Below are 144,179 nucleotides of genomic sequence, written 5' to 3' on the forward strand. Positions count from 1 at the left end.
ACACTGATATAGAATGTATTTAAAACTGATGAAATATATACAATCATTTTAATTACATTTTTTTGTGGTAATTCTGACTATAGTGACAACTTAATGATTGTGGAAAGGTTTGGCGAGATCAAAAGTTTGTGATTCGGAATAATTCAAATATAATTCGAGAATAATTCAAAATTATATATTAGTCCGAACCGGAATTATACTAGGAAATTTTTTGATCCAAGGAATAATTAAGGTATAATTCGGATATAATTTGTAAAATTCACGAATAATTTAGGTATACTGAATAATACGCAGATTGGTTCGCCAACGGCTCAAATTTGAATAATTCGTGAATTATTCGCAAATATTGTTACAATGATTCTAACCGACAATTATGCAAATTAGTGATTATTTTGAATTTAGTTTATATATTCTAACAAAACTTATGTAAATTTGATTAGTAAAAGGGTTAAATTATTGTCGTACACGCAACTTGCATTAGTTGTCATTTAGCAGAGCAATTGCAGCCAAAATTAGCAAGGGTTGTTTTTTAATGTGAGATTTATGTTTATGTGTTAAGTGTTGGGATTTCGTGCAGGTTAAAGTACAACAATTCAATTCAGTTCATTAGTTTGTTCACTATCAGAATACCAGAATCCATGTATAAAACTAATTCAAAGATTAATATAGAGTTTACCACTAGACGCGCAGCAGAAACTTCAAACCCTAGCAGTAACCTTCTTCACTTCGTAATTACAACTCGTGTTGGATCTACGCAACAGCAACCGCAGTCACGTCTCTATCGGTATCCACACGTACAAGTTGACAAACAACTGCAAGTCGAAGTGCTAGCGCCAACTTATAGTCCCCTTCTTGTCTTTCTGCTTCTCTCTCTTGGTTTTTGATTTAGTGTGAATTCAAACATATCAGATTTTCGGTATCATCTAATAAAACCAAAAATGTTGTTCTTCTATTTTGTGCCTCTATTTCTCTTTTTGGTTTCTTAATCGAAAATATATCTTGTTTTCGGTTTTCTATCTTTTTCACTTCTGTCCGAAAAATGAACAGTTTAGAGAGGGATCTCTTAAAAAATAGCATATGTATGTGTATTCATAATACAACACACCTGTTGATCACATCTATTGATCAAGCCTATTCAGAAGACCTTATCCAGATGATCAGATTAAATCAAATTAAGATATTAAGCCCAATAAGACTTGATCCATATCATAATTTTATTAATTAATAATTAATCATGGCTCAAAATATTACAGCTTGTTGAACATATTTCTAACATTAAGATATTAAGATTAGTTACAATATTTTATGATATAATATATAGTTCAAATTATCATATTAAAATAAATTCAGCCGGATCAATTACTCTACCTCATATTCGAGCTACATTATACTGGAACAATTCACATTTAAATTAAAGTTTGACTTAGAATGAGTTTCACAATGGAACGTACAAAAAAAAAAGTGAGACGAAGAGAACACAATAAAAGATCACTTCTCAATATTTTGATTTGGAGGTAAGAATTAGTGAGAAAAATAGTTAAAATCGTTGAAGAGCAAGCTTAGGCAATTTTGAAAAATTATCGGAGCAATGCAATAGATTTGCAAGATCTCCTCAAAGAGAGCAGATCATCTACCCCGGGGGTGCAGGAAAATTCTGCCCCTCTATCCTTGCAACTGGGACCGGTCACTTTTAAAGGAGGCCGGTCACTGTTCATTTTTTAATTTGGGGTCCACTAATAATGACTCTGGAGGCAGAAATTTCCTACCCCCAAGGGGACAGAGAATTCGATCTCCTCATTAAAGACTGTAATGGAAGTAAAGAGATGGGATGTTCCGAGTGTTGAATAATAATAATAATAAAATTGAGTAATTAAAAATCACAGTGGTAGTAATAATTTTGATACTAATACGTCAATTTCCAACTTTAAAATTTTAGATATTTTCAGGATAATCTTTTTTATTTTTTAAGAAAATATCTTGTTATTACAATAATGGAGATCGTTTTCTACCTCCAGAGAAGCGAACTCACCTACTCCAATGTCGTACTTTTAAGAAAAAAAATATAAGAACAAGATAAGTCAAATTCGTATTTTTAAGTAAATCTAGTACAATTTATCTAATCCGATCGATCCCGTACAACGCGACTTATTGAATCAAGAAAAATGGCAATTTTTAAACTTTATTTGATTAAATAGGCATTGAATTTAATTTAGAGAAAAGGTAATGTCCCCCGGGTTACAGTCCCCCAAAAATCCCCGTGTATAAAAGCCTTCCCTTTTTAGCTTAGTTCTGGCGCGTTTTTAACTGCCACAACTGCCATAATTTCAGCTGCTATAATTTTAAGTACACTATGTATGTTCACAGAATTATATGTGCATGTTTATAGGATAATATGTGTATGTCTACATGATAATATGTGTATGTTTACAGGATATTTCAACTGCTATAATTTTAAGTACACTATCTATGTTTACAGAATTATATGTATATGTTTATAGGATAATATGTGTATGTTTACAGGATAATATGTGTATGTTTACATGATATTATGTGTATGTTCACAGAAGGTGGTCCCCAACAGCTGTCACGCGTTTTCGACAGCTGTCACGCGTTTTTAACCGCTTTCACGCGTTTTTAACAGCTTTCACGCGTTTTTATGTTTACAGAATTTGTTGAATTAGTTTACAGGATTTAGTATTGATGTTTACAGAATTAGTTGAAAATCTCCGGGATTTTTGGGGGACTGTTAGCTGCTTCCTTTAATTTAACCTAGAACTGTACAAAATCGCTTAAATTCGTAACTCGCTCACTAATTGTTCGCTTTAACTCGCTCATTTACAACTCGAGTCAGTTCCAGCTCGAGTTAACTGGCTCGTTTAATAAATGAGTTGAGTTTGAGCATGCCCCAACTTGTTCATAAACAACTCGAGTTACACAAAATTTGTTACAATAAATCTTATGCCCCTCTAAATGACTCCTAAGTTGTTTGAATTTATTGTTTTGTTAGTTGCCTTACTAATTATGTTTGAATTGTTTGTGTTTAGATAAACTTTTACTAAATCATTTAAAATTATTTTTTTAGATAAACTCTTACTAATATATAACTAACTAAGAAAATTGACCATGCTACATAATATAATAAAATTAATGTCTCCCATAATTTTTTTGGAAGAGCTCTAAATTATACATTGGATCAACATAATTTCAAAAATAAATTATGCTTATGCATTGTCGAAATAATTTGTATATCTATTTTTCATAAAAAAAATTATTTATATATATTATAGTAACTGTGTTGGTTATTGGTTGATATTTTTTTATGTTAGTTATGTTGTATTGGATTATATATAATTATATTGCATGCATATTCTTATTATTAGATTTTTTTTTTTTTTTTTGAGATAGAAAGATGAAGTAGATGAAGTTGGCAGGTTTTCAACTTTTATTTAATTTAATGTTCACAAAGAATCAATTATTTGAGTTATGAACTCGTGACCTTCTATGCAAAAAGATTGTCTTCTATCACTAGATCAAAGACCGATTTTTATTTTTAAATTTGTGCTCATAATTCTATTTATAATATAATTTTTCAGGAGGGCTATATTGCAAGTATTCCAAGGAAAAACAAATTGTAGCTTTTCATTGTGCGGCCTTTGAAACCTCGCAAGGCCGATTATCTAATTTGCTCGCGAGGTAAGCAATAAAGATTTGACAGAGGCAATACTCTGAAAAGGAGGCATGAAAATTGAGATAAGATTAGGGCTGCTAATGATTAAGATTCGGCTCAAACTCGACTCGGCTCGTCAATTATAGCCCAATGATTCGGCTCTTAACTCGGCTCATTTTTGAAAGAAAAAGCTCGGCTCGACTCGGCTCATGAAAGAAAAAGCTCGACTCGACTCGGCTCATAAAAGAAAAAGCTCGACTCGGCTCACGAACTCACGAGCCGAGTCATATTTTTAATACATGTATATCTTTATTGAGTAAAGCTAGCGTGTGACATGCTCACCAAGAAAGTTTGGTGAGCATAACTCCAAAAGTATATCGGATCGACGTCAAATGTCAAATCCAAACCGTTGAAATCCATGTACTTCATGAGTGATGCATATACATGCAAAATTTTGAAAGTTTCGAGTTTATTTGCTACACGGTCAAGTGGTCAAAGAAATAATAAAAATTGAATATATAAAATAACTTATAATAAAATGTTCATTTCTTTGACCACTTGACCGTGTAGCAAATAAACTCGAAACTTTCAAAATTTTACATATATATGCATCACTCATGAAGTACTTGGATTTCAACGGTTTGGATTTGACATTTGACGTCGATCCGATATACTTTTGGAGTTATGCTCACCAAACTTTCTTGGTAAGCATGTCACACGGCTAGCTTTACTCATCTTTATTTGCTATGAGGCCTACTTTCATGCTCATGTTTAATTAATTTACATGTAGAGACGAATATTTTCAATTTTGTAATACACGTATATCTTCATTTGCCATGAGGCCTACCTTCAATTTGTTTTTAGATTTCAAATTTTTTTCATATTTCAAATTTTCATATTTCAAAAATTTTCAGATTTCAAATTTTTTTCAGATTTCAATTTTTTTTTAAATTTCAAATTTTTTCAGATTTCAAATTTTTCAGATTTCAAATTTTTCAGATTTCAATATTTTTCAGATTTCTAATTTTTTTCAGATTTCAAATTTTTTCAGATTTCAAATTTTTTTTCAGATTTCAAAATTTTTCAGATTTCAAATTTTTTTCAGATTTCAAATTTTTTCAGATTTCAAATATTTTCAGATTTCAAATTATTTCAGATTTCAAATTTTTCAGATTTCAAATTTATTCGGATTTCGAATTTTTCAGATTTCAAATTTTTTCAGATTTCAAATTTTTTTCTTTTTCAAATTTCAAAGTTTTCAACATGTAATATGAGCCGGCATTTTGAAATTATTTTAAAATAATTATATTTTTTTCAAATTTCTTTAGATCATTTATTTAGAAAGTAATCAAAGTTTTTCAACATGTAATTTAAAGTCACAAGAATATCTCTATCTCACTTCAATCATTTCTTTAAAATAATTAAATGATCATTTTCTTAACATGTAATATGAGCCGGCTCACGAGCCGACTCGCGAGTCGAGCCGAGTCGAGCCAAGTGTTTACATGAGTCGAGCCGAGTCGAGCTTTTTTCTTTCAAAAGTGAGCCGAGTTGAGTTAGGGCATTTTTTAGTTTCGAGTCCGATTCATTATGAAATATTGAGCCGCTCAACTCATTGATTCGCGAGCCGGCTCGACTCATTAGCAGCCCTAGATAAGATCGGTTGTCTACATAAATTTCACATCGTAATCTGGACCTATAAATTAATACGATATTCTCATGGGTCATGTTTGGTTGTGGAGTAAAGTTAAACTGGATTAAATTTTTTACTCCAAGTTAAACCGGAATAAGTTAATCATGTTTGGTGGAGTAAGCTAAACCACCTCTCTAGGTGGTGTAAGTTACTCCGATTTAGCTCAAATCTTACTCCATCTTAAACCGCCTATGTTACTCCTCGTTTGGCTCCTTAAGTGTGGAGTAAGGGGTTTACTCCACCTCTTACTCCACAACCAAACATGGTCATGGTTGTTAGTCTCATGTACGGAAAAACCAAGGTTGAAATCAGCAACAAAAAAAATAAATAAATAAAGTTATCCTCTTTGTCGGCGTGTCAGCCAGTTATTGGAGAGGTAAAATAAAAGATGGACGGACCGGATTAATTCTCAAATTCAATATTCAATTCGGTGTCTATGAAAATTACATGGATCTGTTTTGAGATGATGATGATGTTAGGTTAAAAGAATGGTTCGGATTTATTTGGGACACCAATTCCTCTTTGTCTGGATTTCCAAAGTAACTCAAATTTTAAATTTAAATCCGGGCGGTTCCATCAGAATTAAAAAAAAAAAATCATGTTCATATGGATTTTTATTAGACGATTAAATTTGAATTATTTTAGAAGATTCAAATTCCTGTATCTTAACGTGAGAGATATCTACGTGTAATTAACATTATTCAAATAATATATTTTATTAAATAACACATTTGCTTTTCTTTATTTTTTTTATATATTTTCATATAAAAATCTCATACTAAAATGACATATTATATTAATTAATATGACAAATAATAATGCTTTTAAAAAAAATGAAAAGAAATGAAGTCATGACCAATCAATCTAAAAATTTCTTAAATGACATCTAAAAAATGAAAAGAAATTAAGACCAATTAGAAAGATGATACAATTTGTATTTGGCGAGTACATGTCTAAATTTATTTAGACTTCTACACATAAAAAAAAAATCAAAATGATGCATAGAATAAAAAAAGAGTAGGCTATTTGATCGAAGGTTAGTATTCAATCTGAAATTTCATCTTTTAATCATAGCTGTTGGCGGATCAGAATATCTATGTGCTTAATATAAGAATTTATATTGGAGATGTGTCAAAATATACTAAATTAAGCTCTCAAACTCTATAAAATTGCAATTAAAAAAATTTGATAGTGTATTACAACAATTATTGCAACGTAAATTCATACAAGGTGATTATTAAACTCTTTTTATAGAGTCCGGCTAGTATAATATTGGTGTTATATGACACTAACTCCAAAATTGATTGAATAGACTTCAAACTACTATTCTAAATCGTTCAAACCGATTTACTTTATGTGTGATGTGTTACATGTAATTTTTTTTATATATATTTTTGAGTTATTTTAGTATCAAATCAAGCGGTAAAATATGTTGAAAAATGAATGTATTAGAATCAACTTTAAAACTCACACATTTGACCGCTTGACTTGATACTGAAATTTGAAAAATTATAAATTTTGCATGTAAACGGACAACTAATAAAGTAGATCGGATTGAATTCACCATTTAAAGTCGATTGAATAGATTTTGAAGTTGATATTATATAAGCTGAAATTATACTAGCCGAACTCCTATCTCCATTACAAAAGCAATGGTTTGACCCGTTGACCCATTGGTTATTATACGTCTGCCACAGACTTTACACGAGACTGGTATTTTGGTCAAGAGAATGTATACAATTAATTATTTATCCTAATCTGACGAAGAGAAACCTTAATTTGGATCCTAAAACACCAGAATAAATAAACACCAAAATTTACTCGGGCTCGGCACGTTGATCGAGTTTAATTATTTTATGTTATCGTTATATCTTGGTCTATTCGATTTTGACAAAGTCAGGGTGGATATTCGAGCATATGTTCTTCGTTCATAAACAAAGTTATGCTTGCCACGTGTCAGTTGCCTACGGGCTTCACAAAAATAATATGGATCGGTCCAAGATTTTTTTTATTTTTTAAATATTAGAAGAGAGGACCTCCCGATTTTTTTTAAAATACCCACTAAAAAAAATATTTTATTAAAAATAACAAGGTTTCAGCAAAATTTTTAAAAATACTCAAACCGCGGATTTTTTCCGCGCCCCGAAAAAAAAAAAATTAATTTTTTTTTCTGAGCGCGGATATTTTCCACGGCCCGAATTTTTTTTTTTTTTTTTTTTTTAGAGTTTGGAGTTAGAAAAATAATGTTTTTTTGGGAATTTTTTGTCCAACTTTGCACCCCTGATTAACATATCAAAACACCTTCAAAAAGCATGAAAATTTACCGACATGCATTCTTGACTTCATAGAATAAGACTGTGAAGTTTCATACAAAATCTCAAAATAGATCGTGAGATATCGGCTCTCAAAAATTGCCCGAACTGCTGAAGGAATGCTTCTGAGCCCAACTTTGCACCTCTGGTTAACATATCAAAGCACCTTCAAAATATATGAAAATTTATCGACTTGCATTTTTGACTTCATAGAACAAGACTGTGAAGTTTCATAAAAAATATCAAAACAGATCGTGAGATATCGGCTCTCAAAAATTGCCCGAACTGCTGAAGGAGTGCTTCTCAGCCCAACTTTGCACCTCTGGTTAACATATCAAAGCACCTTCAAAAATCATGAAAATTTACCGACATGTATTCTTGATTTCATAGAACAAGACTGTGAAGTTTCATACAAAATCTCAAAATAGACCATGAGATAATGAAACATAACAAAACTGAAAACTGAAACATAATAAAACATATACTAAGAAAATAATAAAACTGAACATAACAAATCAAAACTCAAACATAACAAAACTGAACTCTCTCTGAAGGAGTGCTTCTGAACCCAAATTTGCATCTCTGATTAACATATCAAAACACCTTCAATCATGAAGCACTCCTTCAGCAATTCGGGCAATTTTTGAGAGCCGATATTTCACGGTCTGTTTTGAGATTTTGTATGAAACTTCACAATATTGTTCTATGAAATCAAGAATACATGTCGGTAAATTTTCATGATTTTTGAAGGTGCTTTGATATGTTAACCAGAGGTGCAAAGTTGGGCTAAGAAACACTCCTTCAGCAGTTCGGACAATTTTTGAGAGCCGATATCTCACGATCTCTTTCGATATTTTATATGAAACTTCACAGTCTTGTTCTATGAAGTCAAAAATGAAAGTCGGTAAATTTTCATATATTTTGAAGGTGCTTTGATATATTAACCAGAGGTGCAAAGTTGGGCTCAGAAGCACTCCTTCAGCAGTTCGAGCAATTTTTGAGAGCCGATATCGCACGATCTGTTTTGAGATTTTGTATGAAACTTCACAGTCTTATTCTATGAAGTCAAGAATGCATGTTGGTAAATTTTCATGCTTTTTGAAGGTGTTTTTATATGTTAATCAGGGGTGCAAAGTTGGACAAAAAATTCTCAAAAAAACATTATTTTCCTAACTCCAAACTCTATAAAAAAAATAAAAATAAAAATCCGGGCCGCGGAAAATATCCGCGCTCGGAAAAAAAAATTAATTAATTTTTTTTTTTCGGGGCGCGAATTTTTTCCGCGGCCCGGAATAAAAATTCCGGAGCGCGGAAAAAATCTGCGGTTTGGGTATTTTTAAAAATTTTGCTGAAACCTAGTTATTTTTAATAATTTTTTTTTAGTGAGTATTTTAAAAAAAATCGGGAGGACTTCTATTGAATTTAAAAAAAAAAATTTGAATTTGACTTATTAATTAAGATCTACTTAGTATCAGATTAAATGTGGCATACAAATTTTTTCTTTTTCATCATTTAAAAAAAAAAAAAAAAAAAAAATATATATATATATATATATATATATATATATATTTATGAATCTGAACCATTAAAACTGATTCATATTGTTGGATTGAACTCATTGAGTCAAATCTTCTAAATTTATTAAAAATCAAGTACTATTTCTGTTTTCGTACTTGTAACTTTAATAATTTCAATACATAAAAAATTTCCTCGGAGGGTTCTCATCTGTTGTGGAACGGAACCGAATCGTCTGCCCCACTGGGGGCATGAAATTCCTGCCCCCAGAGTCACTGCAGAGTGGGTCCCCATATAACTCTAAACCCTTTAACAGTAACCGGGCCACCCCGCAGTGACTCTGAGGGCAGGAATTTCCTGCACCTCAGGGGGCAGGAGATTTGGTTCCTTGCGGAACAGCTCTATTTTCTATGACCCCGCTCTTAATTAATTATACTTGTGCAAATCGAGCATTGATGATAGTAACATGTTCGATTTAAAGCATTTAATTTATATAAAACTTCTCAACAAGACAACAAATGCTTTCAACCGATTGATTTATATCAAATCAATGATATTGACTGAGCGACTAAACTAAATTATTTTTTTGGTCAGAAATATTAACACCAAAACTTACGTAACAAACAGTAATAAAATGATAAGCAATAAATATAAAAAATGTTATATTATTTTACTGTAATAAAAATGACGGAAAAATTGGCGTACAAATCTCTTGGACACCGTGCATTAACTCGGTTGAAGATAAAGATTCAATTTGCGATCATTTGTACTGATAACATATCAATCAGTAGGGTGGCAAAAAAAGCTCATAGCCCGTGGCTTGGTCGTGATTCGCATTTGACTCACTTGTTAACAGCTCATTTATTACTGAACTGAGTTGTTAACGAGTCAGCTTCTTACTAGTTCGGTTCAAAATTAACGAGTTCATGTTGAGGCCTAGCTGGTTCGCCAGCTCGCGATCTAGCTCGGCTAAATATCAATTTGTGTACATTTTATACTGTCTAGCTCGGTTCAGCTCGATCTAAAAAGTTTGTAGAATTTATTTTATTCTGAAAATAAGATCCAACCAGACTTAGCGAGCTAGCTCGGGTTGACTTGTTACGAGTTCAAGCTGAGGTTTTAGTTCGGATGCTTTAGATCCAACTCACTCAGTTGTAACTCGGTTCATAATTAACAAGCTGAGCTAGTAACTAGCTCGGACCGAGCCAGCTCGTTGACACCCCTATCAATCAGTATTAATTAGTAGATATAGCAAACATATTATTGGAAAATATTATAATGACTAACTAGCCTATATGAACCTTTGTAGCAATAAATGATCAACCAATCAATGAAATTATTTCTCTTTCAATTCTAACTCAAATTCTAACAAACTCAAACCATCATGAAACAATTAGGGTTCTCTCTAATTTTTCGAGTTTTGTTGTATTCCTTCTAGTAATCAAGATCATTAATTTTGAATCAAATGATTATAAATTATTGTATGGTGCAAATATGGTATAATTTAAATTGTTAATCTCACAGTTGAATTTATTCAGCATTTTTTGTAAAGTGATCCTGAAAAATTTATTAATCGCCAAAGTCACAATATAATACAATCTTAAAATGTTAGATACATATATGCTTGATTTCAAATCTTAATATTTTTCTGACTCTGTGAGCAAAATGAGCTCCATGTTAAATATATTTGAAAATCTTGTTAATAATCTCTTAATACTTTTCAAGTTGAATAAAAACGTCAAAAAAAATATAAAGATTTCTATCAACTCATTTTTTTCCAACATATATTTTTATTTATTTCCGGACTAAAGCCAGGAAGACAATCTTAGTTACAAAGAATGCTGAGTTCACGAAATCCTCAGATAAAAAAGAAAATTCAATGACCATGTAAAATTTAAAGTTCATTTTACAAAAGATATATTTTTTAAAAATTAAAGGGTCTCATTTTCCAGTCAAATTAAATTTACGGGTAGGGTTGAAATTAAATATCTCGTATCTCATTTGTGCCTCACATTTTTAACTATGTTTTCAAAGTTATTACTGTTGATCCGAACCACTCAACATAATTTTCGTATTTTTTTTTTTTTTTTGAAGAAGAAACGTGGGAGTCACACACACAGACATCAGTGGTGTTAGGTAAATTACAAGTAAAGAATTTAAAAAATGGAAATGATATAATATAAACATAGTATAAGAAAAGGAAATTTAATTTATTATGTGAAGTTAATACTACGGATTATGCTTCTGCTCAGATGTTGTGCTATGCCATTTCACTTATTTCTCTCTCCAAAAACTAGTTTTTGTGAATTCATCCTTAATTGTTTGTGCAAGTATTGTGTGGATTTTATCCACCTCTTTGAAAATTTGCATGCATCTTTTTCTCCAGATCACAAAGCACATAAGCAAATCTGCTTCTTTTCTTGAGAAAAGGAGGACTCTTCTATTCTCCAATCTGAACTGTTCAAAATTGATCAAACGGCTTCAATTACTTTTTTCTTTTATATTAGTATAATATATTAAAACAAATCAAATGTAATTGAAGTCATTTGATTGATTTTTGAACGGTTCGGATTGAAGAATATGAGGGTCCTCATGTTTTCATTCCACAAAGCACAATGTGACTTGTATCTGCGTTAGCTTTTGGCTAGGTGCTTCAATTATGGCATGCACATAGTCTCCCCTATAGAAGCTGCAATCACATTGTATTTCAGGCATTAACTGAATAGTTCTTTGTTCAACTCTTTCTCTATGTTTGGTTGTGGCCTAAAGCTAAGGAGATCTAAATTGGTTATTCCAATTTAGACCGGTCTAAATTATTCATGTTTGGTTGAGGCCTAAAGTTAAATCATAACTTAAACTATTCCTTATTTGGTTAGAGTTGGTGGAGGACTAAAGTTTTAAAAACCAAAATTATGCTTAACTGTACTGGCAATCTCCAAAAATATGCTTTAACTGTATCTATTTGTTGCAGACACAAACAACACTAATTAATCATGCTCCAGCATCTTCTCATCAAATTGTCAATGGTATCTTCTCATACAACATTAACCAAGTAAATACTGTTATCCTGTTAAGGACTTTGAATTCCCAAAATTTTCTGTGTAACATAACTTGTGAGGTTGACTCCATGGCATAGTAGAATGATTTTACAAACATGATCTCCGTGTTAAAATGTGCTAGACAATAAAAATTCATATTTTTTTATTTTTCTTTTATATTTTTTTAAATAAATACGAACTAAATGTTTTTGAATGATCCAAAATCATTTGAAGACAATTATTTTATATCTATCTAAAATAACACGAATAGATTACGAAAAATACGATTCGAGGCATTTCGAATTCGTATCCTCTGCATTAACTCAAAAAATAATCTTTTGAGTTAATGCATCTAGAGCACCCGATCTATTTTAAAATTTGTACGGACTAGATCCACATTAATATTAAAAGACTCATGTGTTAAAATCGGAAATAAATATGCTGTGATTCTAAAGGGATTGCAGAACCCTGTTATTCCAAATCTATTCATTTATTTGTCTAGAGATTCGTGCATAAAAAATAAGTTTTATTAAAATTTGTGCATTCCAAAAAGTAAAAGGCTAGATTTGGAATCACAGGTCCTGCGATCCACTTAGAATCACAGCAGATTTATTTCCGTTAAAATCAAACGGCCGAATTAGGTTCATTTAAAATCAAACAATTTAAATAAATTAATTTAAAAGATTCCCTTTTGTGTAAATGCAGAGGATACGTGTTCAGGCATTTGAACCTGTCCGTTTACAAGGTAGAAGTTCATCCGTATCATATAATTGCTCAGTACCCGTCCAAGTACTCGTCCAAGTACATTCCAAAATTGTTTATCATGCTAAATAATGTTGTTTCGAGCAAAATATTAACAATGATCGCCTATCAGTGAGAGCACGACATGTGCATGAAGCATGTAATAAATTTTGTACCTGTCACACACACGAGTGTGCGAGGTTTCGACGATTTTGCCCCAAGCAATAATTTTGTTTGTTTTCTATATAAAATAGGGTTGCAAGCCTGCAAACAAATCAAACTGAATCGAACTTAATTTAGTTTGAGTTTGAGTTCGAACAAATTTTAAACCGAAATGGTTCGAAATTAAAGTAGGGTTTCGAAATGAAAAGAAGACTTCGAGTTTGATTCGATGCGATTCGAATTAGTTTCAAAACCGAGCTGTGGTTTGAAATTGAAGCAGAGTTTAGAACTAAAAAGAAGAGTTTTGAACCAAGTCAAACTCAATTCGAATTCGATTTGAATCAATTTCGAACATAATTAGGTTTGATTCATTTCAGAACCGAGCTAGTTTAATTTGTTTCGAACTGAATTTTGTTTCAAATTGAATTCAATTGAATCACGAGCTACGAATTTTTTATTCACTCCTATATATAATACAAGAAATATAGATTTGTCCCTTTTTAGGAAAGAATTTTCCATTTAGAATGAATGACACAAGTAGAATTAATAGACTATTTTATTTTCGTCAAGAGGTAAGAAAATAACGAATCAGGTTTAAATAACTAATTGAGTTCAAACTCATTAGCTAATAAGGTAATATATAATTTCTAATGCTCGATTTCTAATTTTCAATTTCCAACCATTCAAGAAATTTAATTTAATTTTAACCCTAATTAGAAATCAGAATTTCAGAGGAGGAGAAATAAAATTTCAAAGAGAGCAAAGTTGATCCAGACTTATAAATCTCCATAAAAATTCAAAATTCAAGAAAAGAAGAGGTAGTTGCCCTGACCCTTTGCTGATCTGCCCCTGCTTGTTGTCATCCTTTACTAGATTTATGAATAATTAATTAATTATTTATTTCAAGCACCTTTTCTAAGAAATAAATGAATTAAATAGTTTCTAAATTATTCACATATTATTCACATATTATTCACAAAATTTACAAAATTTATGAATAATTTGATAACTGTTCTGATTTATTCACATAATTTTATTTTCTCTCAACAATTCAACAATTCAATATATATTTATATAAAGAGATGGACTACGGTGAGCCATGGAGTAAAATGAGCAAGTGCTTCATGGCACTATATTTCTATTTTGAAAATTCAAACGACCGATCCGAACTGCTCAACATGATCTCCATATTGAAATGTGCTTTGAGACCAAATTTTACATTTTTTAAATTTTTTTTACTATTTATTAAGCAATTTTGAAAATCGCTGATCTGATTGTCCAAAAATTTTTACTGTTTTTTACCGTTCATAGCAAAACATCAATTTTCAAAATTACTTAATAAATAGTAAAAAAATTCCAAAAAATGTAAAATTTGGTCTCCGAGCACATTTCAATATGGAGATCACATCTAACGGTTCGGATCGGTCGTTTGAACTTTCAAAATAAAAATACGTCGTTGAGTACAAACGCGTTTTACTCCATGGCTTAATGTAGCTCATCTCTTATATAAATATAAAAATAGAGGAGGGTTGAAATGCCTCCATGTTTTTGTGCCTCCATCATGCTTCCATCTCTCTCTATCATTTTCAAAGTTCAAACAGTCGATCCGAACCGCTCAACCTAACCTCCATACTAAAATATGTTTGGAGACCAAATTTTATATTTTTAGAAATTGTTTTACTATTTTTTTAGATAGGTACAAAATCAGTAAATCTGAACCATCTAAAAACAGTATTTTTGTATCTATCTAAAAAAATAGTAAAAAAATTCCTAAAAATATAAAATTTGGTCTCCAAACATATTTTAGTATGGAGGTTAGGTTGAGCGGTTCGGATCGACTGGTTGAACTTTGAAAATGATGGAGAGAGATGGAGGCATTTGAACCCTCCTCATAAAAATATTATCGAACATTTTAACCTCATTAAATTATTTTTGAATTTCTAACTCTGTCATTTAACTTCCATTCCATCGTAATGACCCGACGCACCAAAAGTTAATAAGACAAGGCCACACAACACATCTGATGTTCCGTACACCACACAGAACCTTAAATAATAATCATAGCATGTTATCAACAATTGTTCAAAGCAAACCTTGTATTTCTATTATTTTAGTTTACATGCAGTAAGTTCTCGAAACCCGAATAAAAGAATGCCTTTTTGTGTAGCATCTTCCGGTCTCCCCGTCCCATCCTATGAGTGCGTGTCCCCTCAGGTATTAGAGGGGTGAAATAAATAAGCGGACGGATCAGATTAATCTCATCCGGATCACATTCAATCCGGTGTCTGTCAGAACTCAGAAATTAGAGGTGTCTGTTTTGAGATTTGTGTCAAGTTAAAATAACGGTCCAGATTTACTTAATGTATCTCGGGTACTTGGGGGATCCGAATCCATTCTCTCCTCTCCTATTGAGGAAGTTATTTAAATGAGCGATTTCTACGCACTTTTATTTATTGATGACACGTCTCTCACAGATTGGTTCCTGCATATCAACAGCATCAATTAAGAATATTCCATCTTCCCTTGATTATATAAATTGCGAGTTTAAATGGGCGGTAAAGTAGAACATACTTTACTTATAAAAATGAATTTATCAGATAATCAAAGAAACACAATATGAGCTTTAAAACTAACTTATAAAAATGTACAAATGTAGTATTATCATTTAAGAAAAATTTGAAAATCATTTGATCATTTTGCTTGCATATAAAAAAAGAACATTTAATTCAATACATAAGTATACATTATAATTTTTATCTAAAAAAATATATACAATATAATTATGATGGTATTTTAAAATTTAAGGTGCATGCGTTGAATCCAATCTATTGATTTTTTTTTTTTACAAAGGCACCAATATAAAATTTCACAGATTTTTAAGTTCATTTTCTAGTAGATCAAGCACCAACAAATGGACTCACTAAAATTTGTTGACAATTATGAATTATTGATTGTTCGAAACAAAATAAATTATAAAATTTACATAAACATCTATCACAAATAGAGAACAAAAATCACTGTTCAAACTTTAATAATGAAAATATAAAAGAGTTGTGATATTTGATCACACTAAAATTTTGGTTGATTGAATCTTATTCATAACTGTATTGAATTTAGTGGGCAAAAATGTATTAAGATTCAGGCATTTTAAAAATAAATATATGTCTCAACTCACTCAACTCTCAAGCTTGCTTAAAATAATTAGTAATTATTTTGAGGCAGTAAAAAAAAAAACATAAACCAAATTTTGTAAAAAACAGTAAATATTGGCGGTAGGAAAAGGAATTCTCTCCTCACGTGGATATATATGCTGTAGCTGATCGATCGACAATTGACAATTCGACAGAGAAAGAGAGAGAAAGCGAAGAGATCATCTCCCTCTCTCTCCCTCACCCACCTTAACTTCTCTGTCTAAAGAGAATATGGTACGGACATGTCGGAGCACGAGAGAGGTTTACAACGAAGTGTTAGAACGGCTCACGAGTGCGCCGTGCACTGAGCCCATCTCTCCCACGTTCTCTAACAAACTCTGGTCCCACTTCGATCGTCTTCCTTCCAGGTCCCTTCTCTTTCCCAACCCCACCTCCCCCTCTCATCTCTTCTTCTTGTTGCTTTCTCCTTTTTTTTTCACAGTGCACCAACTACAGTATTCTGAACTCTGGATTTTTTTATTTTTAATCTCTTTAGTATTTTTTTTTTCAAATGGGTAATATATCGCTTTGTAAAGTTAAAAGAGATGAATGTGGTTAAATGCGCCAGAAAGCAGTCGGACTGTACTGCTTTGTACTTCTACAACTGTCGTGCATTACAAATACTAATATTTGAAGGTTTTCTATGCAAATATCTGGTGTTGTTCTTAAATCTTAATTAATGTTCCATTGCTGCTGCCTGCTGCTATTCCAGCACCATTTATGGAAATCTGAAGATTACTATTTTAGTAGATAGGGAAGAGACTATTAAAATGTTCCTTGATTAATTTATAAACGCCAAGTGGGGGTGTGAGGATTCTGACAGCTTTTTGTGCCTTTTGTTTGCAAATACTAATTTATAAAGGGGATGGGCTCAAGTTCAAAAATGAAAACAAACAAAAATGGCGGTAAAAACTGGAGGAAAAGAAGGCAAGAGTTCACACCGGACCCGTAAATTCGCCATAGTTCCTCTGATCCTCTCTCTCTCTCGCTGATTTTTCTTCTTCTTTTTCTTTGTCAAATCCGGGTCACTTCATGGCAGGATTCGTGCTTGCTCCATTTCTATCTAAAGAAAAGAAAAAAATGGAATATTCCTCGTGACTTGGGATTTTCTGTGAACCTCTCACATTAGACTTAGCTTGCGTACGCCTACTGGCTTTAACTCTAAACATGCGTATCTTTGTTCATGTCCATCAGTTCCAAGTTCCAACCTTTTTATTTTCTTTAATAACATTTGAAACGTTTGCATGAAGGTGGGCGTTAAGTGCATTTGTTCTGACATAGATATATGGACTCATCTCTTTTGCCCCAATCTATCCCATATTTTATGTAGAACTTTCAGTTATCCAAATTGGAAGGCTTATCCGTGACAAAAGCTAAGTTTATGTACAATTTAATAAAATTTCCTGGTTTATGCTTTGATCCATAATTAGTTGGGAATAATAAATTTCATTAAATGGATCTATTGAGAATTTGAGATGAACCCTCAACCACAGTGCGAAAGAGATGCCGCTTGCCACTAAATATATAGAAGAGTGGTTTTCTATATAGATGTACTGATGTACATGCGATGTACTATGATGGAATCAATATATACCAACCTATTGTCATTGTAATTTTCTTTGTGTAGATATGCATTTGATATACACTCAAATACAGCAGAAGATGTTTTTATCCACATGAGGTTGCTTCAACAAGTGCGTAACCCTGCATTTCGACCTGCCTTTGAGATTCGTGCTGCTCAGGTACTGCATAGTTCTCATCTAAATGACGATGGAATGCTAAATGGCTTTCAAATTGATGCAAATTTAATATACTTGATATTTAAGGAATAAAGAATTTAGTTTTCTAATTTTAACAATACTCATATCAAATGGTTATACATAGAAGTTGGATGTATGCGAGAACCAAACACTATCCTTTGGTGATTAATTTTTACTTCTTATAACTAATTTTCTCCACTTAAGTGTTAACCAAATACCATCCACTTCTGAGGGGCACTACATATGTCCATATCTTATAAAAAAACCACTCATTTATTTAAGAAACGCACCAAGGTAAACTTTATTGAATTGGCTTCAAACTACGAGTCCAAACTGATTGAACCAATATATTTGATGAGTGATGTATTTGCATACCAAATTCGAACCTTCATTTTTACCACCCTGACTTTATACTAAATGAAATAAAAATTCACAAATTTGATATGTAAATGCTTCACTCATTAATAAGTTCAAAATTAATTCGTCATTTGAAGTCAATATGATAGATTTTGAGTTAAGCTCATAAATTACCTTGATGAGTTTAAAGTCCTGGTAGCTTTACTCTTCTTAAAAGTACATCTTTCACAATAAGTACAGTAGTTAGTTCACTAAGACACATAATTTGACATCACTCTTATTATCTTGCCGCCGTCTATGTATTAATGAAACCATTTTCAGATAATGAATGATCATTGCACTTCAGAGGTAGGTCCTAAGATTGAAGTTGATCTTCAAAGGTACTTTTGAGTGACTATATATATTCATTTTGTGTGATTTCGCTTTAATTAACTTATTCTGAACCGTTGATGCTTTGGCAGGCCTATGCATGAGATCATTTTTTCATCAGAAGACAGGCCAAAGCTACTCAGTCAGGTAATTTCCTTTTATTATTCCCTTTGAATTTGGAAAAAGAACTAGCAAGCCAATGAAATCAAATCATCCTTTTTAGTATTATGCATTTCCAATGCTGGTACGTCAATTGCAAAAGAAATCATGCTTTGGTCCTGATTTACTTCAAATGAATCCCAGTTCCCAAGTAATAATTTAGATAAAAATTCGGCCACTGACATGTAGGGTGTTCATCGGTTTGGTTCGGTTGAAACCGAATCGAACTAGGCAAACCATAGTTATAATTCGGTTTAAAAAATAGAGCCGTACCAAACCGAATTAGCATTGCAACCGAACTGAGCCGAACCGAACCGAACCAAAGTTTTATTTCGGTTTGTTCGGTTCAAACCGAAATATATTAATTTGTTTATTTAAAAAAATGATTTATAATAAACCGAAGTATATTAAGAAATAAACCGGGGTATTAAGAAATAAATTAAGATATTAAGAAATAAACCGAAGTATTTAAAGTAATTTATTAAGAAATAAACCGAGGCGGTCTGGATCAGATTCATAATATATAAAAGTTCGGTCGGTTCGGTTATTTCGGTTTTGAAATTTTCCAAACCGAACCGAACCGAAGTTATAATTCGGTTTTAAAAATAAAACTGAACCGAACCATTAAACCGAAAAAAACGAACCGTTTGATCCGAACTAATTCGGTTCGGTTCAAAACCGAATAAACTGGAACCAATGAACACCCCTACTGACATGTAGTCTCCCTTGACCTTCCAATTTCATGTAGTCCATTCAGTTATATGTAATGTTGTTTCCCTTTACAAGCAGAGATGAGGTAAAATGCAGAATGTACAATTGTATATTTGAGGGCCAAAATTGGAACTTCTAAGCTTTATTGTCAGGATGATTTCTGTAATTTACTTTAGAACACTGTCTTATTTGAAGTTCGATCCAATTTAAATTGTTGAACTTATTTCCTGAATTTTTATGTCTCTTTTTCTTCTGTGTTTCTCAAGCTAACTACATTGCTTTCCAAACTGAACCTCAATATACAAGAAGCGCATTCATATTCAACTAAAGACGGCTATTCCTTGACTATTTTTATTGTTGATGGTTGGCATTATCAGGTAAGTCACTAGTTGGCAAATTCTTTTTATGTAAAATATTTTAGAGGATTAATTTTTCATTAAATAGTTGTAGGACTACTCACTTATTTTAAATCTGGTTAGAATTGCTGGAGTTTCCAAATGAAGTGCTTGTAGAAAGCAAAGTTTTTCTTTCATTTTTAATTTTGCTAGGCAGGAGTAAAACCTAGACCTCCTGCATGAGCAAGGTTAATATTAGGTTCCTCGATCAAAGTTTTTTTGCTGTTGTTACTTCATTCGAGTCCAATTTGTTCTGTAATCCTGCATGTAACAAATCATGAGCACCCCTGCAACATTATTTATGCATAAGTTGGCCCTAGGAAGCTATTAACAGTCACTGAAACTTGTAATGTCATTTGGCCTTAAAACTCTGTTAGTTTAATTCATACCAACAGTTCTTAACATTGATTGAAAAATTGTTTTAAAAAATTAGAACAAGATTGTTGCACTTGGGATCATTTAGTAAAATTTGTACAGTGCTTTGCATATTCTTATTTCATAAAAGTTTTTTTTTTTGTTTTGCAATATTCGTGAATATTCTCAAAAGATATGTTGGATATAAAGTGGGGCAATTCCAGTAATAAGTACCTTCAACAATTTGATTAGTGTAATATGCCAATGAGGGTAGATGGGATAATTCAGTTTGTTTTTCGGAGTTCCCATAATATTTCACATTTTGAGGAGGTATATGGTACTTTGAACTTTTGCAGGAGCATGCAGGATCTACGCACCTCTTATAATTATTCAATATCATATGTTGAGTTGCTAATGCACTTTTATGTTTTTGAAAAATTAGGAAAATGACCTCCTTAGGGTCACTTTGCAGAAGCAAATAGACAAGGCTAAGGTAACACCCCAATGCATGAATTTACAGAGATTGCAATACTAGAACATAAAGTGCACTATGTTTTTTTCTTTTAAATAAAATCCATGAAGATTTTTAGTATAAACACGGAAACTAGAGGGAATTAATCTCGCAATATCCCGTTCCATGACAAGAGGGCATTTTTACTTTTCTTTCCATTGCTTACATAGGAACATTTATAGTCTTCTTGTAAAATTAGATTACACTCTCATGTTCTTTTTCGTTTGGCAGAGTACAGCATGGACTGTGGCTCAGCCAATATTACCTAAACTTGAAACACTTGAAGTAGAAGAATTTCCAAGCAGTTCTATTTCTATACCTATGGATGGAACTGACGATTGGGAAATAGATCCAAAGCTCCTTACATTTGATAGCAAACTTGCATCAGGATCTTACGGTGATCTGTAAGTTCAGAAATATGATAGCTTTCAGTTAATTTTTTTTTTGGTAGTTAATCTTATAATTTTTTTTGTTATTTGTTGATAGTTTTCGAGGAACATATTGCAGCCAGGATGTGGCAATTAAACTACTGAAGGCTGAGATTGTGTCCCCTGATATGTTGCGCGAGTTTGCCCAAGAGATATATATCATGAGGTTCAGCTGTTTATTTAGAAAATATTTATATATGGGACCCTACAAATTACGTGTACACCACAGAAGCGTTCCTAACAGACTATGATATTTCATATAATGTATTATATACGTAGTCCTCTACACATTTAATTGTGTCAAATTTCAGTAGTAACAAAATTATGAAATTGATATTAAGTATACTGAATTAATAACAATCTTCCATCTCTGCAGAAAGGTTAGACACAAAAATGTGGTGCAGTTTATTGGTGCTTGCACAAAACCTCCCATTTTATGTATAGTTACAGGTGCACAGACCAATGCCTTGTGTCATTCTTTCCTCTCTATTATTTGATAAATGGATTGTTAATTATCTCAATCTGGTATGATGTTGTTTTTCACTTGGCTTTAAAAATGTTTATTTTCTTTGATTTCAGCAATTTATTTTATTATGGACAGAATTTATGAATGGTGGGAGTGTGTTTGATCTTATTCACAATTATGGAGGCATTTTCGAACTGCCAGCTGTGGTACGCATATCAATAGATGTGTCAAAGGGAATGGACTACTTGCACCAATGTGACATTATACATAGAGATTTGAAATCTGCAAATCTTCTAATGGATGAAAAGGAGGTACTTAGTATATATCAAGAAGTTGTTTCAAGTCAATTTTCATGGTCGACATAGATTTGGTCAGACACCCATTCTTCATTTGATAAATTTCTTCAATGGCCACTAAAGTTTGCCTTTGGTAACAAATTGGTCACTGTACCTTAGTTTGTCCTTTCCAAACCACGGTACTTTTGAATTCAAGGCAATCTGTTACATTCTTCATCCAAAAATTAATAGCGCGCTGCCTGACATCAATTGTCCATTTCAGCAATAAGTGCGTTCACATTAGCAAAATAGTTGCTCATTTCATGAATAAATCTGACTGTTAGAGAGTGATCTAATTGGAACAAATTTAAAGTTTAGTGACCAATTTGTTACAAAGGGCAAGAACCTACTGACTTCCAAAGAAATTTACCATTCTTCATTTTATTATTTGACTCTTCCTGTATGATTCGTTGTCAACAGTGCAAATTTTGACTTTTCCATTGCATGGGATGGGTTTTTTCAAATTTATCAAATGATAAAATTTCAATTTATTACTTGTGAAGCAAGAGCTACAGATAACAGGCACATATAATCCTTTTATTACATTGTATTCTTTGTTCTCCCAATTATTTTGTTAATTATAACACGAAGCATAGACATTAGTTGACTTTACTATGTACAATGTGATTTCAATTTCCTGAGGTATATTTACTAAAATATATTAAGCTCAATGTAAATCTTTTACGTCATTATTGTAATATTTTTGACATTAAAGGATCAGAGCATGTTAAATCAAGATTTTAGGGGCTAAACTGGCATTTCCCAAAGCCAAAGGCCTACTCTCTACCTTGAGCTTGAGGTTTATGTTATCTAATTTACATGAACTTTTCTTGTAGATGTAAGATAATAGTTTGTTTATATGTCAGGTTGTAAAGGTGGCAGATTTTGGAGTTTCCCGTGTCAGAGACCATTCTGGTGTAATGACTGCTGAAACCGGGACCTACCGTTGGATGGCTCCTGAGGTAACCAACCCTCCCCCCCCCCCTCTTTTTGAAAAGCTTGGCAGATGCTGCCAAGGCTATCTCTCTCTCTCTCCCTCAGTTTTATTCTTAATTAATTATTTGTAGATAATAGAGCACAAGCCATATGATCACAAGGCTGATGTCTTCAGCTTTGGCATTGTACTGTGGGAGTTGCTAGTTGGAAAGGTACAATCAAATGAAAATATTAATTTGCATTCATTTACAATATATTCCAAGTAGTTATACATGTTTGTCTCTAAAATAGCATCCAGTTTCTGGTTTGGTCCATAATATTTTAGTCCTCATCCAGTTCTTAAAAACTTACCTGTACGATTATCTTTTTGTTTTGGGGATCAGCAATAATAATTGTCATCATCTTTCAGCTTAAAAAATGGACAGGAATCCTATCACGTTACATTAAAATGATTTTTTTTAAGTGGAGTATATTCACTACATAGCTCATTATGCATTAAAAATTTAAAACTGACTATATCTTGTGTCCTTTTTGTACTTGGGTGTGTCAAAATGAGGACTTTAAGGCTTTGCAGATCCAAATGACAAGTGTAATGATTTGAGATAATGCAATTCTGTCCCATAAATTTGGAAACTTTTCACTTTGTATTGAATTTCATTTTTGTGATTTTCAGTTACCTTATGAAGATCTAACACCACTTCAAGCAGCTGTGGCTGTAGTTCAGAAGGTAAAAAAACATACATTTACATTAGTACGGTGTCATGCTTTCTTCATAATGTAGGGGAACACATCACCTCCCCCCCCCCCCCCCCCCAAAAAAAAAAAAAAAAAAAAGAATTTTGAGAATTTGCACGCACAAATTTTTTATGTGTTGAAATCAGACTAAATTTTGTATAGGGTTCCAAACTTATCTTGACCCCAAGAAACCAGTAAAATTTCCAGAGTGCTTTCTAATACTGTGCACATGAATTTTATACATCAGAAAAGGGTTAAGGTTAACCCTGTATAAACTTTTAATGAACCCAAAAGGATGGAAGCTGTGCAAATTTTTGCTCATCAAATTCGTGCGCTTGAATTCTCAGTTTCCTTATAGTAGCCCGGCATAGGTGGATTTAAAGGTAGTGAATGCGGGTCAATGCCCCCATTATTTTTTCATATCATATAGACTTGTATTGAAATTTTTTGTGTTATATAACTAATTTTCTTATGAAAGTTTATACTTAAGTCCCAGAAAAATGTCAAAATTGTTCTATTGTTGACCCCCATAATTACATTACTCAACACTTGACCCCATTCAAAAATTTTCTGGCTATGCCCTTGTCGCTCGGGTGAACCTTAGACGATCTCTTCAGCAATTTTTTTCCTAATAAATACAAGGGAGGAAGAATGGAAAAGACATACATACCAAACTTATAATGATTTAACAAAAGATATGGGTGTTGACAAATTTAATATTTTAGGGTTTGAGACCCACAATTCCTGATGGGATCCATCCTAAGCTAATTGAGTTGCTTGATAAGTGCTGGCAATCTGATCCATCTTTAAGACCCAACTTCTCCGAGATATTAGATATTCTCTACAGCATTGCAAAGGAGGTACTTTTCTGAGGTCTTTTTTTAATTTTTGTTAGTAGTAAAAATACATTCCGAGTTTAATTAATTTTTCGTTGAAGTCGTGCATAGCCTTCACAAACTTAGAGATTGTTACAAGTCTTTTATAACTGCGTGTCACCAGGTGTATTTGTCTTTGATAGGCAATGGTTTTTATGCACTAAGAAATTTGGCTGCTTTTTTTTAAACTTGTTTTGTTTCAACAATTTTTGAATGTTCGCCAAATGTTATACACAGGTATCTCCTATAGGAAATCATAAGAAATCAGCGAACGGTGGCTTTTTCTCTGCTATTTTGCATAGGAAGTGAAGCACGTTTTTATTTTATTTTTGTATCAATATAAGTTCTATTTATTTACTTTTTAGCTGTTTTCTGTTAAAAGGTTGATGTTGAGTGTACATAATTGTAAACAGAAAAGGCTGTAGTATGGTGTTTATTCCAGAATTGAGCAAATTATAGTTTGTGACTTATTTATTCTACAAATATTATGTTGAAGGATATCTTTTAATTAGCTATTACCTTCGTGCGTGGTGCACTCGCACTTCCCTTCCTATGTATAATGTATTGATGCAAGTTACTAATGTGGACATGTAGGTATGTCAAACTTTTTTTTATATTTTTTATTCGTATATGGATACGGTTTCAGTATAATGTTTATGTTCTCCACAAATCCAAGTTGAATATTAGTGCTTTTAGTTAGTTATCATAGCAAACATATTTTAGTGTCAAGTCACAATTTAATTTCTTTTTTTGTGCATAATCCGGAACTCAGATACGGAACATACGGTCATGATATACTTTTCATTATATTTAGTATAGAAAATTAGGAGAGATACCTGCAACTCTGAAAGTATAGGTGATTGCTTTTGTCAATTTCTCAGTTATTTTTAGCATATAGGATAGTATTTGGAAACAGGGTGAAAATATTGGAGGGGAGGGGTTGTTTGTATATATATATGTTTAAGTTTTGAAAGTGTCTAACTGTCCATCATGAGTTGTCTACGGTTTTTCTAAAAAAAAAAACTATAATTTGACTTGCATGAATACTGTGAAATTTCAATTATATACTGTAATTTCATATAACAAATCATATACAAAACACATTTTAAAATTCTAACATCCAGCAGAATCAATTTGTATACTTGCACAACTTGTCAAACTAATTGTACTTGCTGTGGAATCACTTGGTGTACTTTTCTAACTTACAACTAATGACAATTTTTTAAACCTTCTAGAACATTTTAAAATCAGACTATTCTTAAACTTACAATTTTTTCAAAATAACCTTAGAAATTATGCAAAATTAATTTTTTTTTTGAAAAAATTAACATATTTTTTTTTCAATTATTAATATTTATATATGCATATATATCCTATAAATTAGCACTACACATACTGTAAAATATAGAGATGCAAACTATAGAACTTCAATACTGTAAAATTCCTAAATATAAATTGTAAAACTAACATATGCAAACTATAAAACTGTAAATCTGAAACCTAAAACACTATAAAACTGAGATAAATACACCGCAAGCTTCAATACTATAAATTCAAAATATTTAAACAATAAAACTAACAGATGCAAACTATAAAACATCAATACATCAACTATTCACAGTTACATTGTTAAACATTAGTAACTTCACAAGTATAAACTGTCACTATTGAAAACATCACTGTTCAACAGTAGAAAAAACAAACAATAACATTTTAAACACAAATTCATACATTTCCACACAAGCATATTATTCATAGACCTTTGTTTAGTATTGTTTGAATGAGTTAGAAGTATCATTACTAGAACAATGCGTTCAAAATACCATCCCGCAAAAAAACAAAAAACAAATAAGGTTATAAAACTGTGAATTTTATCATGTAAAACACTTTACATATTATGTAAAACTGTAAACTATATCCTGTAAAATTGTGAATAATATATATATTGTAAACCTTTAAATATCAATAATAATAGATACTGTAAAATGATACATATATCATGTAAAATTGTGAACTATATCCAGTAAAAATGCTTTACATAACCTTTAAACCTGATTCATATATCTTGTAAAAAAAATACTCCACAACACGTTCCTTTGAAATATCATCCTGCAAAAATAAAATAAAATAACTGATACATCATTTAAAACTATTGAATGATACCTGTAAAATAACTAATATATCCTACAAAACTATTGGATAAAACCTATAAAATAACTGATACGTAAAACCTGTAAAAACACTGATACATCCTATAAAACTATTGAATGAAACCTATAAAATAACTGATAATCCTATGAAACTACCATATAAAAATCCTGTAAAACAAATTATGCACCAGTAAATAGGAAATCCATTACTATAGTAAATTTAGCAATTATACTAAACAACATAATTAAAAACAAGTAAAAAAATCAAAATAGATGAATCAAACCTTTCACAAACGTTTTCAAAATAAGAAAAAGAAGAAGAATCAAATCATTCACAAATGTGCCGTACATCCGATTATCATCTGAGAAGGTCATTAACAGTACATTCTAGGTTGCTAAAGAACTAAAAAAAATGAATAGGCACTCGAATAACTTGTTCTTCTCAATTTATTTACACTTGTCATATCCAACATAGATCCCAAGCTATGGAGCAATCAAACCAGCCTTGTACTTGATGGGAAGGTTTGCATCGTGGTTCTTGCAGTAGATTGTGCGATTAGTAGGAGATTGTGGCTGAATGCGGTCAAGCGTCATAGTCCGTGACAACATCTGTTCGAGCTCCGACACGGATCCAACGGGCCCGGCACTCGATCGCCTCGTGCGGGATCTCGGCCACGACAAGTCGCTGAGCGGAAGCCAAGAGAGACCAGGGAGAAATGCAAGCATCATGTAGTGGTGAGAGAGATCTCTAATGGAGATATCAATAAAAGAGATGTGAAAATTGAAAAGAGATTGGGAAAAGCGGAGATTTGAAATTGAATTAGAAAAACAGAAAGAACGGAGGAGAAAAGAGAAACAGATCCAGTCGGAGTGGGGACCATTTCGATAGGTAAATTCAGTTTAAAACGTGTCTGTGGACAAAACGTGGACAAAAGTCAGTGGATAAAAACCTTTTCTCTTAAGTTTTAGTCTAAAAGGTTGGCTACTCTACTTCCATAAGCATATGAGGGCATATGCTTATAAGTTATTTTTGCATTTTTGATTTTCAAAATGATCGATTTGAAGCGCTCAACTTGTTCTCCATATTACTATGTGTTTGGAAACCAAATTTTATATTTTTTGAAATTTTTTTACTATTTTTTTTAGAATTTCTCAAAACAGCCGTAAAAAATATATATGAAAAACCCTGTTTTGAGAAATTATGAAAAAATAGTAAAAGAATTCCAAAAAATGTAAAATTTGATTTCCAAACACATATTAATATGGACAACATGTTAAGTGCTTCAGATCGACCATTTGGACATCAAAAACGCAAAAATGACTTGTAAGCATATGCTCTATGCTTATGGAAGTAGAGTAGTCAACCTCTTAGTCTAATGTTGATTTTTTTTAATTAGTTTATTAATCGAATAAACTATTTAGACCAAAATGTTGATTTTTTTTTCGAATAATTTAATACAACATTAAAATTGGACTAAATTTTGATACACATCTTAAATAATACATTTTATAATTATAGTTTTTTCTCTGAAACAAAATTATTGAAGACACCATATAAAAATTCTGTACAAATAATGTTTTGTAGAATTACCGAGTGAGATAAAATTTTAAATGCAAATCGTATTGCACTTTCGATCAACTAAATGCTCCGATTTAGTGTCATCGACACTACGTTTTGTAAAGCACGGTTTTTTTAAAACTTTGGCCCCGGCTGCCAAGTATAATTTTAATTAAATAAATTTGTAAAGCACAGTTGGCGTAGTGTTTTGACTTAAAAAATTTCTTTTCGAAGTTCTAAAGGTTGATTTAAGTATTCTTAACATGATTTACGTAAGAAAAATCTACAAAAAACTAAATTTTCATATCTTTTAGGTTTTCTGTGAGAGTGTTCGACAATGACGCTTAAGAGTCTTAGGTATGTTTGGTTGTAATATTAGAATAGCTAGAATAGCAAAATTGGCATTTGTCAAAAAGCTATTTTAATAAGACAAACAAGTTTGATTTTCCTATTCTAGCTATTCTAACCCAACCAAACAATGAATAGCTTGTTCTCAAGAATAACCTATTCTCAAAAATTGCTTGTTGCAAGGCTTAAGAATTTAAGCTATGCTGTGCTAAGGAGGAGTTGTTCGGCTGACTTAACTTAGACCAATGAAGCTTAAAGCAATAAAGAGCTAACGGGGAGCTCTAAGGAGGCATTGTATTATAAGCTTGGATTTTTATTAGCTTAAGAATTTGTTCTAAAGACGCTTAAGAAAGGTGCTCTAAAACTGTCTAAGACACAACTGTTTGGCCAACTTAAACAGCTAAGGAGACTAAAGCCTGTCTAAAAAGACTAAAACCTTACAGCCGAGTACCCACACTATTGTTTTATAAAGAAAAAAAAAAGTCTTTGCTATTAGATTATTTGAATTATTTTAATATTTACTAAACTTTTCATTATGAATTTTTAGAAATGAAGGCATTAAGTCAAAGCACCGAGCGATCAATGCTTTTGCAAAAATCTAACACCTTTCTATATAAATGTTGTATGATATAATGTTATATTTAAATAGAGTGAAACTATGGTACTTCGCAATACTCGTACTACAAATTTACATCTTCCTTTCTAAAATTGAAACGATCGATATGAACCATTTAACATAATTATCATTTAAAAAATGTACTTGGAGACTAAATTTTACATTTTTTTTTACTGTTTTTTAGATAGTTAGAAAATCACTGGGTCCAAAAATTTTAGATCAGGTGAATTTTTTTTTCTTATCTAACAAAAAGAATAAAAAGTTTTTATAAATATAAAATTTAATCTGTAAGTACATTATGAAAATGAAAATGAAGATTATGATGAGCTAGTCAGATTAACTGATTGAAATCTAGAAACATTGGAAACAGGTATATGAATTTTGTGATGCAGATATCGACATGCTATCTATGAAGAGGAGGGATCAAGTTACAACACTTTTTGAGTTACAACAAGTTATCACAACTATTTTCTACATTTTCAAAGTCCAAATCGTCGATCCAAACCGTTAGATGTGATCTCTATAATAAAATGTGCTTGGAGACCAAATTTTACATTTTTTGAAATTTTTTTTACTATTTATTAAGATGGGTACAAAAACTAATCAAATTCAAACCATTAAATTTTGTACCCATCTTAATAAATAATAAAAAAATTTCAAAAAATGTAAAATTTGGTCTTGAAGCACATTTTATTGTAGAGATCATATCTAACGGTTTGAATCGACGATTTGGACTTTGAAAATATAGAAAATGATTGTGATAACTTATTGTAACTCAAAAATTATTGTAACTTGATCTCTCCTCATCTATGAATTCATCTCTATTATTTTATGTTTTGTTATTGGTACTTGGTCGCTGCGTAATATAGATCAGTACATATGCTTACACGCTGAGTATTATAAGCTGCCTTATTTTTCCCAGAAACATGTCCGACTTTAAAAATCATAAAATGATATAATATTCGATAAATTTAAGGGATATGCTAACCTAAATAGACAACATAATCCTTGCTACCCAATTCAATGCACTTAGACATAACGTTACCTCTATGCATAAAATTTAGCGGATATGTTGACCTAGATATAGACAACATAATATTTGTTTCCCAGTTCAATGAACTTGGACATATTATCGGCTCCATGACCATGACCATACATACAAATAATTAGGAGATGCAATCTCGATTAAGCATAGCAATATAATTCGCGAATAAAAAACAAATAATTCGTGTATAATTCGTTTTTTATTTTTATGTTTGAACATTGAATAAAGGATAATTATTTTATTATCCGCACTACAGTACTCGCACTGTACCCGTGCTTAGAAGAATAATGTATTATGATCGCACTGTATCCGCACTACATATGTTCGCACTGTACAGTACGCGCACTACTGTACCTGTGCTACAATATCCGCGCTTAGAGGAATAATGTATTATGGTCCCCACTAATTATTATTTAAAAAAGATATTATACAGTCTCCTCTAATTATTATTCTAAAATTCCAGCATCACTATTTCTCTATGGTTCCCACTAATTATATAGTTCATCTTTTTACAATCTCCGTACTCATCACCGTGTCAAACTTTCTCTAACATAAATAGTTGACCTCATAGGAATAAATACTTCAGTGCGAAGGTATAAATACTTAGATATTAATACTTTTAGTGTCATATGTAAAAAAAATACTTAGATATTTATATTTTTGTAGTTATAAATACTTAGAAGATAAGATATTAATACTTTGATGCGTAACTTGTTATGATGATCCCTTTTTGAGTTCCCCAATCATCTTCATGTCAATCTTTCTCTAACGAAAATAGTTGACCTTATAGATATAAATAATTTAGTGTATAAGTATAAATACTTCCAATACTTAGATGTTAATACTTTCAATACTTTTAGTGTTATATGTGAAAAATACTTGGTAGTATAGGTATAAATACTTGTACGGGGAGGTATAAATACTTGCGCGACGACGAGTCTGAAAGTACGTACAACATCATAGATCTCATTTGAAAGAGAAAATTATGTAGGTATTAATATTTAAAAAAAATTCAAATTGTGAAGATTTTGCGGTGCCTGCAGGAAGTTATTTTTTTTGTATTTAATTTTCAGTGGTCCCCCATGGGTACAGTGCGGGTACTGTACTGCGGGTACTATTATTTTCGCTCTACAGTACCTACGTAATAAATAATTGTTCACCTCATAGCTATAAATACTTCCATACATAGATATAAATACTTCCATATAGTACCCATGCATAGGTATTAATACTTTAGGAAAAAAAAATCGAATTGTGGAGTTTTTTGCGATCCCACAAAAAGTTATATTTCTACATTTAGTTTTGAGTGGTCCCCCTGCGAGTACTGTAGCACGGGTACTGTTATTAACTCCCTTGAATAAAACATCAAAAAAACATATTATGCGTTTTATTCACAAATAAAACACTAAAAAAATATGAATTTTTTTTTTTGGGTTTTTTTATTTATTTTTTGCTTCCTTATAATACCAAATTATTTCTAAATTATTTTTGAATCACAAATTTTTTATCTGTCAAACTGAATCCAAACTATTAATTTGTCATTATAATCAGATTATAAGTGCATATCCTAACTGGATTGCAAACTATATACAACGGCAGCTTAGAAAATGAAACAAACTTACATTAAATATTCTAAGATTAGATAAATTTAAGGAGCCTGATAATTGTACCCCAAACAAAATCTCCGGGCGCGTACCTCAAGTAGCTTAACAAAAAAAACTTCCAATATTATTTAACTTCCATTTCCAGTGCTAATATCCAAACATTTAAAGCTTTGTTTATAACATTTTACAATGCTACTAGTAAGCATTTAAACCTATGTCTGCAAGCATTAAAATTCTAAATCTGTATAGTTTTAACTCCTAACTACTTTTGTTTTCAATCCAAAAACGGAAAGATTCTTTTCACCAACTTTTTTTTATTTTCTCTCTAATCATTCTCATCCATGTTCTCGACGATCCGTGATGAATTTTGCGAATCTAAAAATATGAACGTTTTTTTTATCCGATTTTCTCTTTCAAATGAGATCCATGAAGAATAACTTTCGAGTTATATTTGTGTCATAATTTTTTTTACCACTTTAAATCTTTGTGGCTTTCAGTTTTTTTTTAATTTTGCTTCAAAATAATTTAAGCCTCGATTTACAAGCATATAAACCTCATTAATAACACTTTAAATCTCTAGAATAAAACATATAAACCTCATGTACAAAGAATTTAAACCTCAACAATAACACTTCAAAGCATATAAACCTCAACAATAACACTGCATTTACAAAGCTCATTTACAATGCATATAAACCTCATGTACAAAGCCTTGAAAAATTTAATGGTTGTACACTGAGATTTAAAAACTTGAAAATTTAAAGTACTCATGAGTTTTAATTTAAAAAAAAAAATGACTCTAAAATTACTCAAAAATATTTCTTCATGGATCTTATTTGAAAGATAAAATCAAATAGAAAACGTTCGTATTTTTAGATTCGTAAAATTCATCACGGATCATCGGAAAAATAAATTATAATGATCAGAGAAAAAATAAAAAAGAGTGGGTAAAATGAATCTTTTCATTTTTGGTTTGAAGACAAAAGTAGTTAGGAGTTAAAACTATACAGATTTATAATTTTAATGCTTTCAGACAGAGGTTTACATGCTTGCGAGTAGCATTGTAAAATGTTATAAACATAGGTTTAAATGTTTGGATATTAGCGCTGGAAATGGAAGTTAGACAACATTAAAAGTTTTTTCTGTCAAACTACTTGGGGGATGCGCTTGGGTATGATGACCCGGGTATCAGAACATTTCTCTAAATTTAATGGAAAATTTACAAAATACTCTTCCCTCAAAGTTCTTCAAATAAAATGTCTTCTCTAAAATTATTAATAAAATGTTCTTGTCGGTCCAATTTTTTTCTTTCTCATTTCTCTGTTCTCCTCCCTCAAGATTATCCAAACTTTAGCATATTTACAAATTTCTTAATAGAATCGTTAGTAGCACCAAGCCAACTAAACCTAGAAAAAAAATTACAAATTTCATTGAGCTTGTTCCATATATAAGAATTAAGCATTTATAAAATATTTTTTTTTGTTAAAAACTATTAATTTAGTATTAGAAACACACTATTACAAAATTACATTTGCAATTGATATATCAAATCAACTTAGTATTAAAAATAAGGGTGAAATTCATATGTACCACTAGTGTTCATTTGTCCTTAATTTCCTCTGTTTTTGTAGATTCGGTGCAAGGTTTTGCGCACAAAAAGCAAAATTGTTATTGTTTTTAGCTTACTGTTGATAACTTCTACAATTTTGTCAAATATTATACACAGGTAAGTCCCCATTGCAGCATTTAACTAAACCCTCTGAGCTGAAAGATCTTTACAGTGATATTATAAATATAGGTTGCTGGATATGAATCTTGTCTACAAGAGATCGGCTTTTCGATAATACACTCAACTTCTATGTGATCATATCCTTTTAATGTTTATATATTACACAAATTAGTTAGTGATACTTTATGTTACCTTTCTGTTATGCTTTTAAGTATTGTATTCCGCTGGTTATAAATATTAGATGATTGTAACAATTGACAAGCTAATTAATAAAATACAATCATTCATAATCAATCTCTCTCTCTACTTATCTCTCTCAATTTTGATTACCTTTTAATATATATAAAAATAAAATAAAATAAAAGTGGAGTACTCCACCGATTTCATAAAACGAAATCATACATTGTTAGACAAGTACTGATACCAGTGGTACCAGTCCTGACTTATAACAACCAACTACACAAGTACGTATGTAAACTAACTCGACACCATAACAAAGCATAAATCCAAAAAACAAACCAATAGTAAAAAATAACATCCAACCAACATCAAGCACCAATACAAGACACTGCCTCTAAACCAAAATAAAATGGTTGCACCCCTGTATAAAAAATCACCGTCCTCCCTTATGTCGGATCCATCTGTAAGCAGAGGGACCCTTTGCTCCCGCACTATCCCATTCATAGCCTCCTCCCGTGCAAGTAAATTATCACAAAAAATAGGAATATGCAACACATCAGTAGGAAGTACTAATGACAATTTAAGAACAGACCCAGTAACTTTTGAATTCATCCAAAATTTCGCAAGAGAAATAATTTGAGCTTCTACTGCCCGAGGTTTAGCTCTAACCCCCTGAAAACACAACTTATTTCTTGTCAACCATAAAGTCCACAAAACGGCTCCTCGTACTAATTCTATTAATAACCTATCTTTTAATGGTATTAAAGCATCAATAAACCAAAGCTCCTCCATAGTGCTGATATTAAAATCAAAGTTGTTATAGTCAGCAATCCAATTCCAAATTATTGTAGCAAAAGAACATTGTAAAAATAAATGATCGACAGTTCTGGTTCACCACAAAAAGGACAACCTACATCTCCTTGCCAACCCCTTGTACTCAAGTTAACCCTCGTTAAGACTTTCTTTTGTTTTACTAACCATAAAAATATCTTAATTTTAAAAGAAATTTTTGCTTTCCAAATAGTATCAAACTCTTTATTTTTCAACCCACCATATTCAAGCCAAGTGTAAAAAGAATGTACTGTAAATCTACCATTAGCATTCCATCTCCAATGTAACTCATCCTTTTTATCCCTAATCAGATATATTGAACTCAATTCATTTATCAAAGTGACCCATTCTTCCTTATACGACCCTGCCAATTGCCGTCTAAATGATAGATTAGTCTGTCCACTTCCTAAAACTGAAGCTACTGTCAAACCAATATCAGATGCAATTGAAAATAAATTAGGAAATAAAACACTTATAGGACACTCACACATCCATCTATCAGTCCAAAATAACACCTCGGCTCCATTACCAATAGTTTTCCTAAAACCTAACTCTACTATATGTTTCATTTTGACAACAACCCTCCAAAAAGCTGATAATTGATAATGAACCCCTTGTGGCCCATATTTGGCTTTTAGGATTTCTTTCCACTTGCCTAGAACGCTAGGGTCATTAAATCGATACCACCATTTAGCTAATAAAACATAATTAATTGTTTTAAGATTAAGAAGCCCTAGTCCCGCTTGAGACTTATCTGCACAAATTACTTCCCACCGAACCAAGGAATTTTTTTTCCTAACTGAACTACCTCCATACCACAAAAATCGACGTCTGAGTTTATCTATCTTATGTCTGATCTGAACTGGCATCCTGTAAAGAGCTAACCAATATAAAGGAATTGTTGAAATAACAGAGTTCAAAAGTGTAACTCGTCCCCCAATAGACAACAATTTACTTTTCCATCCTTGCAACCTTTTTTCAATTTTCTCAATTAAAGCATTCCAACACTATATAGGTATAGTTTTCCAATGAATAGGAACTCCTAAATAAGTAATTGGAAGTTGGCTCACAATACATCCAAAACGAGAAGCAAGTCTAGTACTCTCTATTTCATCTAAATTCAAAGGAATCATGACACTTTTATGAAAATTAATTTTTAGACCTGACATATTTTCAAAACCAGACAATAAAAGCTTTAGAGCCTCTACCATTTTATCATTTTCTTCTAAGAAAATAAGGGTGTCATCTGCAAAATGTAAATTCAACACATCCCCAACTCCTTCAAAATGCCCTAAGCCCTTAAGATATCCTGCTTCCTTAGCCTTATTCAATATATAGAGAGAGAGGAGGAATCCAATTACACCATTTTATGGTGACACATTTTTACACCATATTTTTATAAGTTATTTTTTTAGAATTTTTGAAAATCATTGTTTTTGGTGGTTCAGAATTTTCTGAAAAATAATGATTTTGAAAAATTCTAAAAGAATAGTAAAAAATTTCTAAAAAATATAAAATTTGGTCTCCAAGCACAATTTAATATGGATATCAACTTGAACGGTTCGGATCGACGTTTTGAACTTTAAAACTAGAGATATGAGTGCAAATTAAAACATCCACTTTAATTTACAAAGCATGATAGCCTTACTCTCTCTCTCTCTCTCTCTCTCTATATATATATATATACACACACACACACACACAAAATTCAAAACAAGTCATAATAAACTATATATAGAATTAATGATACAATGATTTCCTTGTAATGCAATATGATTACATTTACATCATCTGTTTATAATTAGTGGTGTACATTGATTTTGAAACAATTAATTAACAATCTAACAGTAACTAATTGTCATAATATAATTGATTTGGTTTAGCATTTGACTAGTCAAAATACATATCTTTGTAAACTAATAACTAACATGCATTACCCTAACCAAACTTATGTGTGCATGCATGCATATCAATTGACTTAGTCAAAACACATTTGACTTGGTCATCATTTATCAATTGAAATTTTTAGTTAATTCCCACAACAAATATTTTAATTGATCATGTATGTGTGCATGCATGGATATCTATTGAAACTTTTTAATTAATTCTCACAGCATCAATTTAAAGATGGGTTCATCAATTGATAATTTAGGATCAATTGATGTATGCATGAATGCGCAGTATATAGTAAACATATGGCACCTGAGGTGAAACTCCAGAATATGAGCACCTTTAACCTTGTGCAGTAAAGTAGTGATCGTCCTCATGGAAGTTGGGGCTAAAGAATCCCTCGCATTGATGTTCAGGTAGGGCAAAGAGGTCCAGAGGTTGCTCCGCCTCTTTGCCAGCACGGTCGTATGCACCGCCTCCCTGGTGTCGAGCACTCCTAAGATCTTATGAAGTATGTCATCAGACAAAGTACTTATGTAGTCACTCATGATTGCATAAGTTGAAGGGGACTTAGTGAGAAAAGAGGAAGAAAGAGGTGATCACACAAGGAGGAGTATAAAGAGATCAGAGAGTAACACACGGTTGATCAGAGAGCTTAGTATGAAAGATCACATCACTCAGAGTAATGAGGAAGACAAAGAGTCCAGAGATATTCAAGTTGATTAGACAACCATCTCAGAAGTTAAAAATTCTTCAAGTAACACACAGTTTGAATTTAATCCAACTGTTGCATCTGAGATAGCACAAATATTAAATCACGCAATTACAGAATGAATGGACAAGATGTAAACTAAAAAATTTCAAGTACCTTACGCCCAACTCTGCAGTGTAGTCTTGTTGCATAGAAGGGCACACATTCCCAAGTTTTGAATCGCCATCGTATTGCACCGATGGTGTTATGTAAAAAAATAGTAAAAAAATTCTAAAAAAATATAAAATTTGGTTCGCAAGTACATATTCATATGAAGATCATGTTGAACGGTTCGGATCGACCGTTAGGATTTTGAAAACTCAAATATTGAGCCGTTGCACGGAGGCCCTCTATGCTACGCATAACATATTAGCATTTCCTATATATATATGAGTAATGTTATCATACATTGCAATGGATAGACATTTTTGTACATTGGACTATAAATCACCGGATTCATAGTCCAAGTAACCGATCCAAACCATTCATCTTGTTCTCCATATTAATATGTGTTTGGAGACCAAATTTTATATTTTTTGAAATTTTTTTACTATTTTTTATATTTATTGAAAATTGCTGTTTTTTATGATCCAGATTTGTCTGAAAAACAACGACGTTGTATGTGACATTTGCCATCGCCAGACAAAAATGCAAGCGATGTCATTAAATGCGCAATGACACACCGTTAATCACATTTACTATCGATTGCCAAACAGAAGCGATGATGTTGGGTTCGTCAAATCCGATGGCCAAACGACCTCTGCCGATGGAATATTGATTAACGCCATATGTTTTGAGCTGATGACTATGTATACACTTTTCTTATATGGTCGATAAGCAACGGTTCAGAACCAGATGACATAACGCGATTGTAACCGATATGGAAGTGTTTTTCTTCAGTAGTGTTTGTGTGTGTGTGTGTGTTGGGAGGGGGGGGGGGTTTCATTTTCTGGACTTTAGTATATACATGGATTGTTTATGTAGATGCAAAAGTAGAATGAGACTTTATATTTTTTTACATACTATGGTTACGAAAGGAACAAATTCGATTTGCACAATTGCACAATAATAATTAATGGTTTGGGTGAACATTATAAGATTTACTGATGCCATATATTGTATGATGAAATGCTGCAGAGATGATTTATACGAGACTTATATAAATTCAGTTATATATTATATTAATCAATATTTATGTTTGAATTTTCATAAAAATATATTAAATAATCATTTTTATATGTAGTCTTGATGTCTAATAAATAAAATAATTATTTAAAAAATCAGCGATTGAACTGGCTATTCGACCAGTAAACTGTCGATATGAAATTTTTTCAGATCAATGTCTGGTCCGGTTTTAATAACATTGGTTCAAATACTTCGTATCTCATTCGTACCTCACATTCTTATTTATATTTTCAAAGTTATTACGGTCAATCCGAATCACTCAATATAATTTCCATCTTAAATTGTAATTGGAGATTAAATTTTGTATGTTTTTTTTGAATTTTTTTAAAAATTATTTAGATAGTTACATAAATTATTGTTTTTGAGTGATCCATAATCTTCTAAAATAGTGACTTTGTATTTATATAAAAAAAATCATTTATAGAAGATAAAAATTGTAAAAGTTTAACGGACTCATTTTGCAGTTAAATTAAATTTGTAAGTAGAGTTCAAATATATCGTGTCTCGTCCGTGTCTCACATTCTTATCTCTGTTTTTAAAATTATTATGGCCGATCGAACCACTTAATATAATTTTCGTATTAAAATGAGTTTAGAAATCAAATTTTATATTTTTTGAAAATTCTTTTACAATTTTTTAGATATGTAGAAAATTACTATTTTTTTATGATTAAGAATATTCTAAAACAATAATTTTTAAAACAAAAATAAAAATGTGAGACTCGAATAAGTCACGAAAGACACGACATTATTTGAATCTGCTCATTTATAAGATAGAAGCAGTGCTGTAAAAAACATCCGTTTAGGCCGATTAATCAACCGATTAGTCGTAGGCGGTGATCAAACCGTCATGAATTTTTTCGACTAATCAGCTGATTATTTCCGAATATTCTCAATTAATCGCCGATACCTATCCGTCCGACAGCCGCAAACTGTAATTTACAACATTGGATAGAAGTTCATCCGTCCCATATAATTTCTCTGCACCCGTCCAAGTACTTGTCCAAGTACATTCCAAATTGTTTATCAAGCTAAAAATTGCCGCATGGTCGCCCACCAGTGAGAGCACGACATGTGCGTCAAGCATGCAATAAATGTTGTACATGTCTCACACACGTGCGTGCGAGGTTTGGACGATTTTGCCCCAAGCAATAAATTTCTTTTTTTTCCCTTTTACTCTGGAAAGATTTTTCCATTTAGAATGAATGGCACAAGTAGAATGAATAGACCATATTATTTTTGCTATTTGAATATCATTTTGTCTTTATACTTCTTGTCAGAAGCAGATCTATAATTTTTGTCAAGATGCAAAAAAAAATAGCGAATTAGATTTAAATATTTAATCAGATATTAGATAATTTTTAATACTCAGACTTTTATTTTCCAATTTCCAATCAGAATTCAAAGAGTTTATTCTAATTTTTAACTTTTGTTTGAGACCTATATATCTACATAAAAATTCAAAATTCAGAGAAGAAAAAGTTGCTGGTCTCTAACTCTATTTGGGTCTGCCCCTGCTTCGTGCCATACTTTACTAGATTTATGAGTAATTCGTGAATTATTTATTTCAAGCATCTTTTCTAAGAAATAAATGAATTAAATAGTTTCTGAATTATTCTCGTATAATTAAAAAAAATCTCTGATATATTCACATAAGTTCATTTTCTAATAATTCAAAATTTCAATATATATTTATATAAAAATAAAAATATCACCGAATATTTTGAGTAAAGATGTTGTCCCCCTTAAATCTGTCCCCTATCTGTCCCCCTAACAACATTCCTTTTTTGTTCCCTCACGTGGTCAAAACCCATCATTTTCAATCTTCTCTTAGAAAGAAAAAAAAAATTCAACATAACTCAAAACTCACCCTGTTCTTCTCCTCTACTGCTCGCCACCATCTACCCACGCCGACAGTTGTGATGGCAGTCAAGATCCGGCGAGGCGAGCGTGGTGCACCGTCGAGATCCGGCGAGGAGAGCGTGGTGCACCATCGAGATCCGACGAGGAGAGCGTGGTGCACCGTCGAGATCCGACGAGGAGACCATGGTGCACCGTCAAGATTCGGCGGGGAGAGCGTGGTGCACCATTGGAGGGGGTCCATGCTAGCCCAGCGAAGGTTGTCACGGTGCAACATATGAATACTTTATTAGTTAGATATGAATACTTCAGTTGTTAGATATGCATACTTCATGTTACATATGAATACTTCTTGGAAGAGGTGGGATGAGAGAGATGAATCTGACTTTGAATTTTGAATTGTATAAATTATTTCGAACATGTATGAATACTTCGTAATCGTCAGTATGAATAATTCTTTAGTTAGATATGAATACTTCATTGTTTTAGATATGCATACTAGTCTGTTGAGAATATTTTTTGGTCCCAATCTGGGCAGGTGTGAATATTATTAGTGTCAGATGTGAATATTGTTAGTGTCATATGTAAATACTTCATTAGTTAGATATGAATATTTCATTTGTTAGATATTGAGTACTTTATTAGTTAGATATGAATACTTAATTTGTTAGATATGCATACTTCATGTTAGATATGAATACTTCTTGGAAGAGGTGGGTGAGAGAGATGAATTTGACAATGAATTTTGAATTGTATAAATTATTTCGAACATGTATGAATACTTCGTAATTGTCAGTATGAATACTTCTTGGAAGAGGTGGGGTGAGAGAGATGAATCTGACTTTGAATTTTGAATTGTATAAATTATTTCAAACATGTATGAATACTTCGTAATCGTCAGTATGAATACTTCATTTGTTTAGATATTAATACTTCTTTATTTAGATATGAATAATATATAGATTCGCTGTAGTGGTCCCCAATCTTGGCAAATGTCGCTTTCAGACGATTGCGGTCTCCAATCCAGGCTGTCACAAGACGTCAGCGATCCCCCTGGTCCCCTCCAACTTGTGTTTACATATGACGAATGGTTCTGATAATAAGTATGAATACTATAAATTCGTAGGTATGAATACTATACGTTTTGACTATTAATAAAATAGCATTAATCTTGCTCTTTGGTGGTAGTTAGCACGTTTTAACTATTGTTTTTGTCTTTTAGTGCGGGGGACAGATAGGGGACTGAAGTAGGGGGACTGTTAGTCGATCCCGAATATTTTAACCTCGTTAAATTATTTTTGAATTTCTAACTCTGTCATTTAACTTCCATCGTAATGACCCGACGCACCAAAAGTTAATAAGACAAGGCCACACAACACATCTGACGTTCCGTACGCCACACAGAACCTTAAATAATAATTCTTCACAGGAAACCTTATATTTCTATTATTTTAGTTTAAATGCAGTAATTTCTCGAAACCAGAATAAAAGAAAGCCCTTTTGTGTAGCAGCTTCCGGTCTCCCCGTCCCATCCTATGAGTGCGTGTCCCATCCTATGAGGTGAAATAAATAAGCGGACGGATCAGATTAATCTCATCCGGATCAAATTCAATTCGGTATCCGTCAGAAATTATAGGTGTCTGTTTTGAGATTCGTGTCAAGTTAAAAGAACGGTCCAGATTTATTTATTACACCTCAGGTACCCCCGAATTCCCTATGCTATCCCCAGTCTCTCCTCTCCTATTGAGGAAGTTATTTAAATGACCGATTTCTACGCACTTTTATTTATTGATGACACGTCTCTCACAGATTGGTTCCTGCATATCAACAGCATCAATTAAGAATATTCCATTCCCTTGATTATATAAATTGCAAGTTTAAATGGGCGGTAAAGTAGAACATACTTTACTTGTAAAAATGAATTTATCAGATAATCAAAGAAACACAATATGAGTTTTAAAACTAGCTTATAAAAAAATGTACAAATGTAGTATTATCATATAAGAAATTTTTGAAAATCATTTAATTATTTTGCTTGCATATAAAAAATAAGAAGATTTAATTCAATACATAAGTATACATATAATTTGTATCTAAAAAAAATGTATAGAATATAATTATGGAGATGAGTTATTTTTTAAAATTTAAAGGCATGCGTTGAATCCAAACCATTGATTTTATTTTTTCTACGAACCCACAAATAGATAATTTAATAGATTTTTAAGTTCATTTTCTAGTAGATTAAGCACCAACAAATGGACTTACTAAATAAATTGACAATTATAAATTATTTATTGTTCAGAACAAAATAAATAAGAAAATTTACATGAACATCTCTCACAAATAGAGGAAAAAAAAATCACAGTTCAAACTTTAATAATGAAAATACAAAAGAGTTGTGATATTTGGTCCCACAAAAATTTTGTTGGATTGAGGGCAAAAATGTATTAAGATTCAGGTATTTTTAGAATAAATATATGTCTCAACTCTCAAGCTCACTTTTTTTTTTTTTGTTCCGATGATTTTCTCAGTTATTCTCGCTTAAAAAAATTAGCAATTCTTTGAGGCAGTAAAGACAGTAAAGATCGGCGGTAGGAAATTCTTTCTCCTCACGTGGATATTATATATATATATATATATATTTCTTTTTTTTGAAAACAGCCCTTAGGCAGTGGATATTATATATATGCTGTAGCTGATCGATCGACAATTGACAATTCGACAGAGAAATAGAGAGACAAAGCGAAGAGACCATCTCCATCTCTCTCCCTCGCCCACATTCACACATCTTCACTTCTCTGTCTAAAGAGAATATGGCACGAACATGTAGGAGCACGAGAGAGGTTTATAACGAAGTGTTACAACGGCTCACTACTGCCCCGTGCACTGAGTCCATCTCTCCCACGTTCTCTGACCAACTCTGGTCCCACTTCGATCGTCTTCCTTCCAGGTCCCTTCTCTCTCTCTCTCTCCCCCCCCCCCCCCCCCCCCCCCCCCCCCCCCCCCCTCATCTTTTCTTCTTGTTGCTTTCTCCCTTTATTTTAACAGTGCACCAACGACAGTATTCTGAACTCTTGATTTTTTTTTTTTTTAATTTCTCTTTAGTATTTTTTTTTTTTCAAAAGAAAAATGGGTCATTTATCGCTTTGTAAAGTTAAAAGAGATAAATGTGGTTAAATGCGCCAGAAAGCAGTCGGACTGCTTTGTACTTCTACAATTGTCGTGCATTACAAATGCTAATATCTGGTGTTGTTCTTAAATCTTAATTAATGTTCCATTGCTGCTGCCTACTGCTATTCCAGCTCCATTTATGGAAATCTGAAGATTACTATTTTAGTAGATAGGGAAGAGACTATTAAAATGTTCCTTGATGCATTTATATATAAATGCCAAGTGAAATGATACCAGTACAATTTAGGGATAAAGAGAGACAGAGAGATAAGCTTGAAATTTGATTTTATTCATTCATTTGTAATTGATTGATTTACAAGAGATTGTTTCCTTCTTTATATAGCAAACTAAGTTACCGTGAAAATCTAATTTATATTTTTCTCTAAGTAATTCAAATAGCATGAGCTGTCCAGGCAATGAGCATCTTTTCTGATAATTCCCTGAGCCATTCGTTATGCCTTGTGAGGCTGCTGTCCATTGGTTATAACAATGGATGTGTCCATTTGTATTCTATCAGCCCCCTCGCAAGATGATAGTGCTGCTGTCACGGTTATCTTGTCTCGCAAGAATAGAAACCTTGGAGTGGTGAGAGGCTTCATAAAGGCATCAGCAAGTTGATCCTTGGAGCATAGATATTGAATGTGAAGCTTGCCGGTTGCTACTCTATCACGCACGAAGTGGTAATCTATTTCCACATGTTTTGTACCTCTCATTAGACTTAGCTTGCGTACGCTTACGGGCTTTAACTAAAAAAAAAAAGCTTGCGTATCTTTGTTCATTTCCATCAGTTCCAAGTAGAGTGGAAAAAACGTGCCGTTCCGTGTCATGATTAACACGCTGTGACTTTGGTCTCGTGCCGTGATCAAGTGAACAGTGATTCATGCCGTGCCGTGACCAAAATGTCGAAGGGTGGTCGCGGCATGCGAGTCACGCCGTGACTCGCGCACCGTAACTATTTGCGTGCCTTGTCTAAACGTAACTGGTCACGTCTCTCCCGTTTAACTATTTTTTCATAATTTAAGTTAGTTTATTCAAGATTTACTATTTGATTAAGACCTAATGGTCCTAATTACACGTGACTCGCGTGATTACGTGCCGTGCCGTCCTGTGACCGGATCTTTCGCGTGACATGCCGTGCCAAATTTTCTACAAACTAGTCACGGCACGGAATAATAACACGTGCCGTGCCATTTTTTCCACTCTAGTTCCAAGTTCCAACCTTTTTATTTTCTTTAATAACATTTGAAACGTTTGCATGAAGGTGGGTATTAAGGGCATTTGTTCTGACATAGATATATGGACTCATCTCTTTTGCCCCAATCTATCCCATATTTTCTGTAGAACTTTCAGTTATCCAAATTGGAAGGCTTATCCGTGACAAAAGCTAAGTTTATGTACAATTTAATATAATTTCCTGGTTTATGTTTTGATCCATAATTAGTTGAGAATAATAAATTTCATTAAATGGATCTGTTGAGAATTTGAGATGAATCCTCAACCACAGTGCGAAAGAGATGCTGCTTGGGCTTGGCAGTTGGCACTAAATATATAGAAGAGTGGTTTTCTATATAGATGTACTGATGTACATGCGACGTACTATGATGGAATCAATATATACCAACCTATTGTCATTGTAATTTTCTCTGTGTAGATATGCATTTGATATACACTCAAATACAGTAGAAGATGTTTTTATCCAACCTATTGTCATTGTAATTTTCTGTGTAGATATGCATTTGATATACACTCAAATACAGCAGAAGATGTTTTTATCCAACCTATTGCCATTGTAATTTTCTCTGTGTAGATATGCATTTGATATACACTCAAATACAGCAGAAGATGTTTTTATCCAACCTATTGTCATTGTAATTTTCTCTGTGTAGATATGCATTTGATATACACTCAAATACAGCAGAAGATGTTTTTATCCAACCTATTGTCATTGTAATTTTCTCTGTGTAGATATGCATTTGATATACACTCAAATACAGCAGAAGATGTTTTTATCCACATGAGGTTGCTTCAACAAGTGCGTAACCCTGCATTTCGACCTGCCTTTGAGATTCGTGCTGGTCAGGTACTGCATAGTTCTCAAATAATGATGTTGTGCAACAACCATCATAAAAGGGTGCTTCTCATCTAAATGACGATGGAATGCTAAATGGCTTTCAAATTGATGCAAACTTAATATACTTGATATTTGAGGAATAAAGAATTGTAGTTTTCTAATTTTAACAATACTCATATCAAATGGTCAACATAGAAGTTGGATGTATGCGAGAACCACATACTACCCTTTGGTGATTAATTTTTACTTCTTATAACTAATTTTCTCCACTTAAGTGTTAACAAAATACCATCCACTTGTGAGGGGCACTACATATGTCCATATCTTATAAAAAAAACCACATTAATTTAAGAAACGCCCCAAGGTGAACTTTATTGAATTGGCTTCAAACTACGAGTCCAAATTGATTGAACCAATCTATTTGATGAGTGACGTATTTGCATACCGAATTCAAACCTTCATTTTACCAATGAACTAAAAATTCACAAATTTGATAGGTAAATGCTTCACTCATTAATAAGTTCAGCTTGATTTGTCATTTGAAGTCAATATGATAGATTTTTGAGTTAAGCTCATAAATTACCTTGATGAGTTTAAAGTCCTGATAGCTTTACTCTTCTTAAAAGTACATCTTTCAATGCAATAAGTACAGTAGTTAGTTCAGTAAGACACATAGTTTGACATCACTCTAATTATCTTGTGGCGGTCTATGTATTAATGAAACTATTTTCAGATAATCAATGATCATTGCACATCAGAGGTAGGTCCTAAGATTGAAGTTGATCTTCAAAGGTACTTTTGAGTGACTATATATATTCATTTTGTGCGATTTCGTTTTAATCAACTAATTATGAACCATTGATGCTTTGGCAGGTCTATGCATGAAATCATTTTTTCATCAGAAGACAGGCCAAAGATACTCAGTCAGGTAATTTCCTTTTATTATTCCCTTTGAATTTGGAAAAAGAACTAACAAGCCAATGAAATCAAATCATCCTTTTTAGTATCATGCATTTCCCATGCTGGTACGTCAATTGCAAAAAAAATCATGCTTTGGTCCTGATTTGCTTCCCTTAACCTTCCAATTTCATGTAGTCCATTCAGTTATATGTAATGTTGTTTCCCTTTACAAGCAGAGATGGGTAAAATGCAGAATGTACAATTGTATATTTGAGGGCCAAAATTGGAACTTCTAAGCTTAATTGTCAGGATGATTTCTGTAATTTACTTTAGAACACTGTTTTATTGAAGTTAGACCCAATTTAAATTGTTGAACTTATTTCCTGAATTTTATGTCTCCTTTTCTTCTGTGTTTCTCAAGCTAACTAAATTGCTTGCCGAATTGAACCTCAATATACAAGAAGCACATTCATATTCAACTAAAGACGGCTATTCCTTGACTATTTTTATTGTTGATGGTTGGCATTATCAGGTAAGTCACTAGTTGGCAAATTCTTTTTATGTAAAATATTTTAGAGGATTAATTTTCCATTAAATAGTTGTATGACTACTCACTTATTTTAAATCTGGTTAGAATTGCTGGAGTCTCCAAATGAAGTGCTTGTAGAAAGCAAAGTTTTTCTTTCATTTTTAATTTTGGCTAGGCAGGAGTAAAACCTAGACCTCCTGCATGAGCAAGGTTAATATTAGGTTCCTAGATGAAAGTTTTTTTGCTGTTGTAACTTCATTTGAGTCCAATTTGTTCTGTCATCCTGCATGTAACAAATCATGAGCACCCCTGCAGCATTATTTATGCATAAGTTGGCCCTAGGAAGCTATTAACAGTCACTGAAATCCGTAATGTCATTTGGCCTTAAAACAATGTTAGTTAAATTCATACCAACATTTCTTAACAATGATTGAAAAATTGTTTTAAAAAATTAGAACAAGATCGTTGCTCTTGGGATCAGTTTAGTAAAATTTGTACAGTGCTTTGCATATTCTTATTTCATATAGTTTTTTTGTTTTGTTTTGCAATATTCGTGAATATTCTCAAAAGATATATTGGATATATATAAAGTGGGGCAATTCCAGTAACAAGTACCTTCAACAATTTGATTAGTGTAATATGCCAATGAGGGTAGATGTGATAATCCAGTTTGTTTTTCGGAGTTTCCATAATATTTCACATTTTGAGGAAGTATATGGTACTTGGAACTTTTGCAGGAGCATGCAGGATCTACCCACCTCTTATAATTATTCAATATTATATGTTGAGTTGCTAATGCACTTTTATGTTTTTGAAAAATTAGGAAAATGACCTCCTCAGGGTCACTTTGCAGAAGCAAATAGACAAGGCTAAGGTAACACCTCAATATTGCATGAATTTACAGAGATTGCAATACTAGAACATAAAGTGCACTATGTTTTTTTTCTTTTAAATAAAATCCATGAAGATTTTTAGTATAAACACGGAAACTACAGGGAATTAATCTCACAATATCCCGTTCCATGAAAAGAGGGCATTTTTACTTTTCTTTCCATTGGTTACATAGGAACATTTATAGTCTTCTTGCAAAATTAGATTACACTCTCAAGTTCTTTTTCGTTTGGCAGAGTACAGCGTGGACTGTGGCTCAGCCAATATTACCTAAACTTGAAAAACTTGAAGTAGAAGAATTTCCAAGCAGTTCTATTTCTATACCTATAGATGGAACTGACGATTGGGAAATAGATCCAAAGCTCCTTACATTTGATAGCAAACTTGCATCAGGATCTTACGGTGATCTGTAAGTTCAGATATATGATAGTTTTCAGTTAATTTTTTTATTTGGGTAGTTAATCTAATAATTTTTTTGTTATTTGTTGATAGTTTTCGAGGAACATATTGCAGCCAGGATGTGGCAATTAAACTACTGAAGCCTGAGATTGTGTCCCCTGATATGTTGCGCGAGTTTGCCCAAGAGATATATATCATGAGGTTCAGCTGTTTATTTAGAAAATATTTATATATGGGACCCTACAAAGCCTAAATTTTTTACGTGTACACCACAGAAGCGTTCCTAACAGACTATGATTTTTCATATAATATGTTATATACATAGTCCTCTGTACTTGTAATTGTGTCAAATTTCAGTAGTAACAAAATTATAAAATTGATATTAAGTATACTGAATTAATAACAATCTTCCATCTCTGCAGGAAGGTTAGACACAAAAATGTGGTGCAGTTTATTGGTGCTTGCACAAAACCTCCCATTTTATGTATAGTTACAGGTGCACAGACCAATGCCTTGTGTCATTCTTTCCTCTTTGTTATTTGATAAATGGATTGTTAATTATCTCAATCTGGTATGATATTGTTTTTCTCTTTAGCTTTAAAAAATGTTTATTTTCTTTGATTTCAGCAATTTATTTTATTATGGACAGAATTTATGAATGGTGGGAGTGTGTTTGACCTTATTCACAACTCTGGAGGTGTTTTTGAACTGCCAGCTGTGGTACACATAGCAATAGACGTTTCAAGGGGAATGGACTACTTGCACCAATGTGACATTATACATAGAGATTTAAAATCTGCAAATCTTCTTATGGATGAAAAGGAGGTACTTAGTATATATCAACAAGATGTTTTAAGTCAATTTTCATGGTCGACATAGATTTGGTCAGACACCCATTCTTCATTTGATAAATTTCTTCAAAGGTCACTAAAGTTTGCCTTTGGTAACAAATTGGTCACTGTACCTTAGTTTGTCCTTTCCAAACCACTGTACTTTTGATTAAAGGCAATCTGTTACATTCTTCATCCAAAAATTAATAGCGCGCTGCCTGACATCAAGTGTCCATTTCAGCAATAAGTGTGTTCACATTAGCAAAATAGTTGCTCATTTCATGAATAAATCTGACCGTTAGAGAGTGATCTAATTGGAACAAATTGAAAGTTTAGTGACCAATTTGTTACAAAGGGCAAGAACCTACTGACCTTTAAAGAAATTTACCATTCTTCATTTTATTATTTGACTCTTCCAGTCTGTATGATTCGTTGTCAACAGTACAAATTTTGACTTTTCCATTGCATGGGATGGGGTTTTTCAAATTTATCAAATGAGAAAATTTCAATTTATTACTTGTTAAGCAAGGGCTACAGATAACAGGCACATATATTCCTTTTATTACATTGTATTCTTTGTTCTTCCAATTATTTTGTTAGTTATAACATGAAGCATAGACATTAGTTGACTTTACTATGTACAATGTAATTTCAATTTCCTGAGGTATATTTTTTAAAATATGTTAAGCTCAATGTAAATCTTTTACGTCTTTATTGTAGTATTTTTGACATTAAAGGATCAGCATGTTAAATCAAAATTTTAGGGGCTAAACTAGCATTTCCCAAAGCCCAAGGCCTACTCTGTACCTTGAGCTTGAGGTTTATGTTATCTAATTTACATGAACTTTTCTTGTAGACGTAAGATAATAGTTTGTTTATATGTCAGGTTGTAAAGGTGGCAGATTTTGGAGTTTCCCGTGTCAGAGACCATTCTGGCATAATGACTTCTGAAACCGGGACCTACCGTTGGATGGCTCCTGAGGTACCCCCCCCCCCCCCCCCCCCCCCCCCTCGTTCTCTCTTTTTGAAAAACTTGACAGAGGCTGCCAAGGCTCTCTCTCTCCCTCAGTTTTATTCTTAATTAATTATTTGTAGATAATAGAGCACAAGCCATATGATCACAAGGCTGATGTCTTCAGCTTTGGCATTGTACTGTGGGAGTTGCTAGTTGGAAAGGTACAATCAGATGAAAATATTAATTTTTCATTCCTTTATAATATATTCCAAGTAGTTATACATGTTTCTCTAAAATAGCATCCAGTTTCTGTTTTGGTCCATAATGTTTTAGAGTTCTCATCCGGTTCTTAAAAACTTACCTGTACGATTATCTTTTTGTTTTGGGGATCAGCAATAAATATTGTCATCATCTTTCAGCTTAAAAAATGGACAGGAATCCTATCACTTTACATTAAAATGATTTATTTTAAGTGGAGTATATTCACTACATACCTCATTATGCATTAAAACTGACTATATCTTGTGTCCTTGGGGTACCTAATGTTCACTACATAGCTCATTATGCATTAAAACTGACTATATCTTGTGTCCTTCATGTACTTGGGTGTGTCAAAATGAGGACTTTAGGGCTTTGCAGATCCAAACGACAGGTGTAATGCTTTGAGACCATCATGCAATTCTGTCCCATAAATTTGGAAACTTTTCACTTTGTATTTAATTTCATTTTTGTGATTTTCAGTTACCTTATGAAGATCTAACACCACTTCAAGCAGCTGTGGCTGTAGGTCAGAAGGTAAAAAGCATACATTTACATTAGTATGGTGTCATGTTTTACATTAGAAGGTAAAAAGCATAAATTTTTGATGTGTTGAAATCAGACTAAATTTTGTATAGGGTTCCAAATTTATCTTGACACAAAGAAACCAGTAAAAATTCCCAGAGTGCTTTCTGATACTGTGCACATGAATTTTTATACATCAGAAAAGGGTTAAGGTTAACCCTGTATAAACTTTTAATGAACCCAAAATGATGGAAGCTGTGCAAAAGTGAATGCGGGTCAATGTCCCCCATTATTTTTTCATATCATATAGACTTGTATTGTATTTTTTGTGTTATATAACTAATTTTCTTATGAAAGTTTATACTTAAGTCCCAGAAAAATGTCAAAATTGTTCTATTGTTGACCCCCATAATTACATTACAATCAACAATTGTTATTATAGTTGACCCCATTAAAAAAATTTCTGGCTATGCCCTTGTCGCTCGGGTGAACCGTAGACGATCTCTTCAGCAAATTTTTTTTCCTAATAAATGGAAGGGAGGAAGAATGGAAAAGACATACATACCAAAATTATAAAGATTTAACAAAACATATAGGGGTTGACAAATTTAATATTTTAGGGTTTGAGACCCACAATTCCTGATGGGATCCATCCTAAGCTAATTGAGTTGCTTGATAAGTGCTGGCAATCTGATCCATCTTTAAGACCCAACTTCTCCGAGATATTAGATATTCTCTACAGCATTGCAAAGGAGGTACTTTTATGAGGTCTTTTTTATTTTTGTTAGTAGTAAATATACATTCCGAGGTTAATTAATTTTCGTTGAAGTCGTATATAGCCTTCAAAAACTGGAGATTGTTACAAGTCTTTTATATATAACTGCGTGTTACCAGGTGTATTTGTCCTTGATAGGCAATGGTTTTTATGCACTAAGAAATTTGGCTGCTTTTTTTTAGGCTTATTTTGTTTCAACAATTTTTTAATGTTCACCAAATGTTATACACAGGTATCTCCTATAGGAAATCATAAGAAATCAGCGAAGGGTGGCTTTTTCTCAGCTATTTTTCATAGGAAGTGAAGCATGTTTTTATTTTATTTTTGTATCAATATAAGTTCTATTTATTTACTTTTTAGCTGTTTTATCTGTTAAAAGGTTTATGTTGAGTATACATAATTGTAAACATAAAAGGCTGTAGTATGGTGTTTATTACAGAATTGAGAAAATTATAGTTTTGTGACTTGTTTATTCTACAAATACTATGTTGAAGGATATCTTTTAATTAGCTAATACCTTTGTGCGAGGTGCACTTGCACTTCCCTTCCTATGTATAATGTACATGATGCAAGTTACTAATGTAGACATGTAGGTATGTCAAACTTTTTTATATTTTTTATGCGTATATGGATACGGTTTCAGTATAATGTTTATGTTCTCCACAAATCCTAGCTGAATATTATTGCATTTAGTTGTCAAGCCCCTCCGATTGCTGCATATTTGATTTCTATCTTACTGTATTAGAGCATCTACATCTCTAAAACTCAAAAGAATTTCTAAATAATTGTTAATTATTTTTTAGAAATTATGGTCTTTAAAGTTTCTAACTCTCACATCCCTGAAACTCATTTTAGAGTTTCTATTAAATCACGTCAGCAACAAATTAAAAAAGAGAAACAATTTGAGCCAATCATTTGGCCAACATAGAGTTTATAAACAGTTTCTTAATAAGAAACTTTCCTGCATAGTTTCTAAATAAGAAACTCTCCCACATTCCTGAAACTGAATTAGAAACTGCCACGTCAAATTAGAAACTCTAATAGTTTCAGGGATGTAGATGCTCTTACTCTCCATGGTCGACGTTAGTTATCATAGCAAACATATTTTAATGTCATGTCACAATTTAATTACTTTTTTGTAGATAATCTGGAACTTAGATACGGATCATACGGTGATGATATACTTTTCATTATATTTAGTATAGAAAATTAAATGGAGAAGATATCTGCAACTCTGAAAGTATAGGTGATTACTTTTGTCAATTCCTCAGTTATTTTTAGCATATATATAGGATAGTATTGGGAAACAGGGTGAAAATATTGGAGGGGAGGGGTTGTTTGTATATATGTATTAGTTTTAGTCTAATGTTGAATTTTGTCAATTAGTTTATTGATTGCATAAACTGTTTAAACCATAATGCTGATTTTTTTCGAATAATTTAATATAACATTAAAATTGGACTAAAATTTGATACACATCTTAAATAATACATTTTATAATTATAGTTTTTTCTCTAATAACTGAAACAAAATTATTGAAGACATCATATAAAAATTATGTACAGAATGTTTTGTAGAATTACCGAGTGAGATAAAATTTTAAATGCAAATCGTATCACTTTCGATCAACTAAATGCTCCGATTTAGTGTCGACACTGTACGTTTTGTAAAGCACAGGCGTGGTATTTTGACTTAAAAATTTCTTTTCGAAGTTCTAAAGGTCGATTTAAGTATTATTAATATGATTTATGTAAGAAAAATCTACATAAAACTAAATTTTTATCTTTTAGGTTTTCTGTGAGGGTGTTCGACAATGAGGCTTAGAGTCTTAGGTATGTTTGGTTGCAATATTAGAATAGCTAGAATAGCAAAATTGGTGTTTGTCAAAAAACTATTTTAATAAGACAAACAAGTTTGATTTTTCTATTCTATCTATTCTAATCCAACCAAATACCAAATAGCTTGTTCTCAAGAACCTATTCTCAAAATAGCTTGTTGCAAGGCTTAAGAATTTAAGTTGTGCCGTGCTAAGGAGGAGTTGTTCGGCTGACCTTAACATAGACCAATGAAGCTTAAAGCAATAAATATGCTAAGGAAGAGTTCTAAGGAGACACTGTGTCGTAAGCCTCAGCTTAAGAATTTGTTCTAAAATAGTTTAAGAAAGATGCTCTAAACCTGTCTAAGGCACAACTGGTCAACCAACTTAAGCAGCTAAGGAGACTAAAACTTGTCTGAGAAAGCTAAAACTTTGCAGCCGAACACCAACACTTGTTTTATAGAGGGAAAAAAACTCTTTACTATTAGATTATTTGAATTATTTTAACATTTACTGAACTTTTCATTATGAATTTTTAGAAATGAAGGCATTAAGTCAAAGCACCGAGCGATCGATGTTTTTGCAAAAATCTAACCCCTTTCTATATAAATGTTGTAATGACATAATTGTTAGAAATGTACTATAGGCCAGAATATTTATGGGCCATATTAATAATTAATATGGATCAACTCTTTATTGGGCTAGGCCCGAATTTCTGATATTCTGATCTGATCTGAAATGGATAAGTCTTCTGAAAGGGTTCAACGAATTGATGCCATGAATAGGCTCAAACGAACTGGTGCATATATTTTATAAATATGCAGTGATCTGTTCAGAATAGTGTTGGCCATTATCATTCAGATTTTCGGAAAAACAGAAAGAGAGACAGAAATAAAGAGGGGCTGTTAATTCGGTACTAGCATATCGAATTACATAAGTTTATCAACCTGTTCGTGTGGATACTGATAAAGGCGTGACTGCTGGGCTGTTACGCGAATCTGACACAGAACGAAAGGAGAAGAAGGAAAGGAGAAGAAGGTTACTGCTAGACTAGACTTGAAGTTTCCGCTGCGCGTCTTGTGGTAAACTCTGTTGTAATCCTAGAATTAGTTTTATACTTGGATTCTGGTTTTCGGGTAGTGAACAAATCTTGAAATATTTCGAATTGTTGCACCATAACCTACCCGAAATCCCAACAGTGGTATCAGAGCCACTTGTGTAGAATTAATTATGGATTTCTGATTGTTAATTAGATTAACGTATCAATTTAATTGATTGGATTGATTAAAATTATACGAATTAATTTGGCGATTTATGTGTGGGTTAAGGAATAATTAAATAATCATATGAATTAGATTGTTCTGACAGAATTGAATCAGTTGGATTGATTCGAATTTTAGGTTAATTAAAATTAATCTAAAAGTTCTGTTTTATGAAAACCGAATCAGTTAGACTGATTCTAATATATGATTATTCTATGAATCTGAAGAGAAATTGTTTAAGTAATATATACTGTATTACAGAAAAATTTCCTTCAGGGGGCAAGCCCCCTAAAACCCCCGTAAGGGGGGCCGACCCGCTTATGGGAACCGCCGATATTATATACGGGGTAAGGAAACCCCCTCGTATTGTTTTATACATGAGCCCATATTTAGAATTAGATTCTATATCTAACTTTGTTTTGCATTTATGGATATATGTGAATAGTATGATCCCGTTGCCTTGTGTGTATATGTTGTAATAAATGAATGAATGATGTGTGTAAATGCGCCCTAAGGTGCCCCATGAATTAATTTATTATATAATTAAAAGTGACTTGCATGTCGCTTATTATGTATCATTTATACGGTCTGCGAACCGTTAAAATTAGGACATGTATGTATTTTCTTTATTGCCATTAGAGTAGTTATTTTGGTTAGAATAAAGAAGATTACATGAAGGATGGATGGTGGCTATTGTCAAGTGGAGTCTTACAATGGAGATTATCATGCCATGGATCATACTATTCCACTTATGAATTGGGCTCATGTTATTATTTAATTGTTTATTATATATCATGTTTTCAAAATAAACAACAAAGTCCCTTAAAGAAAAATTAAGTTTTATGCCTTTTCAAAATCTCTAACCTATCAAGGTTTCGATCGCTAATTGATGGGCTTGCCAAAGCAAGGTATCATTAGTTATCTTAATGAGGTAGGATATAAGTGTTGGATACTTATATATAGAGAATTGGTTTCACTTAACTAGGCTATCAAAACGTTTTTGGGCCTTGAGGCATAGGTTTGAGGAACCGGGACATGGAATGTCACCTCGAACAAACCAAGAGTTATATTAGATATAATTAACATGGGAGTGCTTACCTAAATAACTAAATTCAAGCAGTGATGCCAAAGCTCACTTGAATTTGGTGAAATATGGATCTTGGTCCGCTATGTGGTTTTATATGGGACATTAAAACACATAGTGGGAGTAAAACTTTAGTTAAAAAGTTTTTCTAAAAACATAAACTTAAGTCTAAATTTCTGCTTATTTTGTTGTAGATTATGGCAAATACATCCACTTTTACGTTGCGATCTGCTATTGAAAAGGATAGTGAAAAACTCATTGGTCCAAACTTTTTAGATTGGTATAGAAACTTACGCATTATTCTCAAGCAAGAGAAAAAAGAATACGTTCTAGAGAAATCTGTTCCTGAAAAACCAAAGGCTGATACAGATGGTAAAATTTCTGCCGCAGCACAAGCAGTTTATGATAAGCATGTGAATGATGACCTTGATGTTACTTGTCTCATGCTCACGATAATGAACTCTGAGCTTCAGAAGCAGCTTGAGAAATTGAGTGCCTATGACATAATTGTGCAGCTTCATGAACTTTTTCAAGTTCAAGCTCGTACTGAGAGATATGAGACATCAAAGGCATTATATCAATGCAAACTGGCAGAAGGAAGCCCGGTTAGTCCTCATGTACTCAAGATGATGGGATACATTGAGAATCTGAACCGTTTGGGCTATCCCCTCAGTAAAGGGTTGGCTACTGACATTATTCTCCAGTCCTTGCCCTCAAGTTATCATCAATTCATTCTGAATTTTAACATGAATGGGCTAGAGAAGTCAATGACAGAATTGCATGGAATGCTAAAGACAGCCGAACAAAACCTGAGGAAACCTAATGATGTCCTGTTGGTTAAGAAGGAAACGAACTTCAAAAAGAAAGGCAAAAAGGGCAAAGGAAAAGGCTAAGGCAAAGACAAAATTCAGGGTGGGACCTTGAACAAAAGAAAGTCTGTTGCCAGTGCCGCTGAGTCGCAGTGCTTCTATTGCAATGAGATTGGTCATTGGAAGAGAGACTGCAAGAAGTTCAAGGAAGATAACAAAAAGGGAAGTGGAGCTTCCACTTCAGGTATTTTTGTTATAGAAATTAACATTTCTACTTATCAAACTGATTCATGGGTATTAGATACTGGATCAGGAGCTCATATTTGTTCAAATATGCAGGTGCTCGCAAAGAGTAGAATGTTAAATAAAGGAGAGGTACAGCTACGTGTCGACAATGGAGCACGGGTTGCTGCTTTGGCCATAGGCACTGCATCATTAGCTCTACCTTCCGGGATGATCTTAGAATTAAATAATTGCTATTATGTACCTGCCATAAGTAGAAACATTATCTCTATTTCATGTTTGGATATGTTTGGATTTGAATTTAAATTTAAGAACAGTGGCTGTTGCTTTTATTTAAATGATATGTATTATGGCAAAGCTTCGTTACATAATGGGCTTTATATTCTAGATCTTGATGTTCCTGTCTATAACATACAAACCAAAAGACTCAAATCAAATGATTTGAATTCCACTATATTATGACATTGTCCTTTGGGACATATAAGTGAGAAACGCATAAAGAAGCTTCATAAAGAAGGACTTCTAGACTCATTTGATTTGGAATCACTTGAAACATGCGAAGCTTGTTTGTTGGGAAAAATGACTAAAACACCTTTCACTGGGATAAATGAAAGGGCGAATGACCTTTTGGTACTTATACATTTAGATGTATGTGGACCATTTAGTTCAGTCGCAAGAGGTGGTTTTCAGTACTTCATCACATTTACTGATGATTTTAGTAGATATGGTTATGTCTATTTAATGAGACATAAATTAGAAGCATTTGAGAAATTCAAGGAATTTCATAATGAAGTACAGAATCAACTTGGCAAGACAATTAAAGCTCTTCGGTCAGATCGAGGAGGCGAATATTTGAGTCAAGAATTTGGTGATCATTTGAAGCAATTTGGAATTGTTTCACAACTTACTCCTCCAGGAACACCTCAATGGAATGGTGTGTCTGAAAGGAGGAATAGAACATTATTGGACATGGTTCGTTCTATGATGAGTCAAGTTGATCTTCCATTATCATTTTGGGGATATGCTCTAGAAACGGCAGCTTTCACACTTAATAGGGTTCCAACAAAGGCAGTTGAGAAGACACCATTTGAGATATGGACTGGGAAACGTCCTAGTATGTCTTTTCTTAAAATATGGGGTTGTGAGGCTTATGTAAAACGATTGATGTCTGATAAGCTCACACCTAAATCTGATAAATGTTTCTTTGTTGGATATCCGAAACAAACCAATGGATTTTTCTTCTATAATAAGGCAGAGAACAAAGTATTTGTTGCTCGAAATGGTGTCTTCTTGGAGAAAGAATTTCTCTCCAAAGGAGTTAGTGGGAGTAATGTGCATCTCAAAGAAATTCGAGATACTCAAGAAGATACTCTTACAACTCATGAGGAACTACAAGACATTGTGGAACCTATACAAGAGACATTACCATTACGAAGGTCGGATAGGGAACGTCGCGTACCTCAGAGGTATTTGTTGCTCATATCAGAACAACGCGACATATTGTTGTTGGACAACGATGAGCCTACGACGTTTCGTGAAGCAATGGTAAGCCCGGACTCTGATAAATGGCTTGAGGCTATGAAATCTGAAATGCAATCCATGGAAGATAATCAAGTTCGGAGCTTGGTTAATTTACCTAATGGTGTAAGAACCATTGAGTGTAAATGGATTTTTAAGAAGAAAATTGACATGAATGGGAATGTTCACATTTACAAAGCACGTTTGGTGGCAAAATGTTTCAAGCAAATTCATGGGATAGACTATGATGAAACTTTTTCACCAGTTGCAATGCTTAAGTCAATTAGGATACTTCTAGCAATTGTCGCATATTTTGATTATGAGATTTGGCAAATGGATGTCAAAACCGCCTTCCTTAATGGAAACTTGAACGAGGATGTGTACATGACACAACCCGAAGGTTTTGCTGATCCAAATAATGCTAGGAAAATATGCAAACTTCGAAAATATATTTATGGATTGAAACAAGCATCTCGGAGTTGGAATATTCGTTTTGATGAAGTGGTCAATGAATTTGGATTCATCAAGAACGAAGAAGAACCTTGTGTTTATAAAAAGACTAGTGAGAGCGCACTTGTTTTTCTTGTCTTGTATGTGGATGACATTCTGTTGATTGGAAATAATATTCAATTGCTTCAATCAGTAAAGTCTTCGTTGAAAAGTAGTTTTTCAATGAAGGATTTAGGTGAAGCAAATTACATATTGGGAATAAGGATCTATAGGAATAGATCAAAAAGGCTAATTGGATTGAGCCAAAGTACATACATTGACAAGGTGTTGAAAAGATTCAACATGCAAGATTCAAAGAGAGGATCTTTACCTATGTCAAGTGGCATAAGTCTCTGCAAGAATCAGTGTCCTTCGACACAAGATGAGAGAGACCGCATGAGTAAGATTCCATATGCTTCCGCAATTGGATCTATCATGTATGCTATGCTTTGTACACGTCCCGATGTATCATATGCTTTGAGTGTCACAAGCAGATACCAGTCAGATCCAGGTGAGGGTCATTGGATAGCAGTGAAGAATATCCTTAAGTACTTGAGAAAGACTAAGGATGCATTTCTTGTTTATGGAGGTGAGGAATAGCTTGTTGTATCTAGTTATACAGATGCAAGCTTCCAAACCGACAAAGATGATTTTAGATCGCAATCTGGATTTGTATTTTGTCTCAATGGAGGAGCTGTAAGTTGGAAGAGTTCCAAGCAGGAGACAGTAGCTGATTCTACAACAGAAGCTGAATATATTGCTGCTTCAGAAGCAGCAAAAGAGGTTGTTTGGATAAGGAAGTTCATTGTTGAACTTGGTGTGATTAAAAGTATTGAAAATCCAGTGGATCTCTATTGTGATAATAATGGAGCAATCACACAGGCTAAAGATCCAAGATCACACCAAAAGTCCAAACACATTCTTCGACGTTTTCACCTTATTCAAGAGATTGTGAATAGAGGTGATGTTAAAATATGCAAAATAGCAACGGATGCAAATGTGGCAGATCCTTTGACTAAACCACTATCGCAAGTTAAGCATGATATGCATACTAGAGCTATAGGTATTAGATACATGAGTGATTGGCTCTAGTAATTATGCTACAGAAGTTCATAATTTAGATGTTTATTTGTATGTTTATGTTTTATGAATAAAACAATGTAATGTTCCTTGAATAATTTATTGCTTATTATTTATCATCAATTCGATGAGTTGGATCGTAAAACTTTATAATGGAATGCAATATTATTCTAAATAGTCCCTAGTCTTTATTGTTAGTCAGAACACTAATAATTTATGGACTAGTATGTGGATTGATTGTAGATGATCAGGTTTTACGGATCATTAATATGGGATATTCAATGCAATCACATAGATACATGTTTGATAAACATGGGATTGGACAGACCCGCTATAAAATACTGTATGGATTATTATGTGTTATCAGTTATTTTATACAATATTTTGTTGAATCCTTTGACCTGAGATCATCATTGATTTCTTCAATGAGGATTGTATACTTTGATGCTATCAAACGTTAGCCCTAACCAGGTAACCATAAAGGTAGTAATTGGGTATATTATGAATCATGTGAAGAAATGTGAGTGATCAAGATGGAATTTATCCCTCTCATGTATTGAGAGTATGATGTCTCTGGGCCCCTCTAGAAAGATAGATTGAAAAATGCATGGCCGTGCTATATGGTTGATAGTCAATCATATGAAAGTCAATCTAACTTTGGTATGAGAAATCCAAGATTGTACTGTACAAAGTTGACACATATCCTGCTTTGAGTACAATCAAGATATCAAGTGATAAAGGGATTAACAATCAAGATATCAAGTTGACACATATCCTGCTTTGAGTGAAAAAGGTTTTCTGTGAGGGTGTTCGACAATGAGGCTTAGAGTCTTAGGTATGTTTGGTTGCAATATTAGAATAGCTAGAATAGCAAAATTGGTGTTTGTCAAAAAACTATTTTAATAAGACAAACAAGTTTGATTTTTCTATTCTATCTATTCTAATCCAACCAAATACCAAATAGCTTGTTCTCAAGAACCTATTCTCAAAATAGCTTGTTGCAAGGCTTAAGAATTTAAGTTGTGCCGTGCTAAGGAGGAGTTGTTCGGCTGACCTTAACATAGACCAATGAAGCTTAAAGAAATAAATATGCTAAGGAAGAGTTCTAAGGAGACACTGTGTCATAAGCCTCAGCTTAAGAATTTGTTCTAAAATAGTTTAAGAAAGATGCTCTAAACCTGTCTAAGGCACAACTGGTCAACCAACTTAAGCAGCTAAGGAGACTAAAACTTGTCTGAGAAAGCTAAAACTTTGCAGCCGAACACCAACACTTGTTTTATAGAGGGAAAAAAACTCTTTACTATTAGATTATTTGAATTATTTTAACATTTACTGAACTTTTCATTATGAATTTTTAGAAATGAAGGCATTAAGTCAAAGCACCGAGCGATCGATGTTTTTGCAAAAATCTAACCCCTTTCTATATAAATGTTGTAATGACATAATTGTTAGAAATGTACTATAGGCCATAATATTTATGGGCCATATTAATAATTAATATGGATCAACTCTTTATTGGGCTAGGCCTGAATTTCTGATATTCTGATCTGATCTGAAATGGATAAGTCTTCTGAAAGGGTTCAACGAATTGATGCCATGAATAGGCTCAAACGAACTGGTGCATATATTTTATAAATATGCAGTGATCTGTTCAGAATAGTGTTGGCCATTATCATTCAGATTTTAGGAAAAACAGAAAGAGAGACAAAAATAAAGAGGGGCTGTTAATTCAGTACTAGCATATCGAATTACAGAAGTTTATCAACCTGTTCGTGTGGATATTGATAGAGGCGTGACTGCTGGGCTGTTACGCGAATCTGACACGTAACGAAAGGAGAAGAAGGTTACTGCTAGACTAGACTTGAAGTTTCCGCTGCGCGTCTAGTGGTAAACTCTGTTTTAATCCTAGAATTAGTTTTATACTTGGATTCTGGTTTTCGGGTAGTGAACAAATCTTGAACTGTTTCAAATTGTTGCACCATAACCTACTCGAAATCCCAACAATAATGTTATATTTAATTAAATAGAATGAGAATATGGGACTTCGCAATACTTGTATAGTTGTATTATAAATTTACATCTTCGTTTTTAAAGTTCAGATGATTGATCTGAACCATTTAACATGATCATCATATGAAAAATATACTTGAAGATCAAAATTTACATTTTTTTTTTAATTTTATTTTACTTTTAAATAGTTAGAAAGTCACTGGGTCCAAAAATTTTTAATCAAGTGATCTTTTACTTATCTAACAATAATAATAATTTTTTTTCATAAAATATAAAATTTGATATGTAATTACATTATGAAAATGAAGATTATGATATGCAAAGTTGTATTTTTTATATATTAATAGTTATTAATATATGTTTTATCGGGTATTTATACGGGTATCGGGTTGGGTTCAGTTATGGGTCGGATAATTAAATGAAACCATATCCTACCCATTACAGTATCGGTTCCGGTTCGGATCCGGATCGGATATTAAATTATTAATTTTTGTAACCGTACCCATAATTTAACCAGTTATATTTTTTAAACCATACCCTATCCAAATTATTCATTTTAACTGTTTGAAATCTAGAAACATTGGAAACATGTATATGAATTTTGTAAATTGTAATGCAGATATCGGCATGCTATCTATGAATTCATCTCTATTATTTTATGTTTTGTTATTGGTACTGGGTCGCTGCGTAATATAGATCAGTATATATGCTTACACGCTGAGTATTATAAGCTGCCTTAATTTTCCCAAAGAAACATATCAGACTTTAAAAATCATAAAATGATATAATATTCGATAAATTTAAGGGATATGCGCGCTAACCTCAATAGACAACATATATAAACAACATAATCCTTGCTACCCAATTCAATGCACTTAGACCGACCTAGATATAGATAACATAATAGTTGTTCCCCAATTCAATGAACCTGGACATATTATAGCCTCCATGACCATACACACAAATTAATAATTAGGAGATGCAATCTCGATTATAAGTGCATACCCTAACTGGATTGCAAACTATATAAAGCGGCGGCTCAGAAAACGGGACAAACATACATTGAATATTCTAAGATTAAATAAATTTAATATCTTATATTAACTTGATCAAAAAATATTTTATAAGAAAGTGATAAGACTACAAATTTCTTAATACAATCCTTAGTGGCAACAAGCCAACTAAACTAAAAAAAAAGATTACAAATTTCATTGAGCTTGTTCCATATATAAGAATTAAGCAATTATAAAATAATATTTTTGTTAAAAACTATTAATTTAATATTAGAAACACACTATTACAAAATTACATTTGCAATTGATATATCAAATCAACTTAGTATTAAAAATAAGGGTGAATTTCATATGTACCACTAGTGTGCATTTGTCCTTAATTTCCTTTGTTTTTGTAGATTCGGTGCAAGGTTTTGTGCACAAGAAGCAAAATTGTTATTGTTTTAGCTTACTCTTGATAACTTCTACAATTTTGTCAAATATTATACACAGGTAAGTCCCCATTGCAGCATTTAACAAAACCCCCTGAGCTGAAAGATCTTTACAGTGATATTATTTGTTATAAATATAGGTTGCTGGACATGAATCTTGTCTACAAGAGATCGGATTTTCGATAATACACTCAACTTCTATGTGATCATATCCTTTTTATGTTAATATATTACACAAATTAGGTTGACGAAACTTGACCAACTGATTTTTGCTCTTCAACCTGGGACAATAGTTTTTCAGCATCCATCCACCATTCAAGGTCGCCATCCTCCTGCCAAGATTAGGAAATATTATAATTGATAAAATAAATAGTACATTGACACAACCCCCCTTGTAGGAAATTGACTACGTGTATAGTATACAAATAGCATTTTCATATAAACAATTCAAAAAGGTTTACTTACAGAATCACATAGAGCTGTGGTATCTTCCATTTTCTCAATTTGGTCAGCAAAATTTATAGCCTCCTTCCACCAACCATTATCTCTGCTACAGCTGTCAGTAGTCGAATCAGTACCTTCAGACTTCTCATGATCTTTTGTGTTCTTTTCTTCCCCTTGTTGTGTATCAACATTTTCATCTTGGTTTAAATCAAACACCGGCGTCAGGTCAAGGATTATGTCCCACGGCAAGGGACGAAGTGGTGACTTGTAACCTATTTCATTATTTTTTGGTTAGCTTCAATGAAAAGAAAAAGGGAATTGAATAGGTAACCTATTATCCTTACATGGGTACCCCTCCCCTAATACAATAAATTGGAAATGAATCATCAAAAGTTTTGCTAATGAGATGCCAACACTGCTCGTGCTTGCTCAGTGTTTCTCTTTACATACACACAAGCAAGCAACAAATGATGCGTAATTTGGGTATTTTCTGAATCAATTGAGAGATGTCATTGATGTTATATTCCTATTTTTTAAGGGATAGAATATTCTGAGTATCCACATGATATGCAGGAAAAAGTAAACTCAAATGCAACAATAAAATAGGATGGTCAAAAACCTCTACAATCAGGATCATAGCATTTTTGATAGTAGCCACCTTTCTGAAAATCGACAATGAACATAACTGAAAATTAAAATTTGTCAATAGTTAGTTCACAAAATTAAACGCAGGGCATAAACACAATACATAGTCATGTAGTTATTACATACCATGATTGCTTTTATGTTCTCTTCCAATTCGCTCGCAATATCTACTCTTTAACATACTATAAATCATCAGACCATACTCTGAAAACCAGTACCAGCACCTAATTTTCCCTGCATTTGAACGAAAGAAAAGAACAATCATTAAAGATACCAAAAGGAGACATTGGAAGGGTAATACATTTGAAAATAACATTAACCTGAAACATTTCCAATTGAAGCAATAGATTCAATAAATGAGTCAATAGCTGGAAAGGGAGATTTTCCATATACACATGAGCCGTTGAAATGGTTTCTGAATGCATCTAGAACAATATTATTTGAACTCCTTTCTTGAACCTGTAAGGATAATGTTTTGTTACCTGCATATTTACTGGAATAATTTCATGCATTGTCTAGAGGATTGAAATCATCATGTATACTCCTTGAAGCAATGAATGCCATATATGCCCCTGTAAAGTACAGTAAATAAGGTCTCCACCTCATTCACTCTCAAAAGTCTTTGGAATATACACAAATCACCCCAATTAAATTCCTTATTTTAGGGATGACCATGAGGTAAGATTGGGGGCTTGAGGATTCTTTTCGTGTAAACAAGTATAGGGGGGTACAGGGATACTTTTAGTATTTGCAGGGTACACATGATGATTTAAGTTACACATAAGATTATACTATCATCACAATGCCAACCTCTGAATCAAAGCACAAGGTTTTCTTAAAATCTAAATCCAATTTGCAAATTAGAAGCTTTTCACAATCACCATCGATTTTACATATAAGTGAGTCCATGAACACTTCTTTTTCGCTCTGCAAATAGAGAAAATAATGTTACATTTGAATCGATGTCAGTAAATCAGCAGAAAGAATAAGTCTTAGTCCTGTTATCATTCAAAATCACTGGAGAAGTTGATTGCTCCAAGAAGACAATTTATTCAATGTTTTTGACAGGAGTCAATTATTACCAGGATTACTGTGCTCAATAGCTCTGTAACAGGCAATTTGTAGCAGTTATAGAATATAAACCTGACTGGTACCAATCCAGTAGTAGTCTAAGAGAGTACCCAAAAAAAAATAGAAACATAAACCACAGGCCAATGTCGTACCATATAATTGCTACAATTGGCATATACAGGTGAATTCTCAAACTTCTGGAGAATATTGCAACCGTTTCCACAAAAATATTACATAATTTGGTAAAGGATATAAATCGTACCAAATTTCTGCATCTAAAACGGCCAGTTGGCACAAGAAACGCGCTTTTCCCAGCCTTTGAAGAATATGATAAACGGAAGCACCTGTTTCTAGAATACACTGCTGAGTCTAAAAATAGGTGGTCTATATCATTGGCAACGCCAGAGTCTTTCTTTATGAATAGTTGGTTCAGTTTCGGCTCAACCTCACGCATACCAGTTATGCGTGAAGATACCTATCACACATAAGAAATACCGAAGTAAACATAATGTATATAGAGATATAGTGGTCCAACACTGAAGCCAGTGGAAAACAATACAAGTGGTACTTGATATTATTAAATTTGGTAGTGAACTGTAGCAAAAGTAAAAAGTAGATAAATTTTACCTCAGAAACAAATGCACCAACATGTAAATTATCTTTGAAGGCAATCTTAGGTATACGAATTACCAAATGGCGTGAGAATTTCCCTAAAGAGTAAAAGAAAAAAAATAAATTAAGAAAAAAAATTATCTTTTAGCAAATTATACCCAAGAACTTTCACCTTTTACAAATGACACCCACATTTCCCTTTTTGCATCTAGCAATTAAAATCAAGGTTAAGTTAATATATAAGACAACTAGAAAAACCTAGATATTTGTCTGAATTGGTACCTGCACCCTGATGTTTTTGGTTTAATAAGGATCTAGAATAACAACTATGACTTGTTAGTAAGGACTATAAAAAAAATGTTGTCAACATTGATATAATATGCCAGTCCAACACACTAATGCAAATTCGAAATATAAGGCATGCATAAGCTAATGAAGTACAGTAACGTGTCAGGATTATGTTTGCAAATATCCAAAAATAAAAGAGGCTATTCACATGTAGTACTTACTGTTAGTGGAAGAGTCCAGCTCTATGACCCAATCTTCATTTCCTTGTATAGAATACTTTTCTAATAAAAGGTCAAAAACTACAGATAATAATATATCTACCATGTCATCTTCTTTCTTGTTGGTATTTACTTTTTTCTCAAATTCAAGATCAAAATAGATGTGACATGGTAAACCCTGCAAGAGCACAGCAAAACTGAATTAGTAAATATACATAACTTGTATCCAAAAAAAAGAAATGAGTTTATAAGTATATTACCTCTTGGATGACCTCATAGTGATGGCGCAATTTTGAGTCCATATTTTGGTACCTGAAATACCAAACCATAAAAGCTAAATACATACTCCCTAGTACCAGCACATGCCAATAAGTATGAAGTTAGTTCAGTTGACAGTAGACACATAAAAAGTATTCTTTTGGGCATGACTTTATATTATATATAGCTCGATCAAATACCAAAGATCCATGAAAGAACTGCTTAGCAAGACACAGTGAAAAGAATGAAATTTAAAATGAATTGACCTTCTCCAAAATTCGTCGTGTGTAGAAACAAGAAATCTCCTTTGACCCGTGAAATGGTCCTGATAACTAAAAACATATGCCTCTGCATGTGTGTTACGAAACCTTATTGCCTCTTCTTGCCTTGGGAATGTAGCCCATACCTCTTTACTGGAAAAAAAAAATATGAAGATGTTTTTCTTTTTCACAATATTTATGTTACTATTAACACGGTTCCAGAATGGAATGTGTTTGAACATGTTTGTGAAGAACTATGTTATATTTTGGCTCTCAACTGATGGTGCTATGACAAACCAAAAAGAACTGGTACCATGCTGGTGTATCAGTATTAGTACTGGTACTGTGACAAACTGAAAAGAACTGGTACCATTAGGATAAATTGGGTTAAATTAGAGATCTAATTGGGCTTAGTTTCAGTCTTGCGAATTTGGAGACCTATATTATACCATGCTGGTGTATCATACGGATTGGTACTGAAATCAATGAGATAACAAGTCATTTTGCCTTTTCAAGTCAGACCTTCGTATCAAGTCATTTTGCCTTTTCAAGTCGAGGCGAATTTCACGCAGCAGTCTCAATATATGAACTGGTTTTTTAGCGGGTACACCTTGTGGAGACCCATAAAAAACAACTGGAGATAACTTTTTTCCACTCCTTAATTTCACGGTGATAGAATTAATTTCTCCCATCTAAATCAGAATAAGAAGAAAATAGCAAACACATATAGCAAAGTCATTCAACATTATAAAGGAAATACCAAGGTCAATTTGCCATACTTAATCAACTTAAAGAAAGTTAATGTCATCAACTTAAAGAAAGAGAACTTACATGTTTACCCTTTGAAAAGGGCTTCTTTTCACATTTGTGTGATGTGCTTGGTGTTTCTTCTCTGTCAACTTCTCCTTCACATGGTGTCTCTCCTCTATTAGCCTTCTTATCCCTTTTCCTCTCTCTAAGTGCAGATTCTACAGTAAATGAAACAAGGCCTATAGTGTGTTAAGATTTCAGAGGCAAATAGAGCCCGAAATCATAAATGTATTGCACTCATTATGGAAATGGAAATTTGTTGATTTAGAGCTTAATTAATTAAGCCACCAAACTCAATTCAATTATAGTTGGATTTACAATCCAAGAAAGGCCGAGATTTGTTGAACACAAGAACACAAGCACACATTAAAAAGGAGCGTACGCGGAGGTGAGATGCCACACTTGAAGCAAGCGAATAACCGATCTACATCGTCCGTCAGATAGTTCGACATTGATCGATTATACTTGTTCTCTTTATCTCAAATTCTCGTGATCGGATTTCCTAGATTGTTGTTCTCTTCGCTTTGTTTTCTTTCTTTTTTTTCCAGCGGGCGGGAAAACCCTTGCTCGCCATTTTTCGGGGTAAAGATTTTAACAGATCTATTTTAGCTTCATGCAGCGCACGGACTATAGAATTAAAACAGTGCTGCATATGACTCGTTTGCTGCATGAAGCTAAACCTTCTCTGTTAACAATCTTTACCCATTTTTCTGAAAAGTTTACAGAAAGCCCAAATAAAGTAGTAATTGATAGTGGGCTCTAAGTCAGAAGAAAGCCCATGAGTTCCATTTTTGCGAAAAGCTAAAAAAAAAAAACCCAAAAAATTTAACTAAATTACGTCTTGAAAGCTAAATTACGAACGAGCAAATTATTGTCACAAACTAAACAATTAATTTAATGTGTTGGAGTTAAATGGGGTATGTTTAACCGTGAAGTACGACAAAAACAAGATTTGAATTTGTTCAAGGATGCTTTTGCAAAACTCACATTAACGAATCTTTTTTTTGAGGGGAATTAACGAATCAGTCTTGACTCTTGAGGTAGAAGCAAGGTACGGTTTCTCAATTAAGGACAGGTTTTATTTCATTTTGCTGTCATGGGTTTAATTCGTAAAATTATGTGCTCATTTCATCATTTCTAATATAGGAATTAGGAAGAGCCATTTTTTTTTTTTGGGTGATACTATGAAATATACCTCTAATTTGTTAACTTTAAACATGACTTGTGAATTAAAACTCTTAAATCATTTTTCAGTGTAGATATTGAATTTTAAATGAGTGATTTTTTATTTAGAAAATAATATTTAATTAATTGTACCAAACGCAATTCTAATTCAATATATTAATTTGTTGCCATTAGTGGCTGAATAAAAAAAAAATCTAAATTACAAAATTATTCTCCAAATTCTTGTTCTTTTTTTTTTTTTTGGAAAATTAACACCCCCAACCCCTTTCTTTTATCCTCATGTTAATATTAGTTATTATTTTCATTTTATTTTAAAGGAACAAAATATGCTTAATCAAATTGCTTTCTTTCTTGTCTAGAGATATAACCAAAATCTGTTTTGTCCAGGATTCTAAATATTTAGCTATAACTACGCAATAGCTACACTATAGCTTTTTCGGACCTCAAAAACTATAACGCTATTAACTGCTTTTCTTTTATAATAATTGTAAATAGCTAACTATAATTGTGCTATAACTGCATTATAGCCTTTCAGATATAGTGCTATAATCGCTATTAGAACCTTGGTTCTGCCAATACATGCATGCCGGTTGCCAATTATGCAAGGGTGTAAAAGTATATAATCATTTTAAGATTTCGATATCTACATCACTTGAATTATTAAACTATATTTTTTGGAGCATATACATATATGAATTGAGTTGTTCAAATATCATCAAAACGGTTTAATTTGTGCGCATCAGATTTTCAGCAATACGTCATAGCTAGAATAAAAATTCCAGTGCAATGGTATATAAAATCAACAGATGCTTCTCCTACGAATAATTTACAAATTAAATGCTTGGTAATTAAGTTTAGGCCGGTCTCCTTTTCTGTTAACAGCTAATCATAGATTAATCCATGGACTTCTAGATATGATCATATTAAATTAGTTAATATTCGTCAAATACCTTCAAATCCGATATAATTATTAATCCATATATATAATACGTATGTACCTTACAACAAAATCAATATGTGCACGTCTCTATCTGAAACCCTCCATATAATTACAAATTATATATATACACAAACCAAACACAAAAACAAACTATACTAAACACAACACAAATTTCCAACTCAAAATTAACCCTATTTTCTTCCATGAAATTAACTATGGGGAAACCAAAGTGTCTACCTGCCATGTGCTGTAGTATGGATACGATAGCACCAGCACCGGTGAGCACAAGCGATGTCCCGAATTCTGTAGCTGATCACTCCAATCAAGACCTCTCGCTCTCATTTCGTGTATACAATGAGTTGGCCACGAATGGCTCCGACATGCGAGGTAGTGGTACAGAGGAAGAGCATAAGAAAGCAACGGCGAAGAAAGATAAGAGAAAGACGAGAATCAGACGAAACTTTAGTTCAATCAATGGTACCAATGGTGTGCTTCTTAAACTCCATGTACCGGTTCCTCTGAGAACCCCGCCCCACGTTGCGCAAGAAAAAGCACCTTTCACAATTGAAGAATTGAAAGAAAGGTAATTGACGATCGATAATTTTTTGACAAAATTTACATATTTTTTTTTCATTTAGAAGGTTAATTATAGATCTATATATAATTTACATTTTTCTTTCTTGTAATGTGAAGGGAAATGAAGTTCAGCAAAAATGGATGCTGGCCAGCTTTTCTAGGATAGTAACAATTTATAATAAACGGAGCAAAAGATAATTTGGTATTAATGCACAAGAGCTTCTAGTGAAACAATTAAAAAAGTTACTGTTTGTTGTTGGAAACCTTGTACAATATCCAGCAGTATTTTCTTTATTTTAGGAGGGTTTGTTTGCAAAATTTGTTCTTATTAGAGAGTGCTACATTCATTCATTCTTTTATTTGTTATCAAGCACCAACTTCTACTCCATTTGAGAATATTAGTTTCTACTACATATCCATGAGATGCAACTGTTTACATTTTGTTTATTCATCAAAAAAATATGTTCACATTTAGTTAGGATGATCTTAAGCCCATTTCAATCAAAAAAAAATCTTAAGCCCATTCAGAATATTTGTTATTTTAATATAAAAAATCAACGGAACAACTTGAAATAACTAATATATATATATATAGGCAATCATATACCCCTTTCAAAAATATTACTGTGTACTTTTATGACTTCGTATATTTTGAAAAAGTGTATGTACAAGCCTATTCACATAAAGCAAGCTAAAAGAAAAAAGTTAATGAATTCGTATATATCCTCTGCATTAATGAAATGTGGACTGTCTGATTGAGATATGCACTAATATTAAAGGACCATGTGCGTCATAGACTGTCTGATTGAGATCTGCACTAATATTGAAGGACCATGTGCGTCATGGACTGTCTGATTGAGATCTACTACATATCCATGAGATGCAACTGTTTACACTTTGTTTATTCATCAAAAAAATATGTTCACATTTAGTTAGGATGATCTTAAGCCCATTCAGAATATTTGTTATTTTAATATAAAAATCAACGGAGCAACTTGAAATAACTAATATATATATAGGCAATCATATACCCCTTTCAAAAACATTACTGTGTACTTTTATGAATTCGTATATGAATTCCCGATTTTTTTATTTATATAAAAAAAAAAATATAAATTTAAAAAACTAACCAAACCGCTAGTTTTTTTTCAAAAACTACTCAAACTGGAAATTTTTTTCCCGGTTTCAATACCAATTTCCGGAAATTGGATCCTAAATCTGGAATAATTTTTTCCGGATTTAGGATGTTTTTTTTTTAGGAAATTTTTTTTTCCGAAATTTTTATTTTTATTTTTTATTTATAATTTATTTATTTTTTGTATTGAAGTATTACAAATATTTAATATATTTTTTAAAAAATAGATGGAATACTATATAATTTGATTTATTCGAAAGACTGCTACAAATAATCCGGATCAATATTTTTTGTATTAAGTATTTTACAAAATTGTTGATCCAACGGTGGCTGCACAAAACAGTAAAACCGTTGGATTAGCGATTTTCAAAGTGGCTTAATAAATAGTAAAAAAATTCAGAAAATTATAAAATTTGGTCTCCAAGCAGATATTAATATGGAGAATAAGATGAACGGTTCGGATCGACCGTTTGGATTTTGAAAACTCGAATATTGAGCCGTAGCATAGAGACCTCTATGCTATCCATAGCACCCAAGCCTTACTCATATAATATATGTATATGTATATGTATATGTATATGTATATGTATATGTATATGTATATGTATATGTATATGTATATGTATATGTATATGTATATGTATATGTATATGTATATGTATATGTATATGTATATGTATATGTATATGTATATGTATATGTATATGTATATGTATATGTATATGTATATGTATATGTATATGTATATGTATATGTATATACGTATATGTATATGTATATGTATATACGTATATGTATATGTATATGTATATGTATATGTATATGTATATGTATATGTATATGTATATGTATATGTATATGTATATGTATATGTATATGTATATGTATATGTATATGTATATGTATATGTATATGTATATGTAATATAATATATATGTTAAAAATTTTATTCGACCCGAACCGTTCAACAAATTTTTTTATTCGATCCGAACCGTTTAAAAAACAGTGATTTTCTACCTGTCTTAAAAAATAGTAAAAAATTTTCAAAAATTATAAAATTTCATCCCTAACCATATTTTAATATGGATATCATGTTGAACAGTTCGGATCGACAATTTAGACTTTGAATATGAAGAAAATGAAGATATAAAATATGAGGTATGATGAGGTATAAAAAAAATGAGGCATTGGAACCCTCGTTTAGTGCCTCAAAAATTCAGTTTAAGTTTTTGTTCCACGGTAGGCATTCAACGATCGGTATTTTGAAAGTTTTCAAAGTCCAAACAGTCGATCCAAACCATTCAACATGATGGATATTTTAAAATGTGCTTGCAGATCAAATTTTACATTTTTCTAAATATTTTTACTATTTATTAAGATGGGTACAAAAATTCAATGGTCCGAATATAGCGATTTTGTTAAATACTTAATAAATATTAAAAAAAAATCAAAAAAAATATAAAATTTGATATGCAAACACATTTTAACATATGTATTAGAGTAAAGCTAGCGTGTGACATGCTCACCAAGAAAGTTTGGTGAGCATAACTCCAAAAGTATATCGAATCGATATCAAATGTCAAATCCAAACCGTTGAAATCCATGTACTTCATGAGTGATGCATATATATGCAAAATTTTGAAAGTTTCAAGTTTATTTGCTACACGGTCAAGTGGTCAAAGAAATGAACATTTTATTATAAGTTATTTTATATATTCAATTTTTATTATTTCTTTGACCACTTGACCGTGTAGCAAATAAACTCAAAACTTTCAAAATTTTGCATGTATATGCATCACTCATGAAGTACATGGATTTCAACGGTTTGGATTTGGCATTTGACGTCGATCCGATATACTTTTGGAGTTATGCTCACCAAACTTTCTTGGTGAGCATGTCACACGCTAGCTTTACTCTATATATTATATTATATATACATACATATACATATATTATATTATATATACACATACATATATTATATTATATATTCCTATACATATACATATATTATATTATATTAATTTTTCTTACGGCCATAAAAAATCCGGCATGAAAAATGTTGATTCAGATTATTTGTAGCAGTCTTTCAAATAAATCAAATTATATAGTATTCCATCTATTTTTTAAAAAATATATTAAATATTTGTAATACTTCAATACAAAAAATAAATAAATTATAAATAAAAAATGAAAAAAAAATTTGGAAAAAAAAATCCTAAATCCGGAAAAAATTATTCCGGATTTAGGATCCAATTTCCGGAAATTTGTATTGTAACCAGAAATTTTTTTTCCGGTTTGGGTAGTTTTCGAAAAAAACAAGCGGTTTGATTAGTTTTTTAAATTTATATATTTTTTTGGATATAAATAAAAAAATCGGAACCTATTCACATAAAGCAGCTAAAAGAATTTTTTTTTTATGAATTCGTATATATCCTCTGTATTAACGAAATGTGGACTGTTTGATTGAGATCTGCACTAATATTAAAGGACCATGTGCGTCATAGACGTGGATCGGATTGATTCTGAACTAATAAGACGGCCTAGATGCATTACACTCAAAAGATGCTCTTTTGAGTTAATGCAGAAGATGCAGACTCTACATTTATGAATAAGTCGGGAACTTTTTCTTACCAAAAATGTTTGGATTTTTTTTTATCTTCTTGGATCTTTTGATTCCTAAGAAAGCGGAAAATGATTTTTTACTTCTTAATAGATTAGTGGTTATGTTATTAATGTATATGATTTATACATTAGTTCATGATTTTTAAAGTAGATTAATTTTTTTGTTTTACTAATCCTTGTAATTTAACATTTTTCCTCCAATATATACTCATGGGGAGATATACTCATGGTTTATATATTAGTCCTAATTGATTTTAGGTACTTGAGGAATTAAGCATTTACATTTTAAGTTTTTTAATTTTTTCAATTCATTTTGTACGAAATTAAGAGATAGAAAAATGATACTTTGGTACATTTATTTTTTCAACCTTTTTGAATCTCTTGATCTCATAAAAAAACAAACTGAAGAGTTAACAAATTCGAGTTTGCATATTCAAAGTCGTAACAAAATAGTGACTAAATAAATACACCGTTTTATGAAATATTTTTCCAAACTTTATTAGGAAGTGATTAATGAAATTTTAAGAAGTATATTTTGTTTGGGGATGTATTCATTAAAAAGTTAACACTGCGCTACTTCCATAAATTCGCCTCAATTTTCTATGTAATATATCAACTCCCAATTAGCAATTTAGCATCAAAGAGGTAACTTAATTAAGTATTGTTATTGATATTGCACCACTTTGTGTTAATTTCTTTTATTTTCACGAAGATAGATTGAAATTTAAACTAAACATACATTTAGTTATTTAATTAACTCGAGTTGTTCTATTAATTGTTACTAATAAATTTAAAATAAGTATAGAACGGAAGAGATGCATGCAATGCATGTTAAAAGAAGTTAGACATGAGAGAAACGGAAGTTTTACGTGATCAATCATTCATATGTTATTTGATCAAGAATTTAAATATTTTTGTTAAAAATGTGAATCGAACTTACTATTTTTTTTTCTTAAAATAGTTCAAAAATTTGTTTGAGTGGAAACGTACTTGTAGTAATTATATTTTTAGTTTTTATATATTGTTCGTAATTTCAAAACGAGAGATCAGAGAAAATCAAATATTTAAAAGATAAATTACAAGTAACTACAAACTTTATGCTATTAAAACAACAACTACTAATTTCATTTCATAATATGTTTTCATATCATTCAGGTTTTGTCTCTGTTGTGAAAGAAAAGATGAAAACATAGCTGGTAACAATCTATATTTTACTTGATTTTCTTCGAAAGGTGAATGTTCAAAAAATATTTCACATTTTATTATATAAATTGTCAAACTTAATTTTCATTTTTAAAATAATTAATTTCTCAATTTATGTGTAATTTATTGTAAATCGTGTTTGGACGCAACTTTATTTGATTATGATAGATTTTTCAGACTATAAAAAATATAATAAATACATACTAGAATTGATCTTATGTACATATTTTGGTAATATATTTTTTTTTCTACAACTTCTATCTTCTATTATGAAATAATATCAACTAGGTGTTGTCATATTTAATTTTTAGTTTTATTTATTTTTATATTTGTGAGAATTATATGAATTTAGAAGTGTTAACAGAAGAATAAGATAATATCATTTCTAACATAATATGTACTAGAAAGAAATAACTTTTTATATAAATATGTGGTTAGTATTTCAGTTTTAAATATTTATTATTTCTAACATAATTGAGTTTTATTTAGTCACAATTAATAAAACTCAACTATATTTTTTTTAGTGATAGAAGATGCTATACCTCTCAATCAGTTTATGTCAATACTGATGGTGGTGTATGCACCTCCAGCAGTAGATGCAGACTCGGAGTCCCTTTGAAGATCTATGAAGGAAGCTAACAGTTTTTTGCTTGTCTATATACCTACCTTTAGCTCCATTAAGAGTGACTTAGTATTAGCTAATATGTCTTATTTTTGGTCCTTAGCAATGATACTTTTAAGGCTGTTGTATGAACTCCTTTCTGTTTTTGTGGCTTAAGAACACAGGTACTTAGTCAATGTGATTTCCTTGTTGGACTTCACAAAATCGACACTTTTGTATTTAACCAATTTCAGCTAATGAAATGGGCTTCTGCCTCTTTTTTTTTTTTTTTTTTAAAAACATAATTGAGTTTTATTAATTGTGACTAAATAAATACACCGTTTTATGAAATATTGTTTCAAACTTGCACATTTTTTAGGAATTGATTCAAATAAAGTTGTTCATGAAATTTTAAGATGTATATTTTATTTGAGAATGCTTTCACGCAAATTATGTCTCGAAATTATTAAAACGTCAACACTACTCTACTTTTATAAATTTGCTCAATTTTTGATGTAATAGATCCACTACAAAAATGTTTCACTTTCCGTGAGAATAAAAGTGTTTTTTTTACTGACGATATCTTCACGAATATTCCTATCAATAATATATATAATTGTTTGTAAATCAAAATTACAAAAATGTATCATTCTCCGTGAGAATAAGCAATTTCTATCACATGTTTTTTCTAATTTTGTAATTTTGTTCATATGTACCGATTTGCACCAAAAACTTTCTCTAGTATTATTAATGTTTTATCACCGCACTTGCATAATGTTTAAATTTGTTCAACGAATTAATTACGAGTGCATGATTTTATTATTTATACTGAATCGTGGTTCATATATTAAACTCAAATTTAGTGAATTGCAGCATATTTTACAAAAGAAAAAAAAAAGGTCAAGTGCAGCATATTTTGAGGGAAAATTCACTAATTATTTTTAATTTTTTAATAAAATAACGTTAACTGGAAATACTTGCTTTACTTTTATGAGTAATTCCTAAATTTTAATTAAAAAAGCATTCACTAAAATAAATGGAACATAACTTTATTAATTTAATCTAAGAAGTCTGAATATTATAACATAATAACCAATAAAATAAATATAAAATATGTTCTCAAGCAATTTTAGCGAGTTAAAATATCCGTCAACATGCGCTGTGATATTTTCAGAAATCAATAGACCTTTGCAAACAATATTCAAATAAATTATTCAAATAACTGATAAAACAATTGACAGAGATTGTTTGGCTTCACGCAATGCACAACTAATAGAAACAAAATAACAAAATATATAACCAGTGCGCTGCTTGAAATGACACCAGTTCTGTCAATATGTTTACCCCAAAATAACATATGAGCACGAATTAGACAGTTTAATCGAATGAATTGACACTGCCCTGAAAAAGGAAAAAAATAATAATAAAATAAACTGGCATCTCCTTTTCTAGCCGGAAGCAGCTAACAGTCCTCCAACTCCAGTCCCCCAAAAATTTCCAGATATTTTCAACTAATTATGTAAACATCAATACTAAATCCTATAAACATCAATACTAAATCCTGTAAACTAATTTAACAAATCCTGTCAACATAAAAACGCGTGAAAACTGTTAAAAACGCGTGACAGCTGTTAAAAACGCGTGAAAGCTGTTAAAAACACGTGACAGCTGTTGAAAACGCGTGACAGCTGTTGGAGACCACCTTATGTGAACATACACATAGTATCCTGTGAACATATACATATTATCATGTAAATATACACATATTATCCTGTAAACATACATATTGTACTTGAAATTATGGCAGTTGTGGCAATTGAAAGAGCGTCAGAACTAAGCTAAAAAAGGAAGACTTTTATACATGAAGATTTTCGGAGGACTGTAGTTCGAGGACGTTACCTTTTCTCTTTCTAGCCAGTAACAACTAAGCATTAAGCATTAAGCAACTTTAAGCTTAAGTTTACTAACAAACTAACTTTAAGCATTAAGCAGATAAGCTTCTAGAAGACGCGCCATAAATTTAGTTCATTATGTCAAAATACCTAATTAAAAAATCAGACCTTTTCAATAACTGTGCCTTACCAAAATTGACTAGGGGCATCCTTTTCTAGTAACAAACTCAGAAGTCAAACCATGGAGCACTAATCAGAATTGCTTCTAGATCATGTGTCACATCAAATCAATAAAATATGTTAAATTAATGCTTCAAAATCAGAGATATTCAACACAGGATGCTATATATATAATCAATAATCAATATTAATTCTAGACTATGTTACGTCACAACAAATCAGTTAAAATATGTTACGATCTTTTTATTAGATTTAACAAATTTGAGTAGACAATCACAAATTCTGCTACAAATTAATAAAAAGAAACTGGATCCTAAAAATAACCTCTTGTTTCAGAAAGAATTCTGGAAATAACCTTATACAACTTGCACATATGTCCTTGATATTTAAAAACGAAAATATAAATATACAAGGCCATAACACATATGGATCTGCACTATGCAAAGCAGTGTAGCCTCACTCTAGAACTTCCATTGATGTCTCCTTGGCAGGTCATACCGTTAATTAATTGATTTAGTCACTGAAGCTTGGATGCTTTAATTTTTCAACACGCTTAATTAGGATCTTGTTACAACGGATTTATGGCATATCGGTCATTTTCAAAAAAGAAACCTACAAGTCTAAACTGTCTCAGTCGTGTGTCAACATATGGAAGCGTCCCTTTGACGGTATGACAAGGTGATGAATAAAAAATAAACGCCATCTAGATCAAATACATTTTAATATGGAGTTGAACATTTCAGATCGATTATTTAAACTTTAGAAATCATAAAAAAAATTTGCTAGTATCAAGACATTGGTCATGCCACTATGATCTTAGCGGATTTATATATATATATACACACTTCAAAATGTTATTTGATGTTTGGAGGCCAAATTTTATATTTTTTAAAATAGATATAAAATCACTTTTTAAGGAGATTCTGGACCATCCGATAAAGTCATATTGTACCTATTTAAAAATAATAGTAAATTTTTTTAAAAAAAATATAAAATTTGGTCTCCAAACACATTTTATTATAAATATCATATTGACCTGTTCGGATTTTGAAAATAGAAATAAAAGACGTGGAGCATATTGGAGCACCAAAATAATGGTGAATTTGAATCCTCTTGATGTTATCTCAAAACCCAAAAGGCATATCACAGTAATAAATGTCATCTAGATCTACAAAATTGATTTTTTTCGAGTAGTAACACAAGGAGGATCCGAATATGTTGAAATTCGAGGTTGGTACTGTTCACCCTGAAATCCCTGTAATCCGAATCCAGCCATCGAACTGTTCTGAGATACGTTCAAGAAAAAACTAGTTGTTTCGAGATGCGTTCTCAAAAAAATTCAATGGATGAATTTCGAATTGCAGAAATTTCAGAGTGAACAGTACCCGATCTCGGAATTTCAGCTGATTTATTTCCACACATGAAAGGAACATCACATATATCCATCTAGCATTTCTTGTACCGTATCCTAAAGGTTCTAGAAAGAGTCAAGTTAAGAAACTGCCCAGTGCACCCCAAATCCGACATTGTCTCTGTAGTTCAGTACTTAGTCCCCCAAAGCTTTCTTTTCTAGAACCCCACAACATCCTTTATAAGATCAAACAATCCACTTGTACAACACACATATCGATCACAGCATAGTTAAGACTTGAGAAAGAACATAAAGAAAAACTCAATTTTCTTGCAAAAGCTGATGGCAAAAGAAATGTTTCTACCTCTCTTGACATGCGGAAGCAGCGGCCTGAAATCCTCTAGGAGTAAAAAAGATGTGACGACTGCTGCTGCTGCATCAAACGAGTCGGACCTTGCCAAGAGACAAGAGGAGGTCCTTATGCTCTTGAACAATTTCCCGGAGTCAGAATCTGAGTTCGATCGAGAACTCTCATTCTCATTTCTTCTCAGCAACTCATCATCAGAGAAAGAGAAAGACGATGTCCTAGAGAAAGGAGGTAAAACAGAGGATCAATGTAAGGAAGTGGCAGCGGCGAAAGAGAAGAAACAGAGGAAAATCAGCAGAAGAAGTTGCAGTAGCGGCCGAATCGGTGTGCTTTTGAATCTCCATGTACCAGTTTCTTTTACAGACAAAAGCAGATCCATTTCGTGCCGCGAGTCGACCTGTAAAACTCTAGCAGAATTAGAAAAGAGGTAATTAATTATTAATTAAACATTTAATGATTTGTATGCAATAGATATACTACGAAATTGTAACCAGAGTTCAGTTTGATTAATTATGTTATTTTAATTCTCCTATAGGGAAATGGGGTTCAATAGAGTTGGATGCTGGCCAACTCTGCATCGACGGAAGCAAGATCACAGTAAAGTACAACTTGAAGTTGTACAACAGCTGACATGTTAGAGAGCAATAATTCATTATTTTGTGTTATGTAAGACTAGTACTTTAGAGTAAATATTAGTTAGCTAATCAGTACTAGTTAATTGGGATATTTGTTAGTTAGTAGTCATGAGAGGATTATATATATTGCTTCGTTCATTTATTCTTGTTATACTTGCTGTGTTGTAATATAGTATGTACTTCAATAAACACATTTCTTAAGTTTCTTTCTTCCTTTTCTTATAGTATTTTTATTTTTATTTTTTTTGGAATAAGTGGGCTCCGATTTTTTTTTTGTCGTATTAAAAAATAAATAAATGAAAAAAATAACCTATTAGATGTTTAATTAGTTTATAAAAATAATATGAACGCTGTCGATATCAACATCGAGATATCAGCATTCAAAATTCAAAATGATAATATTGAGAATACCAACGTCTTATTTAAGACCACTACATATCATACAAAACAGTGGGTGCTTTTCTTCTCTAGTCTTGCTGCTATTATGAAACCTCATTCGTCGTGCTTCTTCTCTCAAAAAGAAATTAAGTATGCTCCTATTATTAACACTCCTTTCAAAACACGGAATGGTTCAGGGGCAGATCCAGAATTTTCGTCGGGGGAGCAAAAAATATCAAATTGGATTTAAATAGCTTATCGGATTTAAACCCATTAATTAATTAGGTACTCGATAAAAAAACAATGTTTTGACTTATATTTTCCAATACCCAATTTATAATTTATGATCCTATAACTTATAATTAATATTACCAATCATAATTCAATAAATTTATTTTGATTTTAACACTAAATTTAACCCGAATTATAAATCAAACATTCAGAAGGGGGCAAAAAAATTTACAGGGAGGGACAAAATCAATCGGTACCAATAAATCACTACTAAAACTCGAAATCTAAGGAGGGGCGGCGGCTGCCCCCCCCCCCTGTGCTATAGTAGATCCACCACTGGACTGGTCTGTGCTATGGATCAATATCTCTATTTACAAAGTTCAAACATCGATCCGAACTATATGATATTTATATAAAATGTACTTGGAGATCAAATTTTTTATTTTTTTAGATTTTTTTTATTATTTTAGATTTTTTTTATTTTTTAGATATAAAATTATATGATCTAAAGTTTTTTGAACCATAAAAAATAATGATTTTCTACGCATTTAAAAAAGTAATAAGAAAAATATAAAAATTTATCTTTAAATATATTTTCATATGAAAATCATATTTAGTGATTAGAATCGATGTTTAATATTTGTAAACGAATATATAAATCTATTAAGCCAATAACACATATGGATCTGCACTATGCAAAGCACTGTAGCCTCACTCTAGAACTTCCATTGATGTCTCCTTTGGCAGGTAATACCGTTAATTAATTAATTGGTTTTAGTCACTGAAGCTTCGGCTATTTTTATTAATACCCAAAAAACAAAACTTAATTTTAAAAATAACCATCAGTTCTGGTTTTTTTCAAAAATAACCTAACCGCCAGAACTACAGGCGGTTTCCCTGGGGACCAAACCGCCAGAACTACGGGCGGTCTCCCTGGGGACCAAACCGCCCCCCCTCCCCACGGGCGGTCTCCTTTTTTTTTTTTTTTTTCTTTTTAGAGAGATCTGAGTATTTTGATTTAAATAATGTTGTGAAAAAAAAGTTTTCTTGTTTAGAGTGTATGCCAAAAAAATAAGACATTTAATAAATTTATGAAGTGATGTCGTTACTCTTTATAACTTTGACTTTATTTGTCAGTTAGATATCACAATTCTAAATATAACACTAATGAAGGACTTGGCCTTTATTCAAAAATTTCCAAGCTCTGACAGCTTGTTGATCTTTTTCCGGTTTTTATAATATATGTATAATATATACATATACACATATACACATACACACACATACATACATACATACATATATACATACATATATATATATATATATATATATATATATATATATATATATATATATATATATATATAGGCTGTGGCTAATTTGCTGCCGGCAGCATTTCTGCCGGAGGTGCTGCCACTGTTTTTTCTATTTTTTGATGTTCAAATGACAAATCTAAACCGTTAGATGTTTAATCTATATTATAATCTACTTGGAGACCAAATTTTACATTTTTTGGAATTTTTTTACTATATATTAAGCTGGTTTGAAAACCGCTGATTTCAATGCTGCAGAAATTTACTGAAATCAGCGGTTTTCAAACCAGCTTAATATATAGTAAAAAAATTCCAAAAAATGTAAAATTCGGTCTCCAAGTAGATTATAATATAGATTAAACATCTAACAGTTTGGATTTGTTGTTTGGACATCACACGGCTAAATATAGCCCCGGCAGCACCTCTGCCGAAATGCTGCCAGCAGCAATTTAGACAGACCCTATATATATATATATATAGAGTTAGGCTGGGGTGCTATGGATAGCATAGTGGTCTCTATGCTACGGCTCAATATTTGAGTTTTCAAAATCCAAACGGTCGATCCGAACCGTTCATCTTATTCTCCATATTAATATCTGCTTGGAGACCAAATTTTACATTTTTCTGAATTTTTTTACTATTTATTAAGTATTTTACAAAATTGTTGATCCAACGGTGGCTGCACAAAACAGTAAAACCGTTGGATTAGCGATTTTCAAAGTGGCTTAATAAATAGTAAAAAAATTCAGAAAATTATAAAATTTGGTCTCCAAGCATATATTAATATGGAGAATAAGATGAACGGTTCGGATCGACCGTTTGGATTTTGAAAACTCGAATATTGAGCCGTAGCATAGAGGCCACTATGCTATCCATATATATATATATATATATAGAGTTAGGCTGGGGTGCTATGGATAGCATAGTAGCCTCTATGCTACGGCTCAATATTCGAGTTTTCAAAATCCAAACGGTCGATCCGAACCGTTCATCTTATTCTCCATATTAATATCTGCTTGGAGACCAAATTTTATAATTTTCTGAATTTTTTTACTATTTATTAAGCCACTTTGAAAATCGCTAATCCAACGGTTTTACTGTTTTGTGCAGCCACCGTTGGATCAACAATTTTGTAAAATACTTAATAAATAGTAAACAAATTCAGAAAAATGTAAAATTTGGTCTCCAAGCAGATATTAATATGGAGAATAAGATGAACGGTTCGGATCGACCGTTTGGATTTTGAAAACTCGAATATTGAGCCGTAGCATAGAGGCCACTATGCTATCCATAGCACCCCAGCCTAACTCTATATATATATATACATAATTACATATACATATGCATATGCATATACACATATGCATATACACATATACATATACACATATACACATATACATATACACATATACATATATACAATTTTTTTTTATAAACTCATTTTTTTTATAATATATGTATATATAAATATATACATATACAAATCGAATTAAAACATATTAGTTACAACTTATTAGTTACAACTTAATTATAACAAATCGAATTAAAACATATCAGATTATAACTAAGCAAGTTTTAAAACAAAGCAATTCCATATACTAACAAATTATAACTAATTAGTTACAACATAATTATAACAAATCGAAATAAGTTCACACTAGCAAAATAGCAGGTTTATCTGCCCCTGCCACCATGTCTCAATAGACCTAACAAACGACTAGTTCTACTGGTACCAGCTACAGGTGCGGCATTACTTGTAGAGCCTTGGCAACTAGATGGTTGGCTCGGAGGAGGGGGGGTTGTGTTCTACCAGTTGCTTCAGCAACAACTCTGGCATTTTCTCTTTCGTTGTGCTCGTTTATGGCATCTGAACATAAGAACACAATTCAGTTAGTAATATAATAAGATCATAAATGAATTTCGTACAATGCTACATACCTGCCCTGCGCCTGTCAGAAACAGAACGGCGAGCCTGATTTCCCGACGGTCGCCTGCCACTCATCTCGTCCATGGTCATTATAATACGCTTGTGTCTCCTCCTCCCCTTTCTTATCCATCGTTCTGAAGGGAGTATTCTATCACCGACATATGTAGGCCACTCATGCTGATTGGGATAAGAATGGAAAGATCCACCCCAAGTGGAAGCAAGGTAATCGGTACGGTATATGTCAGCAACATAGTGATCCTCACAGTAGTTCCTCACTCGGCATACCGCCATCACGTGACTGCAGGGTATGTGATTTAGCTGGGGTCCTTGGCATGTACAGGTTACCGCCCTGGCATCTCCGAATTTAACCACGTACTTGCAAGCCCTCTTGACAAACGCCATAGTGCCATCTGGTTTACGGCTAGTAGGAACGTACTCATTTGGATTTTGCACTTCGAATTCTGTTCCATCATTATCCATCGAGATCATGGTCATAGTTGCACCTTTGTCCCTGTGTAGTCTTAGTTTCACCTTTGCACCTTTGTCCCTGTTCCATCATTAACTTGTAGAATGTGTCCTCTACAACTGCAGCCACAGGCAACATCCGGCTCTGCTTGAATATTGCATTCAGCGACTCAGATCCGTTGGTGGTCATAATTTCCCAATGCCAACCTCCATCACGGGATTGATATATTTTCTCGTATGCTGGATTTTCGTTGACATCTCGGAGATTATTTTTGCCCACCTTCATTAAGTAGAGATTTGCCTTTGGCATGTACTACATAAAAAATAAGGAAATAAAATAATGTAAGTAAACAATTGTACTAAAAAAAATTGTTTTCTTAAAGTACAATAATATATGTAAACAATTGAAATACATGTACCTTTGCAAAACTGCTAGTCATCTCTACCACCTTTCTCGGCTTTTTCTTTCTGCAATCCCATCTAAATGTATCAGTAACCCACTTGTCACCCCCGGTTGCCTTGGAAAGGTTCTCCGCAACGTGTTGCATACACAACCTGTGCACACACTGGCCAGTACGGGTTGACCAACCGTAATCTTCACGATCAAAAACATATTTTATTCATTTGTGCCGATCTGATATCACACAGAAAAACTTCCCTTCCCCAATCACCCGTCTTCTTAAAAACTGCATAAAGAATCCCCAATTCTCACCATCCTCTTTATGAACAATTGCAAACGCCAAAGGCAACAGCTGGTTCTCAGCATCATATGCACATGCTATCAGTAGCCTCCCCTCGTAACGGCCAGACATGAAGCATGCATCAATGCTTATAACGGGTCTGATGTATGGCACAGCTTGGATACAAGCACCAAAAGCCCATGCTATGCCCTTGAATTGTTGAGCTCCCTCGCTCATATACGGTGCTGACATTTGTACTTGCCATGGCCTGGAGCAATGGTGCCAGATAGCCATATGAATCCTTCCAACTACCGAATATTCTGCAAACCGCAAGTTTACGACCTCTCCACAGCCTGTTGTATTTTGGGATTACATATTTGTATTTGTGTCTGACGGTCATTGCCACCGCCTTGATGCTCATCGATGGATCCAACTTAATAGCCTCCTCAATTGCATCGGCAATTAATGATGCCGTCAGCTGCGCATGGTCTGTCCTTGTGGACGCAGACTTGCATGTGTGAGGTGGTTCACACTTCTTAATCATCCATGCTTCCCCTGAACCCGCAGGGGCTGCATAAAGGCGGAACTCGCACCGCGGGTGAGTTTTACATAGCACAACTAACCTTGTTCGCTCTCTTTTGTGTATTTGACATTCCCAGTTGCCGTGAACATGGGTCTCATTGATTTTCTTTACAAGTTCGTCTATGTTGGTATAAAGTTGCCCTGCGGCAAGTTCTTTATTGTATTGAACACGAGGACCAAAGAAACTAATGTCTGCCTCTTCGAAAGCTGTGGTATCATTGAATGTGGTGACCGGATGCTTATTCTCCCGACCTCTAATCGGGAATTTTTCTGCCCTGGATAAACCTGGTACATTTGCATCACCATCTGATAAGTCATCAGATTTCCAAACTCCTTGGTATTCATCTCCCGTTTCCATTTCCCTTTCTAGTATGACATCAATAACATCAACATCAATATCAATATCAATTCGATTAACGGGTACCGGTCCTGACTCTGGCATAGTTGGAAATCTAGGGATTATGGGTGTCTGTCTGGGCGGTGGTGGTAACACTTCAATATTTTCTGGGGAGTTGTGGTAACCCTGGTTGTCATAAGGGGAGTGGTGGTGGTACTCCTGGTTGTCATAAGGAGAGTGGTGGTGGTATTCCTGGTTGTCATAACCCGAATTGTCATAACCTGAAGGCACCGCCCCAGCCGCACTTGAAGGTCTAGCCCTAGTCCGGGGAACCCTCTTCGAATATATTTCCATTATCGGGACCCCACTAGCCACAAATTGAGTGTACACAACTCTCCACAAATTCGCATCTGTTATTGGAAACTTCACAAAGTAAGGTCTACCCCCCACCCCAGGTGAGTTGTCAATCCGTGTAGCCAATTCTATTTCATACATGTTGGGGTTTATAGCAGTCTTTTCGTATATTAGCTACTTCAGTTCCTGAAATGTGGTATTTTCATTAACCTCGAAGGCAAATGTGGCATCTTTCGTGTACTACACGCCATCTTCACCCCTTTGTAGCCTGCCGCCCACATACAGTGCAACTAACATCTTTTCCTTAACAAACTACATTTAAAAAATTATTTCATAAGGATTAAAGTTTTGTACAGTAATTATAACGGGTACAGTAATCAATGGCAAATTAGAAAATAAAAAAATTACATATTGCTACAGTAATTTATGTTGTTACAGTAATTACAACAGTAAATTTGTACAGTAATTGCAACAGTTACAGTAAATTGCAACAGTTACAGTAATTGTAACAGTAAATTTGCTACAGTTACAGTAATTCCAGTAATTAAAAAAATTGCAACAGTTACAGTAAATTTGTACAGTAAATGCAATAGTTACACACAGTAATTAATAATTAGCAAAAAATTAACAAGAAGCTAAAAAAAAACCTGTTGCTACAGTAAAATCGCCCAACAATCGCCAGAGCTCTCTCTCTCAAACAGTAAAATCACAGCACAGTAAAATTTTGGTTTACAGAATGGTTGGAGTGGGCAGGAGAGAGAAAAAATCAGGTTAAATACCTATAGAGGACCGCCCGTGGGGGGGCGGTTTGGTCCCATAGGAAACCGCCTGTGGGTGGGCGGTTTGGTCCCCAGGGAGACCGCCCGTAGTTCTGGCGGTTTGGTCCCCAGGAAAACCGCCCGTAGTTCTGGCGGTTAGGTTATTTTTGAAAAAAATCAGAACTGATGATTATTTTTAAAATTAAGTTTTCTTTTTTTGGGTATTAATAAAAATGGCCGCTGAAGCTTGGATGCTTTAATTTGTCAACACGCTCTGAATCTCTTTACAACGGATTTATGGCATCGCCGCATCGGTCGTTCTCAAAAATGAAACCTACAAGTCTAAACTGTCCCAGTCATGCGTTCCTCTCGATGGAAGCGTCCCTTTGACGGTATGACATGGTGATGAATAAAAAATAAATGCCATCTAGATAAAAAAAATGTAAAATTTCATTTATAAATATATGAGGAGAGTTTGAATACCTCATGTTTTTCATACTTCATCATACCTCATGTTGTATATCTCCGTTTTTAAAATTTAAATTATCGATCCAAACCGTTCAACATGATTTCCATACTAAAATATGCTTGGAGATATGTACAAAATAGTACAAAATCAGCGGAAATCATTATATCTAGACCGTTCAAAAACAGTGATTTTCTGCCTATCTAAAAAAATAGTAAAGAATTCCCGAAAATTATAAAAATTCATCACTATGTATATTTTAGTATGAAAATCATGTTGAACGGTTCAGATCGACAGTGTAGACTTTCAAAACGGAGATATACAATATGAGGTATGAAAGAGATGAGGCATTTCAACCCTCATAAGTATATTTTAATATGGACAATAGAATTGCAAACGAATCGAACTTACTCCAGTTTGAGTTTGGTTTGAATTAATTTTGAATCGAATTTTTTACGAACTCAATTTCGAATCTTTTACGAACTTTTCTACGATAAAAAAAAGTTATTGTAGTCACCGAAAGCGAGAGATAAAAATCGTCTAGGGTTTTAGAATTGAGAACGAGAATTACGACTTACGAGTTATGACTTATGATTAGACAGCTTTATGTTTTAACTTTTAAGTTATCAACGAACACAAGTCATCAGCGGAAATCAACAGCTCACGTTACTTTGATTTTTGAACTAAAATAGTTTGCGAACCTATTTCGAATGAACCAGGTCTAGTTTGAATTTGATTTGAATTAATTTCGAACTATTTCGAATAGAATTTTTTACGAACTTTTTTCTAATCAAACTCGAATCGAATCACGAATTACGAATTTTTTTGTGCAACCCTAATTGACAACATAAATTTGAACTTTAAAAATTATAAAAATGAATTATTAGTATCACGACATTAGTCATGCCACTATGTACTTAGTCGATCTATATATATACTTCAAAATGCTATTTGAAAAAAACTGATAAACTGATGTTATCTCAAAACTCAAAATGCTTATCACAGTAATAAATGCCATCTAGACTTCTAGACCAACAAAATTGATTCCTCTAAGAAGTAAACAGAAGGCATATATGTCTAGCATTTCTTGTACCTTATCCTAAGCTTCTAGAAAGAGTCAAGAAAAGAAACTGCACGGTACATCCCAAATCTGACGTTGTCTCTGTAGTTCAGTACTTGTCCCCCAAAGCTGTTCTTTTCTAGAACGGTAGAACCCCATAACATCCCTTGTAAGCACAAACAAACCACTTGTACAACTCATAAGTCATAACAGCATAGTTAAGGCTTCATAAAAAAATAAAATAAAAACACTTCCAAAAGCTGATGGCAAAAGCAAAGTTTCTACCTCTCTTGACATGCAGAAGCAGTGGCCTGAAATCCTCTAGGAATAAAAAAGACGCGGCGACTGCTGCTGCTGCATCAAACGAGTCGGACCCTGCCAAGAGGCAAGAAGAGGTGCTTATGCTCTTGAACAATTTCCCAGAGTTAGAATCTGAGTCTGATCGAGAACTCTCGTTCTCATTTCTTCTCAGCAACTCATCATCAGAGAAAGAGAAAGACGATGTCCTAGAGAAAGACGATAAAACAGAGGATCAATGTAAGGAAGTGGCAGCAACAAAAGAGAAGAAACAGAGGAAAATCAGCAGAAGCAGTTGCAGTAGTGGCCGAAATGGTGTGCTTTTGAATCTCCATGTACCAGTTTCTTTTACAGACAAAAGCAGATCCATTTCGTGCCGCGAGTCGTCCTGTATAACTCTAGAAGAATTAGAAAAGAGGTAATTATTAATTATACATTTATGATTTGTATGCGATAGATATACTACGAAATTGTAAACAGAGTTCAGTTTGATTAATTTTGTTATTTCAATTCTCCTATAGGGAAATGGGGTTCAACAGAGTTGGATGCTGGCCAACTCTGCTTCGACGGAAGCAAGATCACAGTAAAGTGCAACTTGAAGTTGTACAACAGCTGACATGTTAGCTAATCAGTACTAGTTTCTTGGGATATTTGTTAGTTAGTAGCCATGAGAGAAGATCATATTGCTTTGTTCATTTATTCTTGTTATACTTACTGTTGTAATATAGTATGTACTTCAATAAATACATTTCTTAAGTTTCTTTCTTACTTTCTTATAGTATTTTTTTTTTTGGAATAAGTGGGCTCCGATTTTTTTTTTGTCGGATTAAAAAATAAATAAATGAAAAACATAACCTATTAGAGGTTTAATTAGTTTATAAAAGTAATATGAACGCTGGCGATATCGATCAGCATCGAGATATCAGCGTTCAAAATTCAAAATGACAATATTGACAATACCAACGTCTAACTTTTAAGAACACTACATATCATACAAAACAGCGAGATGCTTTTCTTCTCTAGTCTTGCTGCTATTATGAAACCTCATTCGTTGTGCCTCTTCTCTCAAAAATAAATTAACTATGCTCAGGAGCGGACCCAGCATAGACCAGGGGCGGGGTAGCTGCCTCCCTGGAATAAGAGTAAGACAGATAGCCAGTTTCATTAATATGAAACATTTAAGTTACATCCTAATTACTTTTGTTTCTGCACTACCTGATTTGTGTTAATACATTCCCCACAAAATCATAAAGCCTATTTTCTTCTAGGCAGCACTAGTCAAAACACAAGCAAGCTATACGCATACTAGACAATCAAAGTTTTGATAATAGTTACACTGCATTATAATATGAGATTATGAGGTATAACAAAATGATGTATATAATAAATCTTCAATTGCCTGGAGCAAGATCTTACCCTTGGTACGTAGGCCATCATCTATGCCTTTTGGATCCCCCACTCTCAGCAGAGGCTTAGCTGCAATATATTTTTTTTTTTTTGATAAAAGGCTTTTTGAGCCCGTTTCATTAAAGAAACTTGGAAGTTTTGTTACAAACCAAAAGAAACTTGCTGTATCTCACAGTCTTAGACGCCTACTTCTAACACCACCAAAAGCTACAGTCAAGGATTGCAGTAGATAACAAAATGCATGATAATAGATTACATTGAATTCATGAAATTCTAAAATTAGGTATTGCTAAACTAAGCTATGCTGTTTTCAGTGGAGTCAGCCTCTTCAGGGGAAGGGGGCTGGTAGAGCACCATTTGCAAACCATGCTCTTCCTCTGGCACTGCATTGGGGTCCCAGACTTGGAGAGGAATAAGTTCGATGTCCTCTGGCATCCACTCAGCTTGGATAATATCAGTGATGTGTTTCTTGAAATTTCTTGACCAATAAGTAATAAGTGAAATGATTAGTAAAACAATTGTTCTAAATGCTTTTTTAGGAGTTGTTGGGTTAAAGCACAACTCATTTCTTAGTTTCCATATAGACCAACATAAAGCACTAAACATAATCAGAAAAGCTTTTTTTGAAAATCCTGAAAGGGTGGTTGCAAAATACAAAATATCAGAAATAGTGGACCATTTGGTAAAATGTTGTTGGTTTAATCCCATCCAAAACCATATTTGTTGAGTAAGTGGGTACAATAGAAAAAGATGATTGGTGGTTTCTTTCTGTTGACAAAATTGACAAGTGGTGGATCCTCTCCATCCTCTTCTGCTAAGAATTTTTTTAGTGAGAATTCTATTTCTTGCTAACAGCCACATGAACTTAGCTTATATCTGTCACCTGTTCCTTTGTGTGACATGTTCAATATTGAATATATAACGAGTAAAATAATATTTTATGACTTATGAGGTTTAATTTGGCCGGTCCTAAGTTTTTTTTTTTTTTTTACTTTTTTGACATTTTAATCTAGTATAAATTAAATTTTAAAAATGATACCGACTTATCAATTACTTCAACATCGATCTCCATATCAGTAATATTTGGGACCCAAGGGGAACAAATAATAACCCTCTGATAATTTCAACGGGGAACGTTTTGATCTATTGTAGCATTAATTGTAGCAACGTACTAACAAAATTTTCATAGAAATTTCACCGTTAATTGGTTAATTAGTCACTGAAGCCTGGATGCTTTTGTCAACACGCTTTGAATCTTTGTTAAAACAGATTCATGGCATATCGGTTAAGTTTTCAAAGAAGAAACCTTAAAGTCTTACACTGTATCTCATCTATGGGTTCCTAAAAATGGAGGCGTCCCTTAGACTACCTTCTCCAATTTTCTGAGAATTAATGGAGGTGTCCCTTTATATACTATCTATCTCAGGCTCTCATATCTGTGTTGAACACTTAAACTTCACCGTAATATATATTTTGAAAAATTAAAAGATAAGGTAATGAATAAAACCTCTTTCTTAGCGACAATGTAATTTTCTGGCATCCAATCAGAATAGCAGATATTTATACGAAGAAATACATCGGGGCCTTAAATTTTGGAGAAATTAATTAACCAAATCACGGAGGCAGTAATAAATCCCTTATTTAATTGATTCTATGGTACTCGCCGAAATTTTTTTATATACCATAACAAAAAAAAAAGGGGGAATTTCATATATACCTCTCAAAAACTTGGAAATTACGTATTTCCCCCTCTAAAATTCATAATATCATATTTACCCTTCTAAACTTTAAAAACTCACATATTTACCCATTCTAATGTTTTTTCAATTAAAACTCATTAAATTTTTTTGAAATACCCATTTTGCCCCCTCCTCTATATGTCTATCTTTGAGTGGCGTGGAAACTAGAAATGAAATGAATACCATAATTAAGGTTTTAATTAAACTTAAAGAGCGGTATTATACAAAACAGTTTTGAAATTTGTAACTTATGGTTCTAACGCTCCCCTTGAGGTACTATAGAGAGAATGTGACTAGTCAAGTTAGAACTCACATCCTTTGACATATCTCAAATTTTAATACATTGAGAATCTGAATTATTTATAATTCTAAAGCACCAATTTAAAGTAATCATTTACTGTCCGTAAATTCTGAATTGTACGGCCACACGCGTGAACTCTTTTACATAGGCATAGTACGGTCTCAATTAAAAGCTGACAGAGATAGATACATACAGAGAAGAGAGAAGAGAGGAGAGAGAGAGAAAGAGAGAAAGAGAGGAGGAGCATGTGAGGTGACAATTGAATTCCATATATGATTCTCTTCTTTTGTGAACAAAGTGTGAATAAAAATATTGAGAACCAATAATCGGTGGTGCTTTCACTTGGCTCCTTCTGAAGTTGTTTAATCAGCTTCTTTGTCTTTCTAGCTCCTTCTGGAGTTGTTTAATAAAAATTCTCAAGCTTCTTTGTCTTTCTAACTCCAAGTTTATCTTGAGCACGATTGATAAAATTTGAATTAACAGGTAGATTAGGGACCACTCATAGATGTTCGGTAGAGACCCACCTTTCATTTTTAGTATTTTTTTTTTTAGTTTTCACGCCTCAGTCAGAGACAGACAGATAGAGAGAGGGGGTATACATGAAGGGTAAAATGGGTATTTCAAAATTTTAAAATGAGTTTTAATTGAAAAAAATATTAAAATGGGTAAATATGTGAGTTTTTGAAGTTTAGAAGGGTAAATATGATATTATGAATTTTAGAGGGGAAAATACGTAATTTCCAAGTTTTTGAGAGGCATACATGAAATTCCCCCCAAAAAAACAAAACACTTCCGTTTTGGGGAAATTCTAGATGTACCCAGGCTGCATATTGACTCTGCGGCCCCATTTTAGAGGGACCGCAGAGCCAATTTGCAGCCCCATATATATATATATATATAGGTTTTGGCTAATATGCTACGGGTAGCTAAGAGGCCTCCATGCTACGGCTCGGATTTCGAGTTTTCAAAATCCTAACGGTCGATCCGAACCGTTCATCTTGTTCTCCATATTAATATGTGCTTGGAGACCAAATTTTACATTTTTCTGAATTTGTTTACTATTTATTAAGCCACTTTGAAAACCGCTGATCCAACGGTAGTTTCTGGTTTTACTGTTGGGTTAAGCCACCGTTGGATCAGGGGTTTTCAAAGTGGCTTAATAAATAGTAAAAAAATTCAGAAAAATGTAAAATTTGGTCTCCAAGCACATATTGATATGGAGAACAAGATGAACGGTTCGGATCAACCGTTAGGATTTTGAAAACTCGAAATCCGAGCCGTAGCACGGAGGCCTCTTAGCTACCCGTAGCACCGTAGCCACGTCCTATATATATATATATATAGTAAAGCTAGCGTGTGACATGCTCACCAAGAAAGTTTGGTGAGCATAACTCAAAAAGTATATCGGATCGACGTCAAATGTCAAATCCAAACCGTTGAAATCCATGTACTTCATGAGTGATGCATATATATGCAAAATTTTGAAAGTTTCGAGTTTATTTGCTACACGGTCAAGTGGTCAAAGAAATGAACATTTTATTATAAGTTATTTTATATATTCAATTTTTATTATTTCTTTGACCACTTGATCGTGTAGCAAATAAACTCGAAACTTTCAAAATTTTGCATGTATATGCATCACTCATGAAGTACATGGATTTCAACGGTTTGGATTTGACATTTGACATCGATCCAATATACTTTTGGAGTTATGCTCACCAAACTTTTGGTGAGCATGTCACATGCTAGCTTTGCTCATATATATATATATATATATAGTAGAACTAGGGTGTTCTTAAGCTCACCAAAGTGTTTGGTGAACTTAACTCCAAAACCCATCAAATCGGTTTCAAATAACAAATATGAACCGTTGGAACCCGCCTACCTTACGAGTGATGCGTCTATATGTGAAAATTTTAAACATTGGAATTAATTTAGTATAAAGTCAATCGGTCAAAATTAGAAGGTTAATAAATTAATTTTAGTGCATTTATTTTTTGAACGTTTTTTGACCGCTTGACTTTATACTAAATTAATTCGAATGTTTAAAATTTTCACATGTAGATGCATCACTCGTAAGGTAGGCGGGTTTTAACGGTTCGGATTTGTCATTTAAAATCGATTTGGTGGATTTTAGAGTTAAGCTCACCGAACACTTTGGTGAGCTTAAGAACACCCTAGTTCTACTCATATATATATATATATAGATGGGCTACAGTGAGTTGTGAAGTAAAGCGACTATTTTACTTCACGCTCATATTTTGCGATTTTAAAGTTCAAAACGTCGATCTGAACCGTTCATCTTGTTCTCCATATTGAAATGTGTTTGGAGACCAAATTTTATATTTTTTGGAATTTTTTTATTATTTATTAAGTAATTTTGAAAGTCGCTGATCTGATGGTCCAGAAAATTTTACCGTTTTTTACTGTTCACAGCAAAACAGCAATTTTCAAAAATGCTTAATAAATAGTAACAAAATTCCAAAAAATGTAAAATTTGGTCTCCAAGCACATTTCAATATGGATTAAATATCTAACAGTTCGGATCGGTCGTTTGGACTTTCAAAATAAAAATACGGTGTGAAGTAGAAACGCGTTTTACTTCGTAACTCACCGTAGCCCATCTCTCTCTCTCTCTCTCTATATATATATATATATATATATATATATATACTAAATTAAACAATTATGTATTATGTTTGTTTGTTTGTTTGTTTGTTTGATTATATTTTTGTTATTTTCTATAATTATCATTCAATTTTTGTTTGTCGTAAATAACGGAAGTGCATTATTGGACAGGTAAGATGAAGCACCAGGTGGCTGATTCTACTGCGCTGTGGTTTCCCTCTGACATGGATGTTCTGCCACTTGCTACTTGGACTCCAAATGATGCCGACGACTCACCCAGCATGGATGAATTTAGGGCGTCGATAGTTCCCTATGAAGAGTAGCTATCACAACTTCATCTCGGCTAGCAAGTCAAATTTTGCCATGCTTGATATTTTTCTCAGCCCCTTGTGGAGGCTTAATAGTCTAGTTAGATGGTCTTCTGGTTTTTTGTTACATACTTGTCTAGTATCTAGCCAGCGGGTTATCTTAGCTCTCTACTTTTGTTATCAGATTTCTGTGATGCTGTGTTTCGCTATCTACATTTTCAGGGTTATATACTGTGATCCTAGTTAGGTGATTTTGGTCAAGGTTGTAAGTTAAAACTATTTTCTTCAATGGAAATGAGCTTCTGCCTTTTTAATCAAAAAATATTGATTATCTATTAAGAAATGTGGTTCGTTCAGGTATCGTTATTCATTTGAAATTTCGATTGTGTTCGACAAACATAATGAAAAATTAAAATAGACAGACAGAGCTACAAATAAAATAAAAAAGCAAAACAACAAAATAAAACAGTCACAGTATCTAACAAATAAGTAAGTACCAGTGTCTGACAAAACATATAACAATATACAAATAAAATCTTACGTGTCAGAAGGACTAAACATCTTCATCTCCTTCTTCTTACGCATACCCTACCCACACCTGGAGAGTGGCATCTCATCGGTACCTGCTGAGTCTGTAGAGTCCTCTGCATGGACATCCTTTGGCTGAACTAACTGAACCGGTGTCTCAGATGTACCTTGAACTCCAAGACCAAAAGGTATCTCCTATCCAGTCCCAGCCTCTGGGAATTGAAATACGACACATGTCTGGCTATGGGGTCATCGAGCTGTGTGGAGGATCCAAGGAACTCAAGGAATGTATGTGGCTGTACAAATCCTAGCCGATAAGAAGGCGGAGTTGTCTAGGTCGGTTCATAACCCGAATAATGTATGCCATCTCCCACTGTGCCATAGTCGCCGAGATGCTGAATGTAAACTCCTCATTCTGGTACATCTGCTCATCAGCTTGCAGTAAAAAAACAAATAAGTTAATCAAGAATTATGAAATAAAATTGAAAGTTATGTATTTTAATTACAATTATACCTGGGCATCCTGAGTAGGCATGGTATGGTCTACAAAACGAGTCAATATCTCCCCAGCTCGGTCGAACGCCTGACCCACAGTCTCAGCGTCATGAACGAATCTAAACATCTCCTTGTCACCAGCATAGGGGACGTAGATATCTGGCTCATCGGATATGTCGTCGATCGCATCAACCCCCGCCCAAGCCAGCACATCTGAGTAGACAGTCGAGACGCGACCTGTACCTGCACTTTATATTGAACTTTTATGTATAATTAATAGTCGGAAAAACTGACAGCAATCATTTATATTAAACTTTTATGTATAATTTTAAGCTTTTTATATTGCTATCAAAACAGAACTATATGTGCGTGTATCTCAATTTATGTAGCGCGTACAGGAAAAATAATAATATATGATGTATATAATATATATACTTCTAACTAGAGTTGAGTAAATCGCTTATAACTCGTGAGCCGCTCATAACTCGCTCATTAAAAGCTCGCCTAAACTCGCTCATTTATCTGCTCATTTAAACTCGCCCATTAACAATTCGCTCATTTACTTAATGAGCGAGCATGAGCATGATCCAACTCGCTCATTAAGAATTTGCCATATCTAATCCCTGCCACATTCAATCCTGTGTAATTCTGTGTAACATCAATCTTGCCTCATTAAGATTGATAGATAATGAGCATAGTTATTCTATTTTTGTAATATGTTGATTGTTGTTTGTTGATGCTACTGTGAAAGTATTACACTTGGTTGGACGATACTGTTGATTTTTGTTATATTCTATTGTTGTTTGTTGGACGATGGATGTGAAAGTATTACTGTTGAAGTGTTGATGATACTGTTGATTTTTGTAATATGATTATATTTTTGTTGGACTTTTATTATATTTTATTTAAATGAATTATGACAATTTGTTGGATTTTGTTATGATGACTTTTAATAAATTTTGTTATGTGTGGGAACACTATAATTTTGTTATGAGTCATAAGTCATAACTCGTGAGCTGCTCGTAACTCGCTCATTTACAACTCACTCATTTATCCGCTCATTTAAATTCGCTCATTAACAACTCGCTCATTTACTTAATGAGCGAGCATGACCATACCCTAACTCGCTCATGCTCGCTCATTAATCACCCCTACTTCTAACACTTATTTAATAATTAAAAATTAATTTCCACAATTAGTATTAAAACAAAATATATGTAATTTATTGTTAATGCGATGGATCTAAATTAAATTATACCCTCTTATATATATATTTGAAAATGCATTTGAATAAAATATATATTTTTGATACACTGATTAGTGATTACTGATATTATCTGAAAACTGAAAAAGCATAGCACAATAATAAATGCCACCTCGACACGCGAATTGACAAATCTAGCATTTATTGTACCATATCCTAAGCTTCTAGATAAAGTCAGGTCAAGTTAAGAAACTGCCCGTGCCCGATACATCCAATAATAAGTCTCCATCTCTAGTCAGTAATTCGTACCCCAAAATTATTCTTTTCTAGAAGCCTGCCCCATCCCTTATAAGCACAAACAAACCACTTCTGCAATGCATGACAGCTAAGTTAAGAAGGAACATAAAGAGAGAAAAAAACTTCCAAAAGCTCAATTTTCTTGCAAAATCCAATGGCAAAAGCAAAGTTTCTACTTTTCTTGACACGTAGAGGCAGCAGCATTAAATCCTCTAGTAATGGTAGAAAAAAGGATGTCTCTCTGACTACTGATGCTGCATTAAACGAGACGGACGCCACTAAGATCCGAGAGGAGGTTTTGATGCTCTTGAACAATTTCCCGGAGTCAGAATCTGAGTCTGATCGAGAACTCTCGTTCTCATTTCTTCTCTGCAACTCATCGCCAGAGAAAGAGAAAGACGATGTCGTAGAGAAAGGCGGTAAAACAGAGGATCAACTACCGTTCTCTTTCTCAGCAGCGGTGACAGAGAAGAAACAGAGGAAATTCAGTAGAAGCGGGAGCATCAGTGGTGGCGAACGGATAGGTGTACTTTTGAATCTCCATGTGCCATCTTTCTTTATCAAATCTCGTTCCAGCCGTGTGACGCCTTGTACAACTCCAGCAAAATTAGAAAAGAGGTAATTATTAATTATACATTTAATGATATGCATATGTAGATATATTACGAAATTATAAAATACAAAATCTGATTAATTATGTTATTTCAATTCTTTTATAATAGGGAAGAGGAGTTTAACAGAGCTAAATGCTGGCCAACTCTGCTTCGACGAAAGCAAGATCACAGTAAACTGCAACTTGAAGTTGTAAAACAGCTTACATGCTAGATAAGTCTAGTAGTTTAGAAATCATGTAAATATTAGTTAAAAGTATTAGCTAATCAGTAATAGTTTCTCGGAGGGCCTGTTAGTTGGTAGCCATGAGAGAGGATTATATTGCTTCGTTCATTTATTTCTTATGATTAATTTAATTTATTTTTGTCATTTGTTTCTTATGATTAATTGCTGTTGCACATATAGCCACGAGAGAGGATTTGTTTTTTAGAAACAAGTGGGATACCCTGTTTCTATATGACTATATCGACGTCAAAAGAAACAAAAAATCATAATAAGGAAAATGATAAATTGGGGTCCGGATCCCCCCAAGTCCCCAAGGCCCCAAAGTAACCCAATCTTAATAACAGGTTCCTGTTATCCCCAAATTGGGATCGGAATAACAGGTTCCTGTTATTCCCCAGGAATAACAGAAGATTTACTTCCTAAAACAACATATGGGCGTCGTAGACTCGTAGCTGAGCAAAGAATTCAACTAACGGTCAAACCTTTTATCATTGGAACCAGCCAGGGTCAAACCTTTCATCATAATTAAAGGGTAAACCCCATTAATTTTCATACTCAACATGAAAATTTTTATATGATCGAACTCTATAACTTCAAAATTTGGCTCCGCCTCTTAGCTAAACTCATTAAACTCAAATTTGAATTTGATAGACATCCAACGCACTACAAACCGTTCCAATAGCAGAAAACTCACCAAACAGATCAATCCAAAGATAAATATGTTGCTTGGGTTCGCTAAAGTTTTACGAGGTTTAATTTAATTTATTTTTAAATGAGAGTTGGAATGTCTATTTATTTTGTGTCTCCATCATACTTTCACTATTTAATTTTCTAATAATATTTTTTTGAAATCTATATGTCAAAATAAAATTATCAGATGTGATATATATTATTCTCTCTCTTTCTGTGTATACAAATTTTTTCACTTTTTGATTTTATTTTTATATGAATCAAAGTTCTGATAACATATTACACTGCATTATAATATGAGGTAATAACAAAATGAATCTGAACAACAACATAGATTTTTCAATTCCTTGCACCTGATCAGACAATACCTATATGTAGAGGTGTCAATGGTACCTTATTGAGTATGGGTAAAAAAAAATTTGTTAATCAAATGGGTAAGGACATGGGTTATGACTATTTCGTACCCGTTACCCTATAGGGTAACTATAAAATTTACATATATACATATATATATATATATAATTCAATTTCCAACCCACTTAAATATATATATTCGTGTTTTTTAATTTTCTTCATTTATAAAAAATAATTTAGTTGGAACTGATTGCACATTCATTTTTATTTTTTTATTAAAAACACAATTACATATTGTGAAATGAATGAGTTTTTAATATTTAATTTGTAAAATATAATAAAACTAATTATTATATTAGTATTATCTATTATCACCTGCTACCGTTTCGTTACCCGATAATATTAACGGGTAAGGGTAGGATAGGGTAAGATAAAATTTTAATGGGTATGGATAAGGTATGGGTAAAATCAATTTTAATGAGTATGGGTATGAAAATGCCTCCACCCTACCCGTACCGTACCCATTGACACCCCTACCTATACACGGGATGCCTGGAGGCCGAAATTTTTATTCTTACCATAATAAAAAATAAAATAAACCAAAACATTTTTTTTGATAGAATTCTATCAATATCTAGACCGCACAATCAATCTATGGTCTTAGACAGAGATCCGCAGATTCAATCTACAGCCCTAACCCTTTTTTTGTTTTTGTTTTACGTGATCCGCACGACAACTTTTAACTTTTTACATTTTTTTTTGGCTTGGAATGATATCTCAAAGAACCAATTTCAAAGCTTGGAATTTGCATCCTCTGAGATATCATCTATTTAATTTTTAATTAAATTTTATAAATAAAAATTCTAGCCCTTTCTGACATGATAGCTGTCACTTAGTCTTTGCTATGGATCGACATCTCTATTTACAAAGTTCAAATATTGATCCAACTATTTAATATAATCTATAGAGTGAGTCTATGGTACTATGCATATTACGATTTGGCACCGTGCTACGGCTCTATATTTGAGTTTTCAAATCCTAATGGTCGATCCGAACCGTTCATCTTGTTGTCCATATTAATATGTGTTTGGAGACCAAATTTTATATTTTTTGAAATTTTTTTACTATTTTTGTAGATTTATTGAAAATCACTGCTTTTGGATGGTCCAGAATTTTTAGATCAAGTGATTTTCTAAATATAAAAAAAAATAGTAAAAAAATTTCAAAAAAATGTAAAATTTGGTCTCCAAACACATATTAATATGGAGAACAAGATGAACGGTTCGGATCGACCGTTAGGATTTGAAAACTCAAATATAGAGCCGTAGCACGGTAACAACCCGTGATATGCATAGTACCATAGACTCACTCTAATCTATATATATAAAATGTATACTTGGATATCAAATTTGATATGTTTTTAGACTTTTTTTTATTATTTTTTAGATAGATAAAAAATCACGTGATCTAAAGTTTTTTGAACCATAAAAATATAATAATTTTCTATGCATTTAAAAAATAATAAGAAAAATATAAAAATTAATCTTTAAGTATATCTTCATATGAAAATCATATTGAGCGATTAGAATCGACTATTTAATCTTTAAAAACGAAAATATAAATCTAAAAGGCCATAACACATATGGATCTGCACTATCACTATGCAAAGCACTGTAGCCTCACTCTAGAACTTCCATTGATGTCTCCTTTGGCAGGTCATTCCGTTAATTAATTAATTAATTGGTTTAGTCACTGAAGCTTGGATGCTTTAATTTTTCAACACGCACTGAATCTCTTTACAACGGATTTATGGCATCAGTCGTTTTCAAAAATGAAACCTACCAGTCTAAACTGTCCCAGTCATGTGTCCCTCTAGATGGAAGCGTCCCTTTGACGGTATGACATGGTGATGAACAAAACATAAATGCCATCTAGATAAAAAAAAAATGTAAAATTTGATCTATAAGAATATTTTAATATGAACAACATGAGATTATTCGAACTTTGAAAATTATAAAAATGAATTATTAGTATCAACTATCAATACATTAGTCATGCGACCATGTACTTAGTCAATCTATGTATATACTTCAAAATGCTATGTGAAAAAAACTGATGCACTGATGTTATCTCAAAACTTTAAAAACATATCACAGATTCACAGTAATAAATGCCATCTAGAGTTCTAGACCAACAAAATTTATTCCTTCAAGAAGTAAACACAAGAGGCATATATGTCTAGTGGTTTGCTTTTACCCGAACGGGTATGACCCGTTTTACCCGACCCGTACCCGTTACCCGAGGTACCTGTACCCGTGCCCGGGTATAGGCGGGTAAACGGGTACACGGGTACGGGTTTGAGACGGACCGGACTCAATGATTCGGAAAAAAACCCGCCCAACCCGTACCCGTTTTACCCGTACCCGAAACCCGTCTACCCGCACCCGTTTTACCCGTACCCGCACCCGTTTACCCGACCTACTTTACCCTTTTACCCGTGTACTTTTACCCGTTTACCCATTACCCTTTACCCGTTTACCCATTTTTTTTAAATTCAAAATTCAAAATTATTTTGCCGCCGAAAAAAATAATATTAAAAACAGAAAAAAAAACTAAAAAACAGTATAAAAATAAAAAAAATAAAAAATACCCGTACCCTACCCGCCCTACCCGACTACCCGTACCCGAGGTACCCGTACCCGTTACCCGGGACGGGCACGGGTTTGAAACAGGTAGGGTACACTTTTTTAAAACCCTACCCGACCTACCCGTACCCGCCTACCCGACTACCCGCTCTACCCGTACCCGCCCTACCCGACTACCCGCCCTACCCGTACCCGAGGTACCCGTACCCTACCCGAATTCAATCCACTATATATGTCTAGCATTTCTTGTACCTTATCCTAATCTTCTAGAAAGAGTCAAGTTAAGAAACTGCACGGTACATCCCAAATCTGACATTGTCTCTGTAGTTCAGTACTTGGTCCCCCAAAGCTGCTCTTTTCTAGAACCCCATAACATCCCTTATAAGCGCAAACAAGCCACTTGTACAACTCATAAGTCATAACAGCATAGTTAAGACTTCATAAAAATAAAAAATAAAAAAATAAAAAAAAACACTTCCAAAAGCTAAATTTTCCTGCAAAAGCTGATGGCAAAAGCAAAGTTTCTACCTCTCTTGACATGCAGAAGCAGCGGCCTGAAATCCTCTAGGAATAAAAAAGACGCGGCGACTTCTGCTGCTGCATCAAACGAGTCGGACCCTGCCAAGAGGCAAGAGGAGGTGCTTATGCTCTTGAACAATTTCCCGAAGTCAGAATCTGAGTCTGATCGAGAACTCTCGTTCTCATTTCTTCTCAGCAACTCATCATCAGAGAAAGAGAAAGACGATGTCCTAGAGAAAGGCGGTAAAACAGAGGATCAATGTAAGGAAGTGGCAGCGACAAAAGAGAAGAAACAGAGGAAAATTAGCAGAAGCAGTTGCAGTAGTGGCCGAAATGGTGTGCTTTTGAATCTCCATGTACCAGTTTCTTTTACAGACAAAAGCAGATCCATTTCGTGCCGCGAGTCGTCTTGTATAACTCTAGCAGAATTAGAAAAGAGGTAATTATTAATTATACATTTAATGATTTGTATGCGATAGATATACTACGAAATTATAAACAGAGTTCAGTTTGATTAATTTTGTTATTTCAATTCTCCTATAGAGAAATGGGGTTCAACAGAGTTGGATGCTGGCCAATTCTGCTTCGACGGAAGCAAGATCACAGTAAAGTGCAACTTGAAGTTGTACAACAGCTGACATGTTAGAGAGAAATAATTCATTATTTTGTCTTATGTAAGACTAGTAGTTTAGAGTAATGTAAATATTAGTTAGCTAATCAGTACTAGTTTCTTGGGATATTTGATAGTTAGTAGCCATGAGAGAAGATCATATTGTTTCGTTCATTTATTCTTGTTATACTTACTGTTGTAATATAGTATGTACTTCAATAAACACATTTCTTAAGTTTCTTTCTTACTTTTTTTTAATATTATTATTATTTTTTTTTTTTTTGGAATAAGTGGGCTCCGATTTTTTTTTTTGTCGAGGTTTAATTAGTTTATAAAAATAATATGAACGCTGGCGATATCAACATCGAGATATCCGCGTTCAAAATTCAAAATGATAATATTGACAATACCAACGTCTAACTTTCAAGACCACTACAGATCATTGTGACAAGATATCCGAATTATACCCGTTTAATTCTTTTTTGGAGTGATGCCGAACCGAACACAGAATTATTCGGTTGACCGAACTTTGACCGAATTAAACCCGAATAATTCCCGAATTTTACGAACTTTGACCGAATTTTACGAATTATTCACGAATTATTCACGAATTTTTCCTAAATTTTTCCAAGAACAATTATTTTTTTGGTTTTTTATTTTTTTGCTCCCTTGCAGGAATGAGATTTCTGATCCGGATAATTCCGAATCATTCCCGAATTATACCCGAATTATACCCGAATCACGAATTTTTGATCTCGCCGAACCGAACCCGAATAATTCATTTGTCACTATGCTACAGATCATACAAAACAGCTAGGTGGTTTTATTCTTTAGTCTTGCTGCTATTATAACATGAGATTATGAGATAATAACAAAATGTATCTAATAGAGTCTTCAATTGCCCGGAGCAAGATCTTCCCCTTGGAAGGTCATCATCTCTGTCTTTTGGATCCCCCATTCTCAGCAGAGGTACAGCTGCATTATATGTTATCGATCTGGTAGTCACTCTGCAGTAGCTTCTCTGTCACCTGTTCCTTTGTGTGACATGTTCAACATTGAACCAAAGATATATATAACGAGTAAAATAATATTTATGAGGTTTTAATTTGGCCGGTCCTAAGTTTTTTTTTTTTTTTTTTTTTTCATTTTAATCTAGTATAAATTAAAATTTAAAAATTATTTCGAGTTATCAATTACTTCAACATCGATCTCCATATTAGCAATATTTGGGATCCAAGGGGAACAAATAATTAATAACCGTCTGATAATTTCAACGGGGAACGTTTTGATCTATTGTAGCATTAATTGTAGCAACGTACTAACAAAATTTTCATAGAAATTTCACCGTTAATTGGTTAATTAGTCACTGAAGCCTGGATGCTTTTGTCAACACGCTTTGAATCTCTGTTAAAACAGATTCATGGCATATCGGTTAAGTTTTCAAAGAAGAAACCTTAAAGTCTTAAAACCGTATCTCTCAGAGAAAAGAAAATTTCTCCTAAAAAACAGTCTTAAACTGTATCTCATGGGTTCCTAAAAATGGAGGCGTCCCGTAACTACCTTCTCCAATTTTCTGAGGATTAATGGAGGTGTCCCTTTATATCTCTCATCTATGTGTTGAACACTTGAACTTCACCGTAATATATATTTTGAAAAATTAAAAGATAAGGTAATGAATAAAACCTCTTTCTCAGCGACAATGTAATTTTCTGGCATCCAATCAGAATAGCAGATATTTATACGAAGAAATACATTGGGGCCTTAAATTTTGGAGAAATTAATTAACCAAATCACGGAGGCAGTAATAAATCACTTATTTAACTGATTCTATGATACTCGTCCTTTTTTTTATTTTTTTATTATTTCAATTCATACTCATGTCAAATTAATAGTCGGAAAAACTGACAGCAATAATTTATATTAAACATTTATGTATAATTTTAAGCTCTTTATATTATTATCAAAACAGAACTAAATGTGCGTGTATCTCAATATGTAGCGCGTACAGGAAAATAAATAATATATAATGTATATAATATACAAGTTTAAATGCCTTCATTTTGTGTGCCTTCACCATGCCTCTATTTTTAAAATCGTAAATAACTCAAAATTAAAAAACATAAATGTGAAAATAAAACCGTTAAATGTGATATATGTTATTTTCATTATGTGTTCATAATTTTTTTTATCACATTTTAATTTTGTTTATATGTGAATCAATAAGTTGAAAAATCAACATCAGGAAATTATTCACATCAATAAATTTTACAGCCTCCCAATGACAAACAAAATATAGTTAGAATTCCATGATTTTTTACACGTGCATAGATAAAATAATGTAGATCATATCTAACGGTTTTATTTTGACTTTTAAAATTTAAATTTTGAGTTATTGAAGGTTTAAAAAATTGACGCATTTGAACCCTCCTCATAATATATATAATAATGTAGATCATATCTAACGGTTTTATTTCTAACACTTATTTAATAATTAAAAATTAATTTCCACAATTAGTATCAGACAAAACTATATGTAATAAGCATTTATTGTTAATGCGATGGATCGAAATTAAATTATGCCCTCTTATATATATTTGAAAATTCATTTTTTTTTTGATACACTGATATTATCTGAAAACTGAAAAAGCATAGCACAATAATAAATGTCACCTCGACAAGCGAATTGACAAATCTAGCATTTCTTGTACCATATCCTAAGCTTCTAGAAGTCAGGTCAAGTTAAGAAACTGCCCGTGCCCGCTACATCCAATAATAAGAGTCTCCATCTCTAGTCAGTAATTCGTACCCCAAACTGTTCATTCTAGAAGGCCGCCCCATCCCTTATAAGCACAAACTTCTGCAACGCATAACAGCAAAGTTAAGACTTAAGAAGGAACATAAAGAGAAAAAAGAACTTCCAAAAGCTCCATTTTCTTGCAAAATCCAATGGCAAAAGCAAAGTTTCTACTTTTCTTGACACGTAGAGTCAGCAGCCTTAAATCCTCAAGTAAAGGTAGTAAAAAGGATGTCTCTCTGACTACTGATGCTGCATTAAAAGAGACGGACGCCACTAAGATCCGAGAGGAGGTTTTGATGCTCTTGAACAATTTCCCGGAGTCAGAATCTGAGTCTGATCGAGAACTCTCGTTCTCATTTCTTCTCTGCAACTCATCGCCAGAGAAAGAGAAAGACGATGTACTAGAGAAAGGCGGTAAAACAGAGGATCAACTCTCGTTCTCTTTCTCGGCAGCGGTGAAAGAGAAGAAACAGAGGAAATTCAGTAGAAGCGGGAGCATCAGTGGGGGCGAACGGATGGGTGTGCTTTTGAATCTCCATGTTCCAGCTTCCTCAAATCCCGTTCCAGCCGTGTGACGCCTTGTACAACTCTAACAAAATTAGAAAAGAGTTAATTATTTTGTGTTATGTAAGACTAGTAGTTTAGAAATCATGTAAATATTAGTTAAAAAGTATTAGCTAATCAGTAATAGTTTTCTCGGAGGACCTGTTAGTTGGTAGCCATGAGAGAGGATTATATAAATTGCTTCGTTCATTTATTTTTTATGATTAATTTAATTTATTTTTGTCATTTATTTCTTATGATTAATTGCTGTTGCACATATAGTCACGAGAGGATTTGTTTTTTAAAAACAAGTGGGATACCCTGTTTCTGTTTCGACGACAAAAAGGAAAAAAAAAAAAAATCATAATAAGGAAGATGATTAATTGGGGTCCGAATCCCCCAAAGTAACCCAATCTTAATAACAGGTTCCTGTTATCCTTATCCCCCAAATTGGGATCGGAATAACAAGTTCCTGTTATTCCGTAGGAATAACAGAAGATTTAATATGGGCGTCGTAGCTGAGCAAAGAATTCAACTAACGGGTCAAACCTTTCATCATAATTAAAGGGTCGACCCCATTAATTTTCATACTCAACATGGAAAATTTTATATGATCTACTCTATAACTTGAAAATTTAGCTCCGTCTCTCAGCTAAACCCATTAAACTCAAATTTGAATTTGATATGCATCGGACGCACTACAAACCGTTCCGAGAGTAGAGAACTCACCAAACGGATCCAAAGATAAATATGTTGCCCGAGTTTACTAAAGTTTTACCAGGTTTAATTTAATTTATTTTTAAATGAGAATTCGAATGATTTTTTTTTTTGTCTCCACCCTTTCACTATTTAATTTTCTAATAACAATTTTTTTTTAAACCTCTATGTCAAAATAATATATATCACATCATAAAATTATAAGATGTGATATATATTATTTTTGTGTCTACAAATTTTTTCACTTTTTAGTTTTATTTTTATATGAATCAAAGTTGTGATAACATATTACACTGCATTATTATATGAATCAAAGTTTTATTTTTAGTTTTATTTCTATCTCAGCTATGGGTCCCTACAAATGGTGGCCTCCCTTAGTCTACCTTCTCCAATTTTCTGAGAATTAATGGAGGTGTCCCTTTATATACTATCTATATATCTCAGGCTCTCATCTATGTGTTGAACTTCACCGTAATATATATTTGAAAAATTAAAAGATAAGGTAATGAATAAAACCTCCTTCGTAGCGACAATGTAATTTTCTGGCATCCAATCAGAATAACAGATATTTTTAAGAAGATATACATTGGGGCCTTAAAATTTGGAGAAATTAACCAAATCACCGAGGCAGTAATAAATCTCTTATTTAATTGATTCTATGATACTCCGTTCTTTGTCATTTACTTATTTATTTCAATTCATACTCATGTCAGGTTGATAAGCGGAAAAACTGACAACAATAATTTATTTGCATTTTTATGAACTAGACTTTGGTCTGGAGGAAAAAAAAAAACAACGTCCTCCGTGTACGTAGGCGCTAGTTTGAAATTCGAATAGAAAGTCATTTATGAACATTAGAATTTGGAAGATTTGACCTCTTATCTTTTTTTAAAACAAAAATTATTTGCATTTGTATGCATCTTTTAAAATCTTTATTATGTTATCAAAACAGAAGTATATGTGTGTATGAATCTGTCTCAATTTATGTAGTGCGTACAGGATTAAAATATAATATTTCGAATGAATAATATATATTTTTTTCATTGAAAATTAATTTTCACAATTAGTATCAAAACGAAACTATATGTAAGCATTTATTTTTAATGCGATGGATCTTAAATTAAATTGCCCTCTTATATATGTATATTTTAAAATGGCACTTAAATTAAATTGTCCCCTTATATATATTTCAAAATTACTTTTAAATTAAATTGCCCTCTTATATATATCTCAAAATGACATTTGTAAAAAAAAAAAAAATTGATACACTGATATTATCTGAAAACCGAAGGCATAATAACATAATCATAAATGTCACCTCGACAAAAGAATTGATATATCTAGCATTTCTTGTACCATATCCTAAGCTTCTAGATAAAGTCAGGTCAAGTTAAGGAACTGCCCGGTACATCCAAATCTGACAGTCTCCACCTCTAGTCAAAACTTAATTGGTACCACAAACTGTTCTTCTCTAGAAGCCCAGCCCATCCCTTATAAGCACAAACAAACCACTTGTACAACACATAATTAAGAAATACTTCTAAAAGCTCAATTTTCTTGCAAAATCCTATGGCAAAAGCAAAGTTTCTGCTTTTCTTGAAACGTCGAGGCAGCAGCCTGAAATCCTCTAGTAGTAGTAATATTAAAAAATATGTCACCGCGACTACCGCTGCTGCATCAAACAAGTCGGACACCCCCAAGATCCGAGAGGATGTGCTGATGCTATTGAACAATTTCCCAGAGTCAGAATCTGAGTCCGATCGAGAACTCTCGTTCTCATTTCTTCTCAGCAACTCATTGCCAGAGAAAGACAGAGACGATGTCCTAGAGAAAGATGGTAAGACAGAGGGTCAATGCAAGGAAGTGGCAGCGGCGAAAGAGGAGAAACGGAGAAAAATTAGCAGAAGCAGTTGCAGTAGCGGTAGTGAACGGATGGGTGTGCTTTTGAATCTCCATGTGCCCGCTTCCTTTATCAAATCCCGTTCCGGCCGTGTGACGCCTTGTAGAACTCTAGTAGAATTAGAAAAGAGGTAATTGTTAATTATACATTTAATGATATGCATATGTTGATATATTACCAAATTATAAAATGCAAAATCTGATTAATTATGTCATTTCAATTCTCTTATAATAGGGAAGAGGAGATCAACAAAGTTGGATGGTGGCCGGCTCTGCTTCGACGGAAGCAAGATTGCGGTAAACTGCAACTTGAAGTTGTAAAACAGCTTACATGCTAGAGAGCTTCCAGCGATAATTCATTAATTATTTTGGGTAATGTAAGTAAGACTAGTAGTTTAAAAATCATGTAAATATTAGTTAAATTACTAGCTATCTGTACTAGTTTCTTGGAGGATTTGTTAGTAAGTATCCATGAGATGAGATTATATTGCTTCGTTCATTTATTTCTTATGATTAATATAGTACGTGCTGAAATAAACATATTTGTCATTTTTTTTTTAATAAGTGGCATACCCTGTTTCCATTTTTGACGTCAAAAAGAAAGAACAGAATAATCATAAAAGGAAGATGATAAAACAGCATATGGGTATCGAAGCTGAGCAAAGAAATATATATATATATATATTTTGAGGAAATTGCCCGTAGGCTTTGTATTCATACTTTTGGCCAATTGGCTTTTACATCTCAGTCCTGTTGCTATCTAGACAGCATTCAAATAAAAGTAGCTGAGCAAATAATTCAACTAAGCAATATAAGGAGAGAGAAGTTTTTCATTAATTAATTTTTTGAAAATTATTTCATTCTCTTCTTTTTTGATAGCCACCGCTCTAATGAAGAATTATTAGAAGAACAATAAATGTTATAACTAGATTCTAAGCTTAGATTAGATTAAGATCTCTAGTAAGGTCTTTCTAATTCTTGTTTAGTTCAAGCAGTGTTCTAATTAACAGTATGCAGTTATTGGACGAACAAGTTACCGCCAAGCGATTAATCAAGAATAATTGATCATAATTGAAAATAATCAGCAGATTAATCGGGCAAATCCATGACGGTTTGGTTATCACCAATAACTAATCGGCCGATTAATCGCCTTAAATGGATTTTTTTACAACACTAGAGTCCAATAAACCTAGAAAGAAATCGTTGGATTGTTATATTAGGGTTACAAATACCCTCTTCTCTTGTCATATGAAGAAACTACTAGAGTGCTAGAAAACCTTCAATTGGAGTATTGTATTAGAGTTGTAATTATTCTCTTCTCTTGCTATATGGAGACACTACTAGAGTGCTGCAAAAACCTCCAATTGGAGTGTAGTATTAAGGTTGCACCTCTTCTCTTGTCATATAGAGACACTGCTAGTGTACTACAAAGACCTTCCATTGGAGTGTAGTATTAGGGTTGCAGCTACCCTCTTCTCTTGTCATATGGAGACACTAATAATGTGCTACAAACAACTTCAATAGTAGTGTTGTATTACGGTGCAACCCTGATAGGGGTAAAATAAGTCGTTATTTTTCCTATCACTTAGTATAAAATATTGCTATTTATCGAGTTACAATTACTTATTTTCTAAAGAATCAGATTCATTTTTGTTATTTTACTTGACCTTAGAGAATTGCAGATTTTCGACGATATTTGAGCTAAAACAGACATAAAACGAAGCAATTCTGACACTCAGCCTTAGCCGTGCGGATGCCCTCATCTGCATGTGACTGATAAGCCTCAATTATATATACTTTTGATTAGGGTTTAATCCCAATACTTGACCAATTTCCTTGCATTTTAGAGTAATTTAGTTTAGAATTATACCAAGAATAAAGTTACTTCCCAAGTCTATTTAAATTATAAAAAATGAAGCAAATTATAGATCTTCTCGCAAGCTTTCCGAAAAGTGGTAGAACACTGAAAACAGAGTTACGGGTAATGAGTTATGCCCATTTGAAGTTTGGTTTACAGCTGAAATAGAGACTCTATGCGGCCTAAGATGCGGCCTGGCCAATCCGCACAACCTCCCAGCAGAGCAAAAGAAGGAAAAACAGAGACTCCGTGTGGCCCAAGGTGTGAGTACCCTTGGCCACACATATATTCACAGAAATTCCAGCTTTTGACACCCTTTCGTATTTTGACCATATCTGGGCTATACGAACTCTGTTTTAAGTAAATAAAAGCTTGCTGAAAATAGGACAACGAGATCTACAATTATATGAAGGTTATAAATTAGAATTTGTAATGTCCAAGTCGAACAAACCTTTTTAGAGAGGCATCAGTTGGTATCTATTGTCATATTTTATGAGATATCGATTGATTCACCTTCCATCATTGATTGCTTACTCCCTAAGTCACAAAATAACTATAAATGAGGAGGAGGCAGTAAGAGGAAGAACATCTATCCTTTGGGGAAACCATCTTGGACACCTCCATTCTCTTCCACTTAACCCTAATCACCTCTTCCATTCTTCTAATCCCTTTCAAGTGAATCAAAGGTGCGAATGATAGAAGGACTTGGCGAATCTCGAGGACTTTGCAAATAAGAACTAGAGCGTAGCTTGGGAATTGGTGTATTATATTTTTCTTTCTATTTACTTGTTTATTTGTATTTGCTTTCTTATTTTCTATCATGGATATTGTTATAATTGCACCTATGAGAGGCTATCCTCTCTAAGGGCTTAGGTTGTAGCATGAACTTGTGTTAGTTTGTTTACTTGGATGTTCTCTTTATAATGATTGTTTTGACTTGATATTTGGTTCTATTTTATATTTCTAAGTTATGCATGAATGTGTTTTGGTAATCGGACCTTACGGAGGTAGTGATAGTGCCTCTTGTCTCTATGGTTGCGATGGCATAGAAAAGACTCTTTCATTGTACACAAATTACCTTAGGGATAATGGATTAAAATGTACCAAATCTAGTCTACCCCGGACTCATAGAACCAAAGGTTGGACATGAAAAGTTGTGGGAAACCAATTTATGAGTACTTCACAATTGGGGGACTTAGAGTATACCAAATACAGTACCTAGTAGTAGTAGATGCCTTCAATTAAATAACCCAATTAGGTAGTGACAGCCCTAATTAAGAGGTACATTAACATGAAGTCATGAATTACGAAAGGTAGATGTTAGAAGGTAGAAATAGGCCAACTTAGTTGAAATTCCCATCAAGGCAATAACATGAATTTAGAGAACTCCAAAAGTAAATAGAATGACCAAGTGATTGTAGACTAAAATCCCTTAGATCTCGTTATCTTGATTTACAAACCACCTATTATTTACCTTTTAATTTAGTTCTTGTTACAAACTAACTTCTTCGAGTATTGACCCAAATTTAGTTACTTTACAACAACCCCCTTTACTTATTTGCATTAGTTTATATTTAATTTAGTAAATAGAAATTACAATTGCCTTAGTCTTTGGATCGATAACTCATTTACTACAAAGATAGATTGTGCGCTTGCAATTCAATCTTCTTTGCGTATTTAGGTTTTATAAATTTAAAACGAAAAAGTGTACGAATTAGACCCAAAATAATCATCAAGCTTTTGGCATCGTTGCCGGAGACTAACGGCTAATTGTAGTTTTTATTTTTTCAAAATTAATTCTAAATTTTTCTTTTCTTTTATTTTCAGTTTTTGTTGCTTATTTCTCACGATTTTTTTTCTCGTGTGCGAGCTCTCATCTCAAGGAGATAGAAGGACAATGACACAATTTCACGATTATGAAACCTACTAATGGCACAACCACCAATACCAAAACAATCATTTTTCAAACACCTACAATCTTGATTGGAGAGACCATCCAAATATTTGTGACTAATATTATGAAAACCAATACCAAAACCAGCAAAACCAATATCAAAACCAAGGTCCATCTCAAATTGATCTTTTGGAGAAAAAGGGTTAATTATTTTATTGTGTCCAATAATGAATATTGGATCACCCAAAGAGCGCACAACACCGTTGATCGTTTGGAGAAGACGATTAATAATTTTATTGTGTCCCCAAACAAATTGATAATTGAACAAAGACAAGAAACTGATATGCTTCGCAAAACTATGAAAGCATCGAAGGCCAGGTGGAATGCCAAAATGGAGTCTACCACAATATTTGATGACACTGAACAACAACTTGCAACTATGTCATCCTTACGCCAATATGACAAGCTGCCAATCAAGTCGGAAAGCAACATAAGGGAGCACGACCATGCCATGGCCATGAAAGTTGAAATTATGCATGAAGGGTAAAGCAGGTAGGTCGAGCAAATCGAGAAAGAATCTCCGGAAAAGGAAGGTAAATCTCAAAAGGGACAAGAATCCGATGAGCAAGGTAAATCTCTCACAAAGCAATGCGAATCTATAAAGATCCCACCTCAAAAAGGGGAAATGCATAACTGTCATCTTAGATTAATTTTCTTTTCACAAGATTCGGTTGGACTAAATCTAAATGATCAAATTGGCAATTTTGCAAACCAAATAAGACAACCAAAAAGTGAAGAAATGTTTCAAATGCCAAATTTGACCAGATTTTTTTCAGAATTTTTGACCAACAAAAGTGAGAGTGAAAATGCGGCATTAAATGAAAAAGATAGCGAATTTTTTTCATATGATTTACCTCTTTTATTCACATTAGAAGATCCCGAAAGCTTCTTATCACCTTTCTCAAAAGGCAATACAAAAATTGAAAAGCCAACGCGTGATTTTCAAGCAAATGAAAGTCTTTTGCCCAATGAGATATTTGACCAACTTGAGTCCGATAATTTTGAGTCGATCAATACGAAATTAATTCTAGAAGATGATTCAATACAATCTCCACTTGGTGTTTTGAAAAATATGATTAAAAATGAGAAAATTAAGATCCCTGCCGATTTTGTTGTAGTTGAAAATGAAAAAGGTGTTCAATCGAACAATATTTTAGGCCCAATTATCTTACCAACGGCGGTGCACACAATAATATCAAAGAGGGGGAACTTTCTTTTTCCGTGGGAAAGAAGAAAGAATTTTTTTGTCATAACCAACCAAATACCCCTTCTACTAATAAAAATTTAGCACCATTGGTAGAAATTTTACAGGTGGATTACAGTTCTTGACAAGGGACGTCAGTGGCAACATCTGATATCGACAAGGCACGAGAATCCAACAAGACCAACCTAGCTTGGTACTCGAAGGAAAAATACATTAATGCGATAAGAAATTACAAGAAAAGAAGAAAGAAGAAGAAGTTCGAGGCCAAAGATAATCCAAAAGAAGCAAGTAGCGGAGAAATCCACTCCGTTCAATCCTCGTCAAAATTCAAAAAAAAAGGAGGGGTCGAGCTAGAACTTAAAACCAAGCATTTCTTAGGAGGTAACCCAAGGATGAATTTTTTTTATTTTTGAACTCATTTACGTTGTTTAATTAGTTTTAATTTATTGCATTGTTCTACTTCTGCATGAAAAAAAAATAAAAAAATAAAAAAAGAGCAACACATAGATAGTGGCATCATGCGGGCTGTAGTGCGGCCTTGATAGGGGTGAAATAAGTCGTTATTTTCCCTATCACTTAGCCTAAATTATTGTCATTTATCGAGTTACAATTATCTATATTCTAAAGAATTATATTACTTTTGTCATTTTACCCTAATTTTGGAGAATTGCAGATTTCTATTACTTTTAGGTCTAAAACATGAATAAAACAGAGTATTCTGGACAAGAAGTATTTGCCGTACAGTTTGGACGCAAACTGCATGCAAGTGAAGCAAGGAACTGGAGCAAGAATTCAAAGATTCTAGGTAGCACACGAATGAGCCGAGCCGCATGCCCAATTGTGCACTACTAAAGAAGCCATCTATACAGAAATAACAGTCTTTTGATCGCTTCCCGAGATCTATACATTCCAAATATGAACTTTAAGCCTTCATGAAAGTTGTAGATCTTGTTGTCTAGTTTTCAACCCAACTTGAATGAACTCAATTGAAAGTTGTAGATCTTGTTGTCTAGCATGCAATTGTGTGTGGTTCAGCCAGATCTGCACAGACTATAGTTTTCAGAAGGAATGACGGTTATAGAACAACTTGGACTCCAAGTTACTTGCTCTCCAAGTACCGATAACTCCAGAACACGTCCTCATCTGCCTTAATTCGTCCAGGAATCCTATAAATACCAATCCCTTTGTATCAATCTCTCATCTTTCAATTTAGCAAGTTAGGGTTAGTTATAAGGCATATTGGAGCGGCACAATTCTATCTAAGGGCAGAATTTGGCCAAGGACAGAGGCAAGGCAGCAGTAAGAAGGCAAATGAGACTCTGAAGGTGTACTCCTTCCATCTCTCTTTCTTCTATTTTGTTGTATCATGTCACTTCTATCCCTTTTCATTGTGTATTTGCCCATAAGAGGCTAGATAGAACCCTTCTAGGGTAAAGGCTTGTAATCTTGAATTCTTATGAGTTTAATCTAGTTGTTTATTTATAATTATCATTGCACTATAATTTGAATTCTTCCTGAGATCTCTATGCCTTATGTTCTTGTTTATTGTGTGCTTAAGTACCTTGCTTAATAGCCATTTGCAAACCTAGACAGAGAAAAAAATATGTTTACAGAAATATGAATAAAATGAATCATATATTTACAAAATTTTGAAACACCTAAAATTTTTTTTTTGGTTAAAAATGCCCTTAGGCCAATTCATTATCAGCAGAAAGTTACATCAGAAATGACAAATACCAGTATCTAACTAACAACGCATATAATGTATCAACCTAGGAATTCTACTGGTACATCCTGCTATCCAAATTAGAGAAGAAAGGGTACGTATGTCCCTTGTAGGAGAACTGCCCTGATCGTGTCAAGTTGGCTAGCGGGTGAGCCTTGACATTTTCTTCTCTAGTTGAAAAAATAATGAAAAAAAAGCACAACGGTAGTGTACATGCGACCTTAGCAAAGCTACAACATGAATCAGCTGGAGTAAGATCGCCAATCAACTGCCTGCAAAGCCTGAGGGTATGCATCTGAAGACTGCGTAGAAAAAATAATTCGCAATTCGCAATTCAGTCGTAGTTTGGAGAGCCATTAACAAAGCAACAGTTTCCATGTGGAACGGAGTAACCACCTTCTCGAAATACTTGAGCTCATACTTAATTAGGATCCCATCCTGTTCTAGAACAAAGGTCGCTCCTCCTTTTTCATCATGATCAAAGGAGCCGTCATACCAACAACAGTAACCTGATGAATGAGTCCTTACAAGGTTCGAAGCTATTGTATCCACATGCTCTTCTCCGATTGGTTGTGGTAGTGACAATCTTTGACTACTGGACTAGTCAAAGATAATAAATTGACAAAATAATGAATACAAAATAACATATTGATACTGGACTAGTCTCCTGTTGCAGTAATTAATATTTTGTGCTTGTAAAACCTGAGACAAAATTACTAATTATTGCTTATCATAATGCGATCATGTATATATGCATCATGCTATGGGTACCATACTGGTACACAACATATCAGTATGTATGGTCTTTGTGCTAAGATCATATTGAGATTTTCAATGAAGTAATTCAAATTAGATATTATTCATGAAAGCATGGTTAATTTCATAATTCAAATTAGGTATTATTAAGGATCTTGATGGATTCGAACCATCATCCCCCGAAGATTCAGGGACTCTGTCCAAATATTTGAGCTAAAGATCCATCTCACAAAACAAGTACCAAGTATCACTCCCTTAAATCAAAGTAAGAAAATACATGTCAAATGGTATCAAAATATCAAGAGAGGAGCGAGCAAACTTCATGTTCAAGGTGGTCTGAATACGAGAGGTTTCCCGACAAAAAAGAGGCATCGCTTCTGTGTGCGCGAGAGGTGGAGTGAGATGGAATCGGTGCGTGAGATGACGGGGTCAGCAGAGGAGGGGTGACACGGTGATCGCTTCCTGGTGATCACTTCCGATGATTTTGATTTAGGGAGAGCTCAGTAGCAGAGAGATGGATGGCTTATGAGAAAGAAGAACAAAAATTAAAAGCAGAGTTAGTGACGTATGTAGGAGAAGGATAAAAATTAAAAGCACTGGATAGAATGGTTATTTTAAATTAGAGGGGTATAATGGTCATTTTAAATTTTCAAATAATTAAATAAAAAGGAAAAATAAATGGGGATAGAAGAAAGAATTCTAAATTTGTATGGGAATATTGGATATCATGGTATTTTGATGGGTAAATTGGCTATTTCAAATGTTTAGATGGGCACATTAGAAATTTTTTCTAAATATTATTAGAATTGATTTTCACCCTATCAGGCCTCCCTGGACCACACAAATTCAATTTACATTAATTTTTTTTTCTAATTTTCTCAATTTGTGCATAAAACAAAAGTGTGCGGCCTTCCCTGACCGCACCCTTACCAACACAACATCCTCTGTCTGATTTCTTTGCAGCTAACATGCAGTGTGTGCGGCCTCCCATGCGGTTTGCCCTGGCCGCACCTCAACCCGCAAAAAAATAATTCGCACATGATTTTTGCATCTAAAAGTGTCGTGCGGCCTCCTATGCGGCTTGCTCTGACCGCACCCTCACTCGCACAAATTCAAACGGTTGTCAATAACAATTAATTGACTTGCGAATTTTGGTATCCTTCCTTCTTCACCCTTTCCATCTTTAAAAACTTCCAAATTCACAAACCCTCCAACACTCTTCCTTCTTCCTTGCAACCTTATCAAAACTCGCTCAAACCTCGCACCTCGTCTCTCTGCGCTCATTACAAGCACCCTCTCCTCACTTCACCATCACTACTTAACCTTTCTTCTATTTTGATTGGCAATTTCTCAATGGACGTCTCCACGCCTCCACATCCGTTGTTTCGAGGGCTCACGAAATTTTATAACATGACACCCGTCGGCAAAAAGAAGGCAATTGCCCTCGTCGACCACCCTCCACCCGAACAATGCAGCATTCTTGTCTCACCCTCCGATACGTGTCTTGTAAGTTTCCCTGTTTTCTTCTATTTTTTTCTTGTGTGAATTTAAGAATGGAGGACAATGCTTCATTCAAATTGCAACCCTAATACAACACTCCAATTGAATGTGTTTAGAGCACTCTAGTAGTGTCTCCAAATGACAAGATAATAGGGCATTTACAACCCTAATACAACACTCCAATTGAAAATGTTTGGAGCACTCTAGTAGTGTCTTCATATGGCAATATAATAGGGCATTTACAACCCTAAAAAAACACTCCAATTGAAGATGTTTGGAACACTCAACTAGTGTCTCTATATAGCATGATAATAGGGGACTTACAACCCTAATAAAACACTCCAATTGATTGTGTTTCGAGCACTCTAGTAGTGTTTCCAGATGGCAAGATAATAGGGCATTTACAACCCAAATACAACACTCCAATTGAAAACGTTTGGAGCACTCTAGTAGTGTCTCAAGATGCAAGAAAATAGGCATTTACAACCCTAATAAAACACTCCAAATTAAGGTGTTTCGAGCATTCTAGTAGTGACTCTATATAGCAAGATAATAGGACATTTACAACCCAAATAAAACACTCCAATTGAATGTGTTTGGAGCACTCAAGTAGTGTCTCTATATGACAAGATAATAGGGCACTTACAACCCTAATTTAACACTCCAATTGAAGGTATTTGAAGCACTCTAGTAGTGACTCTATATAACAAGATAATAGGGCATCTCAACCATAATACTACAGTCCAATTGAAGGTGTTTGGACCACTCTAGAGTGTAGCCACATTGCAAGATAATAGGGCATTTATAACTCGAATACAACAGTCCAATTGAAGGTATTTGGAGCACTCTAGTCAGTGTCTCCAGATGGCAAGATAATAGGGCATTTACAACTCCAAAACAACACACCAATTGAAGGTGTTTGGAGCACTCTAGTAGTGTCTCAAGATGACAAGATAATAGGGTATTTACTACCTTAAAACAATACACCAATCGAAGTGTTTGGAGCACTCTACTAGTGTCTCCATATGGCAAGATAATAGGGCATTTACAACCCTAATAGGAGTTAGGCTAATATGACACTAGTGTTATATCAAACTAAATAACACCACATCTTAAACCCTTAGATCTGCTTTAAGATTCGTACAAAATGAAGTGCTTGAACAGTAAAAGCGGATAGTACGAATCATAAAGCAGATCTAAGGGTTTAAGATGTGGTGTTATTTAGTTTGATATAACACTAGTGTCATATTAGCCTAACTCCCCTAATAGAACACTCCAATTGAAAGTATTTGGAGCACTCTAGTAGTGACTATACATAGCAAGATAATAGGGCATTTATAACCCTAATACAACACTCCAACTGAAAGTGTTTGGAGCACTTTAGTAGTGTCTCCAGATGGCAAGATAATAGGGCTTTTACAACCCTATACAACACCCCAATTGAAGGTGTTTGGAGCACTCTAGTAGTGTCTCCAGATGGCAAGATAATATGCCATTTACAACCCTAAAACAACACTCCAATTGAAGGTATTTGGAGCACTCCAGTATTGTGTCTATATAACAAGATAATAGGGCATTTACAACCCAAATACGACACTCCAATTAAATGTGTTTGGATCACCCAAGTAGTGTCCGCAGATGGCAAGATAATAGGGAATTTACAACCCAATATAGCACCCCAATTGAAAGTGTTTGGAGCACTCTAGTAGTGTCTCTAGATGGCAAGAAAATATGGCATTTACAACCTTAAACAACACTCGAATTGAAGGTGTTTGGAGCACTCCAGCAGTGTCTCTATATAACAAGATAATAGGGCATTTATAACCCAAATACAACACTCCAATTTAATGTGTTTGGATGTGTCTCCAGATAGCAAGATAATAGGGCATCTAGAACACTAATATAACACTCCAATTGAAGGTGTTTGGAGAACTCTAGTAGTGACTCTATATTGCAAGATAATCCAGCATTTACAACACTAATACAACACTCAAATGGAAGGTGTTCGGAACACTCTAGTAATGTTGCCATATGGCAAGATTAGGCATTTGTAACCATAATACAACACTCCAATTGATGGTGTTTGGAGCACTCTAGTAGTGACTCTTTATATCAAGATAATCAAGCATTTACAACTCTAATACAACACTGCAATAGATGGTGTTTGGAGAACTCTAGTAATGTTTTCATATGGCAAGATAATAGGTCATTTACAACCCTAATACAACACTCCAATTGAAGGTGATGGGAGCACTCAACTAGTGTCTCTATATAGCAAGATAATAGGGGATTTACAACCCTAATAAAAGACTCCAATTGATTGTGTTTGGAGCACTCTAATAGTGTCTCCAGATGGCAAGATAAAAGGGCATTTACAATCCTAATACAACACTCCAATGGATGGTGTTTGGACCACCCTAGTAGTGACTCTATATAGCGACATAATAGGGCATTTACAACCCTAATACAACACTCCAATTGAAATTGTTTGGAGCACTCTAGTAGTGACTCTATATAGCAAGATAATAGGGCTTTTACAACACTAATACAACACTCCAATTCAAGGTGTTTCGAGCACTCTAGTAATGTTTCCGTATAGCAACATAATTGGGCATTTACAACCCTAAAACAACACTCCAATTGAATGTGATTGGAGCACTCAACTAGTGTCTCTATATAGCATGATAATAGGGGACTTACAACCCTAATAAAACACTCCAATTGATTGAGTTTGGAGCACTCTAGTAGTATCTCCAGATGGCAATATAATAGGGCATTTACAACCCTAATACAACACTCCAATTGGAGGTGATTGGAGCACTCAACTAGTGTCTCTGTATAGGACGACAATAGGGAAATTATAACCCTAATAAAACACTCCAATTGATTGTGTTTGGAGCACTCAAGTAGTGTCTCTAGATGGAAAGATAATAGTGCATTTACAACCCTAATACAACACACCAACTGAAGGTGTTTGGAGCACTCTAGTTGTGACTCAATATAGCAAGATAATAGGGCATTTAAAACCCTAATACAACACTCCAATCGAGGGTGTTTGGAGCAATCTAGTAGTGCCTCCAGATGGCAAGTTAATAGGGCATTTACAACACTAATACAACACTCCAATTGAAGGTGTTTCGAGCACAATAGTAGTGTCTCCAGATGGCAAAATAATAGGGCATTTACAACCCTAATACAACACTCCAATTGAATGTGATTGGAGCACTCAACTAGTGTCTCTATATAGCATGATAATAGGGGACTTACAACCCTAATAAAACACTCCAATTGATTGTGTTTGGAGCGCTCTAGTAGTGACTCTATATATCAAGATAATCAAGCATTTACATGTCTAATACAACACTGCAATAGATGGTGTTTGGAGTACTCTAGTAATGTTTTTATATGGCAAGATAATAGGTCATTTACAACCCTAATACAACACTCCAATTGAAGGTGTTTCGAGCACTCTAGTAGTGTCTCCAAATGGCAAAATAATAGGGCATTCACAACACTAATACAACACTCCAATTGAAGGTATTTCGAGTACTCTAGTAATGTTTCTGTATAGCAACCTAATTGGGCATTTACAACCCTAAAACAACACTCCAATTGAAGGTGATTGGAGCACTCAACCAGTGTCTCTATATAGCATGATAATAGGGGACTTACAACCCTAATAAAACACTCTAATTGATTGAGTTTGGAGCACTCTAGTAGTATCTCCAGATGACATGATAATAGGGCATTTACAACCCTAATACAACACTCCAATTGAATTTGTTTGGAGCACTATAGTATAACAAGATAATAGGGCATGTAAAACCCTAATACAACACTCCAGTCGAAGGTGTTTGGAGCACTCTAGTAGTGTCTCTAGATGGCAAGATAATAGGGCATTTACAACACTAATACAATGCTCCAATTAAAGGTGTTTCGAGAACTCTAGTAATGTTTCTGTATAGCAAGATAATAGGGCATTTACAATCCTAATACAACACTCCAATCGAATGTGATTGGAGCACTCAACTAGTGTCTCTATATAGCAAGATAATTGGGGATTTACAACCCTAATAAAACACTCCAATTGATTGTTTTGGAACACTCAACTAGTGTCTCTATATAGCATGATAATAGGGGACTTACAACCCTAATAAAATACTCCAATTGATTGTGTTTCGAGCACTCTAGTAGTGTTTCCAGATGGCAAGATAATAGGGCATTTACAACCCTAATATAACACTCCAATCGAAGGTGTTTGGAGCACTCTAGTAGTGTCTCCAGATGGCAAGATAATAGGGCATTTACAACACTAATACAACGGTCCAATTAAAGGTGTTTCGAGAACTCTAGTAATGTTTCTGTAGAGCAAGATAATACGGCGTTTACAACCCTAATACAACATTCCAATCGAAGGTGATTGGAGTACTCAACTAGTTTCTCTATATGGCAACATAATATGGCATTTACAACCCTAGTACAACCCTCGAATTGAAAGTGTTTGGAGCACTCTAGTAGTGACTCTATATTGCAAGCTAATAGGGCATTTACAACCCTAATACAATACTCCAATTGAAGGTGTTTGGAGCACTCTAGTTGTGACTCAATATAGCAAGATAATAGGGCATTTAAAACCCTAATACAACACTCCAATCGAGGGTGTTTGGAGCACTCTAGTAGTGCCTCCAGAGGGCAAGTTAATAGGGCATTTACAACACTAATACAACACTCCAATTGAAGGTGTTTCGAGCACTCTAGTAATGTCTCCATATGGCAAAATAATAGGGCATTTACAACCCTAATACATCACTCCAATTGAAGGTGATTGGAGCACTCAACCAGTGTCTCTATATAGCACGATAATAGGGGACTTACAACCCTAATAAAACACTCCAATTGATTGTGTTTGGAGCGCTCTAGTAGTGACTCTATATATCAAGATAATCAAGCATTTACAAGTCTAATACAACACTGCAATAGATGCTGTTTGGAGTACTCTAGTAATGTTTCCATATGGCAAGATAATAGGGCATTTACAACCCTAATACAACACCCCAATCGAAGGTGTTTGGAGCACTCTAGTAGTGCCTACAGATGGCAAGATAATAGGGCATTTACAACACTAATACAACGCTCCAATTAAAGGTGTTTCGAGAACTCTAGGAATGTTTATGTATAGCAAGATAATAGGGCATTTACAACCCTAATACAACACTCCAATCGAATGTGATTGGATCACTCGGCTAGTGTCTCTATATAGCAAGATAATTGGGGATTTACAACCCTAATAAAACACTCCAATTGATTGTGTTTGGAGCACTCAACTAGTGTCTCTATATAGCATGATAATAGGGGTCTGACAACCCTAATGCAACACTCAAATTGAAGGTGTTTGGAGCACTGTAGTTGTGACTCAATATAGCAAGATAATAGGGCATTTACAACCCTAATACAACACCCCAATCGAAGGTGTTTGGAGCACTCTAGTAGTTCCTACAGATGGCAAGATAATAGGGCATTTACAACTTTAATACAACACTCCAATTGAAGGTGATTGGAGCACTCAACTAGTGTCTCTATATAGCACGATAATAGGGGACTTACAACCCTAATAAAACACTCCAATTGATTGTGTTTGGAGCGCTCTAGTAGTGACTCTATATATCAAGATAATCAAGCATTTACAAGTCTAGTACAACACTGCAATAGATGGTGTTTGGAGTACTCTAGTAATGTTTTCATATGGCAAGATAATAGGTCATTTACAACCCTAATACAACACTCCAATTGAAGGTGTTGCGAGCACTCTAGTAGTGTCTCCAGATGGCAAAATAATAGGGCATTTACAACACTAATACAACACTCCAATTGAAGGTGTTTCGAGCACTCTTGAAGTGTCCGCAGATGGCAAGATAATAGGGCATTTACAAATACAACACTCCAATTGGAGGTGATTGGAGCACTCAACTAGTGTCTCTGTATAGGTTGATAATAGGGAAATTATAACCCTAATAAAACACTCCAATTGATTGTGTTTGGAGCACTCAAGTAGTGTCTCCAGATGGCAAGATAATAGGGCATTTACAACCCTAATACAACACTCCAATTGAATGTGTTTGGAGCACTATAGTGGTGACTCTATATAACAAGATAATAGGGCATGTAAAACCCTAATACAACACTCCAATCGAGGGTGTTTGGAGCACTCTAGTAGTGTCTCTAGATGGCAAGATAATAGGGCATTTACAACCCTAATACAACACTCCAATCGAAGGTTATTGGAGGACTCAACTAGTGTCTCTATATAGCAAGATAATTGGGGATTTACGACCCTAATAAAACACTCCTATTGATTATGTTTGGAGCACTCTAGTAGTGTCTCTAGATAGCAAGGTAAAGGGGCATGTACAATCCTAATAGAACACCCCAATGGATGGTGTTTGGACCACTCTAGTAGTGACTATATGGCAACATAATAGGGCATTTACAACCCTAGTACAACCCTCGAATTGAAAGTGTTTGGAGCACTCTAGTAGTGACTCTATATTGCAAGCTAATAGGGCATTTACAACCCTAATACAATACTCCAATTGAAGGTGTTTGGAGCACTCTAGTTGTGACTCAATATAGCAAGATAATAGGGCTTTTAAAACCCTAATACAACACTCCAATCGAAGGTGTTTGGAGCACTCTAGTAGTGCCTCCGCAAGATAATAGGGCATTTACAACACTAATACAACACTCCAATTGAAGATGTTTCGAGCACTCTAGTAGTGTCTCCAGATGGCAATTTAATAGGGCATTTACAACACTAATACAACACACCAATTGAATGTGTTTCGAGCACTCTAGTAGTGTCTCCAGATGTCAAGTTAATAGGGCATTTACAACACTAATACAACACTCCAATCGAAGGTGTTTGGAGCACTCTAGTAGTGTCTCCGTATGGCAAGATAATAGGGCATTTACAACACTAATACAACACTCCAATTGATGGTGTTTCGAGAACTCTAGTAATGTTTCCGAATGGTAAGATAATAGGGCATTTACAACCCTAATACAACACTCCAATTGAAGGTGTTTGGAGCACTCCAGTAGTGTCTCCTGATGACAAGATAATAGGGCATTTACAACACTAATACAACACTCCAATTGAAGGTGATTGGACAACTCAACTAGTGTCTCTATATAGCAAGATAATAGGGGATTTACAACCCTAATAAAACACTCCAATTGATTGTATTTGGAACACTCTAGTAGTGTCTCCAGATGGCAAGATAAAAGGGCATTTACAATCCTAATACAACACTCGAATGGATGGTGTTTGGACCACTTTAGTAGTGACTCTATATAGCAACATAATAGGGCATTTACAACCCTAACACAACACTCCAATTGAAAGTGTTTGGAGCTCTATAGTAGTGACTCTATATAGCAAGCTAATAGGGCATTTACAAATATAACACTACAATTGAATGTGTTTTGATCGCTCTAGTTGTCACTCAATATAGCAAGATAATAGCGCATTTAAAACACTAATAGGACACTCCAATCGTGGGTGTTTGGAGCACTAGTAGTGCCTCCAGATGACCAGTTAATAGGGCATTTACAACACTAATACAACACTCCAATTGAAGGTGTTTCGAGCACTCTAGCAGTGCATCCAGATGGAAAAATAAGAGGTCATTTACAACCCTAATACAACACTCCAATTGAATGTGTTTGGAGCACTGTAGTTGTGACTCAATATAGCAAGATAATAGGGCTTTTAGAACCCTAATACAACACTCCAATCGAAGGTGTTTGGAGCACTCTAGTAGTGTCTCCAGATGGCAAGATAATAGGGCATTTACAACACTAATACAACGGTCCAATTAAAGGTGTTTCGAGAACTCTAGTAATGTTTCTGTATAGCAAGATAATACGGCGTTTACAACCGTAATACAACACTCCAATCGAAGGTGATTGGAGCACTCAACTAGTGTCTCTATATAGCAAGATAATTGGGGATTTACAACCCTAATAAAACACTCCAATTGATTTTTTTTGGAGCACTCTAGTAGAGTCTCCAGATGGCAAGATAATAGGGCATTTACAACCCTAATACAACACTCCAATTGAATCTGTTTGGAGCACTATAGTAGGGACTCTCTATATAGCAAGATAATAGGGCATGTAAAACCCTAATACATCACTCCAATCGAAGGTGTTTGGAGCACTCTAGTAGTGTCTCTAGATGGCAAGATAATAGGGCATTTACAACGCTAATACAACACTCCAATTAAAGGTGTTTCGAGCACTCTAGTAATGTTTCTGTATAGCAAGATAATAGGGCATTTACAACCATAATGCAACATTCCAATCGAAGGTGATTGGAGTACTCAACTAGTGTCTCTATATAGCAAGATAATTGGGAATTTACAACCCTAATAAAACACTCCAATTGATTGTGTTTGGAGAACTCTAGTAGTGTCTCCAGATGGCAAGATAAAAGGGCATTCACAATCCTAATACAACACTCCAGTGGATGGTGTTTGGAGCACTCTAGTAGTGACTCTATATGGCAACTTAATAGGGCATTTAAAACCCTAATACAACTCTCGAATTGAAAGTGTTTGGAGCACTCTAGTAGTGACTATATATAGCAAGCTAATATGGCATTTACAACCCTAATACAACACTCCAATTGAAGGTGTTTGGAGCACTATAGTTGTGACTCAATATAGCAAGATAATAGGGCATTTAAAACCCTAATACAACACTCCAATCGAATGTGTTTGGAGCACTCTAGTAGTGTCTATATATGGCAAGATAATAGGGCATTTACAACACTAATACAACACTCCAATTGAAGGTGTTTCGAGCACTCTAGTAGTGTCTCCAGATGGCAAGTTAATAGGGCATTTACAACTCTAACACAACACTTCTGTTTGGAGCACTCTAGTGGTGACTCTATATAGCAGTATAATAGGGTTTTTAAAACCCTAATACAACACTACAATTGAAATTTTTGGAGCACTCTAGTAGTCTCACCAAATAGCAAGATAATAGGGTATTTATAACACTAATACAACACTCCAATTGATGGTGTTTGGAGCACTCTAGTAGTGTGTCCAGATTGAAAGATAATATGTTATTTACAACACTAATATAACTCTCCAATTGAAGGTGTTTCGAGCACTCTAGTAGTGATTCTATATAGCAACATAATCGAGCATTTACAACTCTAATACAACACTCCAATGAAATGTGTTTGGAGCACTCTAGTAATGTTTCCATATGGCAAGATAATAGGGCATTTACAACCCTAATACAACACTCCAATTGAATGTGTTTGGAGCACTCTAGTTGTGTCTCCATATGGCAACATAATACGGCATTTAGAACCCTAATAAAACACTCCAATCGAAGGTGTTTGGAGCACTCTAGTAGTGTCTACAGATATCATGATAATAGGGCATTTACAACACTCCAATTCAAGGTGTTTCGAGCACTCTAGTACATTTTCTGTATGGCAAGATAGCATTTACAACCATAATACAACAATCCAATTAAAGGTGATTGGAGCACTCTAGTAGTGTCTCTATATAGCAAGTTAATAGGGCATTTACAACCCTAATACAACTCTCCAATTGATGGTGTTTGAAGCACTCTAGTAGTGACTCTATGTAACAAGATAATAGGGCATTTAAAACCCTAATACAACACTCCAATCGAAGGTGTTTGGAGCACTCTAGTAGTGTCTCCAGATGGCAAGATAATAGGGCATTTACAACACTAATATAACACTCCAATTGAAGGTGTTTGAAGCACTCTAGTAGTATCTCTAGATGGCAAGATAATAGGGCATTTACAACACTAATACAAAACTCCAATTGAAGGAGATTGGAGCACTCTAGTAGTCACTCCATATGGCAAGATATAGGGCATTTACAACCCTAATACAACATTCCAATTGAAGGTGTTTGGAGCACTATTGTAGTGACTCTATATAGCATGATAATAGGGCATTTACAACCCGAATACAACTCTCCAATTGAAGGTGTTTGGAGCACTCTAGTAATGTCTCCAGATGGCATGATAATAGAGCATTTACAACCCTAATAAAAAACTTCAATTGAATGTGTTTGGAGCACTCTAGTAATTATTCAATATAGTAAGATAACAGGGCATGTACAACCCTAATACAACAATCCAATTGAAGGTGTTTGGAGCACTGTAGTAGTGACGCTATATAGCGAGATAATATCTTTGAAAACCCTACTACAACACTCCAGTCGAAGGTGTTAGGACCACTCTAGTAGTGTCTCCAGATGGCAATTTAATAGGGCATTTACAATACTAATACAACACTCCAATTGAATGTGTTTCGAGCACTCTAGTAGTGTCTCCAGATGGCAAGTTAATAGGGCATTTACAACACTAATACAACACTCCAATCGAAGGTGTTTGGAGCACTCTAGTAGTGTCTCCAGATGGCAAGATAATAGGGCATTTACAACACTAATACAACACTCCAATTGAAGGTGTTTCGAGCACTCCAGTAATCTTTCCGTATGGCAAGATAATTGGCCATTTACAACCCTAATACAAGACTCCAATTGAATGTGATTGGAGCACTCTACTAGTGTCTCTATATAGTAAGATAATAGGGCATTTACAACCCTAATAAAATACTCCAATTGATTGTGTTTGGAGCACTCTAGTAGTGTCTCCAGATGGCAAGATAATAGGGCATTTACAACACTAATACAAAACTTCAATTGAAGGAGATTGGAGCACTCTAGTAGTCACTCCATATGGCAAGATAATAGGGCATTTACAACCCTAATACAACATTCCAATTGAAGGTGTTTGGAGCACTATTGTAGCATGATAATAGGGCATTTACAACCCGAATACAACTCTCCAATTGAAGGTGTTTGGAGCACTCTAGTAATGTCTCCAGATGGCATGATAATAGGGCATTTACAACCCTAATAAAAAACTTCAATTGAATGTGTTTGGAGCACTCTAGTAATTATTCAATATAGTAAGATAACAAGGCATGTACAACCCTAATACAACAATCCAATTGAAGGTGTTTGGAGCACTGTAGTAGTGACTCTATATAGCAAGATAATATCTTTGAAAACCCTACTACAACACTCCAGTCGAAGGTGTTAGGACCACTCTAGTAGTGTCTCCAGATGGCAAGATAATAGGGCATTTACAACACTAATACAACACTCCAATTGAAGGTGTTTCGAGCACTCCAGTAATCTTTCCGTATGGCAAGATAATTGGCCATTTTACAGACCACTGACAAGAGATGTCATTTTAATCACACAGATAATGTTCTAGGAACATGATATTAGAAAGACCCCGAATGAAACATTAAATAGAATTGTGTTCATGTCATTAATGTTTTCATTTAGCGTTAAGTTCTACAGTATGAGGTATTCATCGTTCCTACTAAGAGATGTGTATGTGTGAGTGTTATCTAACGCTGTCCGTAAAAAGCAATTATAACGTTAGCACTTCCGTATACATAGCTTAGCTGAGGAAGTGATGGTTTACCAAAAGTACTATTGTCCCTCGTATCTCTATACGAGTTATAGCATCACTGGGTCCTTGATAGAGTAAGATTATCTGCTAGCGGTATAATTACAAGAGTAATTATATTTGATAATCTGCTCAAGATCAAGAAAAGATTAAGTTAGCAAGGATGACACACATCTACCTTGAAACTGATCTGATAGCTATGTGACAGAAGAACTGACACAAGTAAATAGTTTACTGGATTGTGGTATTGTACAGTACAGCATCATCTGTGTAATTGGATGGTTATAGTGCAGATGTCAGATGCCTCCTATGATTATAGAAGTTAAAACAGTTTTAATTCTATTTACCAACATAACACAGATCCTATTGGGTCACACCGTATAGGAGCTAATCGGAGAATCTTACTGATTAATTATAAATTGATTATAATTAATATTAAGATGGTTATAATTAATTATACGTGATATAATTAAATTATAAATGTCATACGAGATGACAAGCAAAAATAAAAGTTAATTTATAAGCGTGTTCGACACGTTGTATAAAATCGTACCGAAATCGAACCGTAAGAAATATAATTGTTTAGAACAATTATATATATTTGATTTAGATTTTAACATTAATTATGGATTTGAATTTTTGGTCTAAACAACCATTATTAAGAAACCTTAATTAAATTAAAATCCAAAAATCAAAATAAACAAATATAAATCAAATACATGTCGGCCAAGAGTTGCAAAATGAAATTTGATTTTTGTTTGTTTGACCGACCTCCTCTAAACCGCCACAATAAGTGGCATAGGCAAAATGATAATTTCATGCATTTTTGAAAGCTATAAATAGAGGGGTGAGGTGAAAGAGAGACTTACTAATTCACGTGTTATATGATTATTTCGTTAATTAGAATTCTCTCTTTCTTGGTTTACAGTTTTTCGGATCGGTGAATAGTGTTTTCCCGAATTTCACGGTATTTTAGTTTTTGCTTATTAGTGAATCTAATTAACCGGAAGTTTATGAATAGTGTTATTACGCCTTTTTGGTGAATAGTGTTTTTGCAAGAAACCTGCAGTTTACGGTATTTCTAGCAAAAGAAATAAACTGCTCTCCGGTTAGTCCTGGTGGATAACCGATAGAGGTATCATCCGTTTGATACTCTGAGGCAACCATTCCTGATCGATCTTCTCGCTCAGCTACATTCCAACTGAGATTTGGAAACGAGATATAAATATGTTATATTAATCTATTTAATTGGTAAGTAAATTAAAGCTTTAGAAAACAATTATGGAGTAGATATGTAAAAGGATTAAATTGGGTTTTGATGCCAAAGGAATACTGAAGGTGGACCGCCTTGGAAAGTTTCCTGACATACCCCGTTTAATCCTTGACTTAAGTTAAAAGTAAAATTTTTGTTTTACATTCTTTCCGCACTTAAGCTAATCAATGGGTTTGAACTGTCAAAACCCCAACAATAACTTCCTGCGGTAGTTGTTCTAGATCGCATGCGGATGAGGGTATCCGTACGGTTGAGGCTGAGTGTTAGAATTGCTTCATTTTATGCCTGTTTTCGCTCGAATATCATCGGAAATCTGCAATTCTCTCAGATCAGGTAAAATAACAAAAAAGAATATGATTGTTTAGAAAATAAGCAATTGTAACACAATAAATGGCAATATTTTAGACTAAATGATAAGAAAAATGACGACTTATTTCACCCCTATCATGCAATCACTTTCAATTTGAGTGTTGTATTAGGGTTGCAACTACTCTTTTCTCTTGCTATCTGGAGACACTACTAGTGTGCTAGAAAAACCATCAATTGGAGTGTTGTATTAGAGTTGCAACTAACATCTTCTCTTGTCATATAGAGACACTACTAGTGTGCTGCAAACACCTTCAATTGGAGTGTTGTATTGTTGTTGCAACTACCCTCTTCTCTTGCAATATGGAGACACTACTAGAGTGTTGCAAACACTTTCAATTGGAGTATTGTATTAGGGTTGCAACTATTATCTTATCTTGTCATATGGAGACACTACTAGAGTGTTGTATTGTTGTTGCAACTACCCTCTTCTCTTGCAATATGGAGACACTACTAGAGGGTTGCAGATACCTTCAATTGGAGTGCTACAAAGACCTTCAATTGGTATAGATATATCAAAATATCCTTTAGTAAATAAATTTGTGATGAATTAATGAATAGATAATTTTTTGTACATATGAATTACTTAAATATAATTAGTATAATAAAGTAGATCCGTAGATGCTTATAAAAGAGTCAAAAAAATTAATTTTAACTCTTAGCGCATCGTGAAATTGAAATTGAAGTCCTTTAATAGATATTACGGGTCAAACCTTTTATCATTAGAACCAACCAATTTTTAGAGATCGGGTGAATTGATGGAAAACAAGGCCTATCTAGAGCAATGACAATTAGTGTTACATTTTGGTGAAACTCTTTTTTTTTAAAACCTTGACAGTGGTTGTCAAGTATAATTTTTATTAATTAAAACGTAAAATACATCTATCGTTCTACATCCAAAACATCATCCACACTACATCAACATCTAAAATACATCCACATCTAAACATCAACATCTAACAATACAAACAACTAAAACAACAAAAGAAACAAATCATATCCTTTAGTGGTTGACACTGATAACCTTCAGTATTGGCTGGCTATCGACCAAAGGAAATGAGACTTTTTTTTCTTCTTTTTTTCTATTTGGATTACGGGCAGAGAAGGCAAGGTGCCGCGATGGTGGGAGTGCAAAGAGAGATGAGAGCCAACGACTAGGGCTATTGCCGCCAACTGTCCTTAGTTCTTCCAACAATAGTGAAGGAAGAGAAGGTGCCGATAGACAAGAGAGATGACGACTAGGACTATTATCGTCAACTTTCTCTTCTCCCGACGGATAGGTGCTAGGTAGGGAGCAGGAACGAGTAGCGCTTGTTAGCGGTTAGGATTTTTTGAAGAGAAAGCGGAGTGGATGAGAGTGGAAGAGGGCGGAGGAGAGAATGGGGAAGGCAGAGAAGAAGAGGAGAGGGTTATCGGTGCGAATCCCCCGCTCCTCCCCCCCCCCCCCCCCCCAAGGGGGAGCGGGAGGTGAGCACGAGGCTGAGGAGGCTTGCTGGTGGAGAGATGGGAGGAAGGAGATGGACGGGGCTGAGGAAGCTTGCAGCGCGAGATGAAAGAAAAAAGATGGCAGAGACGGCTAGGATTTTCTTCTTTCTTCTCACATTTTGGTGAAACTCAAAGTCTACATCTTTACTGGGCTAGAGCTCAACTCAAGGTCTTTCTCTTGGGCTGTAATTAAGCCCAAATAAATGTCTTTATGTTAAATTAAACGTACTGGCATTCCATTTCTCTTTACCCAATTTTATTGGAGCCCATGTAAGTGTAAACTCAGTACAAGCCTGGTAGGCTGCGAGAGGAGAGAGAAATCTAAGAAACAGGCAAACAGCTATGCTTTCTAGTGCAAGTTCTTCTTTTCTGAAGAGTTGCTATGAACTTCTTTCATGTATTTATTTTATTTTATATTTTGAGACAACATGGCTGTGAATTTCTGTCAAAATTGGAAAACTTTAGCCCCTATTCAAGCTACTTAAAAAGGGGTAATAACTTGTTGATTCTAGAGAACAATATTTTCCTTCTACATTAAGGTTGAAATAACAAAGTTCTCAATGACAACCAAATTGTCATATTATATATATACTAGCAAAAGCACGTTTGATAAAAAGAACCTCAAAATTGATGTTCTCTTTTCTCTTTCTTTTTGTACAATTGGTGTGTAAGGAATATCCAAGATTGGAACCGTAATTAACCAATATTAATTAAAATTTTCTTCATATATATCCTCTGAACATAATGTCTTAATTATAATTAATAAATGTCCATGCTTTGATCATCCAAAGATTTGTCAAATTAAACTGATTTGTAGATATAGGCGTTAATTTTCCATTTCTTATTGAGAAGGTGTAGAATATAGGCGTTAATTAATTTCGCAAAAAGAGATAAGAAAACTAATTAATATGCTAACCTCCTCTCTGTTTTGATACAAGAATGGAGATATCCATTTATAGATGACAGTAGTTTTAATTAGCTCCCCTAGGATAAGACAAGCTGTTCCCCAATATTGATGCAAGAAAATAAGTCTTGCATAGTTGACAATTTCTTACTTACATAATCTCTTCATGGCGTATACGAAATAAAGTTTAATACATAACATTTCCAAATATTAATTTATAAATTTTATCCAAGATAAAGTTTGTGAAATGGCGTTTCATGTAATTAATTAGTTTTCCTAGAAAACCGAAAGAAACCACTTGCTAATTAGTAAACTACCACAAACCCTATATATGCTATCCCTCTCTTTTTCTAAACTAAAACTTTATAAATAAATTTAAGGAGCAAAACACACCATCCAGAAAACATTCTCAAATCCATAATTTTCTTGCAGGAATTAATTATGCCTAAACCCAAATTTCTATCCGGTTTGACACGCCTCAATAACAGCCTGAAATCTCAAAGCAGTAAAAAAGTCGCTCCGGCTGCTACGCCTTTAGCTATACCGAAGGAAGTAGAAATAACAAAGAGCCGAGCAGAATTACTAAGGTCCCTCAGTGACTTGCCGGATACTGATTCAAGCCAAGAACTATCATTCTCATTTCTTGTCAACAATGAATCGACATCCAACAATTATGGCATTAACATGGAATCCGGTTGGAATAAAGATGAGAAACCGCTGAAGAAATCACCGACGATGAAAGAGAAGAAAAGGAAGAGGGCAGGTTGTAGCCCTTGTCGTGGCGATGGTGTTCTTTTAAATCTTCATGTTTACCGGTTCCTTATACCAGAAGCTGTAGCACGACCGTTGCGGGCCATGGGACGACTGGCGCAGCTCATACTAGGTTGAAACTTGAAATGGAGGTACCTATGAATGAAACTTTTGATGATATATATATGCACTGCATGATCAATATTATTTTTAAGGTTATGCACTGCAGATCATTGTAAATTAATTTATGATAAAGGATATTTTTGCGTACTTGTTTTCAATGGGGAGATGGATTTTGGGCTTCTAGAATTCATATTCTACAAATTATAGATATGCACTACGGCGTTATATTTATGTGAACCTTGTAAATATTCATGGTGTTTAATATGTGATTTTTGGATAGGTATCAGATCAAGTTGGACATGAGAGAGCTTTAATTATTCTTTAATTTGAGTATTATTTCTATTGTTACTAATTGTTGCTATTTGGCAAAAACATAAACCGATCATGATAGATAATTATTATGAGTTTTTTTTTAATTTTGAGAATATTCTTTCGATTTAATGAGCTTCTGTGATTTCCAGCACCTCCCTGGCCATAATTTTCATTTCCAATATATAGTATACAAATTAGATAGTAAATTAATTAATTAATTAGTTAAGCTATTGCGAAGTTAACCTTGTCGTTTGGATGAGGACCAAAACATAATCAACAAAAATAAATGCAGATTATGTAATAAATCCCCACGCATTTTCCTATATTCCTGAGATAATAAGATTTCTCCTACTCTTTTTGAGTAGCAATTGGAAGGTTCCTTCTAAATCCAAAATATGAACAGAATTTCAATCATATCTAAGCCATTTAATCAGAATCACACGGTTTAAGTCTGTCTTAAACTCTACTTTCTCACCTTGTTCTATTGGTGGGGCTCTGCTCCATCCTGTCAACTCAGCCACCAGAGAAAATATAGAGTTGGAAAAGAAAAGAAAAGAAAATAAATAAAATAAAAAAGGAAAATTGGGAAAAGATTTTTGTTGGACGTTGACTAATTAGTCTTACTTTATTTATTTTTTTGTTACAGACTTAGTTTTCATCTATTTTCATTAAGCCAAGGCATTTCATTAAATATGCTCGAGATATTCTCATTTAAACCCTTGAAAGGTTCCTGAAGTGAATTATAATTTACAGGAGATTTTGTTAGTTCATGAACATCTTTATCATCTTTATAATTTACAGCAAGGATATTATGACAATGATTACATGATGACAATTACATAAAAGAATGACAACAAATGAAATAAACTAGACGAAAATAAACAACTAATTCTATAAACTAGACAAGGAACTTTTATACAACATTAGCTCGTGTCGGGAATTCGAGGCCGTGAAGCGCACTGATGTTCTCTAAATCTTCGGTTGAGTATAGAGGGAAAAACCACAGCAATTTTTTTGTGCCAAAGACCTAAACAAAACATTTTTGGTATAAAAAAGTCGTACCTTTTTAAGAGAAAATAATGTATTAGCAACAAAAATTTACGGCACCTGCTCAAAATTTTTTAAATGTCCAAGGTCATATCTCCAAATTGCTGAGTTCTTCTTCTCATAAATCTGAAACAAATAAATTACATTTTTTTTCAGACCCATAAAATATCATTAAATTGCACTCAGTTATGTAAATGTCATTACCTCTATACTGGTCGTATTAGTTAATACAAGAGACACGTGCATAGATATGAAACATAGTAAGCTCAGAGCAAAAGCAGCACTTAAAACTGAAAAAAAAAAAAAAAAAAAAATTCCACAGCATGTCGGAACAAATAAATAAAGCAGTAATAACAACAAGCAAGTTTATCTATATTCATTTATTTACAGAGGAAGGAACTGCAAGAGAGTAATTCAAACATTGTATTACTAGATTATTTAAGAACAAAACATATGTCAAGACATTTAAATCTATGTTCCTGTTCCTTAAGAACAAAACACGACAAAATAAAGATCACTTGGTGGTACCAGACAAATATGGGTTAGATGTATATAAGGCCCCACACCAATCTGACAACATCCAACCATAATGTGAACTAATATAAATTATAAACCCTATGAAATTACTTTGGTGTGAACATGGATCTAAATAAGGATACAAATAAGCAAAAAAGTATGACCATCAAATCCACCGCGTAAACAAAAACATACTCAGACATAGAAAATCCTAAGTTAAAAGGGTGTGGTCCACATAAGCCTACAAAAAACTACAAGCTACAATAACACTTCATTTTTGTTTTTCCTTAAAGAGAACCTACAATAGACCTCAATGTAGGAATATAGTAGTTACTAATTTAAACTGTAAATTGGCAAGTTATAATGCGTGAAATCTGAATCAACTGATACTTATTTGCTAATGAAATGATTGTACCGTTTTAAACAATTAAACCTATATAATTTGTATGTTTAATGTTTACCCATTAATTATTTGGTTTATCCAAATTTGCATCTGCATATAATTCATATCATGGTTTAGAGGTTTGGCATCAACTTGATATTTATTATATTCACATCCTCACAGCAAAATACCGATTCAATGCAATTTTATGACATCTATGCTTCTTATTTTCTTGATATCACTTAATAACTGAGATCAGAAACTCACTAGAAGCAATAAAGGTTATAGACAGATTCTCTGTCGAGTTGGTATGCCTCGAGGTTTCAGAAAAGAAAGAGATGAAATGAGGTAGAAGAGCCAGTGAACTCAGTGCAGTCTCAAGAAATGTATATACCTACGATAGCTCACCATATTAGAAATTTTACATTAAGTCCATTTACAGAGATTTCTTTAGTCTTTGTGGCAATGAAGGTACTGATTTGGCTACCAAAGTTTAATTAAAGCATATTGCATTTTTTGTCCTTTTCTTCTTTTCTATCTTTTCATGGCTAAAAAATGTAGCCATGTTATTAAGTTTAAAATCTACAATACAACTGCAGCAAATAATGATAATTGAAGTGGATAAGAACAAATGATACCAGGAAAAGGAGAAAGAATTTATAGTTACGAGCTCCCACACAATTGACAACCCATACACAATGGTGATCCATCTTAAGCACACATCTATCACCTAATTCAATATATAAAACAAGAACATTAAATAAATGAACGACCATAATATGAAATTTAACACCATTCCAATGGAAGAAACTGTGTATTCGTATGGAAGGTGAATTTCAACTTACATACAGAGCAATGATGGCAGCGTGGAGGCTTCCAATTCTGGCACCTAGCACACTGTCTTATACCAGTATCAACTGATGCAAGGTCATGCACATCAGAAGCATCATGTCCGTTTGGAAAAGTAGGTTGAACTATAATTTCCTCTTCAAATGGAGGTCTCCAGTCAGCCGGTACCGTACCGGGCTCAGAAAACACAACTCTTAGGTAACACCATATCAACATTACAAGCTGAAATTGAGAGTATAACACAAATTTAAAAATTGTGTTTGGATATAATGACTAAATTGGGTTTTAATTGGACTCAAATAGGTGTTGTTCTAAACATTTATAACATCTGTAAATTACTAGGTATAACTGTATAAGCATGCAAAATGACTCGATTACTTCAATTTACCAGGAGATGGAAGAGGATGACGATGAAGAGCGCAATAGCAGACACGTGTCCGGCTTTACCGATCCTTGGGCCCCACACCGCAGCGACGACAGCGTAGTATATCGCACCAGTGATGGCCGCTACGAGAGGTAGCATGAGATAACCTAGTGCGCGGAGTCCCGTGCATAGCCTGAATGGGTTCACGGAGGATAGAGCGGCGCCGCCGCCGCCGCATCGGCAACACATCGCCACCACGTGGCGCGGTGATGGGGTTAGTGCGCGAGAGAGATTGGGCCGGGCTGAGGCCGGGGCTGGGTCTGATTTTGTTGTGGGAATGGGAAGCAGTTATTAATTCTAACTGTCTAAAACTGTTTAATTTGATAACATTTTAGTCTCCGAAAGCGATCATTCTTTATTTTTTGGGACCAAATTTTAAGTTTTTATTTTGATATGTTTTTTTATTCTATCTAAAATAGATAGGTAAAAATTCACTTGATGTAAAAAAAATTGACCATCCGAAAGCAATAATTTTCAAACCAATATAGTAAAAAAAATTTAACGCGTTTAAAGGTTGAATAAAAAATGAAAATACAAATCCATAGCAAATTTCGGCCAATACTATGTATATTATTACCATAGCCTGGCTCTTTGCAATGTTACATAAACTATGAAATAAAAATTCTTTCTTCAAATTTTAGATATATTCAGTTTATTTAATTCCCCGCTATTTTTGGAAGAATGAGTAAGATTAAGAAAATTACCATAAGAATAACAAAGTAGTAAGATTAAGATTGCTTGTTTCATGCATAAATTCATGATAAGAAATATATCAGACATTAGAAATTGATTTTTTTTTTATCATATTATAATATTTTCAAATGAAAGCTTTTTTGCTTATGAAAAAACAACATTATATGATGGACACAACTTACGCAATAAACTTTGGATATAAGATCAATGAATTTTATTCTTTATTAGAAATAATGGATTGAATATGTTATCGTGTTCTTTTTAAAAGAAGAGACATTTTCTATTTTCAACCTCCTTCGTAGGCTATACGTTTAGAAGGGCGTGCAATTGATATCATAGAAAATTTAAAATAAGTTTTTTTTTTTTTCCTTTGGATATGTCCGTGAACTAATTGATCAATCAATTTGTCCAATTCCCATGGAATCGTAATATTCTCAAATTTTGAAATATATAACTATCATTAAATTATTTCCATGATAACAAAATGAAGGAACTGGAAATAATTAAACCGGCCCAATATGTTTCCACGGCCTGTCACCAATTATTGTATATTTTCAACATTTTTATTATATTTTTAATTTGAAATTCTTCGAATGGTTTCCTAATTATCAATCAAAGGCCCAAAATTAATCATTATTCAAAATTTTGATTATAATTATCAAACATAATTTTTAATATTATAACATTCTATGATTCAGATAGGGTATATACTAAATTTGACATAATTTTGTGCTATTTCAAAATTTTGAATTATCATGCATTTTCCTATTTTAACCCTTTTAGAAAGAACACAATAACATATTCAACCATTATGTGATTATTCTCTCATTGCTCAATATTTGTGCTTTCAAAATATCACCCCTCTTAAAATTTTAACCTTTTTTTATCAAAAATAATGTTAAACTAGGTATCATTCCCGTGCGTTGCAACGGAATATATTATAAGAGAAAAAAAAATCTCATACAAAATGACATATTTTTATGAAAAATAGGCTAATAAAAATAATTATTCAACAATAAAAGAATATGCCAATGTATTCTCATACAAATAAAAGATGCAAGAGATGCATATAGATATCTGAAGACGAGAAACAAGGAAACAAAGAAAAAAATCACTAAAAGCCAGATAACTTGTTATCAAATATCCTGATATGTATAGAAACAAAATTGATAATATTTCTAGATTTTTCACGGCAATAGCTATAGAAACATAGAAGAGAAATAAGGAAACATAATTATATCGCTAAATTCGAGAGGAAGAAATAAGGAATGAATGAAATAAGGAAACATATTATATTGCTAAATTTCAGAGTTTATTTAATTTTAATTGTAATGCATCATGTGGCGGTACGTGTGGCGAGTATATTTTTAGTTAAATTTAGACTTCTACACATTGTTCAGATGCATTTAATCAAAAAAGACATATTATGTAATTGAATGGCTGAGATTAAATCTAAAATTTCAACTTTCAATCGTAGCCGTTGGCGGATCGTTATATTGCTAAATTTGAGAGGAAGAAATAAGGAATGAATGAAATAAGGAAACATATTATATTGCTAAATTTCAGAGTTTATTTAATTTTAATTGTAATGCATCATGTGGCGGTACGTGTGGCGAGTATATTTTTAGTTAAATTTAGACTTCTACACATTGTTCAGATGCATTTAATCGAAAAAGACAGATTATGTAATTGAATGGCTGAGATTAAATCTGAAATTTCAACTTTCAATTGTAACCGTTGGCGGATCGGACACCCAACGTGCTTAATAATATAATGAAGATAAAGGAGTATTTTAATTTAGTAAAACTACACGTTGTTGAGCTGCTCAAAGGATATTTGTGCAAAAGGTTATTTTTGCATAATTTGATTTTTCAGCTTTATTTAAGATCAAATTCCAAAACCTCCACTAAGCCACATGTCACAACAAACAAAAATCCTACAAGAAACAAAACATGGTGGAAGAGAATGAGGCGGCAATTGAAACAGAAACAGAAAGAAATTGGTCGGATCTTCCACCGGAACTTTTATCTCTTATTCTGAACAATATCTTCGAAATCGGAGATTTGGTTCGATTCCGAGCAGTTTGTCAGACTTGGCATCTCTCTTCCTCCATCTTTGACCTTGGTCAGCGAGGGATCCAATCTGCAGTTCAACTCTATCGCTTTAAAAAAACTATACACCATCCATGGTGGCTGCTCCTCTAGCAAGAGCCTCCTTGGATCTACTGGTAGTTATATGCTCACCAAACAATATGATAAATCAGACAGTTACTCTCTTCTGAATCCCGTTAAGAGTTTATGTAAGGCAATGATTTGTCAATAATGATAATAGTGGATGTTGAATTCATTATAGTGAAATTTTTGTGTGCTAATTGTAACTAGTTTTTGTTCTAGTTTGCAGTTGTTTGTGTCAAACTTTGCTGATAATAATTCTACAGAGAAAATTTCTGAAGTAATGCTCTTTGCTTTTCTGTTATAATTTGAGATCCCAAATTTTTTGGGACTAACAAATGCATTGATGGGTAGTTAATAAATGATGATATTTAAAATATATTTTAGAGGGTTTAGAGTACCTTTTGGCGTATTCAGCCGTGGTATTTGGGTTTAGGATTAGTTATTTCATTGCTTGGGCTAGCATTCATGAAAATATAGAACATTTGATTGAGGCTTCTATAACATGTTTAATATTTTGATGCAATTTTGAATCACTTTTGATATTTTTTTTAGAACAGTGTTCCGACCAATAACAGCTGAGTTGGTTGAAGCGTACTTCGCTGCAGCAGCATAACAGTACTCATTGATTGAATTAACACATTGTTTGGATGGAGAGTAGAGGAAATGACGGAATAGAAAGAAAATTGTTGAATTCAGTTTGGTTGATAAAAAAAATTTATTTAACTTTGCATAATTATAATTAATAGAATGATGTTCTGCTGAATAATGTTTGAGGTGAAATTCAACTGAAAATTCCGGTCTAGATCATCTATGATTGTTGGTTCTTCTAAGAACATGGCGAGGAAGCTAAACATGCTCTTAATTATCCATGGCAATAATGAATTCATATCCCTAAAGTAACTTAAATTTTGAAACTGAATTTGAACTGTCCGATTTACTATGTTATGAATATTAAAGCGGCCGTCACGTACATTTTATCTTGGATTGTGTTAGTCTATATTCTGATCAGACGGTCCGGATCTAAATTCAAATTTAGCTACTTTAGCGGATCTGGACCCGTAAATGATTGTGTTTTGCTAAATTTTTTTCCTATTATAACCGCAAATTTTACGCAAATTATTAAATTAATGCTGTGTTCTTTAAAATTTTGTTTGTACGTATCTACCAATATTAGATTACTAATATGCCTCTAGAATCTTATTCTATATTTGTTATACCAAAATTAGTGCTTTGTTATTTAAGCGTCGATTGTATGTAATTATGCTTCTATTTCTATTTACAGTTTACCCCTTCAGTTTTTTTTTTCCGAATTACATCCTTCTAAATATTTTTACTTTACGGTGATATAGAACTGTTTTTAGGCTTTCAAATTAAGTTTCTAGACTGTTCTATTTGATGTGGACAATATTTTTTTTGTAAAAAAAAAAGAGAAAAGGTAATGTCCCCCGGTCTACAGTCCTCCAAAAATCTCTGTGTATAAAAGCCTTCCCTTTTTAGCTTAGTTCTGACGCGTTTTTAACTGCCACAACTGCCATAATTTCAAGTACAATATGTATGTTTACAGAATTATATGTGTTTGTTTACATAATTATATGTGTTTGTTTATAGGATAATATGTGTATGTTTACAGGATATTATGTGTATGTTCACAGAAGGTGTCCCAACAGATGTCACGCGTTTTCAACAGCTGTCACGCGTTTTTAACAGCTTTCACGTGTTTTTATGTTTACAGGATTTGTTGAATTAGTTTACAGGATTTAATATTGATGTTTACAGGATTTAGTATTGATGTTTACAAAATTAGTTGAAAATATCTGGGGATTTTTTGGGGACTGGAGTTGGAGGACTGTTAGCTGCTTTCTAAAAAAATGTTTATTAAACACGGTCCACTTCAAGTTTTAGATTTTAACCCTTTTTATCAAAAACTAATGTTAAATAAAGGAGTATTTTAATATAGTAAAACCATACGTTGTTGAGCTGCTCAAATGATATTTGTGTAAAACATTATTTTTTACATAATACAATTTTTTTCACGGTTTTCTGGTTTATTTAAGACCAAAACCTCCATTAAGCCACAGCAAAACAAAAATTCTGTGCACCTGTTCTGCAGGGATAATTTATCTTCCCTAGAGCTCCTTATTATTCAGTTCTTAGTA

General features: G+C 33.4%; 10 protein-coding genes across 12 annotated transcripts; 8 read left to right on the forward strand and 2 right to left on the reverse strand.

Moving 5' to 3' along the window:
- Nucleotides 1-16,467: 16,467 nt before the first annotated feature.
- On the forward strand, nt 16,468-52,309 carry LOC144576140 (serine/threonine-protein kinase STY46-like). Of its 2 annotated transcripts, XR_013518606.1 has the most exons (16): nt 16,468-16,687; nt 17,947-18,061; nt 18,758-18,816; nt 18,898-18,952; nt 19,942-20,052; nt 20,867-20,917; nt 21,167-21,339; nt 21,422-21,529; nt 21,740-21,813; nt 21,965-22,140; nt 23,031-23,126; nt 23,232-23,312; nt 23,774-23,827; nt 24,561-24,695; nt 24,948-25,131; nt 52,255-52,309. XR_013518606.1 is itself a non-coding variant. In XM_078326417.1 (15 exons), the coding sequence occupies exons 1-15, from the start codon at nt 16,551-16,553 to the stop codon at nt 25,017-25,019; spliced, it is 1,497 nt and encodes a 498-aa protein (XP_078182543.1). In that variant the 5' UTR covers nt 16,468-16,550; the 3' UTR covers nt 25,020-25,247. The 2 variants fall into 2 exon arrangements, 1 of the variants encoding a protein (XP_078182543.1); XM_078326417.1 differs by lacking the exon at nt 52,255-52,309 and having other exon boundaries at nt 24,948-25,247.
- Nucleotides 43,202-52,210, forward strand: LOC144576141 (serine/threonine-protein kinase STY46-like). Of its 2 annotated transcripts, none has more exons than XM_078326418.1 (15): nt 43,202-43,406; nt 45,593-45,707; nt 46,432-46,490; nt 46,572-46,626; nt 47,020-47,130; nt 47,951-48,001; nt 48,255-48,427; nt 48,511-48,618; nt 48,840-48,913; nt 49,067-49,242; nt 50,134-50,229; nt 50,343-50,423; nt 50,944-50,997; nt 51,606-51,740; nt 51,993-52,210. In XM_078326418.1, exons 1-15 carry the CDS (start codon nt 43,270-43,272, stop codon nt 52,062-52,064), a joined length of 1,497 nt encoding a protein of 498 aa, XP_078182544.1. In that variant the 5' UTR covers nt 43,202-43,269; the 3' UTR covers nt 52,065-52,210. The 2 variants fall into 2 exon arrangements, with proteins under 2 accessions (XP_078182544.1, XP_078182545.1); XM_078326419.1 differs by having other exon boundaries at nt 43,292-43,406; nt 45,625-45,707.
- An 11,306-nt stretch (nt 52,310-63,615) lies between the features above and the next one.
- On the reverse strand, nt 63,616-68,657 carry LOC144543613 (DNA primase). Its single transcript, XM_078291938.1, has 14 exons — nt 68,504-68,657; nt 68,143-68,279; nt 67,834-68,003; nt 67,318-67,464; nt 67,054-67,105; nt 66,797-66,971; nt 66,303-66,385; nt 65,938-66,150; nt 65,415-65,531; nt 64,925-65,063; nt 64,731-64,838; nt 64,579-64,644; nt 63,981-64,231; nt 63,616-63,847 (listed from the first exon to the last, which is right to left on the reverse strand). Exons 1-14 carry the CDS (start codon nt 68,571-68,573, stop codon nt 63,755-63,757), a joined length of 1,821 nt encoding a protein of 606 aa, XP_078148064.1. The 5' UTR covers nt 68,574-68,657; the 3' UTR covers nt 63,616-63,754.
- Nucleotides 68,658-70,446: 1,789 nt separating this feature from the next.
- On the forward strand, nt 70,447-71,155 carry LOC144576102 (uncharacterized). Its single transcript, XM_078326360.1, has 2 exons — nt 70,447-70,829; nt 70,940-71,155. The coding sequence occupies exons 1-2, from the start codon at nt 70,450-70,452 to the stop codon at nt 70,986-70,988; spliced, it is 429 nt and encodes a 142-aa protein (XP_078182486.1). The 5' UTR covers nt 70,447-70,449; the 3' UTR covers nt 70,989-71,155.
- Nucleotides 71,156-80,093: 8,938 nt separating this feature from the next.
- Nucleotides 80,094-81,107, forward strand: LOC144543807 (uncharacterized). The gene is made up of 2 exons (XM_078292214.1): nt 80,094-80,603; nt 80,712-81,107. The coding sequence occupies exons 1-2, from the start codon at nt 80,152-80,154 to the stop codon at nt 80,812-80,814; spliced, it is 555 nt and encodes a 184-aa protein (XP_078148340.1). The 5' UTR covers nt 80,094-80,151; the 3' UTR covers nt 80,815-81,107.
- Nucleotides 81,108-89,570: 8,463 nt separating this feature from the next.
- On the forward strand, nt 89,571-90,496 carry LOC144543808 (uncharacterized). The gene is made up of 2 exons (XM_078292215.1): nt 89,571-90,083; nt 90,187-90,496. The coding sequence occupies exons 1-2, from the start codon at nt 89,632-89,634 to the stop codon at nt 90,287-90,289; spliced, it is 555 nt and encodes a 184-aa protein (XP_078148341.1). The 5' UTR covers nt 89,571-89,631; the 3' UTR covers nt 90,290-90,496.
- Nucleotides 90,497-98,686: 8,190 nt separating this feature from the next.
- LOC144543585 (uncharacterized) lies at nt 98,687-99,478 on the forward strand. The gene is made up of 2 exons (XM_078291894.1): nt 98,687-99,190; nt 99,295-99,478. Exons 1-2 carry the CDS (start codon nt 98,727-98,729, stop codon nt 99,395-99,397), a joined length of 567 nt encoding a protein of 188 aa, XP_078148020.1. The 5' UTR covers nt 98,687-98,726; the 3' UTR covers nt 99,398-99,478.
- A 3,992-nt stretch (nt 99,479-103,470) lies between these two features.
- On the forward strand, nt 103,471-104,506 carry LOC144543859 (uncharacterized). The gene is made up of 2 exons (XM_078292300.1): nt 103,471-104,056; nt 104,161-104,506. Exons 1-2 carry the CDS (start codon nt 103,605-103,607, stop codon nt 104,261-104,263), a joined length of 555 nt encoding a protein of 184 aa, XP_078148426.1. The 5' UTR covers nt 103,471-103,604; the 3' UTR covers nt 104,264-104,506.
- Nucleotides 104,507-109,816: 5,310 nt separating this feature from the next.
- On the forward strand, nt 109,817-110,720 carry LOC144543586 (uncharacterized). Its single transcript, XM_078291895.1, has 2 exons — nt 109,817-110,314; nt 110,419-110,720. Exons 1-2 carry the CDS (start codon nt 109,854-109,856, stop codon nt 110,519-110,521), a joined length of 564 nt encoding a protein of 187 aa, XP_078148021.1. The 5' UTR covers nt 109,817-109,853; the 3' UTR covers nt 110,522-110,720.
- Nucleotides 110,721-136,631: 25,911 nt separating this feature from the next.
- LOC144543715 (putative protein S-acyltransferase 12) lies at nt 136,632-139,449 on the reverse strand. The gene is made up of 7 exons (XM_078292079.1): nt 139,121-139,449; nt 138,729-138,954; nt 138,522-138,613; nt 138,151-138,277; nt 137,190-137,275; nt 137,046-137,111; nt 136,632-136,965 (listed from the first exon to the last, which is right to left on the reverse strand). The coding sequence occupies exons 1-7, from the start codon at nt 139,343-139,345 to the stop codon at nt 136,852-136,854; spliced, it is 936 nt and encodes a 311-aa protein (XP_078148205.1). The 5' UTR covers nt 139,346-139,449; the 3' UTR covers nt 136,632-136,851.
- Nucleotides 139,450-144,179: the final 4,730 nt, after the last annotated feature.

Source organism: Carex rostrata, chromosome 25, assembly GCF_964058835.1.
Source record: "Carex rostrata chromosome 25, lpCarRost1.2, whole genome shotgun sequence".
Lineage (NCBI taxonomy): Eukaryota > Viridiplantae > Streptophyta > Magnoliopsida > Poales > Cyperaceae > Carex > Carex rostrata.

What these genes read in the sequence shown, in the direction of transcription:
- LOC144576140 (XM_078326417.1), top strand. Translation starts at nt 16,551, where the DNA reads ATGGTACGGACATGTCGGAGCACGAGAGAGGTTTACAACGAAGTGTTA. An exon ending in AGCAAATAGACAAGGCTAAG is followed by an intron (nt 20,918 to 21,166) that starts GTAACACCCCAA and finishes TTCGTTTGGCAG; the next exon opens with AGTACAGCATGGACTGTGGC. An exon ending in CATTTTATGTATAGTTACAG is followed by an intron (nt 21,814 to 21,964) that starts GTGCACAGACCA and finishes TATTATGGACAG; the next exon opens with AATTTATGAATGGTGGGAGT.
- LOC144576141 (XM_078326418.1), top strand. Translation starts at nt 43,270, where the DNA reads ATGGCACGAACATGTAGGAGCACGAGAGAGGTTTATAACGAAGTGTTA. An exon ending in CAAGAGATATATATCATGAG is followed by an intron (nt 48,619 to 48,839) that starts GTTCAGCTGTTT and finishes CCATCTCTGCAG; the next exon opens with GAAGGTTAGACACAAAAATG. An exon ending in ACCGTTGGATGGCTCCTGAG is followed by an intron (nt 50,230 to 50,342) that starts GTACCCCCCCCC and finishes AATTATTTGTAG; the next exon opens with ATAATAGAGCACAAGCCATA.
- LOC144543613 (XM_078291938.1), bottom strand. Translation starts at nt 68,573, where the DNA reads ATGTCGAACTATCTGACGGACGATGTAGATCGGTTATTCGCTTGCTTC. An exon ending in CAAAATGACTTGATACGAAG is followed by an intron (nt 67,465 to 67,833) that starts GTCTGACTTGAA and finishes TTTTTTTTCCAG; the next exon opens with TAAAGAGGTATGGGCTACAT. An exon ending in CTATGATCCTGATTGTAGAG is followed by an intron (nt 64,232 to 64,578) that starts GTTTTTGACCAT and finishes ATAATGAAATAG; the next exon opens with GTTACAAGTCACCACTTCGT.
- LOC144576102 (XM_078326360.1), top strand. Translation starts at nt 70,450, where the DNA reads ATGAAATTAACTATGGGGAAACCAAAGTGTCTACCTGCCATGTGCTGT. An exon ending in ATTGAAGAATTGAAAGAAAG is followed by an intron (nt 70,830 to 70,939) that starts GTAATTGACGAT and finishes TGTAATGTGAAG; the next exon opens with GGAAATGAAGTTCAGCAAAA.
- LOC144543807 (XM_078292214.1), top strand. Translation starts at nt 80,152, where the DNA reads ATGGCAAAAGAAATGTTTCTACCTCTCTTGACATGCGGAAGCAGCGGC. An exon ending in CTAGCAGAATTAGAAAAGAG is followed by an intron (nt 80,604 to 80,711) that starts GTAATTAATTAT and finishes ATTCTCCTATAG; the next exon opens with GGAAATGGGGTTCAATAGAG.
- LOC144543808 (XM_078292215.1), top strand. Translation starts at nt 89,632, where the DNA reads ATGGCAAAAGCAAAGTTTCTACCTCTCTTGACATGCAGAAGCAGTGGC. An exon ending in CTAGAAGAATTAGAAAAGAG is followed by an intron (nt 90,084 to 90,186) that starts GTAATTATTAAT and finishes ATTCTCCTATAG; the next exon opens with GGAAATGGGGTTCAACAGAG.
- LOC144543585 (XM_078291894.1), top strand. Translation starts at nt 98,727, where the DNA reads ATGGCAAAAGCAAAGTTTCTACTTTTCTTGACACGTAGAGGCAGCAGC. An exon ending in CCAGCAAAATTAGAAAAGAG is followed by an intron (nt 99,191 to 99,294) that starts GTAATTATTAAT and finishes CTTTTATAATAG; the next exon opens with GGAAGAGGAGTTTAACAGAG.
- LOC144543859 (XM_078292300.1), top strand. Translation starts at nt 103,605, where the DNA reads ATGGCAAAAGCAAAGTTTCTACCTCTCTTGACATGCAGAAGCAGCGGC. An exon ending in CTAGCAGAATTAGAAAAGAG is followed by an intron (nt 104,057 to 104,160) that starts GTAATTATTAAT and finishes ATTCTCCTATAG; the next exon opens with AGAAATGGGGTTCAACAGAG.
- LOC144543586 (XM_078291895.1), top strand. Translation starts at nt 109,854, where the DNA reads ATGGCAAAAGCAAAGTTTCTGCTTTTCTTGAAACGTCGAGGCAGCAGC. An exon ending in CTAGTAGAATTAGAAAAGAG is followed by an intron (nt 110,315 to 110,418) that starts GTAATTGTTAAT and finishes CTCTTATAATAG; the next exon opens with GGAAGAGGAGATCAACAAAG.
- LOC144543715 (XM_078292079.1), bottom strand. Translation starts at nt 139,345, where the DNA reads ATGTGTTGCCGATGCGGCGGCGGCGGCGCCGCTCTATCCTCCGTGAAC. An exon ending in TCATCCTCTTCCATCTCCTG is followed by an intron (nt 138,955 to 139,120) that starts GTAAATTGAAGT and finishes TCTCAATTTCAG; the next exon opens with CTTGTAATGTTGATATGGTG. An exon ending in CTAATACGACCAGTATAGAG is followed by an intron (nt 137,112 to 137,189) that starts GTAATGACATTT and finishes TATTTGTTTCAG; the next exon opens with ATTTATGAGAAGAAGAACTC.